Source organism: Cyanistes caeruleus, chromosome 9 (genome assembly GCF_971803275.1).
Source record: "Cyanistes caeruleus chromosome 9, bCyaCae1.hap1.1, whole genome shotgun sequence".
In the NCBI taxonomy this organism is placed as follows: Eukaryota; Metazoa; Chordata; class Aves; order Passeriformes; family Paridae; genus Cyanistes; species Cyanistes caeruleus.
This window is the reverse complement of record NC_141709.1, coordinates 537,956-674,810: the sequence shown is the minus strand read 5'-3', so window position 1 is coordinate 674,810 and position 136,855 is coordinate 537,956. Positions and strand designations below refer to the sequence as shown.

At 54.6% G+C, this 136,855-nt stretch overlaps 5 protein-coding genes and 1 long non-coding RNA gene across 23 annotated transcripts; 4 read left to right on the top strand and 2 right to left on the bottom strand.

Moving 5' to 3' along the window:
• Positions 1-97: 97 nt before the first annotated feature.
• HSD17B7 (hydroxysteroid 17-beta dehydrogenase 7) lies at positions 98-6,213 on the top strand. 2 transcript variants are annotated; one of them, XM_086842269.1, is made up of 10 exons: positions 98-195; positions 376-579; positions 665-757; positions 1,561-1,675; positions 2,136-2,330; positions 3,159-3,263; positions 4,189-4,245; positions 4,739-4,837; positions 5,243-5,357; positions 5,461-6,213. In XM_086842269.1, the coding sequence occupies exons 1-9, from the start codon at positions 161-163 to the stop codon at positions 5,336-5,338; spliced, it is 999 nt and encodes a 332-aa protein (XP_086698395.1). In that variant the 5' UTR covers positions 98-160; the 3' UTR covers positions 5,339-5,357; positions 5,461-6,213. The 2 variants fall into 2 exon arrangements, with proteins under 2 accessions (XP_086698395.1, XP_086698394.1); XM_086842268.1 differs by having other exon boundaries at positions 5,243-6,213.
• Positions 6,214-17,895: 11,682 nt separating this feature from the next.
• On the top strand, positions 17,896-32,928 carry OLFML2B (olfactomedin like 2B). 2 transcript variants are annotated; one of them, XM_086842967.1, is made up of 8 exons: positions 17,896-18,135; positions 19,701-19,964; positions 23,133-23,240; positions 25,948-26,118; positions 29,060-29,297; positions 30,076-30,531; positions 30,985-31,161; positions 31,418-32,928. In XM_086842967.1, the coding sequence occupies exons 1-8, from the start codon at positions 17,974-17,976 to the stop codon at positions 32,017-32,019; spliced, it is 2,178 nt and encodes a 725-aa protein (XP_086699093.1). In that variant the 5' UTR covers positions 17,896-17,973; the 3' UTR covers positions 32,020-32,928. The 2 variants fall into 2 exon arrangements, with proteins under 2 accessions (XP_086699093.1, XP_086699094.1); XM_086842968.1 differs by having other exon boundaries at positions 17,897-18,135; positions 29,060-29,288.
• Positions 32,929-33,321: 393 nt separating this feature from the next.
• Positions 33,322-107,238, bottom strand: ATF6 (activating transcription factor 6). 8 transcript variants are annotated; one of them, XM_086842958.1, is made up of 18 exons: positions 107,141-107,238; positions 106,903-107,085; positions 106,632-106,864; positions 106,462-106,526; positions 104,146-104,233; positions 103,738-103,832; positions 103,116-103,245; positions 102,671-102,877; positions 100,002-100,222; positions 94,083-94,268; positions 93,612-93,703; positions 81,554-81,697; positions 79,714-79,833; positions 78,374-78,473; positions 77,351-77,415; positions 74,735-74,849; positions 51,573-51,657; positions 33,322-35,259 (listed from the first exon to the last, which is right to left on the bottom strand). In XM_086842958.1, the coding sequence occupies exons 3-18, from the start codon at positions 106,699-106,701 to the stop codon at positions 35,051-35,053; spliced, it is 1,992 nt and encodes a 663-aa protein (XP_086699084.1). In that variant the 5' UTR covers positions 106,702-106,864; positions 106,903-107,085; positions 107,141-107,238; the 3' UTR covers positions 33,322-35,050. The 8 variants fall into 8 exon arrangements, with proteins under 8 accessions (XP_086699084.1, XP_086699085.1, XP_086699086.1 ...); XM_086842959.1 differs by having other exon boundaries at positions 74,735-74,846; positions 107,141-107,217; XM_086842960.1 differs by having other exon boundaries at positions 74,735-74,846; positions 106,903-107,179.
• Positions 65,865-69,063, top strand: LOC147651419 (uncharacterized). The gene is made up of 4 exons (XR_015274180.1): positions 65,865-66,174; positions 66,261-66,545; positions 67,172-67,265; positions 67,411-69,063. It is a non-coding gene; the product is annotated as an uncharacterized LOC147651419 (long non-coding RNA).
• An 895-nt stretch (positions 107,239-108,133) lies between the features above and the next one.
• LOC111932513 (P-selectin-like) lies at positions 108,134-118,719 on the bottom strand. Of its 8 annotated transcripts, none has more exons than XR_015274176.1 (18): positions 118,616-118,719; positions 118,096-118,183; positions 115,573-115,962; positions 115,272-115,379; positions 114,993-115,175; positions 112,831-113,016; positions 112,515-112,700; positions 112,195-112,380; positions 111,874-112,059; positions 111,554-111,739; positions 111,238-111,423; positions 110,918-111,103; positions 110,220-110,405; positions 109,956-110,075; positions 109,544-109,574; positions 109,287-109,342; positions 108,467-109,166; positions 108,134-108,424 (listed from the first exon to the last, which is right to left on the bottom strand). XR_015274176.1 is itself a non-coding variant. In XM_086842954.1 (18 exons), the coding sequence occupies exons 1-17, from the start codon at positions 118,706-118,708 to the stop codon at positions 109,288-109,290; spliced, it is 2,742 nt and encodes a 913-aa protein (XP_086699080.1). In that variant the 5' UTR covers positions 118,709-118,719; the 3' UTR covers positions 108,134-109,166; position 109,287. The 8 variants fall into 8 exon arrangements, 3 of the variants coding, with proteins under 3 accessions (XP_086699080.1, XP_086699082.1, XP_086699083.1); XR_015274175.1 differs by lacking the exon at positions 111,554-111,739 and adding an exon at positions 110,604-110,789 and having other exon boundaries at positions 108,134-108,800; positions 109,027-109,166; XM_086842954.1 differs by adding an exon at positions 110,604-110,789 and having other exon boundaries at positions 108,134-109,166.
• Positions 118,720-129,022: 10,303 nt separating this feature from the next.
• HTATIP2 (HIV-1 Tat interactive protein 2) lies at positions 129,023-132,419 on the top strand. 2 transcript variants are annotated; one of them, XR_015290337.1, is made up of 5 exons: positions 129,023-129,291; positions 130,309-130,416; positions 130,502-130,639; positions 130,853-131,377; positions 131,934-132,419. XR_015290337.1 is itself a non-coding variant. In XM_086901506.1 (5 exons), the coding sequence occupies exons 1-5, from the start codon at positions 129,136-129,138 to the stop codon at positions 132,157-132,159; spliced, it is 690 nt and encodes a 229-aa protein (XP_086757632.1). In that variant the 5' UTR covers positions 129,031-129,135; the 3' UTR covers positions 132,160-132,419. The 2 variants fall into 2 exon arrangements, 1 of the variants encoding a protein (XP_086757632.1); XM_086901506.1 differs by having other exon boundaries at positions 129,031-129,291; positions 131,316-131,377.
• Positions 132,420-136,855: the final 4,436 nt, after the last annotated feature.

Here is a 136,855-nt window from a genome sequence, read left to right as displayed (position 1 = left end):
GCGTGTCCCTCTGGCCCCGCCCCTCGTGCTCGGCTCACCATCACGCCACCGGGGCGAGGCCCCGCCCCCCCGCCGCGCTCCGATTGGCTGCGGGGCGGGGCGGGGCGGGCCCGGGCGCGCGCAGCCCTTAAAGCGCGGGGGCGGCGGGCGGCGGGCAGCGATGGAGCGCGTGGTGCTGGTGACCGGGGCGAGCGGGTGAGCGCCGGGGCACCGGCCGCCACCGGGGCACCGGCCACCACCGGGGCACCGGCCACCACCGGGGCACCGGCCGCCACCGGGGCACCGGCCGCCACCGGGGCACCGGCCGCCACCGGGCCGGGAGCGGGAGGGGCGGGCTGGCCGGGCAGGGCTCTCTCTGACACCGTCCCGTTGCAGCGGCGTGGGGCTGGCGCTGTGCCAGCGGCTGCTGGAGGAGGATGGCCGCATCCACCTGTGCATCGCCTGCCGCAACGAGCAGAAGAGCGAAGCCACGCGGGACCTCATCCTGGCCACCCACCCCTCCGCACAGGTGTCCACCGTGGAGGTGGACCTGGGTAACCTGGCCTCCGTGCTGCGGGCCGCCCGTGAGCTCCGCTGCAGGTACGGCTGTGCCCCGGTCAGCCCCCAGCCCCGCGGGCAGCCCCGCGCCCCTCCCAACCCGCCTCCCGCGCTCTTCTCCACGCAGGTTTCAGCGCCTGGACTTTGTCTACCTCAACGCTGGGATCATGCCCAACCCGCACGTGAACTTCAAGGCTCTGTGGCACGGTCTCCTCAGCGGGTAGGAGATGTAGGGGGTCCCGTCCCGTGGGCAGCACCGGGAGCTGCCGTCCCCAGATGTGTCCTTGGGTCCGGTGCTGAGGAGCCCGTGTCCCTCCCTGGTGTGGGACAGAGCCCATCCCTGCGCTCCCGTGAGCGGGGTGGCTTTGGTGACAGAGGGCTCTGCTGGGCTGGTCCTGATCCCAGCTCTGGGGGGGCATGGGGAGGGCCAGGGGGCACCCAAAGCCTGCAGCCCCTGCACGGGAAATGCTGCTCTGGTGGAGTCTGCGTCTCTCTCCCGTTGTTGTGGTGCCGGGCTGGGTTTCTGCAGCTGTTCAGGGCTGTGGGTCTCAGTGCTTTGTGAAGCTGGTGGTGTTGGTGTGGGCAGCACGGGGAAGCTGAGCTGAGGAGCAGTGATTTGTGTCCAGCAGAACTGCTGGGGTGTTGAGCACTGGTGCCAGACTGGTTTTCTTGCCTGCGTTAGCTATGGCCCGAGGGCCTGGTTCTGTGCTGGAGCTTGGTTAAGTTATCTGAGCGTGAAATGAGGGAAGGATATGTTGGTAACGGTACTTTACCAGGGATTTTCTCTGATCCTCAGGGATCTTTACCAGACAGATCTTCTCTGGTCTGGTCAGTATTGAGGCCCTTGTGGATGAAGGAGCTGGCATACTCCCTAGACCTTTCCCATCTGTTCTTTCCATGGTTTGATGCTGCCCTCGAAGGTGAAGCTGTGCAGAGCCTGTGAGCTGGGGGTGCTGCTGAGGGAGGCCAGTGCTGGGTTCCTCCTGGCACTGTTCCTCACCAGCTCCTGCTCTTGGCTTCCAGGAAGGTGCTCCACATGCTGACCACCGCAGAAGGCATCATGACCCAGACGGACAGGCTGAATGGAGATGGGCTCCAGGAGGTGTTTGCTACCAACCTCTTTGGACACTTCATGCTGGTGAGGCTTTGTGGGAAGGTTGAAGCCTCAGTCTGATGTCTGATGTGGGTAGGGATGGGTCTGGGCAGCACAGATCTCACAGATGATGGAGGCTGCAGTCTGACAGATGAAGAATGACAAGGGTAAAGGCCTTGGCATCTGTTTAAATAGCAATAAATGGTGACTTTAGTTGCAAGAATTAATTAATTAATATAATTTTGAAGTTGCTCAAGTGAGCCAGCAGACAAAGGTCAGTCATATGTAGTTTTCAGTCCGGTGGGATAAATACTAAGGCTTGGCTGTATTAAATTCTGAGGTGCTCAGCGGAGCTGTCCAGCAGAGTGACAGCTGCTTGTACAAGTGTCTGCCTTTGGCTAGTCTAGGAAAAGCTGGCTGAGAAAGCTGAGAGAAGCTCACAGCCTTAGGTGCTGTAAAGTTATACCCTAAGACGTGTTAAATAAGTTAAGGATTCTTTTTCCAGGTTCGTCAGCTTCAGGCTCTGCTCTGCGGTAACGAGAAGCCCTCGCGACTCATCTGGACCTCCTCCAGCAATGCCAGGGAGTCTGCCTTCAGCCTCTCTGACTATCAGCATGCCAAGGGGCAGGAATCATACAGCTCCTCTAAATATGCTACTGACCTGACAAGTGTGGTTCTGAACAGGAAATTTAATGGCCAGGTGATGATGGGGTTTGCGTTGCTGCAGGGACCTAATGAGCTTCTGCTGTTTGTAATTATCATGACATTGTTGTTGCCTGGTTGCATTCATAGCAATCCGGTGCGTTCCTTAATGCACAGGTAAGAGCTAAACGTGGCTGAGGCTGAACTGGTGGTGTAGGGGGTGGAGAATCTGCCAGAGAGATTGCCAGATCCTGCAGTTCTTGCCAGGAAAACTTCCCAAAGAGGGAGATTCCGGGAGCGGTTCTTACCTTGCAGGCTCTTCTCTTCAGCTCAGAGTTGGTGTTAAAGAGCAAAGAGCCTCTGCTTTTTTCGGGTGTCCCTGCCCATCAGCACAGGGCTGCTCTGGCAGTGCAGGCTCTGCTGCTGCTCAGCTTTGTCTCAGTGAGCTGTACAAGCAGCTTGCCTTCCCTCTCCTGGGGGATTGATGGATTTTGTTGGCAGCTGCAGCCCTGGTCCAGCAGGTTGTGCCGTTCTCAAACACTTCTGGGGAAAATGGTTTAGTCCCAAAAGGCTGAGCTCTTCTGTCTTAAAGAAGAGGTAGCCTTTGGTCTGAGTGGGCTGTAATTTGTGGGATATCTCCATGCTGATCTGCATGGAGATTGCACCAGGAGGCTGCATTTCCTATCCTGGGGCTTTGAAATGGGCACAAATGTAACACAAACACTTCCAATCTGTGCCTCTTAAAAATCACTACATCCAATTGCTCTCTGCTCTGTGCTTAGTGGAGTGTCTGTACACACCCTGTCCTGCTGTACTGGGAGGGAAGGGGTGAGCCGTTCTTTTAGCTGTGGTGTAATTGCACACTGGCTTGGTTTCTTCTCTGCAGGGTCTGTATTCCAGTGTTGTTTGTCCTGGGCTCGTTATGTCCAACATGACCTACAGAATTTTGCCCATTTTTCTGTGGAAGCTGCTAATGCCCATCATGTGGTTGGTGAGTGGATGTCCTGTGGCACACTTCACTGCAGCCTTGCTGCTGCCTGTGTTGTTGCAGATTTCTTCCTTCTGTTGGGCTGGGCCCTCTGCAAACCTTCCCTTTCTCCTCTTGGGGCCCCAGTTTCCAGGCTGAGTTGGGAGCTGTGGTGCTGGGACTGTGCAGAGGGGCAGGGCTCAGCCCTGCAGTGTTTGTCCAGGCTCCCCTGGAAGGTTGGCCAGTCCTGCTGGTGGAACACCATCAGCTTGCTGGCAGCAGAGCTCAGGATGTGGCCCCAACTTGGCCCCTGTGCTTTGAGATGCTGTTCATTTCTAGAACAACCTGGTTTTCAGTGTTGTTCTTTCCATTCCTCTAGAAGGCAGTGTTGCTTTTCTCTTTCCAAGCCCATGGAAAGCAAAGCCTCCTGCTCTCTGTTGCCTCTCCCCCTGCTGCCCCAGAAGTTTCCTTGCCTTTCTTCCTCTGGCCTTCACCTTTCCAGTTTCCCTGCAGCCCTGTCCCTGGAGGCTGCCTGCTCTGAGCCTTGCTGCTCTCCCTGCAAGAGTGGCCCTTCATCTTCAGCTGCCAGCTTGCAGCAGCTGGTCCTGACGGATCACATTTCTCCTGGCAGCAGAGAGGCAGTGCCTCCTCAGTTCTCAAAGCTGCCAGTCCTGCCCTGAGACCTTTCCAGAAGAGGCAGCTGTGGTGTGTGTGGGCTGTTGCTCCTGCCTTGGGGTGAGCTCCTCAGGGAGTGACACTTGCTGGGGGCTCCAGAGAGCGCTTTGTGCTGATAAAGGGATGCTTTAGTCTGTGTGCAGTGGTACCCACTGCCCAGTTTGAGAGGCATTTGTACCTCTGGCAGGTTATCTGGAGGTTTGGGCTGCTCAGGGCTTGCCAGCAAACCCTGGGCCACGGTACAGATTCTGCCATGTCCTTCTTTTCCCCTCAGATCCGATTTTTTGCCAAAACTTATACTCTGACACCCTATAATGGAGCAGAAGCCCACGTAAGTACTTCACAACTCAATTTTAATATTCCTTCCTTCTGGGTGGCTCCTCTGGGCTCTTGTGGCTTGAGCAAAGAGCTCTCAGCAAGGCTGGTGGGTGGTGCTGGGTTTGACCCCCAAACACCACACACCCTGGGCTGATCTGCCCCTTGGTGCTCTATGAGCTCCATCCAGTAGCCATAACATAAATGATCTTGGGAGAGCATCCTGTCCAGGGAGAGCCATGTGCAGCTCAGGGGGTGGAGGTGGGTGATGGGGGGCACAGAGTGTCTCAGGCACAGCTGGGAGCAAGTTCAGCCATGCTGAACTGCTTTAGCAGTGTTACTCCTGGCTCAGGTGGGTCACATCTGAAGGGGGCCAGCTCAGAACCTGGCATGTCACAGCTTCCCCTGCTTGGTGGGAGCACCTGGGGTGTCTCCTGTGTCTGCTGGCAGCCAGGCTGGGCTGGGCAGGCGTGTGCTGGACTTGCACACCTTTGTGCTGCTCTCCCCAGGTGTGGCTGTTCAAGCAGAAGCCAGAGTACCTGGATTCTCTTGTCAAGTACCACAGCTGCACTTCTGGGCTGGGGAGATGCTACGTGGAGCCTCGGAAGGTGAGTGGAGAGGGAGCTCCCTGCTGCAGGGCACTTGGCTGCGGGTCTGTCATCTGCTCTGCATGGGAGGGCTGGTGCCAGGGGTGTCCTGTGCCTGGAGTGGAAGGAAGATGCTTGTTGAATGCTAAGCAGCAGGAAGGGGATGTGGGGTTATCTGCAGTGTTTCCTACAGTAACTCCTGGCTTAGGCTGGAGCCTGGAAGATAATGGAAGTGATGATCAGAACATGTTAAGTGTGGAATGATGTTCTGGCTTATGCCCTGGTGACAGGTGTGTTTAGCTGGCTGTTTGTGAAGGTAGCAGCTCTGGAAATGCCCTCTGCTTTTCCCCAGAGCTGCCCTCGGTGTCTGCACTGGCTGCCCCGAGGAGGTGATGGTCTCACAGTGCTGTTTTCCTTGTTTTCCAGATGGATGTGGATGAAGACACTGCTGAGAAATTTTACCAGAAGCTGCTGGAGCTGGAGGAGCAGACTCTAGAGAAATACCGTGATCTCTTAGATTAAGTAAAGCCATCTCAGTGGGGTGAGAGTCTTGTATCAATGACCTGGGATTTCTTCATTCTGGTGCTACCTGTGGTGCCAGCAGGCACACGGCTTCAGACGCAATCAATCTTCCTTCTCCACAGAAGGTGAACAGTTCCTGAAAATGGAAGTGTGAAAACTGAAGAGAAGTGCTTAGACCTTTTGCTATGAGATTTTTCTTTAGGAGAAACTGGAGACCTCGAGTAGGCAGAGTCTGTCTTCACACAGTTGCGAAGCAGTGTCTTGCGAAAGCGTGACCGAGCTGTGCGTGGCTCGGGAGCAGCCTCGAGCCCTGTGCTTTCCATCTGGCTCAGGGCAGCACAGGCAGCACCCTGGGCTGCTGCCCTGCATCCTGCCTCTGCTGGCGTTTGTGGCTGGCTCAAACACATCTCCTGTGGCTGATCCTGATGTACTTGAAGGCTCACCTTCAGCAGAGCTGCCCTTGTTCATGGAACTGGGGCTGGCTGTGCAGACCTGCTCAGCAAGCTGGAGCCTCTCTGGCAGGCAGGGTCTGGCCAGCAGCTGAACCCAAGCTCCTGAGGAGCTGGCCTGAGGAGCACACGCCTGCCTCAACTGTGAGAACAGATGCCTCGCTGTCCCCTGGCTACGGGCACTGGAGAGTTTTAACCATGACTGGCTTGAAAGGATGATGCTGACCTGGACTGGGGGCCAGTGTGCTCTGTTTAGAGCAAGAGTGAGAGGTTACCATGTTCTTTTACCTATTTAACTCTTTTTATATAAATCTGTTGTACCAACCATTCTTCCTGTTGTTTATCTGGGGACCTTCACCAAGTACCTGCCACCAAGTAACTTCAAGTGCTGTAATGAATAAATGACTGAAACTGGTTTGTCCTTGATGCAGTGGTGTTTTTATTCCAATATCCACCTGCCTTTGACTTTGGAGGGCTGGAAGGAAATTGAAATTGTTGCCTTGTGTGTACCTGGGGAGTGTGGAGTGAGTCTGCCACAGAAGGGCTGGTAAGCCAGAGAGGTGGTGACTCCTTTAGTAAGGAAAGACATGAGTGATTTCTGAAGACTCCAGCGTGGTTTTGTGTGCTGAGCACCTGTGGCAAGCCTGAGACTATTTCCCAGCCTTAGGCTCCTGGGAAATGTCTCTGGTGCTTGCTCACCCTGCTGTGTCACATAATTAATTATGGGTTTAGTGCTCCCTTGGCTGGGGTCAGGTGAGGTTAGAGGGAGGCTGTGCTGGGTGCCCACAACGAGGGGACTCTGGGCTCTGGGTAGGGGAAACCTGCACAGAGCTGCCAGCCAGGACAATCCAGGCTCTCGCTGGAACTGGCCTGTGGGAATACAGAGTTAAAGCACCTTGCTTTCATCTTTTAACTTCTTCCCCTCCTCTGCTGGTTTGGAGCAGAGCAGAGGGGTGGCACCAGCAGCAGAGGTGTCTCAGTCTTGAGCTGGGGCTGAGATCTCCCAGCTCAGCCCTGTGTGAGGACCTGAGGCAGCAGCACTAGTGTGGGCAGGCTCAGGTGCCTCCCTAGGCTGAGCTGGCTTTTGGCCTGGCACGGAGCAGAACGAGGAGCTGCCCTCGCTGGGGTGGTGCCTCCCTCAGCTGTGGCTGTTCAGAGCTGGGCAGCAGATTGGGCTGTGCCTTTGGTGGTGTTTATTTCAGTGCAGTAAAACCAGTCCCAGCACCAGACCTGGATTCTGTGGCTTCGTTCAGCTGCGTCCTAAAACGCCCTGGGACCAAACCCCTGGTGCCTTCCCCTCTGCACAGGGAGTGTCAGTGGCTGGCTCTCTTCAGCTGGGGCTCCTTGGTCCCCACAGCATCCTGCAGCAGTCCTGGGCTCCTGGCTCTGGAGAGCAAAAACCACCTTGCCTCGGCTGCTTGTACTGAGAACCTGGAGCTTGGGGCAGCCTGGAGGGAGAAATGAGTGCACAGCGAGCTGCTCTGCCTCAAGGTGAGCCTCACCTGCCTGCCCCGCTCCCTCCCCTGCTAGCACTTGGGTTTGGTACCAACCCCTGCATCTGCAGGGGCACTCTGGCCTTTCCAGGCCCTTCTCACTGAGTACTGGTGCCAAAAATGTTAATGACAGCATCACAGCCTCCCCACGCTCTGCTCCTGCACAGCAGCATCGACTGATGAGCTCAACAAGGAATTTGACACTCATACTGATTCTTCTCACAGGAATTGTCTGCCAGTTCCCTTTTTGATTTCTCCTCTGAGCACAGCTCCATGTTTTGAAGCGGTGCTGACAATCTTCCCTGGCCCTGGGGGCAGTCCTGGCTCTACAAAACTCTCAGCAAATTCCACCAGGTCCAGGTCCCTCTTGGCTCTTCCCTGCCAGCAGCCAGGTCATGCTGCTGCAACACTTTCAGAGGGGCTTTTGCTCCCTGCTTCTCACCCAGGTGCTCAGAGTTATGTCTCTCCTCTCCCCACCACGATTTTCAACATCAAAGTTGCCATCCACTAAGCCTGGATCTTTCCAAACAAGCTGGCTGTGTTCCATCCACCTGTTTACAGGGACATGCCAGTCCTTGTTGTTCTCTTCCATCCCATCCCTTCCCCTCCTGGCGAGGCAAAGGTCACCCAGCCACGGGATTTCAGCTCTGTCACACCGATCCCAAGTTTTCTCCTCCCTTGGCCAGGGCTCAGTTCCCACCCAGCCTCCTGTTATCCATGTCCTACATAGCTGAAAACCAGTTGAGCTGAAAAGCAGCGGAGAAGCCAGGCTGTGTTTGGAGCAAGGTTTGCTCACAAAGGTGCAAAACCAGTGGCTCAGGATGAGGCCCAGGTGAGCTATCAGATGGTGCTGACAGCTGACTGTGCAGGGTTTTACAGAGCAACCATGAGCTGTCCCTCTCAAGACCTGCCCCGGAGGTTCTCTGGAAAGCTTCTGTATCCAAGGATCACAAAGAGCAAGCTTCTGTGTTAGCAGTGATTCACACTGCCAGCTCTTCCCTATCCCAGCTGGGATTTCTCACCACCCTGCACCACAGGGCCTGGGGCAGGAGCTGTTTTGTCTGCACAGAGGAGTTCCAGCTGGAAGGGCCAAGCTCTGTGCACAGCTGAGTGCTGGCCAGGAGCAGGGCATGAGGAGCCATCCTTCCCTGCACACACACAGCTCTGGCCCCTTCCCTCCCTCCTTCCACAGCCACCTGGGGCTGTGGGCAGCCACCCCTGGGGGCAGCCAGAGCCAGAGCCAGCCTTTGGGCATCCATCCTTGGGATGAAGGCAGCCTTCCTTCATCCCTGTCGGAAGGATCCAGATCCTGCCTGTGTTTTCAGGACAAGACAAGATGTATCCCATCTTTTCAGGTGGCTCCACTCTCCGGGGCTCAGCCTGTGCTTTTGTTCCTTGCCCCTGTGACCCTGAGGTGAGGAAGCTGAGCTCGAGGTGTCTGAGGCCACCCTGAAGCACAGGCTGCAGCCGATCCCTCGGGACCCCTGAATGCCACAGGTGCACATGCCAGGCATGTGCAGGGCAGCACAGCTGCTGGACGTGTGTGCAGGGCCCTGTGTGCTGGAGGAGAAGCTGCACAGACAGACAGACAGACAGACAGACAGACACGGTGTGCCACGGGGGCACAGCTCCAGCCCTGGCCTCCTCTGGGCTCCTGCCGGTCTCAGCAGAAGCTTTGGTCAGCTCAGCTGGGCTCAGCCTCCCTTGGGAGCTCCCTGGGTCACCAGGGGTGGCTGGCACCCCTCTGGGCAGGTGCAGCAATATTTTGTGTCTTTGTCATCCGAGCTCTTGGTGAGGCAGCAAAAGCCAAGCTGGCTGTGGTGGTTTGGATAAATCACCCCCACACAGCGCTGTGAAGGGCTAGAGCAGGGTGCTGCTGTGTCCTGGCAGCTGTGTGCCCTGAAATCACTGGCAGCACCAGAGCAGGGCAGATCCCCATCCTTAAGCAGCTCGGGGCTCGGGGGCTGCCCCTCATCCCTGCCCGCAGTTCCTCGGATCCCTTCCAGCGGCCCATGGCTCCCTGGGCTCTGGGCAGCTCCTGGGTTGACTCAGGCCCTCGCTGCTGTGCCCAGCTGGTGATGGAGGATGGGGCAGGCAGGGGGCAGGGGGAGGCACGGCTCGGGGCAGGGCAGAGGTGTGGGGAGCAGAAGGGCTGGAGGCTGCCTCAGGACGGCTCCTCCTGGGGCCCTGGGCTCGCTGCCAGGCGGGGCAGGGGCTCAGGGAGCCCATAGCAGGCACCAAGGGCCCCCTTTGGGCTGGGAACAGGGAGCAAGGTCAGAGAAGATGGAATGGCTGCAGCAGGGGCAGCCTGGGCTCCGTGCACACCTCGGGTGTTTTGTTACAGCCCATGGTGATGTCCCTGGTCAAGGATGGCCCTCCTGGGGCAGCAATAGGCATTAATGGCATTAATAATGGCATTAATAACGACATTAATAATCCACCTCTTGGTTCCCTGCAGGGGCACAGGGCACTAGCCATTCTCCTTCATGCCCTGAGCTGTGAGGGGTCTCTGTCCATTGGGAGCTGGCCTTGGGCCCCCGAGGGAAGAGGCCCATCCTCTGCAGGGCGAGCTGTCTGCAGGAGGGACAGGGTGTGGGGAGCCCTGGAGCGCTCAGCCACGGGCACATCCCTGATGGAGCCCCCTGCCCTGCACAGGGAGGGTGCTGGCACATGCCCTGGCCCACAGAGGGGCTCTGGGGACCCCTCTGCCATCTGCAGGGGGACCAGAAGTGCTGCTGGCACTGAGCCTTTGCCTTTCTGAAATCCGGGCACGGCACCAGTGAGTGAATCAGCCAGCACAGGACAGCCCAGCAGGCAGCTCTCACCTCCTGGGCACCAGTGGCATCCTCCCACCCTCTGGTGATGGCCCTGGGCATTTCCAGCACCAGCAGAGCCCTCCCGGTGCCCTGGGGTCACAGCCCCAGCGTTTCATGAGCAGGGACGGTGAGGGTAGGGCATTCCTGCAGGAAATGTCACTCCTCTGTGCACACAGCCATCCTCCGTGCAGTCTGGGAGCTGGTGGCAGGAAGGTCCTCCCAAATGCCTCTTGGGCCCCCCAAAGCCCACAGGATCTTCAGTGAGCTGTGATGTGCTGCTGCTGCCCCGGGGCACACGGAGAGCGTGTTGGAACAGCTTCCATAGAATGTCAGAGCTGGAAGGGACCCACGAGGATGATCAGAGCACAGCTCCTGGCCCTGCACAGGACACCCCAAGAATCACACCACGTGCCTGAGAGCATTGCCCAAACACTTCTGAAACTCTGGCAGGCGTGACCCCTTCCCTGGAGAGCCTGTTCCAGTGCCCAAGCACTCTCTGGGTGAAGAACCTTCTCCTAATGTCCAGCCTAAGCCTTGCTGGACACAGCTTCTGCCTGTTCCCTCGGGTTCTGCTGCTGGTCAGCAGACAGAAGAGATTGCTGCCTGCCCTCCTGCTCCCCTTGTGAGGAAGCTGCCACCTGCTACGAGTTCTCCCCTCAGCCTCCTCTTCCTCCTCCAGAAGCCAAGGGACCTCTGTGCTCCTCCCAGGCTTCAGCTGCAGGCCCTTCAGCATGGTCCTTTGGGCAGGACCCCGTGTCCCCAGGACCCCCAGGTGACGCTGGGCAGCTTTGGTGGCCCTGGTGCCACCCCCAGACGTGCTGCCCAGGGCACTCAGTGGCAGGAGCTGCAGGTATGTGGTGGCTGCTGGAGAAACCTGTCCCAGCACATCCCAGTTCATCCACCAGCCTCCCTGAATGCTGCTGGCCAGGCTGCTGCTCGCAGCTCCCTCCTGAGCAGCTGAGCTCATCCATTCCCCAGGGACCTGGCAATACTGTCTGTTGTGACACAGGCTGCTGTCAGAGGGAGCTGATGTTTGTATCAGGCCTTGCTAATCCCTATTTTCTCTCCACCTTTTTCCCCTGCCCGTGCGTCCCTCAGTGAGGTGTTCATCGGTGATTTGATTGCTGCAGGACAAAGGTCAGCTCTGCACTGCAGTGCGAGATGTGGCTCCAACCACGGGGCCTGGACCCCTCTGGCGTGTTTTTTGGAGCGGGACAGGCTGTCCTGGAGCTGATGCAGGCTGGCTTTGCCAGCAGGGCTGGGTGCTGACCCCCAGCATCCTCTGCAGGATGGGGTGTGCAGGCTCTGCCCCGCTGTCCCTGCACAGCCCCTGACCCCTCAGGGCACGGCTCAGCGCAGGGGAGAGCAGGGCAGGGCAAGGGGGACGTGCCAAGGTGGGTGCCAGCACAGCTGGGACTCACGTGGGCCAGCCAGGCTGGCTTCCCTGGAGCCAAGCAGTCCTCAGAGCCTGACTTTTGTCCAAGTTGGAGGCTGCCCCAGGAACTTCTGCTTCTCTGCCTGAGAGACTGAAACAGGTTTTGCTTCCTTGCTTTGTCCCTGGGCAGCTCCATGGCTACCACAAGCCCCTGCTTCCCTTCTCGTCCCCTGCCGTGTCAGGGGGGCATGGAGGGGTGCAGGGGGCAGGAAGGTGTGTGGGCAGGGCTGCCTGGGGAGATCTGTCCTTCTGCACCAGCACTGCAAATCGGGGCTTTTGTCTAAAACCACTCATTTTGTGCCAAAAGCTGCTCACTCGAGGTGCGTTCTGGGAGGGCCCAGCTGCAGTGCCAAGGGCAGCGAGGGCACACGCGTGCAGTGCCACAGCCTCCCCAGGAAGGCTGGGATGGGCAGGAGGAATGATGATCCTTCCCACTGCTTTGGGCAGTGAGATCCCTGCCATCTGAGCCCTGGGGGAGCGGCCTGGCGCTGTGCTGAACCCAGGGGCTGTCCTGCACAGCCCCACGGGCACAGAGGGCACGTGCCGGACGGGATGGGGTGGGATGGGATGTTTGTGCTCAAGGAGATTTGTATTTTGAAACGCAGCAAGGCAGAACCTGGCTTTGATCACAGGGCCAGGGTTAATTACAGAGTGAAGTGGGGATGGCTACAATCAGCTGGCATCTCAGGAAGGCTGGATGGAACAGCTGCATCCCATCCAAGGTGTCTGGTATGAGTTTGGGGTCGGAGGTATGGACACACCCTCGTGTTTACCACCGGATTTCTTTGTCATCTCTGCGCTGTTCAAGCCAGGACTAACAGGCAGACCTGTTTTCCTGGCTGTGCCATGCAGGGGTAGCCATGGGGCTGGGCTTTCCTCGGTGCCCTGTGGGTACCTGTGCCGGCACAGCACAGAATCCCTCCATGTGAAGGAAAGCCCAGGTGAACCCCAAAAGTCTCTGACACTGGTGGGAAAATGTCAGAGGCCAGCATGTGCCATTGCTCAGTGAATGGGAACAGGAAGGCAGGAATTTCAGCACAGTATCTTTATCAGGCAGAGCAAGAAGGAAGTCCCAGGTTCCTCGCAGTGCAGTAATCAGTCCTGAGCTGTGTAATCAATGCCTGCACAGCTCAGCTTGCTGCAAGTTCTCCTAGACCCAGCTTTCAGCTGCTCTCACAGGCTCTTACAGGCGGAACAGACGTGCCTAGGAAGGCTGGGGCTCATCCCAGCCAGCTAACCCACCTGACACGGTGCAACTCGCCTGGCCCGCTCCCGCTTTCAAAAACCGTTCTTGGGAAGTTCCATCGTTACTGGGTTTAGGACATATTCAAAAATACATTTTTTTGTTCTGGCTTGGACAGGCCTCCTCCCTCTGCTCAGGTGCTCTGAGGGAGGAATGCTGGAGGGTCAGGCTTGGGCAGCCTCCCGCTCCCGGGGACAGCCTGGAATGGTTTCCGCAGCACGTGCCTGCTCACCCAGCTAGCATTTGACTCACATAAACACAAAACAAAACCATAAACAAAAATCTCGCTGCTGAGGTCAGTAGGGAAACCTCTCAAATTGCTGGGCAGCTCAGGGCCACGTCACGAGTTTTCCTGCCCGGTTAATTCACCCCTTGGGATGGATTTCCTCCTTCAGCGGATGGACGTGGGAGGGAGCTGCCCCCACCCTGGGCACCTGCAGCAAACCTTGCTGGGGCTGCGGCACCAGCGCTGCCACCGGCTGCTCCTGCCGGCCTGTGCGGCCTCTGCCACCCCAGCCACCGTGTCACTGCGCTCAGGGGCAGCTGCTGAGCCCCCCTGCCACTCCCCACACCGGCCTGCCCTCCCTGCCAGCCCTGGGCAGCTGCAGGAGCCCCGGCACCCAGGAGCGTGGTGCCACATTCCAGCAGCCTCTGTCTGTCTGTCTGTCTGTCTGTGACCCTGGAGGGCTGCTGGGGGAGCACGGACAGCACCTGCCCCCAGAAGGTGCTGCTGATACCCGAGGCTGTGGCACCAAAAGCCCCATGAGCTGAAGCCACAGGGAGATGCTGGGAAGGGCTCCAGCACGCACCAGGAGCAGGCAAGGATCAAGCACAGTCTGTAGCTCACCTCGCTCACCTGCGGGCCGGAAAACAAGGAGGATGATGTGTCCCACGCATGTGATGCTGGGCATCTTTCAGCTCCTGGCCCAGCTTGTGTGACCAGTGTCCTTTCGGAGCGGCAGGGGTGCCCGGCCAGCCGGGGGCTTGGTCTGCCCTGGAGAGCCGGGCTGGGGAGAAGGGGTGACAGGGAGCTCAAGGCAGAGAAGGGCAGGGTCCTGCACCGGGCAGGAACAGCCCCACGGCGCTGTGTGCCACCCAGCCAGAAAGGGCAGGGAAAGCCCTGAGGCTGCGGGTAGGGAACAAGCTGGCCGGGAGCCAGGAACACACCTCGGCGGGGAGGAAGGAGAAAGGTGCTCTGGGTGCATCAGCCCAGGGCTGACAGCAGCACCGGGAGGATCCTTCCCCTCTGCCCAGCCACACCTGGAGCGGGGCACCCAGCGCGGGGCTGCCCGGCACCGGGAGAGACCCCCAGAGCTCCCGGGGATGTCACTGCCATGGAGAGCATCCCGGAGCATCCCGGCACTGGGAGAGACCCCCAGAGCTCCCGGGGATGTCACTGCCATGGAGAGCATCCCGGAGCATCCCGGCACCGGGAGAGACCCCGAGAGCTCCCGGGGATGTCACTGCCATGGGGAACACCCCGGAGCATCCCGGCACCGGGAGAGACCCCCAGAGCTCCCGGGGGGGTCACGGCCATGGGGAACACCCCAGAGCATCCCGGCACCGGGAGAGACCCCCAGAGCTCCCGGGGATGTCACTGCCATGGAGAGCATCCCGGAGCATCCCGGCACCGGGAGAGACCCCGGTGCCATGGAGAACACCCTGCAGCATCTCTCCTGCCAGGAAAGCCTTGTGCCGCCTGGAGGAGGCTCGGGGGTCGCGGGCAGGCCAGCACGGCTCTGTGACCCCGGCACGAAGCGTTTTAATGGCCAGGAGCTGGGAGGAGCCGCAGCCCCGAGCGCCCGGGTGTCCGGGCCGGGCCGGGCCGCGCGGGGGAGCTGCGACCCTGCCAGCGGGACCGGCCCAGGGAGCGGCACAGCCTCGGCATCCCTGGGGATCCAGCCCGGGCATCCCTGGGGATCCAGGCCGGGCATCCCTGGGGATCCAGCCCGGGCATCCCTGGGGATCCAGCCCGGGCATCCCTGGGGATCCAGCCCGGGCATCCCTCGGGATCCAGCCCGGGCATCCCTGGGGATCCAGCTCACACATCCCTCGGGATCCAGCTCACACATCCCTGGGGATCCAGCTCACACATCCCTCGGGATCCAGCTCACACATCCCTCGGGATCCAGCTCACACATCCCTCGGGATCCAGGTCACACATCCCTCGGGATCCAGGTCACACATCCCTGGGGATCCAGCCCGGGCATCCCTGGGGATCCAGCCCGGGCATCCCTGGGGATCCAGCTCACACATCCCTGGGGATCCAGCCCGGGCATCCCTCGGGATCCAGGTCACACATCCCTCGGGATCCAGCTCACACATCCCTCGGGATCCAGCTCACACATCCCTCGGGATCCAGCTCACACATCCCTGGGGATCCAGCTCACACATCCCTCGGGATCCAGGTCACACATCCCTGGGGATCCAGCCCGAGCATCCCTCGGGATCCAGCTCACACATCCCTCGGGATCCAGCTCACACATCCCTGGGGATCCAGCTCACACATCCCTCGGGATCCAGGTCACACATCCCTCGGGATCCAGCCCAGCATCCCTCGGGATCCAGCTCCAGGCACCTGCCCACAGCCCTCCCATCCCCAGGAGCCGACTCAGGTTCCCCCAAAGGCCTGTGCTGTCTGTCTGTCTGTCCTGCCGAGCTCAGCACAGCCTGACATCGCAGGGAATGGTCCCTGCACGCCGAGCTTCATCCTCCCTCTGGCACAGCCCTGAGCTGCAGGGTCCCTGCTGCAGGGCGGCCCAGACAAACACAGGGCACCAGGGATGTGCTGCCAGGGGACAGGTTTTGCACTCACAGCTCCAGGACACGCTCACTGCCTCTCTTGGGACTGTTCAATTCCCTTTTACCCAGAGCTGGTGGTGTTTTTTCTTGCTGCACTTTGAACAGCACCGTCCACCTGCACCCTTGGGCAGCCCTGGAACACAGGATGGGGTCGGGTTTGGGGATACTGGGGCCTCCTGCTCCCATCAAAGTGTGGGCCAGAAAAGCCAGAACCACACCACCTTGCTCTGCTGTCCTCCTCAGTCTGTGGATTTGTTGGTTTTTTTCTTGAAGGAGGAATGTTCAGACACTCGAGATGGCTGCTCTGAACCCGAAGTGCCTGTCACTTTCTCTCCTTGCCCCCAAAGGACAGGCTTAAACCCATCGTTATCCCAAACTAAATACCACCAGAAATGCTTTCTTCCCCTTAGAAAGAAATCAGCAAGGGATGCCAGTAACATGAAATCCTTCCTTTTAGTTTTGAAATACCGTGGTTGATTTGTTTCCCTTGTGTTCTCCCAGCCTTTGGAAGTGATCATCAGTGAAACGCAGAGTTGTGGGTGCTGTTTGCAGCTCTGGGGCTGCTCTCCCTGCCTGCCCTGCACGGGGCTCTGGGGACCCCAGCAGCGCTGGCCTGGCAGCCTGGGGACAGATGGGGCAGCTGCCCGCAGGGAAAGCGAGCCCTGGAAACCAAGGGAAGGAGCCAGGGCTCAAGGGACCTGTTATCCTTGAGAGAGGCTGCTGGGGGGAGGCTTTTAGAGATGCCTTTGCCTCCCACTGCTCTCCAAGGAGGCTGGTCCTCCTCCTCCTCCTCCTCCTCCTCCTCCTCCTCCTCCTCCTCCTCCTCCTCCTCCTCCTCCTCCTCCTCCTCCTCCTCCTCCTCCTCCTCCTCCTCCTCCTCCTCCTCCTCCTCCTCCTCCTCCTCCTCCTCCTCCTCCTCCTCCTCCTCCTCCTCCTCCTCCTCCTCCTCCTCCTCCTCCTCCTCCTCCTCCTCCTCCTCCATCCGCTGTGCCACAGCCGCTTCCTCTCGCCCACGGGATGTTGTTTTTGTGTCTGGCAGCCCCGGCGGGAGGGAGGGATGGGATGGAGGAGCTGGAGTCCCCCAGGGAGGGTGCCTGGTCCCGGGTTTGGGCTGCTCTGGGGACACGCGTGCCTTGGGGACCGGGGGCGCTCGGCCTCTCGTTCCGCCTGGGTGACCCCTGCCTGAGCCCTGCGCTGCTCTGGAGGAAGATGCGGGGCTGTCCCGGGTCACGGTGCCGCTCTGGGTCCGTGGGCTCCTCAGGGCACCTCCGGTTCCCCCGAGCGAGCCGAGAGTGCATTGGCAGGGCGGCGCGGCCACCTCCGCAGCGGGGATGCTGCGCTGGGACCAGGACATTTCCCCTTGGCAGGAGCTGCTCAGGGCACGGCACTGCCGGGGCTCCCCGGCCGAGCCAGCCTCAGTTTCCCTCAGCACGCACAGCTCGGCACTCGTGGCCGGGAGCCAGGCTCGGATCCGCTGCCAGCGAGCCGTGCCGAGCCGTGCCGTGCCGTGCCGAGCCGTGCCGTGCCGAGCCGTGCCGAGCCGTGCCGTGCCGTGCCGAGCCGTGCCGTGCCGTGCCGTGCCGAGCCGTGCCGTGCCGAGCCGTGCCATCGGGAGCGCTCCCAAAGGATGGAGCGTGAGTGCCAGGCCGCCCCAGGAGCCGGACAGGCCGGAAGGATGGCTCCGTGTCCCCCCGGCTGCCTGGCACACGGCAGGGGAGGGATGCTCGGGCTCTCCGGGCGCAGAGCGGCAGCGCAGAGCCCGGGGGAGGCGGGGGGCGGCTCCCCAGAGCGTGCCGGGGCTCCCCGCAGCCTGCTCCGGGCTCCGGGACAGCCCCGAGAGCCCCGGGATAGCCCCGGGAGCCCCGGGACAGCCCCGAGAGCCCCGGGACAGCCCCGGGAGCCCCGGGACAGCCCCGAGAGCCCCGGGAGCCCCGGGAGCCCCGGGAGCCCCGGCAGCCCCGGGAGCCCCGGGAGCGAGCGGCTGCGGGGAGCCCCGGCCGAGGGTGGGAAGCGCCGGCGAAGGGGAAAGGACCGGGAGAGGAGGGGAGAGAGGGAGGGGAGAGAGGGAGGGAAGGAGGAGCGGAGGGAGGGAAGGAGGGAAGGAAGGAGGGAGGGAAGGAGGAGCGGAGGGAGGGAAGGAGGGAAGGAAGGAGGGAGGGAAGGAGGAGCGGAGGGAGGGAAGGAGGGAAGGAAGGAGGGAGGGAAGGAGGAGCGGAGGGAGGGAAGGAGGGAGGGAAGGAGGAGGAGCGGGGGGAGGGAAGGAGGGAGGGAAGGAGGGAGGGAAGGAGGAGCGGAGGGAGGGAAGGAGGAGGAGCGGGGGGGAGCCCGGCCCCGCCGCTCCGCACCTGAGCGAGCAGCGGCGGCTCCCGCCGGCCCCGGCCCCTCCGCCGCCCGCCCATGGCTCGGCCGCTGCCGCTGCTGCTGTGCCTGGCCGCGCTGGGCGCCGGCTGCCGGGCCGGGACCCCCACCCGGGCAGGGACCCCCCCCTCCGGCACGGCCGGGCCCTCGGCCGAGCCGCTGCAGGACGAGGCGGACAACCAGGAGAACATCCTCTCGCAGGTACCGCGGGGCCGGGGGAGCCCCGGGGCACTGCCGGCCACAGCTGAGCTATCCTGCCCCTGATGCTGCTCGGGGCTGAGCCTGGGCTCCTGGTACTGCCTGGGCTGAGCCTGGGCTCCTGGTACTGCCTGGGCTGAGCCTGGGCTCCTGGTACTGCTCGGGGCTCCGGGCTCCCGGGGCTGCTCGGGGCTCCGGGCTCCCGGCGCTGCTCGGGGCTCCGGGCTCCCGGCGCTGCTCGGGGCTCCGGGCTCCCGGGGCTGCTCCGGGCTCCCGGTGCTGCTCGGGGCTCCGGGCTCCCGGTGCTGCTCGGGGCTCCGGGCTCCCGGTGCTGCTCTGTGCTCCGGGCTCCCGGCGCTGCTCTGTGCTCCGGGCTCCCGGGGCTGCTCGGGGCTCCGGGCTCCCGGGGCTGCTCGGGGCTCCGGGCTCCCGGGGCTGCTCTGTGCTCCGGGCTCCCGGTGCTGCTCGGGGCTCCGGGCTCCCGGTGCTGCTCTGTGCTCCGGGCTCCCGGTGCTGCTCTGTGCTCCGGGCTCCCGGCGCTGCTCGGGGCTGAGCCTGGGCTCCCGGTGCTGCTCGGGGCTCCGGGCTCCCGGCGCTGCTCGGGGCTGAGCCTGGGCTCCCGGCGCTGCTCGGGGCTCCGGGCTCCCGGCGCTGCTCGGGGCTCCGGGCTCGCTCCCAGCCGTGCTGGCTGTGCGCTGTCGGGGGTGCTGGGTGAGTGATGCTGCCGCAGCCCGGGGGATGCCGGCCGGGCACTCCCGGTGATGCTGCGCGCCGGAGGAAGTTCATCCGGCAGCCGGGCGCAGGGAAATCGGTGAAGCCCGTCAGGGAGCGCTTGACAGACTCCGTCCTAGCATTTTTCCGGGGGGACTCAGAAGAAAAGGGAGCTCCTTGGGAGGAGGATTGGTGGGGCCTCTTTGTGTGCCGATCCAGGCTCTTTCCCTGCCAGTGGGATGCGGTGGAGGTCTCTGTCAGATTGGGCTGATCAGGCGGCGTGTTATTATCTGCCCTCGGAAATGGCTAACGCAGAGAGCATTGGAAACGAACCGCCAGAGTTATTTTTGTGCTTGGGCTTTCAGAAGCGCTGTCTGCAAATCTCCGTAAAGGAAATTCCTGGCATTGTACAGGGCTAATCAGAAATTCTGCTTCACCACCAGGTTACACCGCTTATGGGGTGCCTTTCAGCCCCTCGCCCCATGCACCCTGGCCCCGCTGGCCTGGCTAAAACGCTCTTGCTCTGGGGAGCAGGTGGCTCTTTGGGTCTTTTGCACACAGAGCATTAAAGGAAAGCGGAAAAATTTAAAATTCCTGTATTTAAAATTCAAAGGGGCGTTCTGCACGCAGTGGGATAAAAACCAGCCTGTTGGAAGAAGGCAGTTTTTACTCCCCTCGCGGGCAGTGAGCAGCTCTGAGCTCTCCAGAGCCCTCCTTGGCTGGCGGATTCTGCAAGAGCCGGCCGGTTCCCTCGGGGCTCGGGGTGTCCGGAGCATCCTTGTTCGGGCCTTGAGCTGCAGGCCGTGCCTTCCCCGGGCGCAGGAAGGGAGGTTTGCTCACTGCCGGCCTGTGCTCAGCTGCTAGGTGACTACGACAAGGTGAAGGCGGTGTCCGAGGGCTCCGACTGCCGCTGCAAATGCCTGGTCAGACCCCTGGGCCGCGGCGCCTGCCAGAGGATTAACGAGGGCGCTTTCAGAGCCGAGGATTTTTACACGGTGGAAACCATCACGTCAGGACCCAGCTGCAAGTGTGCGTGCGTGGCTCCCCCCTCGGCCCTCAACCCCTGCGAGGGAGACTTCAGGCTGAAGAAGCTGCGGGAGGCGGAGAGCAGCGACCTGAAGGTAGGGGAGCAGCCTCAGCCCCTGACTCTTTGGGGACGAGAAGATCTTCTGAAACCTCTTCTTTCTGAGCTTTTTCTAAAAAAAACCCTGCTCCCTAACCCTTTTTCCTAAACTATCTCCTAGTTACATTTAGATCTGCATGTTTGATACAAAAATCGAGCTCAGCCTAAGGGATTGAGTCGAGCAGCTGCAGTGGATGATTCACTTGATTCATCCCTCGCTGCCTGGGCTCCTCCGTGGCTTTCTGCAGGGGCTGGGCTGCTCCCTGCCCTCTGTCCAGCCCCAAGTGTCCCTGGAGGCCAGCTCTGCTCCGCTCAGCAGCTGCCAGCTCTTTTTTTCTGCTGCAGAGAGGGACTCCCAAGGACCCACGCAGAAAAAGCTGTTCTGGCTTCCACGGGCCGAGAGCAGCCGATGCTCGGTCAGGGTGAGGGTGTGATGCACAGCTGGCTGATGGCAGGATGGATCTGTTGTTTCAGAGGCTGACACTTCTCTACAGTTCAGTATTTCATCTCTGTAGGAATACATCCCCCTTTCCCAGAAGTGGCGGTGTTTCAGCGCTCCTGCCCTTCGCTGGGTGCTTCCTTTGGCTGGCAGCAGAGCCTGCTGGCTTCCCAGTTTGCTGCCAGGGCAGGGCTGCAGGAGGTGCTTGCTGGGGTCCTGGGGAGCCCCTGGAGGGGCAGGCTGAGTGCTGGTGGCACTGCTGCCCCCCAGTCCCTCTGGGGTGGGAAGGCAGGCAGCGTGCCAGGCGCCGTGGGGCAGCTGCCATCGAGGCCACCACGATGGGCTCGTTCTCATTAACTTGGGGCTCGAGGATGTGTTCCATCGTGTCTGGCTGCAGACAGTCAGCAGCTTCTTGTCCAGGCACCCCCAGCTAGGGAAGATAAACAGGCACAGGCAGACAATCCATCATTCAGGGGAGGAGGGGTCCCAGTCTGGGGCTGTTCCCTGGTCCCTCGTCTGGGGAAAAGCCAGGAGGTCCCACGTGGCCTTAGGTGAGAGTGGTGAGCTCTCTGTGGTCAGGGGAGGGGACACCCCCAGGTGACAGAGCCACCCCGGTGGTCCCTTGCCGGGAGGCAGGCAGAGCTCCCGTGCCAGCAGCTGCTGCTCTGTCCTCCTCATCCTCCTGGGGAGGAGCAGAGCGTGCCTGGCTGCCCTTGGCTCCAGCGGGGAGCAGCTCGCAGCCAGCTGCGGGGAGGGAACGGCTGTGTCCTCTAGGAACAGCCTCCTCAGGGCTTGTCCAGGCACACACGGGGCTCTCCCGAGCTGCCATCCAGCTCCATCCAGGAGCTGGGCAGCAGGAACGCTTTCCCTCCAGGCCCAGAGCCCCTCCAGGGGTCAGGATCATTGGGAACAGCCCCTTCTTGTAGGAGAAGCTGGGAATCAGGAGAGGACACAGCTGCAGCTCTCGTGCCTCTCATGAGGAGCAGCTCCCACAGCCACCCCACAGCTCTGAGCAGCCCCAGAGGGTTTTTTACTCCCTTTGCTGCCCCGACAAGCATCGCCCTTGCCCGGTCCAGCAGCAGGAAGGGCACAGGGTCATTCGTGTGTTGTGTTTTACCAGACCTTCTTATGGTCTGACACAAAAGCCCTGGGTACTCCATGTGTAGGACAGCTGTGGGCAGGTCCCTCCCTTGGGTGGGCTGGAGGATGAATCCCTGAGGGAATGAGAGAGAGAAATCAATCCAGGCAGCAGGAGCACAGCCCAGGGCAGCCAGCCTCAGTCGAGCGCCTGCACTGGGCTCCCCAGCAGGAGGTTTCAGTCCTTCTGTGCCTTTAGTAAGGTCCAGTGGGAATTCATGGACCATGAAAGGCCACGGTGGGTGAAGGGAAGGGAGCAGTGAGCTGATGGGAACATGAGTGTGCTCTTCAGGGGAAGGTCAGCGTGGTGCTGGCAGGGAGCAGCCGAACCTCACATCTCTTTCTGTGACAGGGCAGCGTGCTGCTCGCAGGCACAGCGTGATTTTGGGGGCGTTGGTGCAGAGTCAGTGCCAGGAGCCTGTGCTCAGGATCATTGGGAAGGAGGTTAACGTGGTCTGCAGCCTTTGTGCAGTGATGGAAATGGTCCAGCCCGGAGGGAAAGCGCAGGTCTCCAGCGGCTGTCTGGCAGGCCCTGCGCATTGTATCGGCCGTCTCCATCCAGCTCTCAGTGGAAAGTGGATGCACAGCCATAAAACAGCTCTTGTCTCTTAATGCTGCCATTTTATCTGGCCCAAAAAATCTTTCCTTTGCTGTCAGCTCCACAGGGAGGCTGCAGAGGCCGGGGTGGAAACTCCGAGCGCTGCCAGCAGCGCTGCCTGTGATTCTCCCGTGTTTATGAAGCTCTGCTGAGCGGTTTGTAGCTGCTGGGAGAAAATGTCACGGCCCTGCAGTAATTCCCGTGCACTGGGAATGCTGCTCAGCCACGGGGGCTGCAGGGTGTGCAGCAGCTCGCTGGCCAGGCAGGGGAGGTGCTCCAGGAGCCCTTCCCACCGTGGAGCTGTGCCCTCTCCATGTCCCAGGAACGGTGACCGAGGGCTGGGCAGGACACAGGCACAGGGGGGCTTCAACACAGGCTGTCTGTCAAAGGGCTGGCTGCAGGAGAGGGCAGGGTTAGGGTTAGGGTTAGGGTTAGGGTTAGGGTTAGGGTTAGGGTTAGGGTTAGGGTTATCCCCCTGATAAAACTGTTCTTCAGAAAGGCAACACTTGCCAGGCTGGCACTGAATTTCTGTTTCTTCACCCCTGCAATTGGAGAGCATTTCAAGACTTTTTAACAAGTTTTTTCTTATTCCAGGAAAAAGAGCACAGGATGGCACGAACTCAGAGTCCGATCTCAAACTGAGCTGCCTTTTTCTTGTTGCCTCCTTTGCTGGCAGTCACATCGCTGGTGGAGTAGTGAGAGGGATTTGGGCTCGTGGGAGAGCCTGCCTAGAGCTGGCAAAGGTTTTACCTTGCTCTGCTACTAATCCCCAGCATCCAAAATGTGCTCCTGAAGTCCTGGGGCTCCGTGGGGGTGGCGAGTTCTGCTCTGCATGACATGCTCTGGCCAGGGCAGCAGTGCAGCAGGGCTGTGTAAGGGAAAGCCTGCTCTTTAATCCGAATTCTTGCCCTCAGCTGGGTGCATTGCCGAAGCTCCCTGGGGTGTGTTAGAGCCAGTGCTGCTCCTGACCGTGTTCTGCCCTTGCCTTGCAGCTCTCCTCCATCGTCGAGATGCTGGAAAGTGCCTTCTATGGCTTAGACCTCCTGAAGCTGCACTCAGTCACCACCAAGCTGGTGGGTCGGGTGGAGAAGCTGGAGGAGGTGAGTCCTGCTCTCCTGCAGTGTCCTCGGCCCCGCTGGGACTGTCCTGCTGCCCTGCTGCGTTCAGAGCCGGAGGAAATGTTCACTGGGCTGAAACTGAGCCACAGCAGGCTTGGGTCTCTGAACCAGACCGGACCTCAGGCAGTGCCCAGTGCACCCCCACCCCATCAGCCTGGCCTGACCCCCTCCAGCTCCCCCAGTCCCCCAGGGCCGGGACTGGGAGCGGGATCCCAGCGTGGCCTCGCCAGGAGCAGCGTCTCCTTTGGGTCAGAAGGCGCTGCTGTGAAGTTTTTCCTCCTCTCACTTTTCCTTGTGGGCTGGTGTGCTGGCTGCTGTCAAGCAGGAGCTTTGGAGCTGTTTGATGTGGGGCTGAGAGGTTCGGGCTGGTGCAGGGGTACACCCAGCAGGACTGTGGGGAGCCAAGGAGCTCAGATTCCTGAAGGACCGAGTTACGTCTTGGCCTCCCTTAAAACAGAGCAGAACCCTCAAGCTTCCATTTTATTTTAGAGCAGACTTCCAGTGAAATAATTCTCACTTCCACACAGTTTAATATTTCTTTGGCTAGCACAGGGTAGGGTTTGCAGTTTAAGCTGAGCTCAGCTATGTAGCGACAGGTTGCCAGATTAAATACTGGAGTTTTCTCCCGTGCTCCGTATCTGGGACGGTAATTCCACATTCTTGTCGGAGTGGAGCGGTCCATCTCCAGCCAGGAGCTGAGAGGCGATGATTTATAAAGCCAAAATTCCACTTTAAAGTCTTTTGGGAAGGCACGGCGTGCTCCAGCCCGGGGTCAGGAGGGAGACAGCCGAGGGGAGCACGTTTGCCTGGGGGGCTCTGGCTTTCCAGGCAGGGAAATTGACTCAAAAGGGGTTTTGAGGTCTGAAAATAACAAAGCACCAATGTTCTCCTTTGCAATCCCACCCTCTTCCTGTGGTTTAGCGTGTTCTTCAGTCCTTCCTTGGGCTTGCCAAGGGATTATTTCAGGTGGGGCTGTCCCTGCACTCTGCTCCAGTACCAAAGTGGCCAGTTCCTGCAGGGGGCTGGGGGCCAGCAGTGCTGGTGGCACGCTGGGCACACGGGCTGGCCTCTGCAGCCTGCTCACCCCGCTCAGGAGTGCCTGTGTGCCACGGGGAGGCAGATGGGCAGAAAGCTCCCTAGGGCCGAAGGATGGAGCTGTAGAGGTGCAGGGAATTCACAGAGCTCTCTGGTTGCCCAGAAGTGGGGCTGCAGGATCATGTAAAAGCAGCTGAGGCTGCCTGCAGGCACTTGGACAGGATGGAGGACGACAGGAGAGGCCTGGCTTAGAAGGAGATTGCCCAGAGCTTGGGGCAGAGCCCAGCTGATGCAGGCAGCAGGTGTGAAATGCCTCCTGCTGCTGGCTTAGCACGGGAATTCCTGTTGAGAGGATGTGGAGGAGGATCACACCCTGCAGCAGCCCTGGGGTCTGACAGCAGGGACAGCTGAGTGCTGAACTGGAGCCTGGCACGCCTTCAAAGCATGGCCCTGGCGGGCGGGCGTGCTTTTGGCAGCTGCTGCCCCGCACAGCAGCTGAGCAGCCTCTGCTGCATCCATCACTGGCCAGCCTTTGGTGCTGCCTCTGCGCTCCAGGGGAGGCAAACGCCGTCCCTGGGCAGCTCACAAAGCAAACATTGCACAGGAGAAGTGCTGAGGGCTGTTGGAATCAGTCATCCTCTCCAAGGGAGGATGGTGTCGAGAGCTGCTCCTGGGAGAGCATCATGAGGTTCCCCGTTCCTCTGCTGGTTCCATCACACCTCTTGCTGGAGGGTTCCTGCTGGACTGGGGGTTCACCCCTCTGGTTTACAGGGGTTAGGAGGTCTCACGAGTTCTTTCCACTACAAGAAGGTGTTTTAGACCGATGGTGTCGGCGGAGGGAAGGAACTGCCAGTTCTCGGTCCGTGGAGTGCGTTCTCTAGCGAGGCGGCTCCGCTGCCTCCTCCTCAGCTCACATCAGCCTCGTCCCATCTGCTGCCAACCCGGAGCTCCCAGGTGGAGATCACGGAGGCTTTCAGGAGAAATGGGTGGCAGGACAGGTTGAGAATGAGGGACCAGGGTAACCACCCCCAGCGCCTGTGCTGAAGTGACCGATGTGCCAGCCCCCCAAAGCAGGTGCTGTGTGAGGTGTGGGAGCCCAGGAGGGACGAGCAGAGACCGCAGCAATCCCTGGGGCACGGGGTGTGCCCGTGCCTGGGCACTGAGGAGGGAGAAGGGTTTTGCCTGCTGGATGAGTTGCAGCCAGCCCCAGCTCCCTCCTGCTCACAGGACAGCTGCTCTGGGGGTCACTGGCCCTTGTCCTGTCCCCACATCCTCAGATTCTGTGGGAGCAGGGGCTGTTGAGGAGGAGCAGTCCCCGAGTGGCCAGGCCAGGAAAGTGGGATCAATAAATGCAAGATGAACTTTCTGGCAAGTGTGGCTGAAGCTGGGGGCTGAAGAGCCTCAAGGCCACTCTCCCCGTGCGGGGGAACCTGCAGCAAAGATCTGTGAGGATATGCACAGCAGGGATGGGGTTCCTGCATCCCACTGGGGGCAGGGACATCTTTGTAGCAGCTGGAGCGCCCAGCCTCGTGGAGAATCCCCAGCTGTGAGCCCAGGATGGCAGCACGGAGCTCCAGGGCCGTGCTTTGGGGGCCACAGAACAGAGCACCCCGTGTCCTCCAGCGGGGTAAAGTCTCCTCCCTTGCTCTCCTAGGGCATGTCCAGGAACTCGACGCAGGAAGGCCAGCGGGCTGGAGCCAGCGGGGAGCAGGCTCTGCAGGATGGCCCTGGCAGGGAGAACTGCTCCAGGCTCCTCGGCAGCCGCCTGGCCGACATGGAGAGCTCCCTGCAGCGGGATGCTGAGGCTGCCTACGCTCACCCGGAGGTACGGCCCGCTGCCCTGGGCTCTCCTGGCCGGAGGGGCCCTGTTTGTGCTCCCCAAGCCCCGGCAGTGCCTGGGCACAGCCCGGCTGCCGCTGGCACGGGATGGAGCTGGAGGCAGGGGGAGGTGGGCTCTTGGTTTTCGGGGTCAGCGGTGGCTGAGCCGCTTGGAAAGCCTGATGTCATTGCGGGAAGCGGTGGGAAACAGCCTTTGATTAGCAGGGCTTGGGGCTCGCTGCAGGGACAGCCTGTCGCCTCCTGTCCCCTCCTGTCCCCTCCTGTCCCCTCCTCCGCCGGCCTGGCAGCTGCGGGCAGGGCTCGGGCATCCCCCTGGATGTGTGCTCTGGGGTGTCCGTGGGGTCTGCCCAGCATGGGGACATCCTCTGCCGGGGACATCCTCTGCTGGGGACATCCTCTGCCGGGGACATCCTCTGCTGGGGACATCCTCTGCCGGGGACAGCCTCTGCCGGGGGCATCCCCTGCCGGGGCATCCTCTGCCGGGACAGCCTCTGCCGGGGACAGCCTCTGCCGGGGACAGCCTCTGCCGGGGACAGCCTCTGCCGGGGACATCCTCTGCCGGGGACAGCCTCTGCCGGGGACATCCTCTGCCGGGGACATCCTCTGCCGGGGACAGCCTCTGCCGGGGACATCCTCTGCCGGGGACAGCCTCTGCCGGGGACATCCTCTGCCGGGGACAGCCTCTGCCGGGGACATCCTCTGCCGGGGACAGCCTCTGCCGGGGACAGCCTCTGCCGGGGACAGCCTCTGCCGTGCAGCCCCAGAGAGACCTGAGCTGTTTGGGGAAAGGCCTGCCCGGGGTGTCCCGAAGCTCCTGTGCCCCGGTGCTGCTGTCTGGGGTGGCCCGGGCTCCTCTGGTCCCTGCCGGCCGCTCCCGGAGCATCCTGTCCCCGCCCGTGTCCCTCTGCAGGGCGGTGCCTGCCGGGGGACCCTGAGTGCCCCATTCCAGCTCAAGCATCCTGAGATTGCCAAGGGCCTGCACTCGCCCCCAGCCCTGCCCTGCAGGTCCTGTGTGGGGACGGGCTCCCCGAGGCCCTGGGGACAGGGTGGGCTCCCACAGGGGTGTCCGCAGTAGGGCAATGGCACCACCTGTGCCCCACTGCCCTGCCCCACTGCCCTGCCCCACTGCCCAGCCCCACTGCCCTGCCCCACTGCCCATCTCCCAGCCCCACTGCCCATCTCCCCAGCCCCACTGCCCTGCCCCACTGCCCAGCCCCACTGCCCTGCTCCCTGCCCCACTGCCCATCTCCCAGCCCCACTGCCCATCTCCCCAGCCCCACTGCCCTGCCCCACTGCCCTGCCCCACTGCCCTGTGCCCCAACCCCACTGCCCAGCCCCACTGCCCTGCTCCCAGCCCCACTGCCCAGCCCCACTGCCCTGCCCCACTGCCCTGTGCCCCAGCCCCACTGCCCAGCCCCACTGCCCTGCTCCCTGCCTCACTGCCCTGTGCCCCAGCCCCACTGCCCAGCTCCCTGCCCCACTGCCCTGCCCCACTGCCCTGCCCCACTGCCCTGTGCCCCACTGCCCTGCTCCCTGCCCCACTGCCCTGTGCCCCAGCCCCACTGCCCTGCCCCACTGCCCTGCTCCCTGCCCCACTGCCCATCTCCCAGCCCCACTGCCCTGCTCCCAGCCCCACTGCCCATCTCCCCAGCCCCACTGCCCTGCCCCACTGCCCTGCCCCACTGCCCTGTGCCCCAGCCCCACTGCCCTGCCCCACTGCCCTGCTCCCTGCCCCACTGCCCTGTGCCCCAGCCCCACTGCCCTGCCCCACTGCCCGGCTCCCTGCCCCACTGCCCATCTCCCCAGCCCCACTGCCCTGCTCCCAGCCCCACTGCCCATCTCCCAGCCCCACTGCCCTGCCCCACTGCCCTGCCCCACTGCCCTGTGCCCCACTGCCCTGCTCCCTGCCCCACTGCCCTGTGCCCCAGCCCCACTGCCCTGCCCCACTGCCCGGCTCCCAGCCCCACTGCCCTGCCCCACTGCCCATCTCCCAGCCCCACTGCCCTGCCCCACTGCCCAGCCCCACTGCCCTGCTCCCAGCCCCACTGCCCATCTCCCAGCCCCACTGCCCATCTCCCCAGCCCCACTGCCCATCTCCCAGCCCCACTGCCCATCTCCCAGCCCCACTGCCCATCTCCCAGCCTGCCCTCAGCAGCTGCTGCCCGCTGGAGAGGAGCCAGCCCCGGCCAGGCAGGGGAGCGGAGCGCGGGGCTTTTATTACCCCGAGTGACCTCATTTCCCAATATTCCCCTTTTCTCGCTGCTAATTGCAGCAGGGCCCATCTCCTCAGCCAAATGGGCACCGCTTCAGCCCTCAGGCTGCCTTTCCGATTTCCTTTAATGAGATGAAATCCTTCAGACCCGAGCTGTGGCAGCTGGTCCCTGCCCGGGGGGGTTCCTGCTCCGAGAGGTTCCCTCTCCTGCTGGGGAGGTGCCTTCAGCCTCTCCGAGCTGGGAGAGCTCAGTGCACACTGCACACTCTGCAATCTGGAGCCAGCCCGCTCCTCCTGCCTGCCCTGCATCCCACAGCGTGTGCTGCACGGATCCTGCTGCTGGAGCTGCAGCTGGAGCTGGGGGCTCCCATGGCAGAACGGGCTGAGGGACACCCTGGGCAATGTCCATGGGGGCTCCCATGCAGAACGGGCTGAGGGACACCCTGTGAATGTCTCCTGGAGGGTTCCCATGGCAGAATGGGCTGAGGGACACCCTGTGAATGTCTCCTGGAGGGTTCCCATGGCAGAACAGACTGAGGGACACCCTGTGAATGTCTCCTGGAGGGTTCCCATGGCAGAACAGACTGAGGGACACCCTGAGGAAGGAGGCAGCTCAGATCCCCCTGCTCAGCGTGGGGCTGTGCAGCCTGACCCACTCTTGCCAAGCAGTGGCGTTTCTGGCCCACTTGGTAACAACCTCCTGTGTCTTCTCCAGGGAAAATATGAAGAAAGATTCCTGAAGGATGAGACCATCTCCCAGCAGATCAACTCTGTGGAATCCCTCCCGGAGCTGCAGCTCTCCCTGGAGGACAAGAAGCCCGAGCAGCTGCTGCAGAGGAAGCTGCGGGTGAGGAGCCGGCCTCCTTCCAAGCCCACCATTGTCCGAGGGGTCACCTACTACAAAGCCCAGTCCCCCGAGTCAGAGAATGACATCGAGGAGCAACGTGAGTTGGGTATGGAGCCGTGCTTGGTGGGGTGGGGGCTGCATCCCGCAGCAGAGCCAGTGCCTCATCCCCTGGGGACGTGTGGGAGCAGCAGGGCAGGTGGGACAGCCGGCACCTCATGGCCGTGCAGCCCGTGAGCTGCGGATGTGGGGCACCGTAGCATTGTTACTCCATGGAAAATGCCTGGTGGCTGAGGAAATATGTCACTGCTTCGGTTCAGAGCACCCAGCATCAACACCTCTCCAGAAGCAAATGGAGGTTTATTAAACGTGCTCGTGTTTCAACTCTGCCGGCCCAGTTTGTGCAGAGTGTAGGGTGGAGGCAGCTCAGAGCACGGCCAGGGGTCTGAGCATGGCCAGGGGTCTGTGCTGGGAGCAGGGGCTGAGCCCTGCGGGGCTTTGGGAGCTCCTGACCAGGAGGAGAACCCCACTGCTGGGGAACCCCAGTGATCCCCGTGCCCCGGCTGAGGCACCCTGGGTTAGGTGAGTGGCATCTGCACGGGGATGCAGCTGGGTTTCCATCCCCATGGATGAGAGATGTCTCCATCCTGCCCCGTCTCTGGGAGGTCTCGGCAGGGCAGAGCTGATCCCCATCACCTCCTGCCCTGCCTGGCCTGAGGTGCTGGGGCCTCACTCACCTCCTGCCACGGGCACTGTGGCTCTCTGAGGGGACGTGGGGAGGGAACACGGGTGGTTCAGTAGAGCCCGCAGAGGTGGTGTCACCCCGGGCCAGGTGGGTGGGAGCCGGCTGGGGCTGCGGGGCTGACACCTGTGCCTGTGCTCGGCAGCGGACGAGCTGTTCAGCGGGGACAACACGGTGGACCTGCTGATAGAGGACCAGCTCCTGAGGCCCAGCAGCAGGGCAGGCGAGGCCGTGAGAAAACCCTCTCCCGTGGGCTGGCCACCCACCCCCGGCAGCGCTCCCACCACCCCGCCGGCCGCCGGCACCGCCGCCACGGCCACCCTGTCCCTGTCCCCCGCCACGCCGGACCCCACTGCCCCGGAGCCTGTCACCGCCCCGGCAGGGCTGCCCGAGGAGGGCACCCCACAGCTGCCAGCAGCCTTGGCCAGCACGCTGGTGGCCACGGCCACAGAGACTTTGCCCGTGGCCACCCCCGCTGGAGGCTGGAGTGAGGTGGAGAGCAGCCCAGGAACTTGGCTCCAGGCGAACACCCCCCCAACGCCGGTCAGCCCTGCCACCCCAAAGGAGGGCCTGGAGGAGGAGGACATCAGGAGCATCATTGGTGAGTGAGTGCTGCAGGTCCTGCGCCCATCCTGCCGTGTGAGGGGGGCTGGCTCGTGCCCACAGTGTGTCCTGCTGAGCACAGCCCTCCTGGATTTGGTCACAGTGGGAGGTGTCACGGAGATGGCAGCTGGACATGTCCACTTCACTGAGGTCTACTTATTAACTCTGGAACCTGCTGTAGATTCCTCCCACCTTTAGGGGCTGGGCTGGGCGCAGCAAAAAGAGACAGGACCTGAGACAGGCAGCAGCCTCAGCTGGAGCAGGGACATGGCTGAGGCTGTGGGGAGATGTTTGTGGGTTCTGGCCGGTCCTCACAAAGCTGCAGCAGGGCCAGGGTGGCAGGGGGTGGCAGGGGGCACCTGCTGGGTGAGTGAGGGGCTGCAGGGGGTGGTGCCTCCAGGGACAGTGTGGCAGCCCTGCCTCTGCCTCACAAGCTTTCCCTTCCCTGCAGGGCGCTGCAAGGACACGCTGTCCACCATCTCGGGGCCCACCACCCAGAACACCTACGGGCGCAACGAGGGAGCCTGGATGAAGGACCCCCTGGCCCAGGAGGAGCGGATCTACGTCACCAATTACTACTACGGCAACACGCTGGTGGAGTTCAGGAACCTTGACAATTTCAAGCAAGGTGGGTTTGCACCAGCTCTGGTACCACTGGTCCAAGGAGCGTCCTCACTCCCGGGGATGCTGCATCGTGGGGGGACAATCTGCCTGGGGACCTTCCACCCTTGGCTGCTGGCACCCGGCGTGTGGGGGACGGGACGTGGGACAGCTCAGGCGGTGCCTGGTGGCCGGGGAGGGGGTGCAGGCAGAGCTGGGGGCAGAGCGTGCCCCCACCCCAGTGCGAAGGGAGGTCTCACCAGGCGGGTGTGTCTGCCCTGCAGGTCGCTGGAGCAACTCCTACAAGCTCCCGTACAGCTGGATTGGCACGGGGCACGTGGTCTACAACGGCTCCTTCTACTACAACCGCGCCTTCACGCGCAACATCATCAAGTACGACCTGAAGCAGCGCTACGTGGCCGCCTGGGCCATGCTGCACGACGTGGCCTACGAGGAGTCCACCCCGTGGCGGTGGCGGGGCCACTCCGACGTGGACTTTGCGGTGGACGAGAACGGCCTGTGGGTCATCTACCCGGCCATCAGCTACGAGGGCTCCAGCCAGGAGGTGATCGTGCTGAGCAAGCTGAACGCGGCCGACCTCAGCACGCAGAAGGAGACCACGTGGAGGACGGGGCTGCGCAAGAACTTCTACGGGAACTGCTTTGTCATCTGTGGGGTCCTGTACGCGGTCGACAGCTACAACAAGAGGAACGCCAACATCTCCTACGCCTTTGACACGCACACCAACACGCAGATCATCCCCAGGCTGCTCTTTGAGAACGAGTACGCCTACACCACACAGATAGACTATAACCCCAAGGACCGCCTGCTCTACGCCTGGGACAATGGCCACCAAGTCACCTACCACGTCATCTTTGCCTACTGAGACCCCCCCACCGCAGTGGGGCACTGCAAGCCAGGGGCCACCAGCACCTTTTATTATTATTTTTATTGTTATTATTGTTATTTTGTACAAATTGAAGAGTAAATGATGGGTTTTGTTCCAAGCTGGTTTTTTTATGGCGGATTGTAGATCGATCCCCAGGCCAGAACCACCCCCTTCGTCTTCGCTGTATCCTTGCTTCCGATTTCCCTTCCCAGGGGAAGGAGGTTCTCCTCTGGAAGGGCAGGCCCAGCTCTCCTGCCCAGGGAAGAGGAGGTGGCCCAGACAAGGTGCTCCCGATGATGTTTTTATCTGATCAGCGAGGCACCCCGAAGCAGGGCACAGCTGCGCTCAGCAGGCCCCAGCGGGACGCTGCTGCTGCCCGTCCTGCTGGAGCACCCGCACGTCCCGTGGCAATGTCCCGTCTCTCAGGACCACCTTCCCAGCCCCCTGCAGATCCTGCTGTACATCGGGGCTGCGAGCACAGCTCCGGCAGCCCCTGGTGCTGGTACTTACGCCGAGGACTGTCCCCTCCGCTGGGGCTGTGCTCCCTGCAGGCCGCTCCGGGCGCACCCCGAGCCCTGGCTCCCGACACCCCGAGCCTGGAGGGAGCCGGCGGCGGGAGGGGGATGCTGTAAATACGTGTGGATGGCTTTTGTTTGTTCATTTTGTAACCCAGAGTAGTCCCCCTTGGCATGTGCTGGGTGCAGGCTCTGCTCAGCTGGGCTGCCTGGGCAGGGGCTGGCAGAGCCCTGGCTGTGCCTCTCCATCTCCTCCCTTCCCTCTCCTGCCCATGCCCACCCTGCTCCTGCACCATCAGCATCCCCTCGCAGAGGCACAGCCCTCGCCCTCCTGCCCACCAGCATCTTGTATTTACCTGCTGTCAGTAATAAAGGATCCAGTACCTTTGCAGCTGTTTGGGGCTTTCTTTGGCTCTGCTTCACCCTCTGGGTGCATGAAAATGCACAGGGGTGTTTTGGGTGGCTTTTGGGTGGTTTGGGGAGAGCTGGTTTACACACCAGCTGGAGACAAACCCCAGAGGGCTGAATGCTGCTTGGGACTGGCACTGGGGCAGGGCGGCACGGCCACGTCCAGCCCTCATGGGCTGCTCTAGCAGGCCCTGGGTGAGCAGCTCGTGTCGGGTGCCCCGTCTCCAGCAGCAGGAGGGGCACAGGGTGGCTGTGCCACGGGCAGTGCCAGCACTGTGCCAAGCAGAGCCACACTGCGGCCCAAGAGATGGCAGACCAGGGCGTGTTCCAGTAATGTGCCTAAGGAAAACAGCATTAACAAGCACAACAGCAGTTATTAGTAATAAATAAAAGAAGGATTTTATTGCCTTCAGTACTAGGGACACAGAGAACAGAATTACACAGGATGAGAGATGCTCTCCAGCACCAGAGCCCGGGGGTGCTGGTTGAGGATGTGGTGCCGCAGCAGCCCCGAGCCCCAGCCCCCAGCAGCCCTTCCTGACGAGCCAAGCCCAGCCAGCACCCCAGTGCCCTCCCCAGCTCCCCGGAGCAGCCAGCAGCCCCTGCCTGGGGCACCGCTGGGATTTCATTTCTGGCCCACGCTCAGGTGGGGCCAGGCCAGGAAAGTGAACGAGAGCCGAGCCCGGCTCCTTCCAGCAGCGCCAGCGCCGCCAGGACGGGGCCTGCGCTGCCTGCAGGACCTGGCAAAGGGCACGGCTGCTGCAAGGCACACACTGCACTGGGGGAACTGCTCCTCATCCTTCTCCTCCCTGCCCCTGCAGCTGTTTGTCTTGCTGCGGGATCAACCTTGATTTCCTAACAGCCACACACATACACGGATAATAATAATAATAATAATAATAATAATAATTGAAAACCCCACGTGAGGCGGTTAGTGCTCAGAGCATGAAGGAATGGCAGCTGGCTGGCAAACTGAAACCATCTTCTGTGCAAACTGCACAGGGGAGAAAAAATAAAGTAACAACATGCTGAAGGGATTACACAAGGCTGATGCTCTGCTGGCAGCCCATCCCAGCCGAGCACCAGTGTGCTGGAGCTGCTGGGCCCAGCTCCGGCCTGGGCTCGGCTGACACACGGGGACAGATCAGTGCACAGAGCTCCACAGACGCTCTGGAGAGGCAGCACTTGGCTGCAGCCAGCGTTTGGGGTGAACAGAACGTTCCCCCACTGCCCAGGGGTGTCAGTGCTGGCAGGGCAGAGGGGCGTGAGGTGTCAGGAGAAGGTGCTGGGGCCGTGTCCCACGGAACTGAAGCAGCCCCTCTGCCCCAGCAGGGCCAGTGCTGCTCCACGGGCTCTTGTTAGCAGTGGAAAGTATTAAATAGCACACACAAAAAAACCCACGCAAACAAAAACCAGGAAGAAAAAAAACCCAACAAACTCAAAAAACCCAAACTTTACAAATGCATCTGCTGCATGAAATCACTTCCTTTGGGCCAAGCCCTCAGCCGTGGAGCCCCACGGGCCGGGGAAGGCAGCAGCAGGATCCTGGAGAGGCAGGCAGGTGCTGGCAGTGCCTCGGAGGGGCTGTTCCCAGCAGAACCAGTGCTTTAGTGGTGAGAGCGGGGTCCCAGCACCCTCCTGGGCGGCTGGGCTGGGCTGCCCCAGCACGCTGCTGCATCCCAGGGCCTCCTGCACTGGCAGGATTTGGGCAGGGAATGATGAGGAGGGGGGCTGTGCGGTCAGGCCCAGCAGCTGGGGGCTGGACAGGGCATCCTCGGGCTGCCCAGGAACTGCAGGGAGAGCGCCACGATCCCAAGGGTGGGCACCTGCTGCCTTGTCTGGCTCATCAGCCCAGCTCCAGCAGCCTCACGGGGACAAAACCAGGAGAGAAGCCCCAGCTGTGGCCAGTGGGCACACAGCAGGGATAGCCCACGGCCAGCAGGCCCCAGGACTGACGGCGGGCAGCGGAGCCGGGCAGGCTGCGGCCATTGGGTCGGGTCAGGCACAGGAACGGCTGAAGGGAACCGGCCCCGCTGTGCCCTGGAGCTGCCAGGGACGGGCTCGGGCTGGAGGCAGCACCTGCTGCCCTGTGGCTGCCACAGGAGCTACCGCAGGGATTTGACGATGGCCCTGAGGGCGTGTGGCGTCTCGGGGACCGAGGGGGACGAGCTGTAGAAGGTGTCGCTGTGATTCCTGCGCTGCTCGCGCAGGTACGGAGGGACAGAAGAACTTTTGATGTGGAGGATCCTGGTGTCCATCACTTCACAGTCAATCTGCATCATCACCTCGTAGTCCTGCCCGTTGATCACGTTCTCTGCACAGGTCAGGACAAAGAAAACGGGGTCAGAGCTGGCCCTGCCAGCCAGGGATCCAACAGAGCTTTGGGGACCTTTCCTTGTCTGGAGCAGGAGCTGCAGTGGGGGATCTCCCCTTCTGGAGCTCCACCTCACACAGCAGAGCCCCAGACTGCTCGTGACACCCCAAAGAGCCCACACCACACTCTGCACCTGCACTCACACCTACAAATGAATGGCTTTTATTTTCCCTTCTTCATCTGCACGTGATTACCGATGGAACCTGCACCGTGTCACATTCATTACAGAACTGTTGCTCTTACTAGAGCATGGGAGTGATTGAAGATAAGGTTTATTTAAGAAAGCTGAATGCTTCATTTTCTGTAACCCTCTTGACCCCGAGGACCTTGAGGAATTTCTTCACCGGTTTATTAATAAAAAGAAGCTAAAATGTGATCTCTCAGAAGAATTAACTGTGCCTCACTCCCATCCTGAGCTGGCTGTTGTACTTGAGGGATGTGGTGACCCTGGGCAAGGCCACTCCCCTGGCAGACCCCTGGACACAGAAGACCCTGAGCAGCACAGGGGACCCCAGTGTGCACATCCGCTGCCACAGGAGCTGCTGGGCTCCCAGGCTGTGCACATGGCCAGCATCTGCTGCCTGCATTTAAAGGTGGGAGACCTTTCCCTGCATAGACAGCGTGCCCAGGAATGCAAGAGCCGAGATCGGATTTCCAGGCACGACCAACCCTTTCAGAGTCAGAAGACTGCCATTGGCAGGGCTTCCCTTCTGTGCTGAGGAGGGTGGAACATCACCTAATGGAAAGCGTATGGACTGCAGGAATGCAATATACATTACTAATTTTTACTGTTTTCCTGGATTAACTCTGACTCTGGATGACAGCTGACAACCGTGGCCGGACCCTCCTGTTCCCCACGCCACCTGTGGGAGCCATTAGATCAACTATGTCTGGTACAGTAATGAAAAGCAGGAGCAAACCCTTGCTGAGGGGGCTGAGAGCCTGCAAGGGAAATCAAAGCTCCCACCTGCAAGAAATGAAATGGAAAAAGCTCTGTGTGTGCCACCAAGTGTCTGAAGCCAGGAGCAGCTGTGCAGGTCTCTGTGCCACCGACCTGAGCCCCTGGGAAGCACAGGGGTGACACACCTCATCCCTCCTGGGACCCTCTCAGAGCCCATCCCTCCAGACCACCCTTTCTCCCTGCCTTTGGAGGTGCTCTTTGCTCCCACCCCAGGGGCTCAGGAGCAGTCAGCAGAGGGGGCTGGAAAAGGGGGCAGAGGGGCACCAGGGGAAGCTGAGGGGCAGAGAGAGGCTGGAGCCAGCAAATGGCACAGAGGGGCTCCCTGTGACACAGCAAGCTGGGCACAGCTCCTCAGCTCCCACGCTGCAGCTGGCAGGAGACAGCTCCGTGAGAAGCAGTGCTCCAAAGCCACAAGTGGGTGAGGTGGGATGGGACGGTGGCCAGGGCCAGGAAAACGTCTCGGTAATGCAGTGAGCCTCCCTGACTAGCCACAGCAGCCAGCACAGAGGGCTATCATTAACTTCTGGGCATTGCACAATGGAGAACAGCAATGCCGGTGCTCAGGCAAGGCAGGAGCTGAGCTGTGTGGGTGGCACTGGGGAAGCAGCCCAGCCCTTTCTGGCCAGCTGGGATCCCCCAGTGCTGACACAGCTCCCTCCCAACAAAGTGTGCCAGCAGTAAGCCAGCCACAGCTCTGCCACCCTGCAGCAAGAGGGGTCTTTGAGTCCTGCACAGCACAGAGCTGGGGGGAATCACGCTCACAATGAGCCCCTCTCTGTTCAGCAGGCACTCAGGGGATGCACACCCCCCCAGACATCCACAAAAAGCACCCAAATCCTGCCCTCAGCCTGGGAGTTAGGCAGGATTTGAAGTTGGCATCTGATTCTTTCCATTTTTAGGGTCAAAGGTACCGAACTGCTGCAGAAAGCCTCTGTAAATCTCACAGGGGAGAGGGCAGCAGTGGGAATGGCTCAATGCCCACTGCTGGCACTTCCAGCAGCCTTTCCCATTGCCATTGGCTCCAAAGAGACATGCAAGAGGAGCTGGGATGTCTCCCAAAGACAGCAGGTACTGCTTGCTGCTGCTGCCAGGCTCCTGGACCAGCTCTGCTGTAAGGAGGGGTCTGAAAGTGGTGGCACCACCCAGCCCACCCCAGCCCAGGGAGGGGCTGATGCTCTCTGAACACCCCTGTGATGGGGTCTCAGCAGGCAAACGTCACCTGGGTGCAGCTGGCACAGTCCCCTGTTTGGGAAGAGCAGCTCACTGTCATTGCAAACAGTGACTCCACACAGCTCTGTCCTGAGCTCCGTGCCACCAAGCTGCTCCATGATCTGGATGAGGAATAGACAGCACACTCAGAGGATTTCTGTAAGATGTTAGATTGGAGAGATTCCAACCACCTTGGAGTGGCTAGACTGCAGTTTTGATAAAAGAGAGAAGCTGTCCAAAATCTTCAGAATGCATTTCAACCACAGCCAGAGCTGGAAAACATGAGTAGAACTGGGCAGAAGTACTACAGAAAAACCTTGAGAACTGCAGAGGATCATTGTGGAGAAGCCAGCAGAATGACAGGACTCGAAACAACAGCTCAAGAGAAACATATTTAACTTTGACCGAGTTTCTAAAGACAAGGAAATGCAAGCCCTGGATGAAAGCACCTCGGGGAGGTGAGAGGATCTCCTTGATGAAGAGGTTCTAAGGAAAGGCTGGAGGAGCAGCTGCCCATCAAGCCCTGGCTACCAGAGCTCCACTGACACTTGTGTTTGCTCCTGCTCCCTCTGGCCCTGCCCTTCTGTGAGCTGCAGGTGCCTGCTCACGACCGGGGCTGTGGTCAGCACCTTCCCCAAACACAGCACCTGGAGCTGAGCGCTCTCCACACGGCCTGATCTGACTCCCAGAACAAGGAAATGATTTTGCCTGGTGATTCCTGCGCCAGATCATTCAAAACCAGCCTTGTCAGGCTTTCTCTCCTTCCCCCCCGTGCAGTCCCAGCAGCTGGAGGCAGCAGTGGGGCAGAGGGGCTGTGGCCAGCACTGAGCTCAGCAGGCACAGGTGGTGACCCCTGGAGGGGTCAGTGTGTGTGCCCAGCACTCAGGCCAGCCCCCAGTGCCCTGCTGGGCACAGCCAGCCCCCACAGTGCCCTGCTGGGCACAGCCAGCCCCCAGTGCCCTGCTGGGCACAGCCAGCCCCCAGTCCCCTGCTGGGCACAGCCAGCCCCCCCAGTGCCCTGCTGGGCACAGCCAGCCCCCAGTGCCCTGCCTGGGCACAGCCAGCCCCCAGTGCCCTGCTGGGCACAGCCAGCCCCCAGTGCCCTGCTGGGCACAGCCAGCCCCCACAGTGCCCTGCTGGGCACAGCCAGCCCCCAGTGCCCTGCCTGGGCACAGCCAGCCCCCAGTGCCCTGCCTGGGCACAGCCAGCCCCCAGTGCCCTGCCTGGGCACAGCCAGCCCCCAGTGCCCTGCCTGGGCACAGCCAGCCCCCAGTGCCCTGCCTGGGCACAGCCAGCCCCCACAGTGCCCTGCTGGGCACAGCCAGCCCCCACAGTGCCCTGCTGGGCACAGCCAGCCCCCAGTGCCCTGCCTGGGCACAGCCAGCCCCCCCAGTGCCCTGCTGGGCACAGCCAGCCCCCAGTGCCCTGCTGGGCACAGCCAGCCCCCACAGTGCCCTGCCTGGGCACAGCCAGCCCCCCTCCCAGCAGGACACAGGCAGCAGGGTGCCTGTGAGCCACAGCTGGCTCTGCCTGAGCCCAAGGGCTGGCTGGGTGTCAGCACTGCCCCATGGCCAGAGCAACCCTGACAGCCAGGGATTCCAAAGTTCACTGAACTGAGTCACCTGTGACTGATGCTTTGTGGGATTACGTAAGTGAAAGCACAGGAACGGATCTCCTGTAGAGGTGTCTGGATTTATAAATAGATTTATTGCTCCTCTTTGAAGTTCAGAACATGCAGCTTCTCACACGGTGCAGACTCAGCTTAGGAAGCCATCCCTGCTGGCCCAAGAGCCTGTGCTGCAGTTAATTATTTGTTAACAGGTTTAAAAGCCGTGCTTCAGATGATTGACTATTTCAAATTAATAGCAAAGGTAACTGTGCCAAGCATTGCTGCTGACTGCACTTTCCCAAAGAGCCTTGCTGGCTCTTGCAGGCTCTGCCAAACTCCCAGCACCAGCCTGGTCTAGGGAACAGAAACCTAATTCCCAGTGCTGCTCTTCCCCTACAAACAATCATGCTGCAAGATCCAGCAGATGAAAGCTAAAGTCTGTAGTCCAAACCAAACCCAAATAAGGCTGAGGCCATTAACTACTGCTACAAATTACTGAGGATGATGGAAAATTGTCTTCATATTTGAAGATTTTTAAAACTGTCTTACTGAAAAGGCCATGAAACCAAAATCCCCCTCAGTAGCACTGACATCTATCAGTCAGCTGAGTGTTCAAATGTCTGGGAGACTTTCTATGGGAGATGCTCTCTCAGAGAAAGGCACAAGATGAAAGGCACAGAGGCCTTGAAAGGCAGGCAATGGAACTGCCTTGCTAATTGCAGTTAATAAGAACAAATGGTGATGCCAACTCCACAGACTTCACCTTTACACATATCAGGATGTCTGGCCCTATGGACACACCTGTCCTAAAGAAGATGTAGTTCTGATAATTTATCCTTTCCTATTACATCTTCCCCAAAAAGCTTTGCTGCAGCAAATGTTCACTGTGAAAAGTTGTCTGCAGAGAAACTGAAACAGAGCTCCCCTGAAAGGCCACCTGAGCTTGCTGGACTGCTACAAACACCATGGAAAGGCTTTACAGCTCTCTGAAGGTGCATTCATGCCACAGGTACGTTTATAGATCCTTATTCTACCAGAACTATGTATTTTACTTTAACTCTGGGCAATATCACAGTGGATTACCAAAAAAATACTCTGTGGGGCCAATACTCTATCACTCAGTGCTGTCCTCAGTGCTCAGGCCCTTTTCAGCAGATAACCCTGCAACTGCTGGCTGCTTTCTGCCTTCAAAATGCTCAGAACCTGCCTGCCTCTGTATCTGCTGGGCTCACTGGACACACATTTAAGGTGCCATCAGCCACACAGGTCTGCATTACAGATCTGGTCCCTGTTCCTGGTAGGGCACAGGGAGGGCAATCACTTGCCCCATGCTTACTTTAACCACCTGTTTTTGTCAGCAAGGACAGAGAATCATCCCCTCCTCGTGGTGGGGAGCAGAGGGTGCCTTTGCTATCCATGGAACCAGTTGAACTGATGTCAAAACAGGAGCCAGAGAACCATCCCTGTGCAAGGTGACCCAAACCCACCAACTCCATTAAAGCCACCTTTGCTCAACACACTCTGTACTTCCCACAGTCCCTTTGAGAGAGGAAGTTTTCAGTCTCAGCATTACTCTGCACTCGGAGCCCCTTCTGCAGCCCCACCTCTCACAGCAGCAGAGACCAGCACAGCTTTCAGAGCCACTAACATGCTCCAGCTCCTGGCTGCTTTGTGTGAGCTGTGCAAGCTGACAACGATGAAGTCGAGCTTTAGGGATGATTTAGCACCTAATTACCCAAACAGTTTTTGTTGTAACCTCCCTGGCCCAATCCAGAGCTCATGTTTAGGGTATCAGGGCTCAGAGTTTCATGAGTTGAAGGCACCAGCTGCGCTCTGTCCCTGGCCTGCTGAAGGGCTGCAGATGTCCCCACGCCTCACTCAGGGGTCACCTCACATTGTCACTGCTGCAATCTTCCAGCTCATCTCCTCTGAGGAGCCCTGACTGTCCTGCCCAGCACATCTGGCCAATGTTTCCATCTGAAGGGTTGGTATACACTACCAAATAAGTATAGAAGTGAAGCAGTGTCACAGACTAAAAATACGCTCGCTGCAACAACGCAGCAGGATTGCTAAAACATTTACAGATTGCTTTGTTGGACAGGATTGTTTGAGGCAAGGGAGCAAGTTACAGTGTGACCCAAATAACTTCCCTTTTTAAAAGCAAATTCCCACTTGGAACTACTTGCAAAGAGAGCGGTTGCAGCGGTGTCGCCCGTGTGAACTCAGCTGTCCCCAGCCCCAGGCACAGGCTGGGATTTCAGTCTCCAGGTCTCCTGCCACCCCTCAGACTGTGGGCCAGGCGTCTCCAGGAGCACTGGAGCCACAGCATCAGTGTCCCCCTGGAAGCCATGAGCTGTTGGCACAGCTGACAGCCAGGAGAGAAGGTCTCTCAGTGCCTAACCCGGCGGAGCAGCGCTCTCAGGGGTTACCCAAGGGAGACACACACAGGCAGGAGAGGCAAGCAAGGAAACCAGAGGAAACGAGCTCTCTGTGGCCTCTGAAGTAAATAATGGAGCCACCAGAGGGACTGGCACTGGCTGTGTGTGAGGAGCACACCTGCCCTGAGCTTCCAGCAGTGTGGTTTTTGGAAGAGCCCAGCAGCACCCCTGAGCAATCCGTGGCCAGCCCGTGCCAGCTCTGCTTTGCAGTGCCTGGGAGGTCTCAGGGAGAGGGAAGCTGCTCTTCCCCAGGACTGCCCACCTCCCTTTTCAATCTCTTTCCATGCTGCATCACTTCCCTCGAAGAGGAAGAGCATGAGCTCCTGCAGAGATGGCCCAGGGTGGACTTGGTGTGATTGCTCTGGGTTTGGAGAGGGAGCCGATGGTCACCTTGGCAAGAGAAGATCAGACTCACCAGAGCTGACCCTCACAGGCACTTCATTTCAAACTCCCTCAGATGGAGCATTTCTCAGAAAAAACACAGACATTTTTGACAGCTCTGGCTGTGCATATGTGTGTTGTTGGCAGGGTAGCACTGCTGCAGGATGACCATATTTAAAATCAAATCAGCTGTGACAATGCTAATGACAAGAGGCAAAAACCCAAAGAGAAAACAAAGGCAAGAGTAAGGAGTTCTGCTGCACAGAAAACTCCTGGGAGTGAAGGAAAGAGGCTAGAGGAAGAGCAGTGCTCCCAGTCAGAACCATCCCATGCCCACTTGGGAGGCACTAAAAGAATAAACAAACTTCCCACACTGCCTGCAAATCCAGAGCTACCCACTTCACAGGACACAAAACTGCACACAGGAGAGAAGCCTGGAGAGGCATTCCAGGAAAGGTTTCTTTCCACAGCTGGGGCTGGAGGGCTTGTCCCAGAGCAGGGCACTGCTCCCTCTGAGTGCAGCAGGGACTGGAGCAGCTCCCCAGCACAGAGCTGTGGCAGAACCTCCTGGGAACAACCCCTCCAGTGCAGAACTGTTCCATCTTCAGAGAGACACTGATCTCTGAGTGAGCCTTCCCTCCCCTCCACTGCAGAACTGTTCCATCTTCAGAGAGATGCTGATCTGAGAGCAGCCTTCCCTGTCCTCCAGTGCAGAACTGTTCCATCTTCAGAGAGACACTGATCTCTGAGTGAGCCTTCCCTGTCCTCCAGTGCAGAACTGTTCCATCTTCAGAGAGACACTGATCTGAGTGAGCCTTCCCTGTCCTCCACTGCAGAACTGTTCCATCTTCAGAGAGACACTGATCTCTGAGTGAGCCTTCCCTCTCCTCCAGTGCAGAACTGTTCCATCTTTAGAGAGACACTGATCTCTGAGTGAGCCTTCCCTCCCCTCCACTGCAGAACTGTTCCATCTTCAGAGAGACACTGATCTGAGAGCAGCCTTCCCTGTCCTCCAGTGCAGAACTGTTCCATCTTTAGAGAGATGCTGATCCATGAGCAAGCCTTCCCTCTTGCCTCACAAAAGCCCCTTCCCTCCAGCAGCCTCAAAGAACCATCTTTTTCCAGGGTTTTTGAATGCTGTAAGGGTGCTGAAGAGAGCACAAAGGTAGGGCTTTCCTGGGCTCAGCCCTGCTCTGCTGCTCGTGCCAGGACACACTCAGCTCTCACACACCCTGCCAGCTGCTGCAGAACTGACACTGCAGCTGGAGCCCTGCTTTAGGAGTTTGCTTTATTTATCACCTGCCATTCTCCTGGTATTTACACAGCCTCAGTGGTTAACACCAGCACAAGAACACTTCACTCCTTCCTTCAGCAGTGCTGACTTCCACTCTAAGGGTTCCTTTACACCTTGGTCCTCCACAGGCACTAGAGATTCCTTGGCAGGCTTCCTCTGAAAAATATTTTTACTGGTTTTTTTTATGCCTCAGGCATGCTGTTGCTCAGTATCATCTTCTGGCTTAACTTCTTATGGTTTGACATTTAGTCTGCCAGAAATTGTCCTCTTTTTTTTTTCCCATTCCCTCATTTGGCTGCAATGCCCATTGTTTAAAAGATATCATCTTCTTACTTCTATGAACTGACTTCAATGTGTCACTTAACCCCATTGGACTTTCTAGTGCTCCTTTAAAGATTTTTGCAGTAAGCTTTTAATCTTTAATCAATCTTCATTTGCCAGCATTTTCACCCCACTAGTTTTCCCCTTAATGTTTTCCTATTTTACTTAACCCTTACCTTTGAATGCAACATTTCAAGTTGCAGGCACCTACTGATAAAATTAATTTAACTACTGGCCTTAATTCTTATTTTCAAGAGGCAGCATCACGTTTTCATTGACATGGAGCTTGCCTATCAGCCAGTACCACTTGCACCCTGGAGTTAAAGTGTGCCACTGGTTTAAGCCTGCAGGCAGTGAGAGCCTGTATCCCCTCCCAGCTGAAATGTCTTTATAGTTTGGACAGTATCCAAGGAGTGAGCTGAATTTTCCACCTGTCTCACTTGGCCACATAAAGTTACCTCATTTATTTAGATACTGCAATCAGCTCTTGCTGGTAGGAGAGTATTTTTAACAGCATGTCCTGTGTGTGTGGGGTGAGCACTCCCCTCCCCAGGAGCTCCAGTGATTCAGAGCATGTGTCAGTAATGAAAGCACTGCAGAGCTGCTCTGAACACAGTGCTAATACAGACACACAGCCCTTGCAAACATTTCTGTCTCCCAGCTACAGCAACAGGACATTTACAGCTCTCAGAGTCCTGCTCTGAACCGGGGGTGCCTCCTTTCCCACACAGAGGGGCAGCTGGGCTGGCAGTCATTTCTTCACCCACATTCACCCAGAAGGTATTTGTGCTGGACAGGGATATGATTTACCTCATGAACTGGGGGATGAGCAAAAACGTCCTTCAGGAACTCAGAAGGGTTTTTCAAACACTTCCCAAGGCCAGAGGGTGCCCACCAGGGCTGAGCTGGGCTGCATGAAGGGCTGAGGGAAGTGCAGCCTGGAGGACAGAGCCAGGAGCAGGGAGACACCTCCCAGCCCTGCTGCAGGAGTGTCCTTAGAGACTGACCCAAACACTGACAGGCCTCTCACACTGCTGGGTTTTGCCCTAGCTTCACTCCAGTGATGTCCTCAAGACACAACTCATAAATGTGAACCTCCTCTACCAGCTCTGCTGCAGCTTTTTTATGGGGTGAGCTCATTATGGATAATTACTCTCCAGATCACTGCAGAAATAAAGACACAGCTGCCCCATCTATCACAAGCATAAAACTGTTTGCCACCTATAATTTCCCACCAAGAGGAATTATACAATCTCGAGTTTACAACATTTGAAGATACATGAAGGCAGACTGGCTGGGCTGGAGGCTAGAATTACAACATGCTGCACATAGCACAGGGTAGCACAGAGCAGGTTATAACAATAACCTCCCAGGCTGGGGTGAAAGTTCCCTCTGTGCAGCACAGCTCTGGGCACAGCTCTCTGTGAGCTGAGAGCTCAGCAGGCAGGGCTGACAAACCTCCAGGGGACACAGACATCCCCAGCTCCCACCCTGGCACCAGCCCAGGGCTTCTTCCTAATCACACCTGGTGAATTTTACACAAGTGTGTCATTCCTGTGGAAAACCAATCTGCTGCAATAACTCCACTGGAAATACCAGGAATGAAGTCCAGCTGATTTATGAGTAACTCTCTGCCCCTTGGTGAGTGTCCCCAGCACAATGCCACCTGCAGCAGCTGCTGTGCCTGCACAGGGAGCACCCGGCACGCCGGGGCATGGCCCGCCCCAGCAAAACCCCTGGGTAATCCTGGCTCCATCACGGGGCAAAAGGCACTGAAGATCCTCTGAAATGACCTTCCTGTTATTTCAAATGCATAAAAATAGATTAGTCATTTAGCAATTTAGGTAAACAGCTCATTATAAAAAATCATTAGGGAATAAGCCTTCATGATTTCATTTCTCGATCGTTTCCTGTCTAAATAAATAAACATGAACTCAAGTGACACCGATTTCATTACTTTTGTGCACAGATTCTTGAATGATTTCTTTCATACTTTTCTGAATAATTTAATCTCCTCCTTTCTGTCAAAAACACGTTAACAAACATGGCTGGGTAGAGCAAAGTCTTTCAAAGGTAACAAAAGCTGTTGAAAACTTCTATTTAAGATTTAGTTTAGGTAACCATCAATTCTGATTTAAAGAAATGTAGCAAAGTTTGAGGGAATATTTTATTTTGACAAACTGCACTTTTACGTGACTTTGAGAACAGAAACACGAATGGCAGCATCTTCCAAGATTCCTAAAATCTGTTGTTCAATTCCTTGTTAAACACCGTTCTGCCATTGCTCGGCCCTGAGCTCTGCAGCACAGCCCTACACGGGCTCTGGGGCAGAAGGACACCCCTGACACTGGCAAATCCTGCTAATTCCAGGAGAACACAGTGCCTGCTGCTTGTCCATGGCTGCACACAGGACAGCCCAGGCTCTCCTGTGCCAGCCCAGGCTCAGCCATCAGCTGCTGCAGCGAGCTCCGACCAGGGCTCTGACTCTTCCCTGCTCAAACAACTTCTATTCCTCCACTGCCAGCTCCAGAAACAGAAGAATGGCAGCTCAAAACGACTGGAAGGACAGCACTGGAGACATTCTCAGATGAATTTCCCTACATCCTGCTTAGAGAACCTGACAAACTCTCAGTGACTTTCCCAGAAAACCTTAGCAGTCATCACCTTTCATCTCACACCTAGGTGCTAACCCCACATACACAACTCCCAGAGCTTTCTGGTCACACACTGCAGCTCCTGGGGCTGTGCTGAGCTCTCAGCACTTCCTGCTGAACACAGATAGAGAGCAGAAACCCTGAGGGAAGTGTTGTGTAGCTCACACCTGTGTCCTCCATGCCTGGCAGAGTGGCATGGGTGCCCCAGCCTGGTGCCAAGGACAGCAGCTGTGAGAGGGAGCCACGGGCACCACAGCCTGGCTTTACAGCCAGGGAGAGCAGGGGAGGAGAACAGCTATGGACAGCAGGGACCACTGCCCTCCTGGAAACCATTCTGAGGCTCTCCAAAGGGAGAGAGGCTTCCCAAAATGTCAGGCAGTAACCTTCAGGGCAGGCAGCTGCTCTGCACTCAGATATGTATCGCTTCAGACCTTCCTCAATGACTGACTGCAAATTCTGCTTCTTGCTCTGAAAAAAGGAAACAGCATCTTTTGTTTGCTTGACCCTGAAAGGCAGAGGAAGTCGAAGACTTTATTTATTCAGCCCTAAGACATGGGAACTTACAGAGCATTGTCACTTCCCAAAGAGCTTTTGTTTTTATTTTCCTCCTCAGCCTGTGTGGGTTCTGGTTGCCTTACAGATTTTTCAGAGTTTGCTACCAGCCTGGGACATCTGTGGCCTGCTTGCACATGGCTGTCAGCTGAAAGGAGGTTCTTTGTAGCTGCATGCAAATAATCCTGCTGCCTGATGGCAGAAATCGCCCCAGTTTTGATCAAAGAGCCTTTCCACTAGATTTGCCTTCCCCCTTTTTCACTAGAACATGGATTATTTCAGAGTACTTTTGAAGTCTGTTACACCAGTATGATGAGGGATGGCAAGAGGGAGAGCTGATGGAACTGGTCACGAATCAGAAGCTGGCCAACACAGCAGAGCACATGGGCTCTGCTGAAGTCACCATTCCATTCCATTTCTGCCTTTGGAAGATTATTTTGCTGCTGGATCTCATGACAAAAAGCAACCCTTAGGAGAAGAGGGCTCCTTAAGAGCCCAGAAACACAGAGGTTATCAAGGGTCAGGCACACAAGCAGCCATCTCAAAGGCAGAATGAAGACACGCCCCACTGACCTAGCCAGAATATCTGTGAAACATTCAGAACTCTGTCACGGCTGCGAATTCCAAGAAAATGAGCCTTAGATTGCACCAGGGACTTTCCCATCAGATCTCTCACTTTTGTCTTGGCCTTGGAGCACAGACACCAAGCCTCAGTTTGAAGAGTGAATGGTGGAAGGAACTGTTTGCACAGGGATCCTGAGAAGATAAAAGCCCTTTTTGGTGCTTGTGCTGCTGCCAAGGCCGGCAGTACTGCTGGTGAGCACACACCTGCACAGACACCTAGAGCTGCTCCCAGCAGGAGCAAGCTGTGAGAGTGCCTCACCCGATCCCAGCAGAACTGGAAGGCATTTCTGGGGCCAGAGATGGAGCTGGCCCTGGGGCAGTGCCCATCCCGCTGCTGTGGGCAGCCCAGAGCAGCCCTGCCAGCCTGGGCACGCTGCACACACAGAGCTTTGTGCTCAGCTGGGGAGGGTGGCTCAGCTGGGCTGTTCTCTACAGGTCACTTGGATCCACAGATCCACCTTGTAACCCACTGCAGTTAAATAAATAGAGGGCTAATGGCAGATGGTTTCACTTAAACTTCAAGAAAGGCACCGCCTATATGTCAATTTGGAATTGGTGTAATGAGCCAACAACATTCTGAATTACAATAAAAGCAAATTTAGGAATGAAACCTACTGGAGACTTAACTGGTCTCAAGTGCATAGTTAGATTTCTAAAATAATAGCTGCAATCCAGCATAACAAACATGACTTGCTTGAAAACAAAAGGCTGAGTTTAACTGTAGATTGCAGCTGATTTTCATTCCCATGAGAAACTGCAAGATATTTCTTCTTGGAGTAACTTCTCAGGAAGGCACACCAACAGTGCCCCCAAACCCATGTAAAGTGGGACTAAGCCTCCCCAGTTCTGCTTTTCCCCCTGCAGCCCTCCCAGTGCTGAGGTCCTTGGGCAGCACCAGGCAGATTTTCTGTGAGTACTGCACGTGTTCACAGAGCTGGGGCTTTGCTCTGGGCACAGCCTGGCTGCAGGGAGCAGGACAGAGCTGTGCCAGGGGTCTGCAGCCTGCAGGGAGCAGGACAGAGCTGTGCCAGGGGACTGCAGCCTGCAGGGACCTGGACAGAGCTGTGCCAGGGGTCTGCAGCCTGCAGGGAGCAGGACAGAGCTGTGCCAGGGGTCTGCAGGCTGCAGGGAGCAGGACAGAGCTGTGCCAGGGGTCTGCAGCCTGCAGGGAGCAGGACAGAGCTGTGCCAGGGGTCTGCAGGCTGCAGGGAGCAGGACAGAGCTGTGCCAGGGGTCTGCAGCCTGCAGGGAGCAGGACAGAGCTGTGCCAGGGGTCTGCAGCCTGCAGGGAGCAGGACAGAGCTGTGCCAGGGGACTGCAGCCTGCAGGGAGCAGGACAGAGCTGTGCCAGGGGTCTGCAGCTGCAGGGAGCAGGACAGAGCTGTGCCAGGGGACTGCAGCTGCAGGGACCAGGACAGAGCTGTGCCAGGGGTCTGCAGCTGCAGGGAGCAGGACAGAGCTGTGCCAGGGGTCTGCAGCCTGCAGGGAGCAGGACAGAGCTGTGCCAGGGGTCTGCAGCCTGCAGGGAGCAGGACAGAGCTGTGCCAGGGGACTGCAGGCTGCAGGGAGCAGGACAGAGCTGTGCCAGGGGTCTGCAGCCTGCAGGAACCAGGACAGAGCTGTGCCAGGGGACTGCAGGGACGTGGCACAAGGGCACAGAGCAGCTGGGGAAAAGGGAAGAGCTGCCAGCAAACACTGACTGTCAACTGGGGGATGGCCCAGCCAGCTTGGAAAGGGGCTATGACCAGGGGGGAAGAAGGAAAAGGGACTAAGAGGCGGAGGATTAACATGTACCAATGTATAACAAGTTCCTATACTTAAAAAAAAATAAACATATTTAACATATGTTACCATATTAAACATACTTAAATAGGCAAATATATTTCTGTGCACCTGCACAGTGAGGATCTGGCTCTATCCTGGTGCCCTCTGAGGGACAAGGCTGACCCTGAGAAGGAGCACATGGCACAATGTTACAAAATAATGGCTCTTTTTACTCATTTCCAGCATAGAGCAGCTGAATGCTTGAAAGCAAATTTTTATCTGGAAAATTAATAACATGGTGCTGTTACCTTGTACATTTTCTTTTCAACTTCCATTTTACTGACTGCAACATGTGCACTGCACATCAATTACAAGACTGCAGGCATTTGCCACTACCTCACAGCACAAGGGCTGCCACTTTCCTCCCAGAAAAACCCTGGAGGCTGTAACCTTGACTCTGCTTTGCTCACTGGTGAAAACTGCCAGGTCAGTGTCAGGAACCACCACACAGAGCTCACAGGAGCAAGTGATGAAGTTCTGAACAAACTTCACAACAAAGACCCCTTCACTTGCACTCCTGTCATCTCCTCTGCCAGGGCTGTGGCAGTGAAAAGGAAGAGATTATATAAAAGATTCTATAAAAGATTTCCCTTCTTGCACAGAGATCTGGCTGAGGCACGAGGAAAGAGAAGTTCTTTCACTGAAAGTTTTGCTGATTTCTCCAAAGGAGACTCGTCCTTTTCCAGCAGCCAACTCTCTGCAGGTGCACAAAGAATTAAGGTGGGCTTAAAAGAAGAGCAGGCAGCTGGGGGGAAAGCTTTGCTAAGTCCCAGCTGCTTGTGCAGAGATCTCCAGCCCCCACAGAGGCAGAACAGGGTGGAGAAGCAATGTTCCCAAAGGACAATCTTTCCCTACAGGTTACCAAGAGTCAGATTAGAAAGCAAGCCAAGTCACCCACTGGCTCTTGTGTGTCCTGTAACTTCTCCCCTGACACCTGCCTGGGTGTCCCAGAGGAATCTGTGTTTGATGCTCTTGTTTACTTAATGCTATTCTTGTGTCTCATCTGTTTCCACATCTCTGCCCAAATCCCTGGACATTTTTTTTTCCTGGATTATGCTGATGTTCCAAAGAAAAATCCTGAAGAACTGATGAAAATATAATTTCACAATGTTTCATTATTTATGGATAAGATTTGTCACTGGATTCTGATGCATATTTTCCAAGTTATATTTACTCCAACAAACGAAGTTATTTCAAGTAAAAACAGGACTCAGTAAAATGTCAAGAAGAAATAATTTGCAATTTAGAAATAGTGTTTGTACTTCAGTGATAAAGTGCCCACTTGTATGTGATAATTCAGGTCAGCCAGAAAAGGATTTTTGTAATAGACATAAAAAGGGAGTTTCAGGCAGATAAATGCCAAAAATAATTCTGATACTTGTAATAAAAATTCCCCTAGGACAGCTGTACAGATTATCACACTGGGCTGAACTGCATGGGAAAGTGCAATTATCAAAATGCCAAAAGCCTGAACTGATTCTTTTTTTCTTAGTTTATGGAAATTCACATCAGCAGATAATGCTTTGGGCATGCTGGGATTTAACAATAACACTTGGGTTTATGATTCACATGTACTGTAAAACACAGATGTTTTAAAAAAGCATTATGTGCACAGTTGTTCAGAAAGTAAAGTTTACACTGCTGCAGGGTTCTCAATGCATTTGGGGAGTGTGGCAGTGACCCTGTGTCCCTAACATGTCCAAAACATGATGTATTTGTGCAAGTCACGTCCTGTCCCTCAGGTGGGGCTGAAATGCTGACCCAGAACATTTCTGTGCACTAATAAACCAGAAATCTGCCCCCGTGCAAAGCTGTTTTCTCTGCTGTCCTGCAGCACGGTGAGGTGATGATTATTAGTCCTGAGCAGGCAGTGCTGAGAGGTCCCACTCACACTGAGGGTTGTGTAACAGCGTGCTAAACAGCTGAGGAGGGCCAGGGAAGGCAGTCAGCATCCTAACAAACCAGCAAGGCCAAGGAATTTGCCCTGCTAAGCAGGCGTGGGAGGAAGCCAAACGAGGAGAGGAGGACAGTCTCCATGGGCCCTGTGAGCCACCAAGTTAGAGAAGTTAAATCCCATCCATGTAACCCTTAATCAGCTGGGCACAAACCCCCAGCCCTGGATGGCACCCTCCCTGTCCCTGCAGGAGCCAGACTGCTCCTGGCCACGTCCCCCCATCCTCACGGTCTGGGTGACCAAGCACAGGGGGTTTGCTGGCACTCCAGCTCCAACAGGGACCCTGGCAGCCAAACCCCACTCATGATCAGCCTGACTTCTTTTGCAAAGCCCTAATGACAGACATTTGGCCCCAGTTGGCTCCTCATGTACGAGTCAGGCACACCTCTTTGAACCTGTTCTGTATCGTTCCCTTTCTCCCTTTGCACTCACCGTTGATGTTTACAGCTGGCAGCACTATAGACATCTTTGGTCTCCTGGTCTTGTTATGTGTGGTGGCTGGGAGTAACAGGTGGTCCTGGAAAACAGCAGAGAAGATGTGTTAGATCTGCTCTCAAGGTAGAGAGCTGGGAAAATGCCTTTCCTTTCTCTCTTACTGGCATTCCACACTGCACTGTTTACAACAGCTCAGAAAATTCACATTGTTGAGGGAGCCTTCCAAAAGTCACGGCAATTGCTCGTGCTGTGTAACCAGGAAGAAATTCCTATTGCATGCAGCAGAATATGAAAAAGCCTTGATCATGTGGAAAGAGATGGAAACTACTATTAAACTCTCCTTCATCAGAGCTCTTATGCATATGATTAAAGCAATTTAACTTGACTTCAATGATATTTAAAGATGTGGTTTGAAGGACCTTGCTGAATGGAAGCCTTTACTTGTGCAGCTGTTTACATGTGATCCTGCCGTCCCTGTGCAGCTCCACAGCACGTGCCTGCTGCAGCAGGCTGTGAAACACCAGCTCTGCAGTGCCCAAAGTGCCTGCCCTGGCTCTGCCAGAGGAAGCTGGAAATGCTCAGGACACAGCCCTGGCCTGCCAGGAGAAACCAGCCTTTCCTCAGGGCTCTGCTGCTCTACTTGCAGCCAGGAAAAATATGGTTCCTCCCCTATCAACAGAACTTAAAAGCTCTGGTCCAGGCATCTCCCATATTATTAGGCCAGTTTGATGCTCTCCTTTCATGCTTTCCCATGCTTTTCCCATACAAACATCTCATACTTTTGGGCAAGGTTATCTTTTTGGCAAACTGAATTAGACTTCCTTCAGGATACATCAATTTATTAATGTCAGGGTAACTGTAATTTTGCCATTTTAAAATACAAACACTACAGTGTTATATGTAATATTTGGGGAACTGAGTTACACACAAAGTTAGGTGATAAATGTATCAAGATATTCTGGAGATACATTGCAGAAATATCACTTTCTTTCTCTTTTTTTTCCCATGAAAATTTTTCCCCCCCAAAACACCAAATGACTGACCATGAGAAGAAAACATTACTTAAATAAATGTCTGCAAAAACCATCTGGGTACCAAAATTATAAAACCACTCTGGTATAATTCTCAGATCACATATGTAATTCCCATTTCACTTTTGAACCGCTTGAGATTAAGGCAGCATTCACTAAGACAATGAACCTTACATAAAAACTGTTCTTGAAACCCAAAGGAACAGCCCCAAGATAAGATGTCCATTAAATTACATTCTGTAACAATGCCCTTGCCATGGTTTGATGACTATTTTTAGCAGACCTTAAAAAATGCTGGTACTGTTTGGTTTTTTTCCTTTTTCAATGTTTCTGCAAGTCCATCATTACCCACCAAACCACAAGTACTGCACACATCACCACCTGAGAGCCTTTAACAAGCAGCAGTTGCATTTTGCTAACCTGTCTGCAGCCTGGTGCAGAAATTCATGCTGCCTTACAATGGCACCTCTATTTACTGAATGGATAAATTGTATTAAGAGCTACTTCACAGTTGCATTCAAACGTGCTTTGGGGCTGCTGCACAACTCCCAGTGGTCCAACACCAGCTCTGGAGAAAACAGACAAACAAAAAGCTCTGAACCCAGAGTCCAGCAGGAGCTGATGTGCAAGATGCACACATTGTCTGGAAGCTGCCACCTACAAAGAGACATTTTGTAGATCTGCAATTGGTGAGGTTTATCCATCTCTCTAATCACCTTGATCTTCCATCATAATCAACATCATAAACATCATAAACATCAACATCATCAAATCTTAACATCATAATCAACCCAGGACACATATGCACTGTGGCAGTCAGTGCCAACTTGCAAAGTTCCCCATATTCACTGAAGTCAAAGGCTATGCTGTGGAATATCAGATGTTCTGACCACAGTTAGCCACCCACAACATTCTCAAGCCCAAAAGTCTTCAAGCAGTCCACACCTTTTATTTGAAAGCAATACATAATTAATTCTAATTAATACAGAAATGAGTGCACAGATTAGTGATTTGGAAGATACTGGACATTTAGCAGCACTGCTTGGATGTGCTTCTAAAATGTCCTGTGCCTTTCTGAAGGATGCTGAATTGCATCCCAGAGGTGGCTGACACTGTCACTCACCCCTAATTTTAAACAGTAGACAAAAGAAATCACCTAAATTAAAACACTGCTTGTGATATTAAGACATGGCATAAAAATGAAAGCGAATAAAAGCAAATTTTGCAAGTCAGCATCTGGCTCAGGAGTGTCAAGCAGAGGCAGAATAAATCAGAACTATTACCCAACAACAGATGGCTTTGGCTTGCAGCAGGAGCTGCACTGAGATGACAGTTTAAACAGACAGAGCAGACCTGAGACTGCTGGCAGAATGACTGGAAAAATATCAGCCTGGAAAGAATATTCCAGATGAGACCCTTGCTTCAGCACTCTCATCTTGCTTTTGATCATCTCTGCAGCTCTGTGATGCTGAGGCCAGATGACACAGACAGATAAATATAGACACAGATACTAAAATTCCAGCCATGAACACGTTACCTTAATTTAATAACTCTCAACCACACATGGCACTGCAATGAGGATTCTGGGGTTTCTTGCCTATCAGATCAGCGTTATCAGGGCTCTAGCAGGGATAAAGCTTTAGAATCTCATGTATTTCTAACCCTACAGCCAAATGGCAATGGAAATCCTGTTCCACTGTGCTAGAATATTCCAAAAGTCCTGCTTTTCCTGCAGCTTCAGCCTCAGTCTACATGTGGTTTAGTACTCAAAGTCCTTCCTAGCTAGATGCATGAAAATATGGAGACATTTTAGCTTTCATTTTCATTTTTTCATTAAAAAACTGGTTTTAATTCTCATCGTTTTAAGGACATAAACAAAACTTCATTGCATACCACGAGGTTCCAATAAACAGAGAAAAAAAAATGCTGGGCATGGGTCTTTTTGATTTCATTTTGTTAAACCATCATCACTTCTTGGCTTTTAAATAACAGAACTGGCAATATTGCTCGTTCTGGCTGTGGGAATGCACATCCCACCAGCCCCAGGGAGCACCTCCTCCAGTCCTGCCTCACCCTGGGACACAAACCCAGGAGTTAATCCTGGCAGTGTGCCTGCCCTGGAGGACAGTATTGCAGGGGATGTTTGGGGGAGAGAGGTGCAGGTGCTGGAGGGGAGCCCCGGGACACAAAGGAACGCGTTTCCAGCCCCGCAAGGCTCTGCGCTCCCAGCAGGAGCTCTCTTTCCTCCTGTCCCAGGGGCTCCTAGCTGTCAAATCAATTCCCCCACATTTTTCTTACCTTCTTAGTTGTTGTGCTTAGGTATGGATAAGCGTTTTTCACAAGGCTTTTCCGAGGTCTTAATTAAGGACACTTGATTGAGACGTGCTTTGTTGGGCACATTTGCACATGTGCCCGTGGGAGCAGCGCCGGCCGTGCTGCTGCAGGGTGGGCTGAGCCCCTGACCCTTCCCAGGGGCACAGATGTGCTCCATGTGGGAGCCAGGGCTCCAGGAACACGGCCGCTGCCCACACTCTGTCCCAAGCATCCCTGCTCTTCCTTCCCCAAGAGATCCATCCCCGACAAACCAAGGACAACCTTCCGCGAAAACAAGTGACATTTGTTGCTTCACGGCAATAAAAGCTCCGAGGAGACTGGATTAAAATACCAAAGGAAAACTTTAATGTGCCTTTCTGGTAATTTGCCTTGACGAGGAGATTTGATCTTTAGCATTGCCTTGGAGACCAGCTCTGTGCTAGAACATTGCAACCAACAAATGAAAACTGCCCGAGCAGAGGGGGCAACAGGAGCCAGGCGTGCCAAAGGGCGCTCGCTCCAGCGGCTTCCCAAGGCTTCTGACAGCAAACAAACATTGTGGCTGGGCATTTTTTCATCTCTGTTTATGACTAAGAAGTCTCCCAGGGAATTGTGTGCCTCAACCTCTTCCAGCCTGAATCTCCCCGCTGTGTTCCAGGACCGCGTTCCGGCCGAGCCAGGCTGAGAGGAGCTCCCCACACCCCAGGGAGGGGACATTTCTCTTTAATGCCACAGCTTCTGCCAGTGTCCACCACCTCCAGACAGCTTAAACCCTCACCTGTGCACTGCCTGCCCACACCCAGTAAGTGATCTCAAGATGAAGCAGATAGAGAACAAGCGGTTTTTTGATCATACAAAAACTGTGCATCAAATCCACGCACTTTGAACCCCATTTTTTCTGAACATCTCCAGGGATTTCAAGTCTGACAGACACTGGACCTTCTTTACAGGTATGCTTTTGACAATACAGAGAATGTGCAACAAAAATGTGCTCTCCCAGGCCCAAAATACTGCATGCCACTTCAGAGACTGATTCAGACTGCAAACACTCCAAGGAGCTACACTTCTTAAACCCCTGGGCTGGCAGAGCCCCTGAGCCAGCTTCCTTTCCCACAAACCACAGATTTCACACTTTTAAAAAACTTCAGGATCATTGTTTCAGGCTTTTTGCTGTTGCCAGAGATGTGATGTGTCTGTCCTGCTCTCTCACAATGGTTCTGAGCAGCATCCCAGCCTTTGGCACACAACTCCTGGCCAGGAAATGGTACCTGAGAACTTCATTTTTGGGAATCCAGGGCTGGATTTCAGCAGCTCTCTGAGTACAAAAGGAGGGTGTTCCCAGGGCACAGAACTCACCAATGCACTCAGAGCCAAGGGACTGATGCTCTTCTACCCCAGCAGCTCCCAGCACTGCAGAGCACAGAGCACAGATCGGGGTCTAAATGGGAATTTGGCATTTCTGGTTTCCTCTGCCAGTTCAAAAGGGACGTGTATGAAAGTTTACAAATTTGTGGAGGAAATGGCTGCATCATTTCATTATTGATTCATTTGGGGGATGGCAACCACACGGTGCCCTGGGGTTCCACCACACTGGATGCAGCTCTGGTCCATCAGGAAATGCTTCCTCAGCACTGCCTTTGCCACCAGTGGATGCTAAAGAGGGCAGAAACACAGAGGGGGGGACACCTCTAGAAACATTTCTGACCCTTATAGCTGAAAGGCATGGGGATGGGTTTGAGAAGAGAAAAAAGAGAGAGAAAACCAGTTTTAACCTCTACACAAACTGTGACTCATTGCCACTGCTCTTGCTCATCACACCAGGAACTCAGGAAAGCTGACTTGTTTTTAAACTCATGTGTTGAGATTTTTCTGTGGTTGGTTTCTGAGGTTTTTTTCAAAGGGAGACCTTAGAAATCCAAGGAGATTTACTCACCTCCTCATGGATCCTTACAGGGAATGAGGAGTATGGGAGCAGGTGAAAAATGGGATAATGACTGCAAGGAAGCCACAGAAAACCCACAACAGAATTTCACAAGGTACCAGCAGCCCACCCTCTTTAAAGGGCACTTTAACAACACCATTTAACTTAATTTGAAATTGTACCAGTTCTACCTATGCTAACCTTATGTCAGCCAGCACACATTAACACAGCTTGAGCTTGCAGCACACTTCAGGAGTTTGTAATTGTGAACTGAACCCCTAATCACAGCATCTAATTACTTTCCTAGCTTTTGAGCCCATTTTGAGGGATGGGAAGAAGATTGTCCCAGAAATAAGAAAGCTTCAAAAAGCAGTGGGAATAGAGGTTTTTTTTTTCTGCTTTCATTTTTGCCAGAATTGCTCCTTTTTACCCCAGTGCTGTTTCAATCCCAGTGTTTCTGTGCACAGGTGGTTTTTACAGCCTGTACTTTGCACACAGTGATGGAATGAAGTGATGAGATATGATTTTTATTTAAGTGTTTTACCAGAAATAGCTCCATCCCACAGTCAATGAATGTCCTCCTCTAGTGTAAGATTACACCTTTCTGCCATTCCCAGACAAATTTTCATAAATAAAGCCTAACTGCACTTTGGAACAGCCTCTAGTCACAGTCCCTGCAGAAGAAGGAGCTGCTATCCAGTTTAGTTCCCACGTGAGAGACCTTTTAATGAAGAAGTCTTTAGTGCCTTTTACTGTAAATTGTGCTACTGCCAGATGTGATATGGCCTGGACTCCAAAACCTGCTGACTGGAAAGCACCTCAGTGTGAGCCAGGGAGCCCTGTGAGAACCCCAGAGACCCCAGAGGAACGGGAAATTCACCCTGACACGAGCTTCCTTCAGGGGTTCTCCCTCCCTCCAGCACTGCCCACGAGCAGGGCTCAGCTCCCAGAGCTCTGCCTGAAGGAGAACCAGCAGCAGAGGATCTCATGATTAAAAACCAGAGAGCTTCTGGAGACTGCTCTCTGCCTGAAGGACAACCAGCAGCAGAGGATCTCAGGATTAAAAACCAGAGAGGTTCTGGAGACTGCTCTCTGCCTGAAGGACAACCAGCAGCAGAGGATCTCATCATTAAAAACCAGAGAGCTTCTGGAGACTGCTCTCTGCCTGAAGGACAACCAGCAGCAGAGGATCTCAGGATTAAAAACCAGAGAGGTTCTGGAGACTGCTCTCTGCCTGAAGGACAACCAGCAGCAGAGGATCTCATCATTAAAAACCAGAGAGGTTTTGGAGACTGCTCTCTGCCTGAAGGAGAACCAGCAGCAGAGGATCTCTGCTGATTAAGAACCAGAGGTTCTGGAGACTGCAAAGGGTGGCAGAGAGCTGCTGGGAGCTGTGTCCCCTGCGATTCACAAACGTGGAAAGCAGTGCCACAGAAAGGTGAAGAATGTTGATACACTGCTCAGTTTTTCCATTCTCATGGCTTAAAATCCCTTTGCTCAACATACAGGGCCAAAGAGGAGGAATTAAGCCTTAAAAGAACAGTGAGATGTGCTGGTTCCAGGCTCTGCAGACTGTACCCAGCAGGGCTCTGAGAAGGCACCACGTGCCCCTCCAGGAGTGGAATATGAGCACACTCCCAAAGAGAGCTCAGTAACCTCTGTCCTACTGAAACATCTATCCTCACCCTGTTAAACTGGCACCAGCTCCTCTCAAGCTCCCCTCATTCTGGAATTACCCAGGACCAACCACCTCATTCCAATCCAAGCTGTTTCAGTCTCATTTTTGACTGGCAAGACACCAAAAGTAAGAGGCACTAAATGCCATTATCCTTGCCCTGTGGATAAGGAATGCCCCAGGAAATCAGTTTGCATGGGACACATCAATGCCAGTCCAACTGCAAGGGAGAAGGAGGTGAAGGAACCCCACCTGGACTTTATTTCTCTCATAAATGTATTTTTCCTTGTAGTTTTGATTGGAACAGGAAGGAAAAAGGCTGTGTGAATGTGGAGGGCACAGGACAGAGACTGGACAGAAATCCTGCCAGTTAAACTTGTCTGCAGAACTGCTCTGCAGGCCCAACAGTAAAGAACAATGCATGCATTTGCTATGATGTAATTTTGGTTTGGCAGCAGATTAAATAAAAATTCCTAAGCGCCAAGTAAGAGGATGTGAGGGACAGAATTCTATGTTTAAATGAACAGTTTTGGTTAGAGTCATATAGGAACGTTCTAAAGGACTTGAAAATGCTTTGATAATTGGTGTGTGTGTTATTTGTGGAAATTATCTGAGTCTCTAAACAAACTGGAAAAGGTATGTCTGGCTGACTTGGTTCTGTGCCTCTGTGAAGGAAAAGAATCCCAGCTTGTACTGGTGGAAAAGTTTCTCCATTATGTTTGATAAGGATCAGGTTTTCTTCTAAAGGCTCTCTCAGTCTAACCAGCATCACAAAATTAAAAATGTTTGTTTTGAATTATTTGAAAATGATGTTTCTCTGCCATTTTCTGTCCTTCCCAGGGGCTATAGAAGCACAGAAATGCAGTTCATCTGTAATTTCCAGCTGAGTCTGTCAACTGTCTTTGCAGATTTTACAAAGTTGTAAGACCCAAAAGGAATTAATTGTTTTATTACTATTACCCATAAAAAGAAATACCCCTCCTTCTATAATTCACTGCAGCAGAGCTCTGCTTTTGCATCCCATCTGCAGGCTATTAGTTTTGCAACTGCAATCTGTAATTGCAAAAACATGTAATTTAGGTAGGGCATGTGAATCCAGTCCAGTAAAACCAGAAAGGATACAATCCAGATTCTTTGCTTCTCTCACTAAACATTAACCCCAAGTTTCTATAGTTGTCAGCACGACCTCAGCTCTTCCACAGAACACAAATCCTGGATTCCCAGAGTTCCTGCTCAGCTGGGGACTGCCCCAAAGAGCAGCCAGGCCCCAAGTGCAGAGGGGAATGCTCTATCACCCCTTTTTGTGCTGCTGTGCCTGTCTCAGCCCAGAGCAGCCCAGAGCTCTCAGTGTGAGCCAGCACAAGAGCTGCTGCTGCATGGCCACGCTCCTTGCAGCCAGGGCCATCGCCTCCACCAGCTCAAAGCCAAACAGAAACTGTGCCAGGCTTCCTCCAAAGGCTGCCTCAACACACTTCCAAACCCATTTGCTAATACAGCTGTCCTCTGCTCTCTCCTCCAGCTGACTTCAAAGGACAGGCAAGTACTGGAGCACTTTGATCTCGCCTTGTGCTGAGATCCCCATCCTGAGAGCTCTCCAGAGCCCCCCTGGCAGTGGCACAGCCTCCCTCCACACAGGGGCTGCACCACAGGGCTCCTCCAAGCACCAATTCCAACACCCTGAACCACCTGGGCTCAGATTCACAACTCTGCCAAGGCCATGCTTCCACCTTAGCTTTTCCCTGGCTTTTTCTCATGAAAAGACTGTATGAGAAAGCTGCTGATAGCAATCAGGGTTACAAAGACACCAAAGACAGCAATCAGGGTTAAATGCACACGAGAAGTGTTCAGGAACAGCTACACTAATCCAGGAAAGGTCACACAGCCCCTTCTGGCAGAACAAGTTCATTTCCAAGCAGGAGAAAGGATGCTTTCTTACAGAGCAAAAATGCCCACACAGGCAGGCAGCTGGGGATTCAAGAGAACTTTAAAATCCTAATCAGAAACAACTGCTAAGCAGAGTCAAAACTTCAGTCTTTTTTAAATCAAGGCAATTAATTTGATCACAGTGTGTTCAGTCCCACAACACATATGGCACAAGAGCCAGCTCTGATCTGAAATTGCTGTCTCCTTGCCTTCTGCAGTGACAGAAAGAATTTCAACCTCCCATTGAAGCCCCACACTGTAAGACAGCTGCAAAACAAGCAGCACATCACCTGCAGCTGTCAATGCAGCAGACTGAGCATCTCTGACAGCTCAGCCAAGGAAGCTGACACAGGCAGAACTTGGACACAAGACACAGGATTCAAATCCGAAGGGCAACTTTTATTAAATGTTTAATTTAATCCAAATTTAATTTAATCCAAACATTTTCCTGTGCAAACAAAAATTCTATATATTACTGGTGCACAGGTGAATATACATTTAAAGCAAAAACACATTTGGGTAAAAACACTACTAGACTGGAAAACTTCATTTTACAGCTGCTAATTATCCTAAAAAGAGTGCACAATAGGCACAACAGGACCCAACTGTTCATTAGCACAGAAACTGAGCACTCACAGATGCATTCTTGACTTGAACACATGGGATTTATCTTAAAATTTGTTTTAGTGTCTGCAAAGAGAGCAAACATGTCCTCTGCAGCCAGGGTATCAGGTACTGGATTCAGACCTGGTTTGAGGAATAAAATGACAACTGCAGCTTACATCTCACAGCCATTGGGACTTTCTCCCTTTCCTGGTCCATCCACTGATCTGTGGCTGTTAACTTGCTGGGAATATATTCACTGGGAGGGGTAAACAAACAAATTCAAAGCAAGGCTAATGACAAGAGAGAATGAAGTAAGCCTAAATTAAACTCAGGGTGCTCCTCTCTCTCTCCTCTCCCTGCTGGAACAGCCCCAGCTGGGTGCTGCTCTGCCCTTGGGTGCCTGTCCTGGGTTCTGCTGGGAGAGAGTTATTTTTCCTCTGAGCAGCGCCTGTTTTGAATTGATGTTGCTAACACACTGATTTTCTGGCTGCTGCTGAGTAGAGCTTACCCCAAACCAAGGACTTGTGGCCCTCCCATGCTCTGGCAGTGAGCAGGTGCAGTGCTGGGAGCCTGGAGAGCTGACCCAAGCTGGACAGAGGGATACCCCATAGCACACAGAGCTGTGCCCAGTACACAAACTGGGGAGAACTGGCCAGGACTGCTTCTTGGGACAGGTTGGTGGTGAGAAACAGTACTGTGCATCATTTACTCTCTTCTCCTTTTCATTACAATTATTACCACTTTTATAATCAGATTTATCTTATCAAATATTAAAATATCAAATAATAATAATAATGATAATGATAATGATAATAATGATAATAATAATAATAATAATAATAATAATAATAATAATAATAATAATAATAATAATAATAATAATAATAATAAAAAATAATTTATTACACTGCTTTTATTTTCCAAGGAGTACTTTTTTCCCCCCACTGGTGGGGAGGCAGGGCATGAAGAAGTGGCTGCATGGTTCTTATTTGCTGGATGGGGTTAAGGCACGGTGCTGCCCAAGAGCAGACGGTGGCAGCTCAGTTCACATCTGCAGCCAGGGAGCTGCTGCCTCTGAGAGCACAGCAGATGTACAGGAAATCAGCAACAAATCTTCCCTAATTGTGGAAGTTTGCATCAGTTACACAGAAATACATCAGAGGACTGGAAAGTCTGGGTTAGAAATGTTTGTTATCCCTCAAATTCTTGGAAACAGCAACTGACCGTGGGTTATGTGTCTGGGGATCTCCTCCTCCTCCATCCTTCAGCCTCACATGCTCAGGGTACCTGAATGTCTCTCTACCCCCCTATGAAGTTCACTCCACTGAGATGCAGGTAATCACCCCCCAAGCAGCAGCAAGAAGTTGTATTTTAGGTCACCTTGATGATGGTCACAGGCAGAAAGCTGCTTTATAAACAGAGGCAGTACTTTTAGTGAACTTTGAGCTGCTTTTAAAAACACAGGTCTCATTTGCACTGTCAGCACCTGCTGGGCAAAGTGGCTTTGAAAGCACCTTTCTGTGGAACCTCAAGAATTGAGTGCTCTTTCCTCTCTACCCATCTGACATCTTCTCTCCTCTGATTTCACTCCTGAAAGCAGTTTCTCCCTCCTTCCAAACCATGCCAAAGTATTTTCTTATACAGAGAATACCTTTATATAAATCCACTCACCCCCAATGCAAATGGCACTGCCAAACCCCCAGGGACAGAGCAATATGGGACACAAGGGACAAGACAGAAATGAACTTCTCAGTGGGCTGCAGCTTTGCCTGAACCCCCCAGCTTCACCCAGAGCTCTGCAATGAGCTCAGCTCAGAGCTGGCTGGGTCTCTGCCCGTGCTGGACAGTGGTCTGGCACACTCAGGCCATGCTGGGGCTCCAAAGCCAAGCTGCCTTCTGCTCCCCTCAAAACCCTGGTGCAGACAGTGAGCTTTTAATATCAGGATGCAGTGGGCTGAATCCAAATTTGATGGCAGCATTTTAAGCTGTGCAATGTGTATTGCATTACAGCTGCTGCTTGGAAAGATGTTTCTCATTCTGCAGATCCTGGCACATCTGTATGGCTGAGGATTCATCAGCTATTAATAGCTCCTTCTAATTAAAGAGATATTCAGTGTAATAATGTTAAAGAAGTTATTGCCTCTGTTAGTAATAATACTCACCAAATCTCAATTAATGCAAAACCAGCACACTCAGTTAAGAGAGTATGAAGTTCTCTTTCTTTTCTTTTGCCTATTGGTTTGTATTTAGCACAGCTCAATGAGCTTCCTTTTTTCATATTTGTAGCTAAGATTCACTTCTAAATCTCAGTTCTGAGTCCAGATCTTTTGCTAACTGTCTGCTCTGTTTGAATTTCTTGCTGAGGAAGACATAAATCAGTTTTTAGAAAGAGAGATCATTTTGTAAGGGAAAAAGGACTATAAAAACTTAGCATTTTCCCCTAAAAAGAACCCCTCAAACCAAAACAAGAAAACAGTCTGATGGAAAATGGTCTTAAAAGCATATATAAGCTACATGATTAACTCATACTTGGAAGTGAAAAGGATGCCTGACATTGAGATTCTTCTTTAATCACCCCCAAGCTACCTTAAGTGCACTGCAGAATGTCTGGGCACAGCCTGAGCAATCTGATCCCCACCACCACCTAAAGCAGGAGGTTCCTTCTCCTTCCCTGCCAATTGTCAGGCTCTCCTGAAAGCCTGAACTGCTCAGGGTGTTTTCCCACCAAGACAAGAAAATGGCCCAAAGAGGGACCTGAGTACTCACAGCCAAGGAACTGGCATGAACAGCAGGAACCCTCCTTTCTGGTGCTGATAAACCATGTGAATGACTCACTGGTCTTTACCCCTAAAAAGTGCTGGGATCTGCTCATGGAGCTGGGGAAGAAAAGAGATCACCCAGTTTTGAACAGTGTGAGCACTGCAGTGCTGTACCAGCCATCACACAGGCCACCTGCCCTTGTCCACGGTACAGCTGGTAGAAAACAGCAGTTTCTAGAGAAAGAAAAAGCTTTCTCTCGTGACAATAGCTTACTTGGATCCTGCTCTGAAGCCTGAGAACGGATAAAGAGAGGTGGAAGCTGTAAACAAGCTCCTTGTCCATCTCCTGATGTGCATGAGAGCAGCTGCCTGTCTGCCCCAGCAACTGAATCAGCGAGATCACAGGCACCAGATTGGATAAAAGAGAGGGAAAGGTCACTTTGGGAAGACAAAAACCTGGAGATGCTTGCTTGCACGCCACTCAGAAGCCATCAGGCTGTGGCTGTCAGGCTGGGCCCATCTCCTCCTGCAGAATAACATGTTTTATTCTATCAGTACTTGCCAGCCCTCCACCACATTTAGAATGTAACAGCTCGAGCAAATAAAAGCCTTTCATCTCCCCACTCAGACTGAGATTAATTTTTTCCAGCTTCAGCTGTCTCACAGAGTTGTCTGGGCTCCCTTTAAAACCTGCAGAGGGAAAGGCACCTCTGGAAGGAAATCCAGTCCACGCAATGGTAGGTGTTTGGGATAGGTGGGGGAATTGAGAAGAGCTTTTCTGGCTCCAGTTAGCAGAGAAGGAGCCTCCAGTGCTGGTAGAGAATTTCTGGTGCCTGCTAGTCCGTAAAGTAGCAGCAGCAACCTGTGAAGTGATTTCAGAAAGCGAGCCAGATGCAAAGAAATGAAGGAAGAAAACCAGAAGTATGAGAGGAACACTGCAAATTAAGCAAATCTAAGCCTTTAGCAGTGCAGTTCTCACCTGGCATGTGCCAGAAGCATCCAGAACCACAGGAAAGGCTTTTTGTTCTAATTAGGTACATTTTGCTCGTGGAACAAAAAGTCTCCAGTTAACTTCAACATTTTCCACAAACATCCTGCAAAGCATGATGCAACCAGATCAGAGAGCCACAGAAGCTCTGCTTCCATAAATGTGGGTTTCAGAAATGAAATGCCCCATTGATAACATTTCACCAAACCACTGGAGCTTTCAGCTTTTTTATTTCAAAATACAGGGCACTTTCAGGTCAAAGAAAGCTCTAGAAATCTAATCATAGAATAAAGATGTGAGGAATGATCATGAAAGGTTTTAGACCAGCACATGAATCAGGCACTGAGGGTACAAATACTATGGCAAAGTAACTGATTTCACTACATAGCATCAGTTGCATGGGCACATTTTTAATCACCTGAATTATGCTTCCATATGAACCCTCCCCTCTTTTCTTACTACTCTGCTGGTTTTAATTCTACACAGAATAACTGAACATCTTGGACTCACCTCAATTCCTGCAGAATATCAGAGGTCCTGAGCACCCTGAAGGCACCAATCCAAATCTTCTCTTCTTGCCATTAACCAGTTCATGTGTAGGCACTACTCCCTTCACTACCTCAACTCAGCAACAGAAATATCTTATCAGGCTCTTGATGTGCAGGAAAGCAAGAGCCTGGGGCTACTTCCTGCTGCTGGATGTGCTCCCTGTCACCTCCATTCCCTCCTGCCCCTCTCTGGCCCTGCAGAGCTGCCCTGGCCAAGGCAGAGTGAGCTCCAGGCAGTCCCGAGCTGCAGAGAGCTTCCCCTGTGCTCTGATCAGCACACATCTGTCTGTAACCACACCAGGGGCTCACACAGCCCTGGAGCATCTGTGTGTGCTGCCAGGGAAACACACACAGCCCTGGAGCATCTGTGTGTGCTGCCAGGGAAACACACACAGCCCTGGAGCATCTGTGTGTGCTGCCAGGGAAACACACACCAGGAGCACACACAGCCCTGGAGCATCTGTGTGTGCTGCCAGGGAAACACACACAGCCCTGGAACATCTGTGTGTGCTGCCAGGGAAACACACACAGCCCTGGAACATCTGTGTGTAGTGCCAGGGAAACACACACAGCCCTGGAACATCTGTGTGTAGTGCCAGGGAAACACACACAGCCCTGGAGCATCTGTGTGTAGTGCCAGGGAAACACACACAGCCCTGGAACATCTGTGTGTGCTGCCAGGGAAACACACACAGCCCTGGAACATCTGTGTGTGCTGCCAGGGAAACACACACAGCCCTGGAACATCTGTGTGTGCTGCCAGGGAAACACACACAGCCCTGGAGCATCTGTGTGTAGTGCCAGGGAAACACACACAGCCCTGGAACATCTGTGTGTGCTGCCAGGGAAACACACACAGCCCTGGAACATCTGTGTGTGCTGCCAGGGAAACACACACAGCCCTGGAACATCTGTGTGTAGTGCCAGGGAAACACCAGGGGCACAGCAGCACATCCTCTGCTGGGCCAGACCCACCTGTAAGCTCCTCCAGCCCCAGGCAGCTGCAGCAAGGCTTTGCTGGGGCATTTGCAAACACCAAGGGCACTGTGAGCAGCTGGAGGTGATTTGTAACACAACTGGACAGAACATGCCCCAGCTGAGGTGCAGGGCTCTGGTTTCCTCCTTCCAAGCCACACCAGTCTTGTTCTAAGATGCCTGTTTCCTAGGAGAATCAGGGTACTGGAAGTGACTTTCATAAGCAAACAGGTAAATTCTCCAGTCAACCATGAAGATGTGGAGAGTCTGAGTCCTAAGGGTGTCAGTTCTGATTCAGTGAAGAGGTTCTGCTCTGCTGGACAGTGCTGGATAGAATTTCCAGGAGAGCAGAGGAGGGAGGGGGTGCTGTAGGGGATTAAATGGTCATGATTTGAGAATTTACAGGGAGTCAGGCTCCCCCCTCTAGCCTATGCTGTGCTCTTTCAGGCACATGTGTGCATGACAATGAGACTGAGGGACACACCTGCTTTTTACACACATTTCTTACATCCTTTTGCCAAGTTCCATGCTGTGGGCAATATCCTCCTCCTGGACTGCCATACCCAGCCAACACCAACCAACTCTACCCTGAAATGGGAACACCCTGTCACCACACTGCTGCTTACCCAGCTGGCCTCACACCCTTTTTTCAGCATCTGTGGTACCACACCTGTGTTTAGCCTAAAGTTTCTTTCTGGTTGTGTAAATGTATTCCTTTACACTTTCTCTTGTTCTCCTAGAGCTGCAATTACCTGATTTCACCAAAATTTTACACCAAGCAAACTGCTGCATCTGCTGCTTTTCTCCAAATGACAGCATGTTTATGTCTTGTTTCCCTTTTGTACGTGTTTCTCTAGGTTGGCACTTTGGAAACAGAGCTTGAGCAGTGAGGAAACTTCATGCCTGGATTGTGTGCAGCACCTCTGCTGCCTGCTGGAGAGTTAAGGCTCAGTAAGTGAGCTGCTTAGCAAATGCCAAACATGGTCCAGCAAAAGCAAAGAGAAACCCACAGTGTAATTTCCCTGATGGTAAGGAGATGCCCTTCTGGAGAGGCTGGTCCCAAATTACCTGAGACAGCAAAATGGTTTCATTTCAGCCACCTTTTCCAGCCTGACCTGCCCACTGATAACCTGCTGAGTTCCTGATGAAAAACTGCAGGTGCCAGTGCTCAGGGTTGTTCTTGGACAGGAGCTCCACGCTGCTTTCCTAGAAAGGAGGTTAAACAATGATGCTAACAAGTGACTCAACCTAAGAATCTCCACAGCCTGGGAATGTGCACTGCTGGAGTCCCAGAGAGCACAGCTTACACAGGAGCCTGGCAGGACCCAGATCCTGAGGCCTGGGCACCTTCTGACACAGCACAACCTCTCTGAGCACAGCTCAGCCCACCTTCTCATACTGGATATAACCTCTTTGAGACAGCTGACACTTCCAGCCTTGTTTTGGACAGTCACAAAACCAAGGAACAACACCAATCTCTTGTGCAGTGCTCGGTGGCCTTTGCCCAGCAGCTCCAGGGGCCGTGGCACGGAGCAGGCAGCTCCTCTCCTCTCCTCTGCATCCTCCTGGGGCAACACTGCTGAGCTGTGCCCTCCTGCACAGCTCTGCCTCCTCTCCATCAAAGGCACTTCCAAGTGCCAGAACTATTCACAGGCACATTTGAACATTTGCAATCAAAACACCAAAAGGATTTCCTGAGCAGTGCTTTCCAGCGTGGAGGATCTCTCAGCTTAGCCCACGGCATTCCAAATCCTGAATCACCAACTCAAAGCAGTCTCTATCAGATGTGCTGGCAAAACCTGAGTGTATCCAACTGCAGGGTGAGGAGCAAGCCATGCCAGGCACCAGGCAAAACCAGCTCCTCTCACCACCATCCCAGCAGATAGCAACTAGGACACCCAGAAGTTGAAAACAAGTTTTATGTTCCACCTTCAAGCAGTTTCAAAGCCAGTTTAAAGATAAAAATGTACAGTGAATTCTATCACACTTCTTGTCCTGGGAGTGTCAGCTGTTTAAAAATAAAACCTGGAAGCTGCAAGAGCTCTGCTCAGTGCAGTGGGAGGTGATGATAATCTGCACACACTCATAACAGCACCTGGGCTCTTACTTTGTAAAGCAAGCTTTGTGTGCTGTCCAGCTGAAAATCTGGCAGAAGGATTAATCCCAACTGGAAGCAAAAAACTTCATCTGACCAGAATTAACTCTAAAAGTGTGCCTAAGATTTTAAACAGCAGTCTCAAATGTAACACTGTCATGATTAACATCTGCTAAAAGGTTTCACTGATGAAACCAAACCCATCTCTATTCTGCATGCTTTACTGGTATACAGACTCCAGAGTGTCAGATTCAAAATCTGAAAATGAACAGGAAAATATCACTAGACTGGAGCTGTGGAAGTGTGAAGCACACCTCAGAAAGCAAGCATGGGTACTTCAAAGTGCCCTCTGTCAAATGTGCTGCCATTCAAGGCAAACAAAGGATCAGGAAGGTCATTTTCCCAAGGGTTCATTCCTGATCCAAGTCATTTCTTACTGGTTCCTGCAGCTGCAGAGCTGAAGGTGTCATTTATGTCTCTGTACAGTGAGGGCTCTGTCAGCATCCATCCCATCATTAAACACTGCTGCAGATCAGAAGCAAGAGCCATCATTCCCTTCTGTTCAGAATAACCTCAGTAACATTTTCTTCAGTGCTATCATAAAGAAAGATGTGCTGTTATCTGGCATAAGTAAAGTATTATTAATGCACTGTTGAACTTGGGTTATTTCCTGAAGGCAGGGAACTGTTTCAGAGCTACATATTCTCACCACCTGCTCTAATTGAACACAAATTAATTGTCTGTGGATAAACTTGTGCTCCTGCTCACTTGGTTGGTAGCAAATGTCTGTTCTGCACTCTCATTAAGTGAGACACAGATGTCACTTCCTTCACTGAGACAATTCCCACTGTGTAATCATGTTTTCCTCCCACGCTGCCCAATTACACTTCTCTAGCCTATGTCCACATCCATTTCCTATGGGTCTTTTACAGAGGTTTTCCAAACCCAACAATCTCCTTTCCTCCTTGCCCACAGCTCCTTGTCTCCCAGGCATGCAGCACATTTTAAATACATATTACTGCTCACGTCTCTGCAGCCACTGTGGGTTCTGGAGACCTTTCCTGCAGCATGTTTTATCTTCACTGTAATTATCTGCAGTGTATGTTGTCCTTCCAAACACTGCTTTAAAAATAACAAAGTATTAGTTAGGTCTGGGACATGTAAAGAAGTTCAGGGAGGGCATTAATAGGACTCATGAAGTTCCAGCAGCCATGGAGAAGACAAATGAATCAAGACTATACACACAAAATCCAAGAGGAGCTTTTGCTTCCTGCCAGACAAATTTGAGTTTCCTGCCTCTGCCCTCAACACCACCTCCATTTGTGTTCTAGAGACCAACATCAATTTTTAGACCTCATTTTAGATTATTAGATTTCTCTCAGGAGGTTTTTTTAGACCAAGCTCTAAGATAAAAGGTCTAAGATAAAGATAAAAAGGTCTAAGATAAAAGATCTAAGGTACCAAAAGCAACATCTTCCCCAGCTGAGTAACAGGAAGAGCACAGAGAAACCTTCTCCCCACCACCTCTCAGTCCCTTTGAAAGCCACCTCTCCCTCCTCCCCACCTACCTGAAATATTCCACAGCAGAAAGGAAGACATTCAAGAAAGACCAGAAAGCAAGCTTGCTTCTTTGTGTTCATGTGGACACTGGGGATTCAGAAGGAGAAAATTCCCTGACACAGAAAGAAGCCAAAGTCTGGCCAGAAAAGAGGGAATTTGTAACAAAGAATGTGGCAGGCCAGACTTAATTTTCACTATTGACACTTAGATAGAAACAGGAGGTTTTCATCATGGATTTTCAAATCTGGAAGTCAAATACAGCTGTAGTTTGACAGAGGCTGACTCACTGAGCTTCAGGGCATGCTGAAGCACAATCACACACACTGTTTGCTTCCTCAAGCTCTCCCAGAGAGGCAGGAATTGGCCTCACAGAGAAGACAGGCTAAAGGGTGACCTCTGCTTTGAAAAGGACAGACAATTTTACCATGGATACCATGCCCTGGGCCTCAGTTCTTTCACCATGTATTATTCTCAGCATATTTATAAAATACAGGACAAGATCTAAAAATCCTACAATCCTGGGATAAAGCAGCTTTTTTTTTCCTCTGAATAGCTAAGGTCAGGCTCCACAGGAAAAAGGGCAGTTTGTAAAATCTCTCAAAAATCTGCATGTTAACTTGCAGCAGTTGCAAATCCCCAGGACTCAGCCGTACAGAATAGCTGCTCTGTCTCTAGGGGCAGCAGGACTAATCAATTCATCTGAATCAAACACCAAATTACACATCCCAGTCTGCAGAAATCCACAAAAAAGTCAACAGCAGAAAACTCCACCTTCAGTAAAAACCACCCATTGTCAAGTGCAACAAAGCAGGAGTTAAGTGTATGTTAGGGATGGATTTCTAGCTGTGAAATGTCATCTGAAGCCAATAAAGCAGTTCTGCCTGCAGGATGTAGATGGCACTGGGAGTGCAATCAATTGGAACCTGCCTGGTGCTCCCTGATACATTCAAATTGTTGTTCCAGAAGTGTGTGCAGCACAGCAAACTGCTGCTGCCCAAGCATGTCAAAGCCAGCCTTTGTAATCCTCTGCTTCCTGAAAGTAACAGGTCATCCCAAATACAATTATATCATCCCAAATACAATTAGCACAGCACAGGCTTATTTCCAACAGAAGCACATCACAATCTAGACATTTTTAGTCCTAGAAAACAAAGAAATAATCAAAGTTCTGACTGAAATTTGGCTTCAACATTTCAGCAAAAAATTGTTTGCAGAACTTGAGAAACCCTTAAATGCTTACTGCAGATGTTGGCTTGTAGGACCAAAAATTTACTTTCATAATAACAGGTTTTCCTGAAGCTCTATGATTTATGGCACTGAAGGAGAAATTTATAGAGCAAAATCCTGGTCTTACAGATGTTGGTAAAGGCTTTGCCATTGATTCCCACAGGGCTGGCATCACTCTTGCTCTAACAAACAGAATCACCATTTAATATCTACTTTTTACTACATCCTGCTGTAAGATACTGTATATGCACTGCAACAAATGCAAGGGGCAAACTCTGATATTAGGAGACATTTGTGCTCTGAAACAGAGAAAGCAGTGACAGGAAATGCCAGAAATCCTCTGCATTGTCCAGGCAAATTAAACTTTAAACTGTGCTTTCCTTAAGAACACTAATGACATTCTTACCCTAAAAAATGTCTCTGTCTTTAATATGCCTGCAGAGATGCCATCAGAGTTTCACTGAGTGAACCTCCCAGGATGGAGAAACCTACAGCTTTATCACTCCAAGCTGTGGGGACTCTCACTCTAACCACACAAGGGTGGAGTCATCTCCAGCACCATTTACAGACCTAAGTAAAGTGGAAGGGATTTGTTTGCTCCAATGATTTACTTAATTACCTTAATTACCAGGTAATTCTAGAAACCATCTCAAGGGCTGAGCAGGCTGTGGCAAAGCAGATGTGAGCTCTGGCAGAGCTGTGTGGGTGCCAGGCTCCCCCAGAGCCACCAGGCTCTGTATCCACACTCCTCTGGGCTTTTAGGACACATCAAGCACACCTGGCATCACAGACATTACAGAGCAGAAATCAAAGGTGCTGGCAGAGCAGCAGACTTCTCTTGTTTAAAAATGACATTCCAGATTCCCCTGAAAATAGCAACAAATTAATTTATTTAGAGACCCGGAGCAAAAGCTCTGCTTCTGTGGACTCAGCTGATCCAAATGCTACTTCATTTTCCTCTCTCCTCCTTAAAAAGGGAAAAAAAAACTAAACACATAAACTTCAACTGTAAATATGCAGACCTGCAAGCCTTCCAGGGCAAGGAAAGAGAAGAAAATTGATGAGATCATGGCAGTCTCAGTCTTAGGTAGCAAGCATCACCAGAAGAACACCCAACCCTGCACTTCCAGAAGTCTTGGCTGAGTCGCACCATGTAAGAGGCAGGGGTAGCCCTAGCAAAACCCATTTTCTAGAAAATCAGAGGACTCAGGGCACAGCTCCTGTAGTGCAAGTGTTTTGTCACATGTATCCAGGAGAAATGCTGGGGTTTGTGCACAGAGCAGGAAATGGGACACGGGATGCAGGGGTCTCTCCTGAGATCCACAGTCCCACCTTCCACCTGGAGCACACCACCACCACCACAACCACCACTGCCCGCAGCTTTTAGATGCAGGAATCTTGCTCTGGTTTGTGTGTCAGAGGGCTGTAACACTTACTGAGTTTGTGGGAGTGTCTGCATGGCAAACAGCGAGAGAACAAAGCCTTTCCTGGCTCCTCACTTGGACAAGTGACACAGTGAGCTGTGGGACACACTGGGGAGGAACCAGTCCCCCCCCAGCCCAATCAGGGGTGAAAAGGGAGCTGTGGCCAGAGAAAATGAAGGAATCCCCAGGAGGAGGTGAAAAGGCAGCTCCCAGGCTGGGGCCCTGCTGATGCCACCCCTCGGGCTGTGCAGGATCCTTTCTTCTGCTCTCACAAAAGATTCCAAGCAAGTCATTTACCAGTGCCTCAGGGCACAGCCTGCTGCTACACCAGGTTTGCCCTGCTAAAACAATAAATGAGGTAATGCATGAAACGGCCTTCTATGTGAGGACATTTCATTCATGAAACAGAAATACCAAAAGCTTTGCAACCAAATCAACTTCATGGATGGGTTTGAACCGCCTCAACCCTCCCTGCAAGAGAGCACAGCAAGCTGTGGGGAGTGTGTGGCACAAGGCTCACTGTTTCCAAGGACATCTGTGGCTTGAAATGAGAGCTGACAACTTCCAGGTCATTAACCCCACAGTGTAAACAGGACCCAGGGACATGTGCATGTGTTCAGGTGAGCTGGAGCAATGGCCCCAAGGGCAGAACTCTACAAACACTGCTCTGCTTTGCTGTCAGAGCTGCCAAGAAAACTTTTATTCTCCACTCCCTCCTCCTCATCCTCAGGATATGTGGAGCCTGGTGCTGGCTGTATTTGTGTTGCTAGCTGAAAGAACAGCAGAACATGCCAAGCATTTAATAACAAAATTCCAGCCTTGTGACACAACCCAATAATCCCAAGACTGGAAACTAACTTCACATTTCTACTCAGCATAAAACCTTAGTCCTAAGAAGAGCACTGCTATTTTTGCTTTGTCTGAACCTTCCCTACAGACATGCATCTCACAAATTAACAAACTTGCTGTGTGCCAGGTAGGACAGGGCTGTATTACCTCTGTACCCAAGACATCTATAGATTGGTAGCTATGACAACACAGGAACTGCTAAAACCAGCTGTGTTTATCTGTGTGCTGTGACACAGAACTGCTTTTAGCTGGGTGAGCTGCTGCCATGGCCACTACTGCTCCCCCACTACCCTGGGACCCCTCTCAGGACACCCCCCTGAAGAGGAAACAAATGGAGCCTTGCAGGGTGCTGGGAGGAGCTGGCTGAGCACACACACAGAACAATTCTCATCTGACACCCCAACTGCAAAATGCAGGGCAGGAGGCTCAGCAGGACCCCAGGCTCAGCCAAAGATTACAGACATATCTAACAACTCATCCAGACCTCTGCAAAAGGGAGGGAAGAAATTCCTCCAGCTCCAGGTTGGTGTTTCAGCCACTGTTTGCCTCGATCACTTCCATTACCAGATCCCAACCAGCTTCTCACTGCTGCAGCTGTCCTGCCTTCAACACTAGTCGTGCTTGCAGTGCAGAAAGTGCCAGCAGACACCTGAAATTCCATTTTATAACAGCTTTTACCATCACTAACTGTGCTGCAGAGGTGAAGCTGTGCCTGACAAAGCTGCAGCACAAGCCTCTGTCCTATCTCAGCACAGACAGCACACCTGCTCATCCATACCAACCTACAAGTCACAGAACAGCAGAAAATCGTGGCCCTGCACACAGTCCTGCAGAGCTGCAGTATGTGACACATGAAACTGCAAATGCAAGAGTTTTAGGGGAAGATAGAAACTCTGTTAACAGTAATAACTGATGCAGAGGGTCCATTTGCTCCTATACCCAGAAGCACAGAAGGTTTGTACCCCCATTAGGTAGCTCTAATTAGGTGTGTTTAACCACGGGGTTCATGCAATTTTGGGCTGTCTTGTCCTGGCACTACAAAGTTTCTGCAAAGTTCTTTCCATTCCCAGCATGATGGGCACATCTAATTTCATGTTTTGCAAAGACCACGATCTGGCCATGATGCTGTAAAGGACAGTGAAGCATCATTTCAGAAGGAACAGATTTATCTTCAATGATGACTAAGTCATCTTTGGTGCCTCTGCCAGAAGCAGCCTTGGGGACACGGGTGAAAGGCCAATATCAGAAGATATTCCTCATCTTACCCTGCGGAATGACACCACATAGAACGTGTCCTCCCTTCGGTGAATTGCTTCAAAGAAGTCCTGATAGCTCCTGGGAGAGGCATAATACACCTGCAGCTCATTCCCTGAGCTCCTGCTGAAATAAAGAAGGGCAAAGGTAATTATCTCAGACCAGACAGTTAATTTCAGTGAGCAGACCTGCTTTTTAAAGGAACTGCAGCTCTTCATCCACTGAGAGCAGCAAGAGGAGCACAGAACACAGGTGAAGACAACGAAACTACCCAGTAATTTTTGAAAGTTCAAGGTGCTGCAGAGGTCTTACTGTGGCCAAGTTTTCCAGATTTGTTTTTGTTCATGCTTCTGAGGCCAGCAAAATCCTGTTTGCTAGCTCAACAGGGAAAAAAGTTTCAATATCAAGTGTCTGAAAAATTGTGATGACTTCTGAAAATAAATTTAAGGATACAATGTCATTCTGAAATAAAATATCAAACCATTTAATAATTTAATAATTTTCTTTAACTGCTAAGAATCCAAACCACTGAAATTGAAAGAAGTGCAAAGTTAAGCATAAACAGAGCTTTTAATTTACTGTCAAATGACAAATTCACCTTCCTTCTCACCCACCTTTTTTTTTTTTTCCCCTGCTGTGTCCTCTGGTCAACTCAAAGATTTTTGCCCTGGTCAACTCAAAGGTTTTGCCCTTGATTTTCAATTTAGACAGAGGAGCAAAACTAAGTTATTCACATAATTCTGGCTTATCTTTCCACGGTTCTCATCTTACACATATGAGACACAAGGAAAAGATGCTCTAAACCATTCCAAACCAAAACACTGGCAAATCCTACAATCATGGTACTTATCCACTGTTTATCTTGGAAAGGTGAGAAATTCCTAGCATACACTGCTATCATTTATACTTCCCCAAGCCCATTCCTAAGTATCTTGTTTAATCACACTGGAAAGCTGTACTCAGGGAAACCATTAGCTGGACCATTTTCATGTCCTCCACTTTAACAGCACACTGTGTGTTTGTGTTTGTGCACCTCCCCTCCCCAGCTGTCTTCTGCTCACACAGGTTTTGAACTAGGGGGGCTAACTGAGATTATTTTAGTGTGTTTCTAAAATATAACAAGGAACAAATCTATCATCAAGAGATTTTCTCCAGCAGCAGTAATAGCAGGCTGTCACTGCTAGACCAGAGTCAGCTGCCTTCCCATGGGCCTGGGGGTGTAAATCCTGCAGGCCCAGGAGCAGGCAGCTCTTCTCTAGACACCCCCTTCTGGAGCTCTGCACCAGGGGAATGGGCTCCCATCCTTCTCACACAGGAAACAAAGCTCATCTGAGCTGGATTACTCACTCATGGAAACAGCCAGGCCCAGCAAGCCCCTCCTGAGATGGAGCTGGGCTAGAGATTCCAGAGGTCCTTTACAGCCTAAACTGCTCCGTGATTCTATGATTTCATGGAGCACCTAATAGCTGGTGGCTCTGGGAGGAACTGGAAATCTGTTCTATGTTCTTAGCAGCTCCAGGACAGGCTCAGCATGCAGCTGCCATGACTCACTGCTGCTTTTCATGTAAACATCATTAATCTGAAAAAAACAGCCCAAAAAATCTCACTTCCTTCAGAGCACAACAGATTATTCCATGCAGAGTTGCATGATGTTGCACACTGTTTCCAATAATCCAGATAATTTTTTTTCAAGAGTAATTCAAGCATGTACATTAAACTGCCTTATGGCATGAGGCTTGTTCATGAGTGTTCAGTTAAAACAGCTATCCTTCATCTGCCTGCAGAACTCAAAAAGCTTTTTATTTCTTTTTTCCCTTGTAAGTTAAGATGAACCAAAATCTGACAGCCTGTTTTCTGTCTGCAGCTTGCTCTTCTCCCCCAGGCTGATGCTGCTTTCAAAGCAGCAATGCAAACAGAGAGTGCACAGCTGTTACTCCCCACAGCACCACTTCAGGTGCTGCTCTCACCAAAAGTCCCCTCTGTTCTCCATTCTGCTCTTACACTCCTCTCTGGCACCTCAAAGCAGACAGCCTCCTGAACAGTGTCACACAGAGATCAGGAGAGAGAAATTTTGTTTCCTAGATCTCTTCTGTGCAGTGCTTGCTGTCACCAGGGAAGGGGGACAGGACAGCCATGAGCAGGGGACACCAGGAAACTCTGCATTAACGTGCTCCAATAATCAGCAAAGTCAGCAGATGGACACAAAGGATGCAAATGAGACACAATGGTACTTCAGGCTCATCATCATAATTTGGTGCTAGCTATAATGGCTCTAACTCTTGAAGACAATGAGAGACTCACAGAGAATCCAAAGCCAGCTCCCCCTGTTCTTCCCTAAATATTCAAATCTGCTTAGAAGGGGATTCTGGAGAGCAAAGCAAGGATTTTCTTAAAATTCATGGCTAGAAAGGCCCTGGAAGAGTGGAGCTGCAATACCAGGGTTACTTTAAGTGTAATATAAATAATTAGAAGCAGTTATTTGCTAAGGGACAGAATCAGGCCAAGAAAAGTAGCTGTATTTGGCTTAAGAACCCTGAGATGATGAAAATGGGCATTCTTTACCAGCTGTTGGTGAAAAAGTAGGTTATTCAGTAGAAAGCAATAACAAAAGAGCTGTTCTGCATTACCTGAGACTGGTGTCTGTGTAAGGCATGGCCATTAGCTGGGAATCTGCTTTGTCACTGAGGGAGCTCTGAAAAAGGGGGAGAAAGAAAAGGTGTCACAAAGTGGAGCCCATAAGCAATAATTCCCTTGGTTTGCCCTACAACACACAGAGTGGGGGGCAGAGGTCAGCCCTGCACAGAAACATGCACATTTCCACTGAAATGAGAACCTGAAATGGGCAGTCATCAAGCTGGAACAACAAAACCAGCAAGATTTTAATACAGCCACATTTGAAGTCAACATTCAGAGACAAGAAAGGGAGCTTGGCACTAGAGACAATGTTTCTAAATATTTTACCATTCTGCTCTGGAGACCAGTGAGAAGGATCTAAGTTTAATACACACTTCTCTAGAAAATTCCAGTATTTCCCACATTGTAATGCTGAATTCCTTTTAAAGCTGTTACTATGTCTAACCGATTAAATACTTAAAAAATTCCTTGTCTTAATTTCAGCCTTTATACCAGTATACCATGTAGATAAAAGAGATTTTAAAATGTGGGAAATGTGAGCACAAGTCTGATAATTCTGTAGTCTTACAAAAGAAAATAACCCCTCTAGGAAAAATTTAAACAATAGAAATATTTCAACCAAAGCAATCAGCTGTGGCCCTTAACAGTGAGTCAGATGAGTGTGCTGTAGGTTGTATTTCTCCCCAGTAATTGCTTATCCTTACAGAGAAGCCATAAAAAGGATAATGACTGATTTCATGTTAGGAAATGCTGAACATATTTTGATGGCTGTTAAAAATTCAAGACCCTGAATCCACGAGCAGGGATGGAAGAACAGCTCTGACAATGCAACAATCGAGCAAACAGGGCAGTTTAGAAGGGGCAGTGGTGGCTGCCCTGAGCACAGGCAGGATGGCACTGCTGGCTCCCAGGGCACAGGAGGGAGGGAGGCTGTTCAGGGCACAGATCTGTGGTGGCAGGGCAGGGATGGGCAGGGCAGGGATGGGCAGGGATGAGCAGGACAGGGCAGGGCACACCTGTGGCACTCGAGCTCGCTGCTGGCTGTTGCTGAGCCGCCGGGAGCGCGTCCGCTGCACCTCGTGCCTGTGCACCCATCCTCGCAGCTCGTGGGTCAGCCTAGGAAACCAGAGTCAGCACAGACTGCAAACAGCACTGCCACCAGGGCCACACTGCACTGCAGCTGCCAGACAGATGCCCTGGGATTTTGTGGTTTTCATAGATTTGTAATCCTGCAGTTCTTTAGTGTGGAACTCTAACACATTCACACTGTGACCAGACAAAATTCCTCTCCAGGCCTGAGAACCAAGGACACCTCACTGCCTCAGGCCCTGAGAAATGTAAAAGTGAGTTGGGGGAGCAAACTTGGGGAAAATGACTTCATTACCTGCAAGATTAACCCCCAATATGCAAATGGACCAAACTTAGAGAAGTGTGAAAACTTGTGCTCCATTTTGGGTGTAGCCCCTGGGTGGACCAAGGTGTATCTATTGAAGGCCTTTAATAAATACCTGCTTTTACTCTCTCAATCTTGTCTAGCCTCTGTTCTAGGTATCCACTACAAAACATCAGAGACACTGAAGATTACTATTATCTCACCTTATGATTGCTTCTTTTTAATAACTCAGGAAGAAAATACTATTTTAAGATTTTTCTATAAAGTATTAGATTCACAGGTGTTCCCACAAATAGTAGATAGCCCTTTCTTTTGCCCAATGAACAGTAATTTTGAAATTACTGGAAGGACTACTGAAATTTAAAATCAAAAGCTGATCAATTCAAGACAAATTATTGGTTAAGGGCAAATTATGGCAAATAAATCTGAGAGAAAGAACAGACAAAGAGAATGGAGATAAGGTCAGTATTTATGGAAAAAGTGGAGGCAGGTGTTAGAGTTCTAACAGTGAACAAAGAACACCTGCAATGTCAGGTTCAGCCTGCTTCTATCAGAAGCTGAAGAACAGAAGAGATAGAAGATTTATCTCTTATCATCTCAACTCTCTTGGGAAAGGCTTTTAGCTGGACCTGATTTCCATTCCATTAACATTTCTACACATGAAGTGATTTCTATTTTAAGTCGTGAAAACCCCCCAGACAATCAGAAAATTGTTATTGAGTTATTGCAAATGACCAGTTTGAAAAGAGAGTGGTGCAAATCATTACTGAATCCATGGAAAGATGACAAAGATCCAAGTGGATCTGTCCTTATGACAGCAGGCACTGGACAGGGCAGACACTGGCCATGTACTGGATGAACACCGTGGCTGGACAGCAGCATCACTCACAGCAGCAACACAGAGCTGATGGACCAACTCCTAACAAACTTGAAATGCTCACAACATTTTGGCTGTTTGCTCACCTCAGTGACTCTGTCCTGTTGATCAGGGGCCGGCAGGGGGGTGCTGGGGGTGAAATATATAACAGTGGTTCTTCTGAGACTATCATTAGTGCTTTGTTGTCAGACACAGAACGCTCATACCTGGGAAAAATCAACAAACCACATCAAGAAATCCCTAAAATAACTTTGACCAAAGCCAAAGAATGAGCACTGACACCAGCAGAGCCATGAATGTCACAGCTGCTCCCGTGAGAGCTCTGAAACAGGGAAGTAACCATTCCTATCAAACATCCAATGTTGTCAGTCAATCCCTCAAGGAGGGCTGACAGCTCTCAGTGCAGGGCAGACAGATGAGCATCAGCAGATGTTGGATCTCTTCCCAAGAAGGTCAGATATTGATAGAATATGTAGTCTGTAAAATATTCCTCGTGGTATGCAAACTATGCAATCTCTGCAGACACAACTTCCTTTTTTATTCCAGAGCTGTGCAAGACTTGCTCCAGAAATACTAAATTTATTATCCACTAAAACCATGCAGATAGAAAGACCATAAGCTACATGACAATTGAGCAGCCACAAACTGTGGCTGAGTGGAGAGGATTTACATCTCTGTCTCCAGAATCTAGCTTGGTTTTGGTAAAATGTGAAAAGGAGCACGTATTTCTCAGTACAAAAATCCATAACACCCTCAGCAGTTCCTGAGGGGTTAACAATTTATCACCAAATACCTAATGCAGGTTTCTCTCCTGACAGGTTTTCAATGTAACAGCTTTAGTCCTCTTGGTTTTGACAGACTTGTAGCTCCTGAACCTCAACTTCTTTCTGAAAAATCAGGTATAAGGGCTCATGAAAGCCTTATTCATAGTCCCCTCCCTTTCCCAGCTTTCCCTCCAACTTCCTGTCTGCTCCTCCTCTCCACTGCATCTAGGACTGATAAAGAGTATGCAGGAAAAGCTCACAGCTTGCCAAACCCAGGGTGAAAGAGTGAAAGAAGAGGAGGCACAGGCACGAGCACATCCTCCTAAGAGAACCACTCCCCTCTTCTGTCCCACAGGTCTGAAATGCACCACGTAGGACACAAAGCCCTCACCATGGCTACAGCCTTAAAATGCTCCTGATTTATTGCCTTCTTTCTGCATGGCAAAATACATTAGGGCTTTCTGCACATCTGTGCCTGGCTTTGTTCAACCAGCCAAAACACTCCACTGGAAAGGGACAGTCTAATAGGATAAATCTTGTAAGGGGAAAACATGAGCTGTACTAGCCAGACTTCAATCTGGAGGCAATTATATGTTCACTTATGTACTGCATGCTGGAGATCTAGGAAGCCTGCAAGTCAGTATTTAATTAAATAATGGGTAAGCACAGGGATGGACTCAGATGGACTTTTTTAAATGAAAAAGACACTGCTAAGTTCAGAGCCTGTTCTTAGTCGTGAACTTCCCCAGTCGTCTCTCGAGCAACTAAGAAAATAAAAACTCCAGCTTAAAAAGTAAGAAGAGAGAGACAGCATGACAAACATCACAACTATGCAAGCTGAAATACAGATCAGAGGAGAAAAGCAAAGAGCTGAAATGAAGAAGGTGCTGAAGGCCTTGGTGACAAGCACTTGTGGATGTGCTCTCCTCCCCAACACTGTGCAGCACAGACACAGGTACACTGCTGAAGCTCTGCTACCTCTGGAAGATAAAACACCACATTCATTTGAAAAGCAAAACTGAGCAGTTTTCAAAACCCTGTGTTTAGAGCTCAGGTACCCTGTAAAAACAGCAAGAGCACTGTAAAAGGTGAGCAAGGCAGTGAGGGCTGAGAGCACCACTGCCCTCTGCCACCCAAAATATGCAACAGGTTTTGATCTCACCTATCGCTCTTCTCGGAAATGATGCCCTCAGGTACCTCCTGAGCTGAGCTGGACTCCTGGCCAGCTGAGAACTCCAGAAGATTTCTGGTCCGGTGGTTGGAACTCACACTGGAATCTGCTCCATTGGGATCCTTTTCAAATACACTGGAAAACGTGAGAAGCACAGCAAAATGAGGGGTCTGCAAGGCACTTTTCTGTAAGGCATTAAACACCCAGGGGGAGAAGGTTCTGGCTGCTGTTGTGTCACATGGATAAGGTTCACATCACATCTCCTGTACAAAACTGATGTGTCACTATAATATCATTGTTCAAAGCAGCAGAAGTCAGAAGAGCATTTCTGTTTTCTTCATCAGTTTTAATTGTTTGAAGGATTCTGATGCTCCAGTTTTCACATTCCCTCACACAAGCTTCATCTGCTGAAACTACTCTGCTTGTAACCCAGGTCTACAGGGACAAGAAAATTATCTACAATCAAATCAAAGCACTCCTAAACTTTAACTTTCATCAGCCTCAAAGTACAATTTACATGGTTTATATGGATACAGCATGTAAGGAAAACTTAGCTATCAAATTCCATGCAGCTGCAAGGCGGGAATGTTATGCCAGACATCCACCAGGACTGTACACAAACCTAAATATGTTCAGTTCTGCTGGGATGTGGAGCAGTGGCAGGGCAGCAGGCCATGGTGCCAGACAGCCTGTCCTGCTGCGGGCTGGGAGGCTGCACAGCCATGCAGCACAGGGGGACAGCATGCATCCCTGCATGCCCAGAGAGCAGCGTGCATCCCTGCATGCACAGAGAGCAGTGTGCATCCCTGCATGCACAGGGGGACAGCATGCATCCCTGCATGCACAGAGAGCAGTGTGCATCCCTGCATGCCCAGAGGGACAGCATGCATCCCTGCATGCCCAGGGGGACAGCATGCATCCCTGCATGCACAGGGGGACAGCATGCATCCCTGCATGCACAGGGGGACAGCATGCATCCCTGCATGCCCAGAGAGCAGTGTGCATCCCTGCATGCACAGAGAGCAGCGTGCATCCCTGCATGCACAGGGGGACAGCATGCATCCCTGCATGCCCAGAGGAGCAGCCCTGCACGTGTGAGCTGCAAGCACAGCCCCACCACGGCTGTGCCACACCTGCATCCTCAGAAGGGTGAGCTACAGGGGAGAACTCTCCAAAGCACAGAAGCAACACTTCCATTTCTCCTCTCCAAAAGAATGAGCAAAAGCTGCATTTCCTCTTTCATAACACGGCTGCTTCCTGAAATGTGCATGTTTACAAACCCAAATCCTAACCTTCCTGGCTGACAACAGCACAGCACCACCAGCAGCAACAGGGGCAAAACATAAAAATGCAACAAGCCCCCAGCACACCCACAAGGTCTCTGCCATTCCTGCTGATCAGTTCACAGGGTGGATTTTAACTCATGCCCCCTCCTCCTGTGCTGCACAGCATAAACTCTGCAAGGGAGGATTTCCTGTTTTACACAGCATCACTTTGCAACAGGCAACAAATACAAACAGAGACAGGCAAAACCTAGCAAGGAGGGCAGATTAAATACTCCACAGCTAAGCAGAAGGCAGCCAGCATTGCCCAGAAATCCCCTCTCTTTTGCCAACACTTCTGCACTCCTATCAGTGGTAACCCAGGTGTCCCTGTGAGCAACTGTGTCGTGTTCTGAACCACAGGAGAAGGACAATCCTAGATCCAGCTGATGATGCTTTGAGTGCCTCCTCTCCTCCAGGTTTCTGGGCAGCAGCAGGGAGCAAGGGCAGCAGAAATGCTCCAGGCTCTGCTTTCACTTGTGCCAAAGGGCAGAAAAGCACTTACAGCTTCCTTACTGCCCGTGAACATTGGTGTCCAAATGTCTCACTGCTTCCACTGCCTGGAAAGCTGGGTGGTTTATTCACAACCTCCTATCAGGCAACACCAGGCCCATCCAATTTTACAGAAACAATCTCCACTACCTAGTAGGTTTCATGAGATCACATTTCTTCTCTGCCAATGAAAGCATCAGCACAACTGGCAGTGTGTCAGCCCAAGAATCAGAGCTCCAGACTAAGGCTGATATTTAAATGGATGCCTCACACTCCTGCTGGAAGCCCCTCACCTGTGAAATGCCCTTCCTGTACTTCACCTGGAGTCATGACAGCCAGAACTACATGGTACCTAATTCATGAGACCAAGAAGATCCCTCACAAGATCTGAAAGCTGTTAACTCTCCTGCAAATCCTTTCTCCTCTGCCTGAAGTGTATCAGCCACCCAGTGTGCTGCTGGACCCCTGGATCTGGTGTTTTAGCCTATCCTACCTCTCTCCTTTCCCATTCAAAATGACACATGGAACCAGAGAAGCTTTCCATGTAACTAGTTAGTTAAGGCTGAGAAAAAATCTAAGCAGAGGAACTGCGACAAATTGCATTTTTTCTGAGCTGCATCTTCCTTCCTATTTGTCTCCTTCTGCAAAAGCAGCTCTTGTAAATTCAGGCTCCAGCCTGGGGAGGTGAAGTGTCACATCCAATTCATTCCCACTGCAGCTCACCCTGAACTCTGAACCATAGAGACAAACCCAAACCAAGGAGAAAGACCCACGCTGCTCTACAATCAAAGCCCATCTTCCTTTTTGTGATTTAGTTCTTTCAGCTACACACCCATTCTGAACCACACACACCTCACTTTATTGCATCAGCTTTAGAAGAGATGTTTATTTTCCCTCAAGCGTAAAACACCTTTATCTTTTCATCAAAAATCAGCTGAGCATGGGATGTTTTCAACCTGAAAGAAGATACCTTCAGCAGCAAGAGACAAAGAAGAAAGTGAACAGAAAATGTTCTGCCATCCTTACAGGCATAAACCATGGCACTCACTTCTGACAACGTGAACACAAAGTCAAGAACAAAATATGGTATCAGGGTGTTTTTTCCAATGCCCTTTCCTTCAGCAGGATTGTTATTTTTCTTTTGAAGCAGGGCTAGCAGCAATTCCTGCTCTATGGGCCACTTTTGCACTCCCCCTTGCCCATTCTTTTTCTAGGCCATTGGAAATGATTATTCCTTCTCAATGTCTCAGATATGTCTGAAAAAAAATAAACTTAAAAATCCCCTTTGTTACTCCTCTGGTTTGTGGCCATGACCCAAAACCAAAATAATTTTACTTCTGGATAAGGAAAAACCCCACAAATTGAAATTCTGCCCCACTTCCACCTTTCTAATTACTTGGGGAGTTTTGTTAGTGTTTCCCCATGGGAACAGAAGAGGTTGTTGTTCTGTTGTGTGGTTTCTCCCCCTCTCCCCAGGGGGAACTCCAGTGAAGTCTGTCCATAAACAGGGCTCCATCTTCAGGAAGCAAACAGGAGGGGATGTGCAGGTAATGGTCTGTGCCCTTTCCCTGCCACGTGGCTACCGGAGGGGCTGAGACAGGGTATCAGGAATATTCCTCCTTCATCTCAAATGAAAGGGGAAAAGCATGACTTAGGAGCAAGGAAGCCCTCAAAGCAGCTGGGATGGGGATGGACCCGTCCTGCAGAGCAGCATCTGGAAACATCTGCTGGGCTTCACAAGCACCAGGCAGAACAGCAACGATAGAAGCAGCAACAGGAAGGGTCTACAGGACAGATCCCAGCACCATGACACTGGAGAGGAAGTAAATATCAACATCAGGCAGAAGAGGCCAGAAAATGTGAAAAAGAAAGGCAGGAGATCCCATTCAGAGGGAGGAAAGCTTCAGAAAAACAGCATTTTCAACTAAGGTATCAACAGTTGGTTTAAGAACTGGTTTAATATGACAGATGGCAAAAGCACAGACAGTTTTTTCATCCTGCTGAGCTACAAGATGAGAGGTTGGAAAAGGCAGAGGACTTTGGCATACCTGCCCTGTGCAAGTCCTGCTATTGGTGGGAACTGAGCTGCTGCCCCACATCAAAAGTCAGAAAAGCCTGAAGCTGAGAACTGGCTTTACTGGGCAGGGCAGTCTTTTGGAAGCTGGAATCTTTCCTGTTTGGCTCACTCACACACCTGGGGTGCCCAGCAAGGTTTGAGAGCCTGCATTTGGACAGCCCAGAGCCCGTGAGCATGAAAGGGTTTTCACCAGCCACAAACACCCAGCCCAAGCTGGCTGAGCTCTCAGCTTGCTGCAGATGCAAAACCAGATCCAAGGGAAAAAAGAAAGAACCACTAAATACTCCACGCAGATGTTTGTTCAGAAGTGTAGATAAATTTGATTACAAGAGGGAAAGAAAAGCAGCACTCCTGCCATGGCTCCTCCAGGCATTCAACAGCACCTGATATTTTAGCTGTATTTTCACTTCTTTGGTTTGAATGTCAGTTTGATAAATGGGAAAGCAAGTCTCGCCAGGAGACCAAACTAAATTTCATTTGTGCTTCTGGCTGAAGAAATCCTGTGCACTTCAAGTTTTGAATCCTGACATTTAAGTTGTACAGTAATTTGCAGACGAAAGCCAACAGTGATATCATAACAAAGAGTTTTCTGGGGACAGAACCATCTCTGAGTATGAGCTGGGCACTTTCCAACAAGCTAAAGTTGACACTGCAAGGAGACACCAACCAAAGACCTTGTCCTCTTCCTAACTGATTCCAGACAAGGCTGCCATAGTGCCAGACACTCTCTGGAAAGTATTTCTCGTTTCTATTCCACCATCTGCTGACAGCAAGGCTCTGCCTTCTCCTCAGGGCTGCTCCAGAGCTCTGAGTGCTGGGCTGGAGAGAGCAGCCCAGCCTCCTTCCTCTGCAGGGGAACAGGAGGAAAGCAACCCTGAATGGAGTTTTTGGTGTGTTTTGCATGCTTCAAATAGCAATTTATTTTTAATTAAGCCTCTGGAAAAGAAGGGAAGAAAGCAAATACTGACACCCAGAGCACTTTTTTTTTGCTTGGAAAACTCTGTACCATTATCCAGCCTTTATTGCCAAAGCTTGTGGCTGTGATCAGCAGAGGAGAGAGGAAGGAATCCCTTCCTGCTCCCACAGCTTAGCTTGTAAGAAAACCAAAGGTGCCAAATTTTATTCAACCTGTCAAGAGAGGAATTAAAAGCTCTGGAACCTAGACCCATGTCCCATTCACTGAGCCTGTCCTTCTTCTTTTGATTTCCCCCTCTGTCTTCAGGAGGGAACTACAACACAAGACCAAAGGTGTGCTGCAGAAGCAATTTTATATCCTTGGGCCATCTCCAACACAAATGTACACTCAGCTCAGCCCTGAAACGTGTTCTTTCAGTGTCACAAACATTACATTGAGTTTCCTGTACTACAAGTGTTAAGAGCCTCAAATGTCTCCTGACGCTTCTGCTGAAACACCCAGAGGGTTTCATCTTTCCCTGGCAGCCAGAAACCTGGACCTGGCTACCACGACTCTGTTCCATGCTTCTTGCACTCATCTCACAGCTTTTTCTTCACATTTCTCCTCCCTACTAGTGTGTAAGAAATTCACAGGCATTTGGCTGTCATCATTTGTATGTAGGCTTACTGTACATCACATTTCAGCCTACCAACCTCCTGAAGACACATGGGAGGCCACTGAGGCTCACAAAAAGCAGAAAACAAATCCTTTTCTATCCTTTACAGAGTGCAAAGAAAGCCCAGGACTGGATGAACTGAGAAAAAGAAACTGACCCTGAAGTACAGCCCACGATCTCTGCTCTCAGAACACCTCCTAGAGATGCTTCAGGCAGTCACTGCAAGTTTGGGAGCTCCTCTTCCACTCCTGCTGCAAGCCATGGGTGGTTCCAACCAACCTGTCCCACTCTGCTCTGGAGTGGAGGCAGGAAGGAGCACACACAGAGTCTGGGAAGGCAAAATAATGCTGAGTTTGAGCTGCTGGTCACTGCCCTTCGTGTTGGACACGTGGCCTCAGTCCACCCAGGGACACTTGGGATGCTTCTGAACATGCCACATCAGTGCCTGGGGTACCTGCCAGGGCAGCACAGGGTGGCTCCAGGGCACAGCAGGACCTTGGCCTGGCTGCTGGTGGGATGTGCACTGAGAGACCCAGCTCAGAGCACACAGCTCCCACGCCTCTGCAGCAACACAGCACTTGTGCTGGGAACGAGAGCGGCTCCTCTGCCCACACAGGAAATGCTCCCTGCTGGCACTACTCCATAACTTCCCAACATCCCATCCCTGAGGTATCCCTACGCTCCTGCTGGCCCTGAGATGGCTCTGTTTCTCTAACTGAGGAGTCCAGGATAAAGTCTCAAGCAGGAGCAAAGGTGCACAGGAACACTGCAGAATGCAGCAGGCCCCAGAACAACCCTGCTCTCCCCACCCCAAGAGACTGCTCAGCTCCAGTGACAGACACCAGCACAGGCTCAATGGATGCTGCTGTCAGCAGCCCAAATCCTGCATGCTCCAGGAGCTCAGCAAACCCCAGCAGAGCTGACTGCCATCCTGCACACCAGCTGGGATGATAATCTGGGCACTGCTATCAAAGACTTGTGTTTTCATTGCTTTATCCTTACAAGCAGAAGGTCATGGTAGCTTGCAAGCTGAACAATCCTTGGCCAATTTCCTCTAATTTTTAGTAAAAGATTATTAATCTTAGCACTTCTGGGATTTTTTTCCTGGTTTTTGCTACCAATTTAAGAAATGAGACACACCCCTAAGTCTTTCAGGAGTCAAAAATAACTGCTGCTTCATTTGCTGTAGGCTATGACAACAGCAGACAAATCACACTTCTCAGCCAGCCAGGCCAGTGTCTTTATTTGCAACTGCTCAGTGGATCTAAACTTTTAACAGATTCTTCAGTTTCCAGGACAGTCCTGGAAAGCAGAGGAAAGTCCATGAGGACAGCCCTGAGAGGGGCTGCAGTGGAGTCTCTGCTAAAGGCCAACCTTTCTAGTGCAGCTGCTCGAGGTCACAGGAGGCTTTGGAGCAGCAGCAGCAGCTGCACTGAGCTCCATCAATCACCACCTCACTCATCCTCCACCACAAACACAGCTTTCTGCACATCACCACGTCTGGCTTCCTGATGGAAAGGGCTTCCAGCCACACAGAGGTGGCCAACTTGTAAGAGAACACACAATTACTAATAATAATGTTAAAAAAGCAGTATCACACCACCCTCTCAAACCTCCTGCTCCAATCTCTTTGAAAATCTGCCTTTCCTCCCTCCAACTTCATATTTTTCTTTGTTTTCTGTCCACTGCATTGCTGAAGTGGTAGTTGGGACACATTCTGGGCTGGCTGACATCTAAATAAATGCTCCAAGACTGCTGCTAGGTGACAACCACCATCCATGTAAGCTTATGCAGACTGATTATGGATAAAAAAATAACTAGTTAACACTTTTTATAGGCAGAAAGATAATGCCACACCACCAGCAAATACCTGGCTTACATGCTTTGCTGCTGCTGTCCCAAGAGGAGATGCAGAAAATTTATCCTTTGCATCTTCTGTGATTGTTCTCCTTTCCCTGCTTTTTACACAACTTGGGTTATTTTCCTGCAAATACTTTACTATCACATGTAGGACTTGTGTTAAAAAAACAAAAACAAACATAAAAGGCAATTTATATTCAAATGAGAACATGGCAGAGAACCAAAATCAAAATATTCCCAAAATAAATACATGGATTGTTTAGACTAGAACATGTGCTTGGTTTGTGCCATTTGTTTCAGCCCTGTTTATGCTTGTTTAACACATTTTCAGATCTGTTTACTCTAAGGCACAGTCCAACACAAACGTGGAAATCAAAGAAGGAGAAAAAGGCATGGAGCAACTGCAATCATTTGAAAATGACCAGTGCTAAAAAACCAGCACAGCTAATTAGCTAATTACTGCCATGGCTCAGGCATGCCCTGCCAGCTGGGAGTGGGAGAGAGAGCACACATGGAGGAGAGCCTGGCTCAGGGACACCTGGCTCAGGGACACCTGGCTCTGGGACACCTGGCTCTGGGACACCTGGCTCTGGGGACACCTGGCTCTGGTGGCTCTGGGGACACCTGGCTCTGGGACACCTGGCTCTGGGACACCTGGCTCTGGTGGCTGTGGGGACACCTGGCTCTGAGGACACGTGGCTCTGGGACACCTGGCTCAGGGACACCTGGCTCTGGGGACACCTGGCTCTGGGGACACCTGGCTCTGGTGGCTCTGGGGACACCTGGCTCTGGGGACACCTGGCTCTGGGGACACCTGGCTCTGGGGACACCTGGCTCCTGAGGACACTTGGCTCAGGGACACCTGGCTCTGGGGACACCTGGCTCCTGGGGACACCTGGCTCTGGGGACACCTGGCTCTGGGGACACCTGGCACTGGGACACCTGGCTCTGGGGACACCTGGCTCCTGAGGACACCTGGCTCAGGGACACCTGGCTCTGGGGACACCTGGCTCTGGGGACACCTGGCTCCTGGGGACACCTGGCTCTGGGGACACCTGGCTCTGGGGACACCTGGCTCCAGGGACACCTGGATCCTGGGGACACCTGGATCTAGGGACACCTGGATCTAGGGACACCTGGCTCTGGGGACACCTGGATCCTGGGACACCTGGCTCCTGAGGACACCTGGCTCCTGAGGACACCTGGCTCAGGGACACCTGGCTCCTGGGACACCTGGCCCCCAGGGACACCTGGCCCCCAGGGACACCTCCTGGGGACACCTGGCTCTGAGACACCTGGATCCTGGGACACCTGGCTCCTGGGGACACCTGGCTCTGGGGACACCTGGCTCTGGGGACACCTGGCTCCTGAGGACACCTGGCTCTGGGGACACCTGGATCCTGGGACACCTGGCTCCTGAGGACACCTGGCTCTGGGGACACCTGGCTCTGGGGACACCTGGCTCCTGGGGACACCTGGCTCCTGGGGACACCTGGCTCCTGGGGACACCTGGCTCTGGTGGCTCTGGGACACCTGGCTCTGGGGACACCTGGCTCTGGGGACACCTGTCTCAGATGCCCTGGTTCCAGCTCCCAGCCCTGCTGAGTGCCAGGGCCTGTGTGCTCACTGCCTTTTTTGCAAACACTGCTGGTTGCCAATTCCTCCCTTGCACCTCAGGGAATGCAAGGCTGGGGCAAGGGAGTGACTTCTGCAATGAACTGAACCAAAACGGACCCTTCTCCCCCCACACACCTCACCAATCACTCTTAAATAATAATAAAAGGAAGTTTTTACACATGTTGAATCCAAATCCAAATAACCCACCAAGATTACAGAATAGTTCACTGACACACAGATGGGAAATTCCTGGGCACCTTTCTTCCAGTATAAAACAAACAGATAAAACAGAAACACTACCAGAATTCCTGCTAAATTACTTCTGCTTTTAATAACTGAAAGTTTCACTTTTCAACACAAAGCAGCAACAAATCCAAAGAGTTCTACCTAATGCAGAGTGACCACAAACTGCACACAAGCCCCTTTCTCATCCTCACATCACACTGGCATTCAATTTACATCGAATTAGACTTGCATTCTTTTCTTAGAGATACCATGGTGCTGTGTCTAGGGCTGAAGGATGTTCTGAAAGCTTGCTGGTAATTAAGCAGACTGGGCAGCACTCTCCTTCTGGTATTTCCAAACAGATTTCTTGTGTCAACAGACCAACTTCCCTACCAGACTTCCACCCCAGCCCCAAACTCCCAAGCTCAGCGTTACAGATTATCCCCACACATCTGTCAGCATGAAAAAATGTGTCAGCAGAATAATTTTATCTGCCAAGGGCTGCCACATCCTGGCCTGCTTTCCACAATCTCAAAACAGCTGAAAGCAGTCCCAGGGTCCTCCATGAAACATCACAAACATCTCACCACACACACAGGGCCAACAAGACTGAAGTCCAATTAAAAAAATGATGTGTTAGTCTTAATTAGTGCAACAGACATCCATGAATGCAGAGGGAAAACCAGAAGTACCTACACAGCCACCCATGCAGATGGGATTGCTCTGTGGGATGCTGAGTGCCAAACACTGCACCCTCCCTGGTCCACTGCCTGTTCTTCAGCCTCACACCCCCAGCCCCAAACAACCCAACTGCTTCCCTGCTTTCTCTGATCTGCCAGAAACAGCTAACCTACACCTCTGCCCTCTTGTTTTACCTCTAGTCTTCAAAAAAACCCACCACCTCCCTAAGAAGCATCTTACAGCAAGGCCAGAAAAGGAAATTTCAACATCTGGTACAGATTTCAGGGGGTGAATTTCCAGTGATTTTGCTTTTTTTGGATGTCACTCTCTCTTTGAAATGGTTCATTGGTTTTAAGTAACAAAATATTCACTGCTAATATGTTTGGATCAAAACATCCTGAGCCCAAATGCTGGCACAGCTCCATTCAGGTGTGGAAGTGATTTTTTTACACAGAAAAAATGGTAACACAAGGTTTCAGAACATACTTACTTCCAGCTGACCACTGCATGGAAATTAGAGATCCCACAGTTAGCTGATTTGGGGGAAAAATTCAGTGGTTTTGCTGAACTTTAGCTTTTTGCTAAACTGTAAGTTAGCATGGATATTATCACAAAAATTTACTTATTTCTGTAAGAAATTGCAGGGACTGAAAGAAAGCACAAATATTGGAAGCTTCTGTTGTGAAGGGCTAAACAGAACAGCAATCCTGTCGTGTTCATGGAGCTGCCATTCAGTGACACCTTTATAAAAGGGAGAAAATGTGTATGGGAGGAGTGAAATCTACAGAAACAGTCTGTAAATCTCACATTCTGGGTCTTCTAAAGAGCATTGCACAATCAAACATTCACACCACACAGCCTAGAATTTTAATTGCAGTGTGAGCATTTCTTCTTCTAGGGAGGAAAAAAACCCAAACCAACCCAGAAAGAGTAATGCTTGCAAATTTGCAATTACATTTCTCTTCATTGCCTAAATCCAGTGCTGATGCAAACCACCTGGTTCAGGCACAGCAGTTCCTCTGGCATGCTCAGCTACTGTACCAGCCAGGAACAGTCAGACATCCAAGGATTTCTTCTTGCTTTATCTGCTTTATTAAACATCAAATCAATCCCTTAGTATTTGGAAGATGATTTTTCCTGCCTGATAGTCAAAAATCACAATACAAATTCTAAAGACACTAAGAACTGGTCTACCTTAGCATCATCCACATCAAAGCAAAATTATCACCTGTATTTCACTTCCTGAGATAAAGGATATTTGCAGCAGGTGCAAATACTTCAGAAGTCATTTCAGCTTTAGCAAATTTTCTAATATTAAAAACACAAACATCACTCTCTAAAACTCTACCCCAGTCAGAAACAAAGTCTTCCTGCATATTTATCCCATTCCTTCAGTTTGACTGGGGCACTGAGGACAAATACTGACTGGGATCCTACTGAAATATTGTGCCTTTTTGAAAAGTGAACAGCTCCATCTCTTTATGTTCCAAAGCCAAGTTAAACAGACAGGCATGTGCAAGAAGCATGGTTTTTTATTCTCCTTTCTTCCACAGATTTCTTTATAAAGTGCCTGGGAGGTGATGTAGCATTTCCCTGCTGCTCTCTGGCTCCTACACCCTACAGATAACAGCTCCAACAGGAGAGGTTTCTGATTACCACTTCCACCAACCAAGGAGAAGGAACAACCTCTTCACCAGAGCTGGGACAAGGGCTCTGTAAGCAGGGAGATTGCAGCTGGACACATCCTGCAGTCAGGACTGCAAGGCACAGAATGTACAGCAGGATTTCCTGAGTGTTTTGAGTACTAAAGCAGCTTCAAGGCACAGCTACTGAAATTAGCACAGGCATGAGCAAGCAGATCAGCTCCCCAAGTCTGACTTCTTTTCCTAAAAGGATTCTAAACAGAGTTCTTAATCTCTGCAGGTAAAAATGGAGCAGAAAAACTGCTGTATGCTGCACTGAACAAAAAAATGCCAAACCAGGAGAACTGAGATGTACAAGATCTAGTTCTTACTGCCAGGAGGATTCCAAAAATGGAACCATTATACAGATGCATGTTCCCCTAAGCAGGAGGAGAATAAAGGACAGATTTCAGATTTCAAGTGCAAGGCTTTAAGACACAGCAATGGCTGTTATTAATGATTCCAACAAAAATATCAGGACAGCAAACTTGCTAGGCAAACAGGAATTTCTGAGCAGCTTACCTCAATGGACCATAATTCAACATTATAAAGGCCAGTATCACCATCACACACAGTGTTCTTCTCTTTGGAGATGATACTTTGAGCTTCTGGTTCTAGAGAGAGAACAGAAGACACTGAGTAAAAGAGGGGTACACATATGTCAGAAGCCAAGTACACTAAATTATATTTGCTTTTTTGATTTATACTTGCCTAATTACGTGTGAATACATTCCCGAACTATTTAAAAATAAAACTTTGGTTTATACATTATATTCCACTTTTATCCAGTGAAATATTCAGAAGAACCATGAAGTAAAGAATTAAAAGTCTACCAGATAATGTGTCAGAGTTGGTGAAAGTCTTGCTTGGAATGGGATGCTGGGCTAGAAATCTTCAAAGGTCCTTCAGTCAACATCTCCCCATCTCTGTTAAGTGCCTTCCACTTAAACAACTGTTTTCATACGAAATCAGACTTTCATCACAATCCCTTACCTCTAATACCACTTCATCCAGCTGCCTCTTCAGCGTGCTGTTTTCTTTCTTGAGTTTCTCATTCTCCAGCAGGGCTGCCTCCAGCCTGGCCTCCAGTCCCAACATGTATTCCTTCTTTTTCTTGCGTGACTGGAAGGCTGACTCCCGGTTTTTGATCATGCGCTGCTGCCGCCTCAGGACGTTGACCTGAACACACAAAACACAGGCTGTCAACAGCCCTCCAGTTAAACCTGCCTCTGTTTCGTGCAGAATCTCTGCTTTGGCAAAGGCCTGCACAGAGAGCTTCCCACACTGTGCTTCCAGTGAGCTGGAATGGCCAGCACAGAGGCACCTCGGGATCACGGTACACCTGAGGGAAAACAGGTCCTGCGCTGCCTCAGTTTCCCTCTGTATTCTCAATATTCTGTATGCAGGGGCCATCAAACACACTCGAGTTTGATTTGATCAATCAAATCACCAAGAGAGAAAATACTCTCTTCAGGTCTGCAAGGCACCAAGAATGCCTTTCACCTTGACTCCTCCCTGCACCATTTTACAGGCTACAATCTGCTTTCCTAACAGGAAATTTCTAGGGTTTTCCAGCCCGTTCTGTCTGGAAGTTATTTCCACACTGATTGCACATTTCTGTACCTCTTCCACCTATGCTACACAGCTTTTGAGGTTTTGAATAGTGCTGCTAACCTCAGATTGCACATTCTGTGTGTATCAAGCACTCACACAGCAGTTTAAATGCAGTCTCTGGGTGCATCTACCCTAACATCCTAATTCAGCTCAGGAGGGTGGCTCAGTTTCCTGACTGCCCCACTAAATGTGCTTCACTTCACATCACAGAGCAGTCTCTGAGAGCACACAAACTGGATTCCTTCGGGGTGAAGCTCAACCAGCACACCAGTTATGTACTCCAGGAGAGCACGTAACTCACTCTAACCACCAGCAGGCATTCAGTCTGCAAGACCAGACTGGGACAGCTCAAAGCAACCCCTCCCCATCCTCCAGCAGTCCTGACTGATTTTTTTCCCAAGCAGGAACACTCCATCATCTTTTACCACTTACTCATTTTGTGGTTTGCACTGAGTGGGACAACCCAGACCGAAATCATCTTGCTGCTGACAAGGATAAACAATGATGGATACTGCAGAACTACACAAAACTACTTGAAATCCTAAGTTTTAACACCAGTCTGTTGATTTCCTTTCCCTCACAGATTAGCAACTCTCTTTTCATTAGGAACAGATTTCCAGCACATTATTAAGCTGCAACTGGAAATGCCTTAATGACCATTACACTGACAGATAACTGAATGATCCATCTTACACAGACCTGAATATTTCAGTACCTACCACCACAGGCACTGCTGTAATCTGTATCTCTCAGAGAAGGAATATTAAAGAAGAAAAGGTAAGAACTATTCCAGAAGTATTATTTTGGGGAAGCAGTATAATCACAGAATAGTAACATTAACTAACCCAGATTTTGAGTCTGGCTATGTAAAGAACCTTACCCACAGCTCTTCAGCTCTCTCCCTGTATCTACCTGCACACAGTAAGCATACTGTTCTAGGGCACTGGTGTTTTTAACAAAAAGTGGCCACAAGCTGTTTGAAGACATCATTCTTCATGATGCTGCAGTTGGGTGACAAAGATGAAGAAAACACATTACAGTGCATTAACGTTCTGGGTTGCCTCCATGTTGGTCTAATTGCTTTTATAAAGATCATTTATTAAATGTCTAGTCTGCTGCCACCAACAAAAGTCTGTGAAAGTGAAGCTGTTTGTACTTACTCCAGTTACTCTCTTTAGAGTGGAGAAGGAAAAGATTTTAATGTATTTTCATTAACACTAAGCTTTGTCTTGAATTTTTTAAGTACTACAACATTTAACATAAAAAAGCTTCTGCAGACATATAAAAACTGGACAAAAAAAAAAGATTCAGGCTAGCCAAGAGCTGCAGTGTATAGAACACACCAGTTTGGGGCCAGGATCACTTAAACTGTTCAGAGATGAAAAAACAAGGAATGAGTTCATGCAGCAGCTTTGGCTCAAGTTGTGAACTCCAAACAAGGAGTTACATTCCCCTTTTCAAAAAGAGGAACTCAGAGAAGACCAAATTGTTTACATCCATTCTTGTCTGCAGACCTGCTCAGGATTATTCATTACTGGACAGCTTTTAATCACATGTCTGGAACCTCTGGCAAATGTAGATGCTTCCCTGAAGAAAATAAGGTGTTAGAGCACCAGTGCAGTGACTCTGCACTGGGAGCACATCCTAAGGTACATCTGCCACTTGTTTCAGACACTGCCATCTACATTTTGTGTGTCATTTTTTATCCAGATTGCTCTACTTTACTCACAGTTCTCCAGATGCTGGGAGGAACATGAGCTCTCCCCAGCCTGATTCCAGGTACTCTGTGGAGTACCTGCATTTCAGCCCATGCCACACCAACTACTTTCTGACTCATTTTTAAACCTTGCTTAAACAAAATCCAGTACTTGTGTCCTTAAGATATTCTGTTTTAATTTACAATCTGTAAACAGCTTCAGGTCCTCCTTGGTCAGCCTTCCAGCTCTTGCCTGGCTTATCTTAGGGACTCTGCCACAACTGCACACCCAATCCAATCCCACCTAGAAGTGATGCAGGAAATGGGAAGAGCTGGCTGAGTGAAGTGGAACGGGAATGCTGAACCTGGAAGCAGTATGGCAATCAGCATTACACAGCTGGCCCAGCCCCAAGGCAAACATGCCCCCTGCTCCAGCACTTTGACACACAGGAGGGAGAGGAACCCATTGACAATGTCACTCTGATACTCAGGAGGGAGAGGAACCCATTTACAATGTCACTCTGATACTCAGGAGGGAGAGGAACTCATTGACAATGTCACTCTTTGATACTCAGGAGGGAGAGGAACCCACTGACAATGTCACTTTTGATACTCAGGAGGGAGAGGAACCCATTGACAATGTCACTCTTTGATACTCAGGAGGGAGAGGAACCCATTGACAATGTCACTCTGATACTCAGGAGGGAGAGGAACCCATTGACAATGTCACTCTGATACTCAGGAGGGAGAGGAACTCATTGACAATGTCACTCTGATACTCAGGAGGGAGAGGAACCCATTGACAATGTCACTCTGATACTCAGGAGGGAGAGGAACCCATTGACAATGTCACTCTGATACTCAGGAGGGAGAGGAACCCATTGACAATGTCACTCTGCTTCAGCAGCATTGCTTTGCACAAGTGCTGAACCAAGATTAAAGGTAGCAAGTGCCTGCTAACTTCTTTTGCAGCCTCCAACTTTTAAAGTTGTATTGTATTGATCTTCCACTCAAGATAGCATCTTCTGGTTCTAAGGAAACACAGACCACAGAGGGAGAACATTGGCCTTAAAAACAATCAGGAATCAGCGATGCAACTTCTGCTTTTCTGGCTTTGAAAACCAGACCACCACTAGTGGAGATATACACAAAAATGCTGTAAATATGGAGAACTGGAAGGTTCATTGCAAACCTTCAAACATCACTTCAAACAGCATTAACCAGATTCAGATTGTCCTTTATCTTCAGAGGTTTTACAAAGAGTCATGCACTTCACAAATAAACATTGCTACCTCAATTTACTTCCAAAGAAAACTCAATTATGAGCAAAATTTAACCTCCCTTCCAACACAAGCTGTACCTCTAGAAGTAAGATTGTTTCTCATACTCCAGAGAGTTTTTCTGTACACTGCTGGGAAGGTTAACAAAATGCTGAAAGTACAAACCATTCAGTGTAGCATTAGCTGCTTCCCACCTCAGCTTATGAAAGCTGCTGTCTTTGAAGACACATCTTTGACTGCAGGAATACAAAACCTATGCAAGGTATTTTTGTTCTTATGGAAGTTCAGGGTTTTCCTGTCTCTAACTCAACAGAACACAGCTTGCTTAATGTGTTTATGTTACACAAATATTGCACAATGTACAGCACAGAAACAAGGATTCTCAACAGAAATCCACACTTATGCTGCAGTTATTTTGCATAATGAATCTTTTCTAGATTTGCAGTATTCTGGCACTTCCCCATGGCTGGCAGGCTGCACATGTGTGCCACCAGGCTACCCAGGGCCTCAGCCCTGCCACCAGCTCACCCTGCTGTAATCCACTGGCAGGCTGAGTGTAAAGCTACCAGTTTATCCCTCCTAAACCCAAAAGAAAGTCCTGCAGTGTTTCTTTTTATCCTGCAACATCTGCTGAGATTAGCAAACAATAACAGGTGTTACAGAGCTCAAATGACAGCTCCATCTGTGCAGGCCTGAGCTCCACATGCAGTGTCCAAGGCGATGCTTTAACCCTGCTGGCCCCAGCTGAATCCCAAAACATTTGTTTTTCCTCAAAGCACTGTTTCACAATACGTGCCAAAGAGCAGCTGCAACTGTTTTCCCATGTAACAAGCACAGGTAAGATGTGCAGCACTTCACAACTCTTCAAACTGCTTCCCTCAAAGGGGGAAATGCCCACACAGCCACCCTTGGAAACAAACAGCTGTTTGCTACCCCAGCTACACATCTGACTCCTGATGTCATGGGTGTGTAGATGCAGTATGATGACAAAAAGGGGCTTTTGTCAATTAAACCTTACATTCAGGCAATGGCAAGGTGCCATGCTAGCCCTGCTTACAGGGGGTCACAAATCCAATGACTGCAGCTCACTGATCTCTCGAGTTAACTCTGCATGACAGGGAATTATCACTAAAAAATGCAGCACACTTAACTGCTCTGCCCACTGAGAGACCCTTGTTTGCTCCTTGCACACTGAATATCAAGTTTCCACTGTACTCTGGCTGCTCAACTATTTGCAGCACAATATTTTCATTATAAAATGCAGCCCACACACAAATATGATTAGTGAGGACAAGTTACCATCAAGCCTGAGTGGCAACCCCAGACACAAGGAAACCACACAGCATCATCCCTCCACAGGAGCTGAAGGAACAGGCTCCCACTGCTTTTGGGAAACAGTCACCTGCACTGCTAAGGAGCAGGTGCCAGTACAGCAAAATCCCATGTGTTTCCACCAGTGTTTCCTCCCTTACACTGAGATGTGATAGGATCCTCAGCTCACAACTGGGCTTGGAATACCTCATGGGGGAATGACAGAGTCTGGAAGTCACCAACAAGAAGCTTTGGTCCTTTCCTCAAGCATGTCTTCTTTGGACAATAAAACACAATCAGAGCAGCTCCAAGTTACTAGGAGCTAAATCAAGTTAACAGCCAGCTGGCTAGCTGGTTAAGATGTCAAAGCTGAAGGGGAAAAAAAAGCCCACACACATCTCAAAAGCTACTGTTTACACTTACTGCTTACTGTGAGCTACTATGGAAAAACTTTCTTATTTGCACTGTAATTGTTGAGAGCTTAACCCTCTTCTACACATTCACTACATCATCAAAAGGGAGCCTGAAGAGATTAGGATCATATGGAGCTCAGTAACTAAAGTTTCTAAAAATCATGAGTAAAATCTGGAGATCAATGGCTATGGAAAAAGAATGAGGCACTGAAATTTCCAATTCATCTGCCTCCAAAGAAAATGTTTTTATTACATGGATTAGAAAAGTGATTTAGCACTTATCAAAAATCAGATATATCCAATCTTCCTGGAAGTGAGGTCAGCCACTGAGAGGTTGCAGTTGAGAAGACAAGGAGCAGAAAACACCTATCAGCACTGTCTTCTGCCACTACACTTGCACACCTGGCCTGCAGCTCGGGGCAGGCCAGCAGATCCTGAGCTGTTCCTCCCTGCTCTGTGCCAAGCTGCTAAACTCCCTGTTTACAGCTGGAAATCCTATGAAGAGTTTTCCTGAGACTCTGAAGGGACCATCAGCCCCACATGCAGGCTACAGAGATGTGCACAGCCTTGGCCAGCAGCTCTCAGAGTCAGAACTCACGTCCAGCCCCGTGGCCGGGGCGCTGCTCTGGAGCAGGGGCTTCGTCACCGGAATTTTGCCGCTGCCGGAGCCGCTCCCAGCAGCTGGAGACAGCACATTCACCGTGTGGTTCTGAAGTGCTGGGGCCCCTCCTGCCACTGCAATGACTGGCTGGGAGGCAGGAAGCACCCCTGAAGCCTGGAGCTGTACCACAGCAGGCTGGGGCAGCACCACGGATGGACCTGGAACACAAGAACAGCAGCGCTCAGCAAGGATGAAATGCTTGTACATCACCACTTTGTAGGGGCATACTGCTATCCCCTCCTGCCCTGCACACCTGATCTCAAACCCATCAGTATATCCCACACAACAGGAATGGAAAGAAGCTGTTCCAAAGTTCACAGGACTCTTAATCCACCCTGCAAACTAAAACTACAGACATTACAGGAATCCAATAAACCGAGCTCTGCCCCAAAAGCTCTTCAAAGTTAATAAAATTCAACACTTGTTATATACATTACTCAGAATTGCTAATACTTGAAGCACTCTGAACCTTTTCAAAGAATTTAGCCAGCTTACCTCAATCCTCCTTCTCCCTTTTTTCTCTAACTACTGCTGCATTCAATAGGAAACTTACTACACAGAAGTGACTCGTGCCACATTGATCAATTCAAACTAGCAGAGAAGGAAGATAACAAAAAGGAACAATGCAAGCTACACTTTCAAAACTTACACTGAAGCTTCAATTCACACCAAGACCATTGTTTTAGAAAAACATCTTATGCAAGGAAGTTTATACACAAACTGAACGGAGCTTAAAGAGAAGCCGGCAAAGTGAGGTAATTTTGACAGAGTTTGAAATGGAATTAAAAACAGCCACTTCCAAGAAATTTCAGTCCAACAACTGCATTTGACTCAAGCAGGTGCTTGAGTAATATTCTGTTGTCTGAAAACACATTAATGTCTCTCTAATCCTTTGTAACAGGATGACCTTGCCAGCTCTCAGAAAGAGCACATTCCAGCTGAGCATTCCAACCAAAAGGCACGACAATGGATTACAGCATTTATCCAGCCTTCTGGAAGGTGGAAAGTGAAGCAATTTACCTCGTGCCAAGATCTTATGTATGGGGTAAAACTAGAGCTTTGGTTTTTTTATATTTTTTTAGACACCATCTTGAAGACATCAAAACTTAGTATGATCCTGTTTAAGAGTCTTAAATGATGAAGTTGAGACTATTTCAATTTTTTTCCTAATGTAGAAAAGAGATGATGCTCTATGACCATGCTTTCTCCTTCAAGCTTTTATAAAAGGGGCTGTGAAAATAAAATTTCTCATCCTTCTTGGAAGAGAATGGCATATTTCAAACTGGTGGTTCCAACTTGTCATATGCAGGGGATTTAGAGTGATGAAAAAGATCCTTATGGTTTTTGTTATGGAAGCTGCACAAGAGAATTTTTAAACATACCATCAGTTAAAGGGAAGCATGGACATACTTTCTCAAAAGTATTTCCTCTGTATTGTCTCACAGAAACTACTGTCCTGACTTCTCTTCAGGGAAAAAGAGAAGCTGATCTGCAGAGCACTAGACTTATATCCAAAGAAATCCATATCCCCAGCATTCCTTATTCCAGATGGTACTTTAGCAGCTGGAGCATCAGAAGGAATAAGAATTAGGTCACGCTGACTGTGCTGACCTGTGTTTTAAGCAGTCTAGCAATCCTAGGCATGTTGTAACAAATGTCAGCATCTCCAGATTAGGCTGAACCCCTGATGCAAGAGAAATCAGCAATGGAGACAAGTTTTTCCCAACTGCAATAATTTCTAGATACATGCCCTTAAGAATTTGTCTCCTTTTCCTTGCTCAGGGCCAGTGCAATCAGCTGCAAGGGACTGTGGCCATCAGCTGGTGGAACGAGCAACTGCAGCTGGCAATTCCTGCAAGGCAAGCAGTGTTCCTGCTGCCCAGGCTGGAGAGAGAAACAATGCTCTGGATCCAGAAATGAAAGCTCAAGCTGCTTCAAAAGCCAGTAACAGGGTAACTGCAGGAATGAAGAATTATCACCGGGCAGGAAGTCACTTTCCTCTTGTTAGCATCAGCAGCTTTGCTAACCTCTGACACAGCTCTCCATTTTTAGCAGATTTCACAACATTCTATTTGATGCTGCTTAGTGAGCTACAAAGCCATAAACTCATGTTCCCACCATCCTGTGGAAGAGTTTTGTGTGGGTAAAAAAAGGCTTATATCACTTGTCCCAAGCTTTCCAGCTTCATCCCAACTGATTCTGCTGGATCTCCCTTCAGTTATGACAGAACAGCACTGTAATCACCTTATGCACCACCTGACACTGCAAGCAGAGCAGAGCAAAGCATCCCTACAGACCCTTCCAAATCAGCACTTTTATCTCCACAGCTGCCAGTGCTCAGCACAGCCTCTGTCCTCCAATCCAAACAATTATATAATCCAGCCTTCCATTCTAAACAATGCCCATGTGAGTGCTGCTCCTCACAGGACAGTACAAGAGGAGCAAGGCCTTCTCAGCCCAAAGATTTTCCAGCAATGCACGTAGGGCCCTTTTTTCTACTCCTCCTCTTTCATACACCAAAGCTAACTTCATTCTATCAGCCATTCCAAACAGACAATGCTGTCACTGTCTCACCATGCCTGGCCCAGCCAAGACCATTCCCTTACCTTTAGGAGGTGCTGGCTGGATGTTAACAACTGGCTGATTCTTTGGCAGGGGCACAAGCGTGGGAAGAGTCTGGATAATGATGGTTTTAGCTGGGATGCCAATGTTAGCCTGAGCTTCAGGCACAGCAGGCAAAAGGGGTTTGGGCTGTATCAAAGGCCTGGACACTGTCTGACCACACCTCTTCAGGCTCCTCGCAGAGTTATTTGCTAGAAAAGGAAAAAGAGTCAGAATTGGACCAAGAGGCATAAAATATATAATGCAAGCAATAATGAAGTGGCTTTTAATGTGGTTTTTTTTACCCATCTGTAATATTTGTTAAAAATAAACACATCTGATTAAATATGCAAGTCATAAATGATAGGACCTTAGTGTCTGTTAGTTAATAATTTGGATGCAAGACACCACACATTATCTATAGGATGAAAGTAACTTTCCCTCTCATACCAGATCGAGAAGAGATGCTCACAGCAGGCTTCTTCCCCCCATCTCCTTCTGGGGATGCAGGGCTTTTGCAGCTCTTGCTGTAGAGAGAGATGGGAGACATCTGGGAGCTACAGCTGAAGTCCACATCATCCTGCAGACAGAAAGCACAGGAGATTAATGCTTCAGAAGCTCAGAGCAGTAGTACCAGCAGTAGTACCAGCAGTTCAGAGTACATCTGCCTTTCATCACATCTGTGTTGCTGCTGCAGCCAACAGGAGAAAGGTTTTACTCTGCAATTTGATTCTGGCCAATGCCAGGTACCACTAAAAAAACAACCCAACAAGTATTTCTCCCCATCAGCAGAGCAATGGGAGGCAAAGGCCAACACCTGCTAGACCCAGAAGCCTTTAGAAGGCACTTTGGCAACAAACCTAATGAACATAGCTGAGGAAAGAGAGCTGAACATGCTCTTATTCAAATGGGTCACAGAGAAGAGGTAAGAAAACACCACTGAGAGGATTTTGCAAGGGTTGGGTAAATAAGCTCTTTCTTCTTATGCCATGAATTTGGTGAGAGGAGTAAAGCACAGGGTTTTTTGTTTGTCAGAGCTGTTGCTGTGTGTGTTACATGTGGCTTTGCATACAGGCACGTTCTGCACTGGAGAGTCCACAGACGGTGGCGAGGGGACCGAGCAGCTGGAAGCACCTGGTGACAAAGGTTCTGTCTTCACGTTGGCATCTGCAAGAGGCAGGTAAAGACATTTCACTGCACAGGCTTTTAGCAACAGGAAGAGTAAAGAACACACTGTCCTACACCAGATATTCAATTCCCAAAGCAAGGCACGGCAGAAAATGTAGGGGGATTAAAGTTATGAAATAGCATGGCTTGTAGGTTGTTGCCAGCTGCACCCATCCTACAGAAACACAGCCTAATTCTCATCACAGAGCAAAAGGCTGCAGGGCACCAAGCAGCTCCACATGAGTTTTAAGAGCTCACCCTTGTGGGGAAGGAGGGGAAGAGTAGCACCTGCAAAATACAGAAGGTTTATTACCTGCATAAGCATGGCCTGTAATATTCCAGAGGTCCGAGTCCCAAGACATCAAATCCAAATCAAAATGGAAGTTATAGAGATCATTTTCCTGAAATGACATTCAGAAAAAGAGACAAATACAGAAAAATACATTGACACCACCAGCCATTGTGTTCACATTCTTACAGCTCCAGAAAAGGAAACAAACAACATATTATCAATTATCACTTAAGGTGCCTTAAGGTATGCAGAGATGAAAGTCCTTAAAGGAGAAATTCTCAACTGAAACACACAAAACAAAGCTTCTTTTTAACTTACACCAGTAGGAAGGGGCAGGTCAGTTTAAGACCATCACTAATTATCACATTCTTATTTGCAATTTGTGAAGCAAAAGTTCTAAATTCAGTCATTGAACCATCTCACACAAAACACAAGTTGCAGGAACCTGCTGCCATCCTTCATCTGCCTTGAAAAATTTATTTAATGCTCTTCCACCCTTACATCTCAAAGCACTTTACAAACCAAAGCAGCACCAGGGACAGTTTACCAGCAGGAAAACAGACACAAGATTGACTTGCTCAAAACCTGACTAACAGTGTGTGTTAAGTCTCCCTGTACTTAATTTAAACACTGATGTCAACATCTAAAGCCAAAGACATTGGTTTGCTTTTCCAACAAAAACCAAAACAAACAGCCTAAAATCACTCCATACATATTACTTATCATACAACCTTTAAAACAACAATTGGGGGTTTTCTCCACTTATTCTGCTTGTGCATCTCTAAGTCTCAGTTTCCCATGCCCCTGTGGCCCTTCATGAGCACTTGCATGAAAAATACAAACATGACCTACCCAGCTTATACAAATACACAAAGATTTTTCTAAAAACTACACTGCAATTTTACCTTCCCTTATGCTCCCAATCGCCTTGTGAAGGGAGGCTCAAAAACACCGCAAACTAGATTGTAGTACTGGATTATCTAGTACTGCATAGATAAGGGTATTTACAAGTTAGAATGAAAAGAAAGCTCAACACAGTACATTTAAAGGAAGAATGACCAAAAAAGCACAACTGAGCCGTGCATTAAGAGTCTTCAGCCAGGCAGGAGCTGCTGCTGGGGGATGCCTGTCCCTTGTACAGCCGGGCTGTTCCCAAATGTGACGGGCTGTACGGCTGTAGGGACACCCCAACAACCCGGGCTTCACCCTGCCTGTAACCCCGCTCCTGCCGGATCACACAGCCAGCAGGGACGCGGCAGGGCCGGGGAGGAGAATCCACGAGGGAAGAAGCACACGGACAAGGGGACAGCGAAAAAGATACGGGTTAATGCATAAGGTCGCAAGCAAAGGTTTTTGGAGGAAATCCTACGCTACAGGAGAAAAGGAGCAGCAATCTAAGAGGCCAAGGGATGAAGAATGGCCCGGCTGGGTGTAGGTGTAACACAGCCACCCTTCCCTCAGCACCCTGCCCCGCTCTCTGCCCGCTCTGCCCACTCTGCCCTGCTCTGCCCCGCTCCCTGCCCGCTCTGCCCCGCTCCCTGCCCGCTCTGCCCCGCTCCCTGCCCGCTCTGCCCCGCTCTGCCCCGCTCCCTGCCCTGCTCTGCCCACTCTGCCCCGCTCTGCCCTGCTCCCTGCCCGCTCTGCCCCGCTCCCTGCCCGCTCTGCCCCGCTCTGCCCCGCTCCCTGCCCGCTCTGCCCCGCTCCCTGCCCGCTCTGCCCCGCTCTGCCCCGCTCCCTGCCCCGCTCTGCCCCGCTCCCTGCCCGCTCCCTGCCCGCTCTGCCCTGCTCCCTGCCCGCTCTGCCCCGCTCCCTGCCCGCTCTGCCCCGCTCCCTGCCCTGCTCTGCCCCGCTCTGCCCCGCTCCCTGCCCGCTCTGCCCCGCTCCCTGCCCGCTCCCTGCCCGCTCTGCCCGCTCTGCCCCGCTCTGCCCGCTCTGCCCGCTCCCTGCCCGCTCTGCCCTGCTCCCTGCCCTGCTCTGCCCCGCTCTGCCCCGCTCCCTGCCCGCTCTGCCCCGCTCCCTGCCCGCTCTGCCCGCTCTGCCCCGCTCTGCCCGCTCCCTGCCCGCTCTGCCCCGCTCCCTGCCCGCTCTGCCCGCTCTGCCCGCTCTGCCCGCTCTGCCCCGCTCCCTGCCCGCTCTGCCCCGCTCCCTGCCCGCTCTGCCCGCTCTGCCCGCTCTGCCCCGCTCCCTGCCCGCTCTGCCCGCTCTGCCCCGCTCTGCCCGCTCTGCCCGCTCTACCCCGCCGGCTTTCGGCCATCGGCCCCCGCAGGGGCAGCCCCGGGCGGACACGCTCTCCTGCCGGGCTGCTCCGGGGCCGGGCCCGCCGTGCCCGGTGCTCACCTCCGGCTCGTCCCTCGGGGCCGCGGCGCCCAGCAGCTCGCTCAGCTCCTCGCCCAGCACGGCCTCTGCGGAGAGACAGCGGGCTCAGCGCCGGCCCGGCCCCGCCGGGGAGCTCCGCGCCGGCCCGGCCCAACCCAGCCCCGCTCCCGGACCCCCGAAGCCGCGCTCACCCCAGTCCAGGCCGCCCCCCGGCGCGGGCAGCAGCCCCGCCGGCTCCCACTCGGCCTCGGCCGCCGCCATCGCTTCCCGTTCCTGCCGACGCACACGTCTGCTTCCGGCAGCGTAGGGCCCGCCCCGGAACGGCTCGCACTCGGCTCGCACTCGGCTCGGCTCGGCTCGCACTCGGCTTGGCTTGGCTAGACTCGCGCTCGGCTCGGCTCGGCTCGGCTCGGCTCGGCTCGCACTCGGCACGGCTCGGCACGGCTCGGCACGGCACGGCACGGCTCGGCTCGGCACGGCACGGCTCGGCTCGGCTCGGCACGGCACGGCTCGGCTCGGCACGGCACGGCACGGCTCGGCTCGGAACGGCTCGGCACGGCTCGGCTCGGCACGGCTCGGCTCGGAAAGGCTCGGAACGGCTCGGCTCGGCACGGCTCGGCTCGACTTGGCTCAGCTCGGCTCGCACTCGGCTCGCACTCGGCTCGGCTCGCACTCAGCTCGGCTCGCACTCGACTCGCACTCGGCTCGGCTCGCACTCGGCTCGCACTCGGCTCGGCTCGCACTCGACTCGCACTCGGCTCGGCTCGCACTCGGCTCGCACTCGGCTCGGCTCGCACTCGGCTCGCACTCGTCTCGGCTCGCACTCGGCTCGGCTTGGCTCGGCTCGGCTCGCACTCGGCTCGGCTCGGCTCGGCTCGCACTCGGCTCGGCTCGGCTCGGCTCGCACTCGGCTCGCACTCGGCTCGCACTCGGCTCGCACTCGGCTCGGCTCGCACTCGGCTCGGCTCGGCTCGGCCGCTGTCCGCGCTGCGGGGGTATCACAGTCTCATCACGGCTGGAAATGGGACCAGCTCAGGGCCCAGCGGGTCCCAGCCGAGCCCCAGCCCCTCCCGTGCCACAGCCCCTGAGCGCCGTGCCCAGGCTGCGAACTCCTCCGGGGGCGGTGGCTCCAGCACCGCCCGGCGCAGCCCATTCCGGTGTCCCTTTAGTGCAGAAATTCCTCCCAATGTCCAGCCCAAACCCCGCCTGGCTCCCGTCTCCTTTCAGGCAGTGATAAGGTCGTCCCTAAACTCCTTTTCTCTGGGCTAAACCACCCCAGTTCCCTCAGCCGGCTCTTCCGGCACCACACGGCCCGGCCCGGTATGGCCCGTTACGGTACGGCACCACACGGCCCGGTATGGCCCGGTACGGTACGGCACCACACGGCCCGGTACGGTACCACGTGGCCCGGTCCGGTACCACACGGCCCGGTACGGCCCGGTATGGCCCGGTACGGCACCACACGGCCCGGCACCGCACGGCCCTTGTGCTCCAGCCCTTCTCCAGCCTCCTGGCCTTCTCTGGACATTGCCCAGCACCTCAGAGCCCTTCCTGAGCCGAGGGGCCCGCACCGGACACAGCACCGGAGAAAGGGCCTCAGCCGGGCCCGTCAGGGGAGGAATCGTTCCCCTGCTCCTGTCGCTTGTTTAATGAAGGCTCCCCCAGCCCGGCCCAGGCACACAGCAGGCAGTACTTACACAGAGGTGTTTATTCAGAGCCCGCTGGCACAAGCTCGGCCGTGGGAGCACGAGTGGGGCTCCGGGAGTGTCCGGATCCCCGGGGGGAGCAGGAGTGGGGCTCGGGGAGTGTCCGGATCCCCGGGGGGAGCAGGAGTGGGGCTCCGGGAGTGTCCGGATCCCCGGGGGGAGCACGAGTGGGGCTCGGGGAGTGTCCGGATCCCCACTGGGAGCAGGAGTGGGGCTCCAGGAGTGTCCGGATCCTCACTGGGAGCAGGAGTGGGGCTCCGGGAGTGTCCGGATCCTCACTGGGAGCAGGAGTGGGGCTCGGGGAGTGTCCGGATCCTCACTGGGAGCAGGAGTGGGGCTCGGGGAGTGTCCAGAGCGTGCCCAGCGCTGGCTGCAGGCTGTCCCGGCACGCTGCTCCCGGCCCTGCTGGGTCTGCACTGCCCGCACTGGAGGCAGCTCCCCTGCCCAGGGAATGCTGCACAGCGTGGTGGCACTGCCCAGCTCCCCTGCCCAGGGAATGCTGCACACAGTGCTGGCACTGCCCAGCTCCCCTGCCCAGGGAATGCTGCACACAGTGCTGGCACTGCCCAGCTCCCCTGCCCAGGGAATGCTGCACAGCGTGGTGGCACTGCCCAGCTCCCCTGCCCAGGGAATGCTGCACACAGCGTGGTGACACTGCCCAGCTCCCCTGCCCAGGGAATGCTGCACAGCGTGGTGACACTGCCCAGCTCCCCTGCCCAGGGAATGCTGCACAGCGTGGTGACACTGCCCAGCTCCCCTGCCCAGGGAATGCTGCACACAGAGGTGACACTGCCCAGCTCCCCTGCCCAGGGAATGCTGCACAGCGTGGTGGCACTGCCCAGCTCCCCTGCCCAGGGAATGCTGCACAGCGTGGTGACACTGCCCAGCTCCCCTGCCCAGGGAATGCTGCACACAGCGTGCGGGCACTGCCCAGAGCCAGGCTACCAGCACGGGCATGGAGCCCCTCTGTGCTCCAGCTCCTGCAGCCCTGGGACACACGGTGGCTCTCACTCGGGCAGCCTGGCAGCACAGCAGAGATGGAGCCGGTGTTACCCACATCCGTCCCGAGGGCTGGCCCCACGCAGGAGCACCCCGGGTGAATTTAGAACAGGGTGCTGCGAGGGTCCCAGCTGCCCTCACCTCACAGGTTGGCATCGTATGCTGCGTTGGTGAAGGTGCCCGGCGCTCCCAGGTCGCTGGAAGGCAAGCACAAGGGTGTCACCTCGGGGAGTGCAGGTGTGTGTGAAGGGCAGGGGTTAGTACCCTGCCAGTGCTGAATGATGCATGCTCCCGTATAAAAACAGCCCCACACAGGCAGCTCTGGGTGTCAGCAGGACGAACACAGGGCTGTGACAGTCACAGGGCAGAGCCACCCTCCTGCAGAGCACGGCTCTCACCTGGTGGGTTTCAGGAGCTTCTTCTTCTCCTCTGGTAACAGTGTTGAAATGTCCATGGGGATAAAGCACATAGAAAAGAAATAACCAGCTCTGTTTAGTGAAGGTGATGAGAAGCTGCAGCAGCAGCATCTGAAATTGAGCAGAGTTTAGCAAGCATGGGGTGGGGCTGCTTTAACAAGCCTTTGCTGCCTTCCTCAGAGTGATTATGTGGCTCTACCCTCCAAACCTGGCTGCTGACACTGAGCTGGACAAACTGCCCAGGACCCAAACAACTCAGCAGATAAAACATGTGAATAAAGGCAGTCACACTGTTAAACTCTCCTGATCACCCCAGCCTCCCCTGGGACTGTGACCACCTTGCCTGAGAGCCCCTGGCCAAAGCTCGGGTGGGCTGCAGGAGGCATTTCTGTACCTCTGTCACTGAGCTTCCTGGCAAGGAGGGCAATGAGCCCCCCAGAGAGCACAACACCAGCTACTGCCAGCGCTGAGCCGCTGCTGTAAGCCAGGACCTGCTTTAGGAAGGCACCATCCTCTGAAACAAAGCCACAGAGCCACAGGTTAGAATGTTGTCAGGGCTTCACAGCCCTGGGGACTGCCCCTCCACCACATTCAAGATGTGCTTGGAGGAAAGCTGGAACCTCGGCAGTGCCAGAGGAGCTGGGGGGTCCCGCTGTACCTGCACAGACAGGGGGATCCCTGGTCCACTTCCCCGTGGCCTCACACCGGAGCATCTCTGCTCCCATCCGAACAAACCCCTCCTGGCAGGAGAAGCTGCAGGTGGAGTTGTAGGTGAAGTTCCCGTGCAGGTGAGAGCAGCTCAGCTGGGCTCTGCTGGGGGGGGCCAGCTCTGGGCAGCTGATGGCTGGAGATAAAGCACAGCATCAAGAGGACAGGACCGACGGCAGTGGGATGGGGAGGTGTGGGCTGGCAAGCCAGGGGATAAACTGACAGCCCAGGGGATAAACTGACAGCCCAGGGGATAAAGTGACAGCCCAGGGTGCTGGGGAGAGCACTCTGCTGCAGCAGAGCCCTCCCAGACGTGTGAGACCACAGGATTTACCTTTGCAGTGTGGGGTGTCCCCAGTCCAGGTCCCCGTGGCTGTGCACTCACGGCTCTCTGACCCCATCAGCACAAACCCTGCCTGGCAGGAGAAGGCACACGTGGAGCCAAAGGTGAAGTTGCCATGGAGGTGGGAGCAGGCAGCCTGGCCCATCTTTGGAGTGCTCAGTGCTGTGCATTTGGTGGCTGCAAGGGTAAAGAGGCAGAGCTCAGAAAGGAGCCAGGGAGACTGCACTGCTGGGACCAAGGGGCTGGGACACATCACAGTGTCACCCCAAGGCCAATGACACCCTGAGCTGTGGCAGCAGCTCTACCTTCACAGCGAGGGGTGTCCCCAGTCCAGGTCCCCGTGGCTGTGCACTCACGGCTCTCTGGCCCCATCAGCACAAACCCTGCCTGGCAGGAGAAGGCACACGTGGAGCCAAAGGTGAAGTTCCCATGGAGGTGGGAGCAGTTCAGCTCTCCCTGCTCTGGTGCTCTCAGCACTGGGCAGGTGATGGCTGCAGGGACAGAGAAACACTTCAAGGGGGAGCCAGGGAACTACATGGCTAAAGTGTTAGGTGTCTGAGAGACTGGGGAAACCCTAGAGTCACCCCACAGACAGTGACACCCTGAGTTCTAGCAGCAGCTCTACCTTCACATCTTGTTTCATCCCCAGTCCAGGTCCCCGTGGCTGTGCACTCACGACTCTCTGGCCCCATCAGCACAAACCCTGCCTGGCAGGAGAAGGCACACGTGGAGCCAAAGGTGAAATCTCCATGCAGGTGGGAGCAGTTCAGCTCTCCCTGGACTGGAGCTCTGAGCACTGGGCAGATGATGGCTGCAGAGTGAAGAAGCACACTTCAGGCAGGAGCCTGGGGACTGAGGCTGAACTCTTGTAATGAGAGGAATAAAAAGAAAACATCCCAGGGTCTGCCCAAGGCCTGTGGCACCTTGAGCAGCAGCTCTACCTTCACATCTTGTTTCATCCCCAGTCCAGGTCCCCGTGGCTGTGCACTCACGGCTCTCCTGACCCATCAGCACAAACCCTGTCTGGCAGGAGAAGGCACACGTGGAGCCAAAGGTGAAGTTGCCATGGAGGTGGGAGCAGTTCAGCTCTCCCTGGACTGGAGCTCTGAGCACTGGACAGGTGATGGCTGCAGGGACAGAGAAACACTTCAAGGGGGAGCCAGGGAACTACATGGCTAAAGTGTTAGGTGTCTGAGAGACTGGGGAAACCCTAGAGTCACCCCACAGACAGTGACACCCTGAGTTCTAGCAGCAGCTCTACCTTCACATCTTGTTTCATCCCCAGTCCAGGTCCCCATGGCTGTGCACTCACGGCTCTCTGGCCCCATCAGCACAAACCCTGTCTGGCAGGAGAAGGCACACGTGGAGCCAAAGGTGAAGTTGCCATGGAGGTGGGAGCAGTTCAGCTCTCCCTGCTCTGGAGCTCTCAGCACTGGACAGGTGATGGCTGCAGGGATAGAGAAACACTTTGAGCAGGAGTCTGGGGACTACAAGGCTAAACTGTTGGAATGAAAGGACCAAGACACTGGAGAACATTCCAGGGTGAGCTAGAGGCCTGTGGCACCTCTAGCAGCAGCTCTACCTTCACATCTTGTTTCATCCCCAGTCCAGGTCCCCGTGGCTGTGCACTCACGGCTCTCTGGCCCCATCAGCACAAACCCTGCCTGGCAGGAGAAGGCACACGTGGAGCCAAAGGTGAAGTTCCCATGGAGGTGGGAGCAGTTCAGCTCTCCCTGCTCTGGTGCTCTCAGCACTGGGCAGGTGATGGCTGCAGGGACAGAGAAACACTTCAAGGGGGAGCCAGGGAACTACATGGTTAAAGTGTTAGGTGTCTGAGAGACTGGGGAAACCCTAGAGTCACCCCACAGACAGTGACACCCTGAGTTCTAGCAGCAGCTCTACCTTCACATCTTGTTTCATCCCCAGTCCAGGTCCCCATGGCTGTGCACTCACGGCTGTCTGGCCCCATCAGCACAAACCCTGTCTGGCAGGAGAAGGCACACGTGGAGCCAAAGGTGAAATCTCCATGCAGGTGGGAGCAGTTCAGCTCTCCCTGGACTGGAGCTCTGAGCACTGGGCAGATGATGGCTGCAGAGTGAAGAAGCACACTTCAGGCAGGAGCCTGGGGACTGAGGCTGAACTCTTGTAATGAGAGGAATAAAAAGAAAACATCCCAGGGTCTGCCCAAGGCCTGTGGCACCTTGAGCAGCAGCTCTACCTTCACATCTTGTTTCATCCCCAGTCCAGGTCCCCGTGGCTGTGCACTCACGGCTCTCCTGACCCATCAGCACAAACCCTGCCTGGCAGGAGAAGGCACACGTGGAGCCAAAGGTGAAGTTGCCATGGAGGTGGGAGCAGTTCAGCTCTCCCTGCTCTGGAGCTCTCAGCACTGGGCAGGTGATGGCTGCAATGGGAGAGCAGATCTCAGAGATGGGATAGATGAGGTTAAATCTCATGATTCAGGCTGAATCCAAATCAAATCTTACCCAGACTCACCTCTTCAAATCTGTAGTTGCTGCAATGATTTTTCTGCCCTACAAGTGATTTTGTTGGGGGGACAAAGTTGCTGCTCTGCCAGAGCCCTGTTTATCCCTTTCACTCCCTGGGCCAAAGCCCCTGGGAGGAAGGACCACAGCTGCTGCAGTCCAATTCACCTCCCTCCCTTTCCTGGAGCAGAGACCAGCCTCTGTCACAGTGGCAGGAGGCTGGCTTTGGGTGTGTAACCCACGGCAGTGGCTAAAGAGGTTGTGTACCAGCCTCCCCAGCCTGTGCCCAGAGTGTGTTTTGCTGCATGCCAGGGCAATACCCAAGGTTTTCTGGGGTGAGTGGCTCTGCTGCCACCAAAGGTGAGTGCCAGCAGGGCATTAACACCACCCAGCTCAGCAGAGACAGACTGCATTCACTGCATCTTCTGCTTTCAGACTGACACCAAGCGCTTTCCTGGCTGGACTTTTCCTTTCCTGGCTATTTTCCAGGCAGTCCTGGTTGCCCAGAGTCCCCAGAGGTGCCTGTTGGTGAGCATGCTGTGCAGGTGGGAGCAGCTGACCCAGCCCCTTTGGGGCAGGCAGCAGTGGGCACACCATGGCTGCAGGCAGGTGTGGGGCAGAGTTGGAGGCAGGGCAGGCAGCCTTGTCCCTCTGTCCTTGCAGCACCATCAGCCTTGCTTGCAGCCTTGCTCTTGTTTCTGGAGTAAGCCCAGCTGGCAATGCTTGCCAACACCATTTTGTTACCAGCACAGGCAACCGACTGACTCATCTGAGTGTTTGTAATAAAACAAAAATCAATCATCTCACAGCCAGCCGGAAAAAACAACAAGCTGGGAAAGCAAGCCCCTGGGAGCTTAAAAAGCCTGGAGCACACAGGCTCAGCCCAGCTTGCTTGTGGGGATTTTCACAAAACTGAGAGCCAGCTCCTGCCCTTGCCCCTGCTGGGGATACTGGTTACAGAGCAGTCTCCATCCCTGTTCCCCTTAACTGCAGACAGTTTTGCTGCTCTCAGCTGCCTCAGGTCCTGGGCTGGACCACAGGCCCGCCCTGCGCAGGCAGCAGCAGCAGCACTAACTCAAGGCAGGCTTCTTTTAAAAAGAATATTTATACAAAGATGCTGCCCACCCCCATTCCTTCTCACTACAGAGGGTCCCCATCTGTGTCCCATGTCTGCTGCAGTCCCCCACCCACCCCATCCTTGTGCAAGGCTGCAGGTGTGCCACAGAGCAGTACAGGAAAGGTGGAGCGAGGCTCTTGCACCCCCAAAAAGCCTGGCAGTTCTCGGGGATGCCTGGTGCCTGGCTGCAAACCCTCAAGCCACTGAAGGAAGACTTTCTCTGCCCCTGCAGCATAACATACCACACCTTTCTCTCCTGTGTGGTTTCCTGCCACACTCTGTCCCTCCCAGCTTATTTCTAACATCATTTCTGGAGTCCTTATGCCTGTTGAATGTGTCCCACCCCTGCCAGGATCCACCCTTCCCCTGGCTGTGGGACAGCAGCCCCCTTTCTCTTTCCCAAGATGCCAAATGCCTTCCCAAAGCAGATGAGGGTGGGCCAGGGCAGAGAGACGGTGCCCCAGGGCTGACAGAGGAGCCAGGACACCATCCTGACCCCGTGCCTGGTGCACACAGGGTGCTGCTATCTGAGTGGGACTCACGGCCACTGGGACAGCCAGGCAGAACAGGGCCTCAGCTCACAGCTCCTCTGCCCATTGCAGCTCCTCAGGGAATCCCACCTCACATGCAGCACCAGGAGATGCTTCCTCAACAGGTAAGGGCACGGCAACACTTGCCCAAACAGCATTGGGCACACGGGGCTGGTCCCCCCAAAGCATCAATGCTGCATCGCAGCTGCAGGGTCCCTGTAGCCCCCCAGCCCCTGCCAGGCCCTACCTGTGCAGGTGGGGATGTTTGCTGACCACTGCTGGGAAGGCAGGCAGCGCAGCACGGCCGCCCCTCGCCGCTCAAACCCCTCGGGACACCCAAACTCGCAGCTGGAGTTGTAGCTGAAGTCTCCGTAGGGATGGCTGCAGCTCACGGTCACTCCCTGGGGCTCCAGCCTGGCACACTGCACAGCTGGGAGAGACACGGTGCCACTGCCCCTTAGGAGCAGCAGAACCCTGCTTTGTCACCCCAAAGGGACAAAGGGGGGGGTGGGGATGGGTGTCTCACCATCCGTGCACTCGGGGCCCTGGAAGCCGGGGTAGCACTGGCAGCGGTAGCTCCCGATGGTCTCCAGGCACTCTCCGCGCTGGCTGCACAGCGAGGGCTGGCAGGAGGCTGCACACGCAGGGCACAACCATCAGCAGCTGCTGCCCACCCTGCCGAGGTGCCCAGCCCACCCTGCCGAGGTGCCCAGCTCACCCTGCCGAGGTGCCCAGCCCACCCTGCCAAGGTGCCCAGCTCACCCTGCCGAGGTGCCCAGCCCACCCTACCGAGGTGCCCAGCTCTGCACCGCGGTCCCCCTGCTCACCCTGGTAGCACAGCGCCTTTTTCTTGCGGCTGCAGGGCTCATCGTTCCACTTGCCGGCCTGCTGCGGCCGCTGGATGTAGATCTCCACGCAGTCCTGGTTGGAGCGGCGGTTGTTGGGCTCCCCCAGGGCCCAGTTCTCCGCCTCCTTGGTCAGCGCCTTCCTGGTGCCCACCCAGGTCCAGGTGCCGCCCAGCTTGCGGATGCCGATCCAGTAGTAGTGCTTGTGGTAGGGCAGGCTCCTGTTGAGGTACTCGATCTCCTGCTGGTTCTGGATCGCCACCAGGTCGGTGAAGAAGGTCTGGCAGTAATTCCTGGCCTGCTCCCACGTGTAGTCCCCTTGGTCGCTGTAGTGGTACGTCCAGGCACCCACCTCCACCCACAGCACCGTGCCTGTGAGGGGGGACGAGCTCTGGGATTGATGCACAAAGGATGGGAGCTGGGCCAGGGATGGGATCCCTTGGGACATGAGGGTGGGCTAAGCCTGACACCTCGGCCGAGAGAGGCTGTGATGGGCTGGGTGAAGGGATTGGATGAAGGGGTGAGTGTGGATGAGAATGGGACCCTGTGGGTACACCAAGGTGTGGCTGGATCAGGCATGGCAGAAGGAGCTGAGGACAGAGGGGATGGCGCAGGCGTGAGGAAGGTGGAGGTGACAGGGTGAAGGCTGAGATGGGCAGGCAGAGCACAGGAGGCAGAAGAGCCCCAAGCAGTGATGCCAACCCCTCCTCCAGCACGAGGACTGAAAGTTCAGCCCCGTTCCCCACCAGAGCTTCCCAAAGGGGAAAGCCCCACTTGAAGATGGTTCTGTAAGCACAGTTCCTTCCTGCGGTGCAGAAGCACACACTTCAGTTTTCCTGCTTTACCCTGCTACATGAGAGCCAGATCGGAGCAAGACAGAGCAGCCAGTGTGCCCTCACCCCCCGAAAGCACTTGGACCCCAACCTGCTCATCTGAGACAGAGATGGTCTAGAGTCTTGTAAAACTCGGTGTTGCAAAACAAGGTCTTTCAAAAACAAGCTCACATCATGGCCATGCCCACCAGGCAGGGAAAAGCCAGAAACTAACTGGAACCCACACCCAGAAGTGAAGGGCACTTTGCTGAAACCCTGCTCTTATTTACAGCATTTCACACCACAACTTTATGCAATCAAAGGCTTTTAGCCACAGAAAGAAGCTTCCTCCATTCTCCCCAGGAGCAGCTATCTCCACAACTGCAGAAAGTGATGTGGGGATATCATATCTCCATCTGTGCAGAAAGCGAGATGGGGATCAAAGGCTGCTCCACACAACCAGCCTGGCTTCCTCTCGGACAGCATCCTCACACTGCACTTAGGCAAGGATCTGGGCATTGCAGATTAGATGCAAATACACATCTTCTAAAGTCTGATTAGGGCTGTGCTTTGGTCCATTGTTATACATCTTTTTTTAAGTAATTTCCCATAATTTGTCTGGTTTTTCTTGTGAAAGAGCAAACTATTCTCTTTGTTCAGCAGAACTGAAGCTGAGGAAAATGTGGTTCTCTCTTTACCTTTTGGGAATTCAGGGCTGCAGGACAGGAACTCAGGGCACCTTTTTGGAGCCTGCCCCGTCCTCAGCTCCCACCACCCTCCTCCTGGCCCCTGCTGCTCCCCAGCACGGCTCAAGGCAGCTGCCTGCTACCCTCACACAGCCCATCCCTAAATTTGACATCTGCTCTGTGTCTGTATCCTCCACATGCTCTCCTCCCACCTCCTTCCTCCAGCTCCACCAGTGACACCCTCCCTGTGGCGCAGCTCATCTCCCCTGTCTTGTGCTGCCTGTCCCTGCCCCAGCTGGTGCTCAGCCCCCAGACGGGCCACATTTTCCTGTGTTTTGACCCCTTGGCTCCCCTGGCAGCCCTGATACCTCTTCCCTCTGCAGCTGAGGTGCCTTTGCCTTTTTGTTTTCTCTCAGAGCCAAATCTCAGCCTCCTCCTGACACTTCTGCACTTGCCTCGTTTCTGTTCCTTAGCTCACTCACTAAGGTTCTTAGGGTGATAATTCAGCTCACAGGGGATTCCCAGGGACAGAGCACCAGTAGGTTTTGCTCTGTGAAGGAAATATCCTACAGACAGCAAAAGCAGGCGAGTTTCTGTACTCCCAATGTCAATTAGGAGCTCTAGCTGTGTGTGGTGCTGCCCCAGCTGTGTGTGAACCCTCACACCCGTGGGCCCTGGGGCTCCATCTGTGCCCAGCTCCCCAGCACAAGCGTGGGTGTAGGCAGTGGGTAGAGCTGCCTCTGCCTTTCCCTGGTTCACAGGACTGCAGCAGCTGCCACACCGCATCTGGGGAAGCAAACATCCTGCAGGGAGCCCAGCCCTGGTCCCCCAGGGGAGCACAGTGTGCCCGGAGGCAGCTGGCACAAGCAGGAGCAGCTCCCTCCCAGCCCAGGGGGACCCCTGTGACTGACCAAGCCCCAAAATAACAATGCTACATTTCTCCAGCTTCCCAGAGCCGCAGAGCCCTTGGCAGCAGGGTCACCCTGGGCTCACTGAGGGTGGCTTACCCCATGTGAGGGCAGCGATGGCCAGGCAGGTGCCAGGAGAGCCCAGAGTCGGTGTCCTCCCAGCCGGTGGCCGTCCCACAGCAGCGCCCTGCACGGAGGGAGACGTGAGTGCACATCCCAAGGGTTTCACACGTGCACCCCACCTCTGCCAGGCAGTGCTGGCTCACACAAGGCCAGTGTGCCCTGTGGCACCGGCACACAGGCACACGCGGTGCCCCCAGCCAGGTACCCGTGTGCTGCACCAAGGGCACTTCACTGCTGGGGAGCCCCTGAGTCCTGTGCCCCCCTGAGCCCCTTCCTGCCCAGCCAGGCTGGCATCTGCCTCTGCCTGGCAGTGCCCGGTGTGCCCGGCGGTGCCCCTGAGCTTGGGGTCACTCGGGCAGGCTGTCCCTGGGGCAGCCTGTGTGTCCCACAGCCCCCAGCTGCGGTTGCTGTCAGTGCCTGCCCGCAGCCCTGCCCTCCCCTGATGCCCTTGTCCAGGCAGCCCCTCAGTCACCCCCGGGAAAGGAGCAGGATTTACCATGGCAGAGCTGTGGTCGCAGCGTGCCCAGCCAGCAGCAGCTGTCCCTCGCCGGGCAGTGCTGCTCACGCTTCCTCCGAGCGTGCAGCACATCCCTGCCTGCCCCTGGCCTCTTCCCCTCCCTCCCCAGCCCTGCTTCCAGCCCACATCCTGCCCCACACCCTGCCTCCCCTGCCACAGGGCTCTCCAGCCCCAAGAAAGCCTTCTCTGAGCCCGGGGCTGCTGGGGAGCAGTGGGCTCAGCGCTGGCCACGCTCCTGACGGGACCTGGCTTGGCAGCAGCCCCATGCCAGGGGAGCTGGCTGCGGGCCCACTGGCACCGGGACACGGCAGCCGCAGGAGAGGAGCCACAATGAGCACCCCAGGAGGAGCAGGAGGGACCCCTGAAAAGTGCTCAGCCTCAGCCCAGGACTCCCAGAGCACTGAGACCTCCCAGAGGAGGCTGAGCTGTGCCGAGGTCCCTCGTGGGCTGAGTGGGAGCGTGGCTCTCAACCTCCCAGCCCCAGTGCCAGACGCTCTCCTCGCATGCAGGCGTTTTCCTCTGGCTGTGAATCTTCAACGCCATTTATAAACAAACAACGATTTGTTAGATTTGTTATTTGTTACAAAATTACTTACACAACGTATTTTTCTGTCTTTAGCTTTAAGTCTTTATGAGAAAGGTCCAGGAATATGCCAGAGGAACTTCCCCCTGACTTATTAACATCCTTTAGGAGCTTCCACCAGTGTTTCAGGAACATGTCTAATTGTGTCCACCGCCCCTTGGATCATTATAATCATTATAAATCTTTTCTTCCCCCGTCCTGCTCGTAAGTAGAATTGCCTTGGCCAGGTTTTCTGCAGCAATTACTCTGCTCGCTTCCAGCTAAAGCCAAACAAGAGCCATGCAGGTCACATGTATTTTCCAGTTCCAAAGAATTTGATGCTGCTCCACCAGGACTCATTCTAGACAAAAGGAGGAACCCATTCTGCTAGAGCCATAACCCACTACAATTACTTTATCACTGGCCAATATAAATGAACCTTGTTTCCTGACTCTGGATATCTTCCTTTAGAGATGATTTAACGCAGTTGTCTCTTTCTGTGGAATTGCTGAGTGTGTGCATGCAGGAATTGAGCAGCACTTGCTCTCAGCACTGTCTGCTGCGAGTGGGTGGTTTGGGAAGGAAGGAAGGAGCAGCCAGGCAGGCAGAGGGGCTGAGGGGCAGCTGCTGGGGAGGAGAGCAGCTGCAGGTGCTCAGGGTCACCTCTGCACAGTGACACACCGCTGGGGCCCAGAGGGATGGATGTTGGTGGGTTCACAGCCCCAGGGCAGGCTGTGCCCCTGCCACTTTCACTTCTGCTGCAACCCAACATGGTAGGGCAGAGCGGCAGAAAAAAAATACTCCCGCCTTTGTTTTTGTGACTACAAATAGTTGTTGGCACTGCTTTCAAGCGGAATCAAGGTGTCTGAGACGCAGAGGCTGCTGCTGCTGCCAAGACAGTACGTGATGGAGCTGGAGCTCTGTGTGGTGCCCCGTGCTGGGCTCAGAGAGGGGCTCCCACACGGCAGGATGGATACTGAGCCTCGCTTTGCTCTTTCCTTTCCTTTGGGAAAAGGTGCGCATGGCAGGAGGGAGAGAAGGGCCGAGCCAGCTCTGCTGGGAGCTGGTTAATCACCAGCAGCCCTCTCCCAGCTCAGGTTCTTTCCACGGCCGCCTTCCCCGAAGGGATTGCCGGGGATCCTGCAGGGCAGGTGCTCCTGCTGGATTGCTGCTGCTCTGCCGGCCAAGGAAGGGTCTGAGCCTGCCTGAGCCGTGCCGGCGTTTCCCGGGTGTCAGGATGGCACAGCCACCCCTCCGAGGGCACAGGGCGAGCTGCCAGCCTGGCCCGAGGACACTTTCCCGTGCCACCTCCGCGCCGTCCCCCGGGCTCAGCCAAGGGCCAGCTCGTCCCTGGCCGGTGCCATGCTGAGCAAAGGGCCGGGCCCAGGCCGTGCTGAGCAAAGGGCCGGGCCGGTGCCGTGCTGAGCAAAGGGCCGGGCCGGTGCCGGGCTGAGCAAAGGGCCGGGCCCAGGCCGTGCTGAGCAAAGGGCCGGGCCGGTGCCGTGCTGAGCAAAGGGCCGGGCCCAGGCCGTGCTGAGCAAAGGGCCGGGCCCAGGCCGTGCTGGGCAAAGGGCCGGGCCGGTGCCGTGCTGAGCAAAGGGCCGGGCCCAGGCCGTGCTGAGCAAAGGGCCGGGCCGGTGCCGTGCTGAGCAAAGGGCCGGGCCCAGGCCGTGCTGAGCAAAGGGCCGGGCCGGTGCCGGGCTGAGCAAAGGGCCGGGCCGGTGCCGTGCTGAGCAAAGGGCCGGGCCCAGGCCGTGCTGAGCAAAGGGCCGGGCCGGTGCCGGGCTGAGCAAAGGGCCGGGCTCAGGCCGTGCTGAGCAAAGGGCCGGGCCCAGGCCGTGCTGAGCAAAGGGCCGGGCCCAGGCTGTGCTGAGCAAAGGGCCGGGCCGGTGCCGGGCTGAGCAAAGGGCCGGGCCGGTGCCGGGCTGAGCAAAGAGCCGGGCCCAGGCCGTGCTGAGCAAAGGGCCGGGCCGGTGCCGGGCTGAGCAAAGAGCCGGGCCCAGGCCGTGCTGAGCAAAGGGCCGGGCCCAGGCGGTGCCGGGCTGAGCAAAGGGCCGGGCCGGTGCCGTGCTGAGCAAAGGGCCGGGCCCAGGCCGTGCTGAGCAAAGGGCCGGGCCGGTGCCGTGCTGAGCAAAGGGCCGGGCCCAGGCCGTGCTGAGCAAAGGGCCGGGCCGGTGCCGTGCTGAGCAAAGGGCCGGGCCCAGGCTGTGCCTCCGGGGCAGGGCAGGGCAGGGGCTCCGGGCCCGGCTGGCACTGCCCGCTCCCCCCCTTGTGCAATGTCCCCGCAAACCGCACAGGAACCGAGTCACCCCCGCCGGCCCGGCTGCTGCCCGCGATACGGGGGCACCTTCCTGGGAGCCCAGCAGCCCGGGGGGAGCACCCGATGCGGCCCGACAGGGCTGTGGGGACACACACGCTGCCTTCAGCCCCGCTGCTGCCATCCCTGCATCCCGCCCTGGCGACTCGCCCGGCTCTCCCTCAGCCCTTAGAGGCGTCTCCGGAGGCCGGCAGGAGATTCCCTTCCACCACAGGTCCCCAGACAGCGCTGGAGCCAAAGGCTGTCCCTGAGCTGCAGGATGCCCTTGGGCACAGCTCCGGCAGCCGGAGCCCCCACCCTCTTATCAGCTCCTGCCCGCCTCAGGCGGCACCTGATAAAATCTTTCTCGCGGTGTGAAGGCGTTTGGACACCGGGAGATGCATTAAGAGGCTTGGAGGGGCCGAGATCATCGCAAGGATTAGCCAGGAGCAGAAACCCAGGGGCAGGTACCCTGTACCCCCCACCCGGGGGGACCTCGAGGCATCGGGACAGCCCTGGCTGTGGAACAGAGGGGTAGCTTTGGGCACATCACTGCTGCCCACCCTGTCCAGACCCTCTCGGAGATGTCCCTTTGCCCTCAGCCGTAGGACAGCTCTCTGCCTTTCCCTGCGAAGCTGGTGATGGAGCAGGGATCACCGGGCATCACCGCCCCCGGGCCCCCCGCCCGTGCTGCCGCCGGCTCCGGGTACCGGCAGCAGCCACACGAGCACGGCACGGAGCAGGATTTGCCAAACAGGATGCCTGGGGTGCAGAGAACACTGACTTGGGCTCGCTGCCTGGGTGACAGGGCGTAAACGAGCTCCAGCCGGGGAATCCCGGGCGGCACCCCTGCCCTGCCAGCGAGGCACAGGGTGGGTACGGGGTGCTGGGGGCAGCTGCAGGGACGTGCCACGTCCAGGGGCAGCCCTAAGTGACAGCCAAACCAGCCGGCCTACAGCTCCTAGCAGCTGTGGCTGCTGTGCCTGTGCCCTGCCTGGCTCTCCGTGGCACTGGGCATCCCTGGAATGCTGAGAGGAGCCACTGACCCCCCTGGCCCTGAGCCCGTCCTCTGGCAGGACAGCGGTGCCAGCCACGCTGGCCTGGCGTGGGGGCAGCCCAGGCACGGGAGACACCGGCAGCCAATGGACCCTGGACACCACCGGTGCTTTTGTCACATGTCTGGTTTAATGCAGAGATTTCAGCCTTGTCTCACATGGCAAACACAGAGCCAGGCTCCTCTGCCTGTCACCTCTGTCCCCGCTGTGTACTGTCGCCTGCTCCCCGCCCTGGGCAGCAGCTGAACAGGCTCAGCACCAGGAGCCGTGTCTCTAGCCAGGGCTGCAGAGCAAGAGGCATCCTCTCCTCTGGCCAGCAAATCCCGAGGCACCTCCCCCAGCAGGCACTGTGTTTCACCCAAAACAGACGCAACTTTGAGGATGTTCTTCACCTTCTGGCAGGCCGGGGCTGAGCTTTCATCTTCTAAAAGCTCCTCTCTCTTTCTCACCTCCCAGCTTCAGCACACGGCCTGTCTGGCTCGGCTGCTGCCATCACCCTCTGGGTGACGATTCCCCCCTGGCATCTTGGTTACCTTTCTGCTCCAAGGAGTTATCCTGTTGTCTATTTAGATTAGTGATTTATTATCTTCAGGTAGGGCATGGAACAACATGTTTTGAAGTCTTCTTTATGCCTCATCCACCTTGCTTGTGTGGATGTGCAGACTGCCCTGTCTGCACTGCCCCAGCTGTTGCAGAGTGCTGGGCTCTGCCCATGCAGCATCCCTTGGAGTGCATGCAGTGACAGGACAGCCCCGTGTGAATCGCTGCCTCTGTGCCCATCCAGCTCTCCATGCACAGGGTGAGGGGCCCTTGCTGAAGGGGGCTCTGCCTGAGAGTCCTGACTCCTGGGGCTAACCCCTGCAAGAAAGGAACAAAAGCTAAAATAATGAGGGGAGGGATGTTGCTAACCACTTGTTGTCACCTTTGAAATTAATTCTTACTCCTGTGACCTCTTGCAGATGTGCTTTAAGAGCGAGATGGTCACAGAGAACAATTTAACTGCGCTTCATCCGTGGCCAGAGGGGTACAGGCTCCTTCACATCCAAGCAGCCAAAGCAAAAGGTCTTTTCTCCACTTTTCTGTCAGGAAACGGCAAGGCAACATAAGCAGTGCTTTCCAAGCTTCTTTTTATTTGCATTTGCCCTTAAGGAAAAGGACTCTTTCACAGAGAGGCGTTTTGGGAGGACTCACTGGCCTGACAGGAGGTGAGGCAGGAGGTCCTGGCCCCCCATCCCTGCTGCCCCGTGGGACTGGGGTGGCCCAGCCCCGCTCCGGCACCGAACCTGGCTCCTCGGGGCAGGGCACAGCTCCCCGGGCTGCCCCGCTCCTCTGCTGCCTCTGCGGCTGTCACACGGCTGTCACCCCTCTGTCACACCTCTGTCACACGACTGTCACTCCTCTGTCACACCGCTGTCACTCCTCTGTCACACCTCTGTCACACTGCTGTCACTCCTCTGTCACACCTCTGTCACACTGCTGTCACACTGCTGTCACCTCTCTGTCACCCCGCTGTCACACTGCTGTCACCCTGCTGTCACCCCTCTGTCACACTGCTGTCACCCTGCTGTCACCCTGCTGTCACCCCTCTGTCACACTGCTGTCACCCCGCTGTCACACCTCTGTCACACTGCTGTCACCCTGCTGTCACACTGCTGTCACCCTGCTGTCACTCCTCTGTCACCCCTCTGTCACACTGCTGTCACACTGCTGTCACTCCTCTGTCACACGGCTGTCACCCCTCTGTCACACCTCTGTCACCCCTCTGTCACACTGCTGTCACCCTGCTGTCACACCGCTGTCACTCCTCTGTCACACCGCTGTCACCCTGCTGTCACACCTCTGTCACACTGCTGTCACCCTTCTGTCACACTGCTGTCACCCTGCTGTCACCCTGCTGTCACACTGCTGTCACACCTCTGTCACACTGCTGTCACCCCTCTGTCACACTGCTGTCACCCTGCTGTCACACCGCTGACACCCTGCTGTCACTCCTCTGTCACACTGCTGTCACCCCTCTGTCACACTGCTGTCACCCTGCTGTCACACCGCTGTCACACTGCTGTCACCCTGCTGTCACTCCTCTGTCACACTGCTGTCACACGGCTGTCACACCTCTGTCACCCCTCTGTCCCACTGCTGTCACCCTGCTGTCACCCCGCTGTCACCCTGCTGTCACACCGCTGTCACTCCTCTGTCACACCGCTGTCACCCTGCTGTCACTCCTCTGTCACACTGCTGTCACCCTACTGTCACACCTCTGTCACACTGCTGTCACCCCTCTGTCACACTGCTGTCACCCTGCTGTCACACCGCTGTCACACTGCTGTCACCCTGCTGTCACTCCTCTGTCACACCGCTGTCACCCTGCTGTCACACCGCTGTCACACGGCTGTCACCCCGCTGTCACTCCTCTGTCACACGGCTGTCACCCTGCTGTCACACGGCTGTCACTCCTCTGTCACCCCGCTGTCACTCCTCTGTCACACCTCTGTCACACCGCTGTCACCCTGCTGTCACCCCGCTGTCACACCTCTGTCACCCCGCTGTCACTCCTCTGTCCCACTGCTGTCACCCTGCTGTCACACCGCTGTCACCCTGCTGTCACACCGCTGTCACACCGCTGTCACCCCGCTGTCACACCGCTGTCACACGGCTGTCACCCCGCTGTCACTCCTCTGTCACACGGCTGTCACACCGCTGTCACATGGCTGTCACACGGCTGTCACCCTGCTGTCACACGGCTGTCACCCCGCTGTCACTCCTCTGTCACACGGCTGTCACCCTGCTGTCACCCTGCTGTCACCCTGCTGTCACACCGCTGTCACCCCGCTGTCACACCGCTGTCACACGAAGGCTCCCCGCTGCTCTGCATGACCTGGAGACCCGCTTGTGTCCTGCAGGCACCGAGCTCCTGGGGCAGCGGCGCGGGGCCGGGGGCAGCGGCCTTGCCGAGGGCCAGCGCACAGGGCCGTGCCACCTGTCCCCTGTGTCCCCTGTGTCCCTTCTGTCCCCTGTGTCCCTTCTGTCCCCTGTGTCCTTTCTGTCCCCTGTGTCCCTTCTGTCCCCTGTGTCCCTTCTGTCCCCTGTGTCCCCTGTGTCCCCTGTGGCCCCTTTGTCCCCTCTGTCCCCACTGTCCCCACTGTCCCCTGTGTCCCCACTGTCCCCTGTGTCCCCACTGTCCCCTGTGTCCCCGTGGCCCCGTGGCGGCACCGTGGGGCTGCCGGGGCCCGCAGTGCCCGGTCCATCGCCCGTGGGGCCGTTGCTGTCCACGATGAGGCGGAGGAGGCCGGGGCCGGGGAAGTCCATGATGAGCACGCCCCAGCGCACGGGCTGCCCGCGGCGCCGCAGGTGCTGCCAGCAGCGGGGGTTGACGAAGCGGGCCACCTCCTCGGGCCACGTGAAGAGCCCATTGCCGGAGCAGAAGGTGAGGTACATGGTGGCCGGGTCCCCCGCGGCCGCCTTCTCCAGGTGCCGCCGCACCCGGGCCCACTTGCGCTCCAGCGACAGCACGTGCCAGGCGTCGCTGATGCTCAGCCGCTCGTAGGGGATGCCCAGCACGTCCCGAGCCAGCGCCTCCAGCACCACGATCTTGCCTCGCACCTGGCCCAGCGTGGGCACCTCCTCCCGGCACCAGAGGCGGCCCCGTCCCTCCTGCAGCAGGCAGCGGCGCAGCCGGGCAGCGAAGCGGGCGCGGGGCAGCCCGGGCAGCTCCTCCTTGATGCGCATAAGCACGGCCTCGCCGGGGTGGGCGCGCAGGAAGCGCAGCGTGCGGCGCAGCACGCCCCGCAGGCTGGCCCGCTGGAACGTGCACAGGTGGAAGATGCCGAGCTCGCCCCGCCGCAGCTTGCAGCGCACATCCAGAAAGCGAACGCCGGCCGCCAGCTGAGCCTCCAGGCCCCAGCTCTGGCAGCGCAGGCGCCGGCCGCCGAACAGGCTGAGGGAGTCGTGGGTGCCGGGGATGGAGAGGCGGGACAGGGGCAGGGCGTCGGGGAGCTCCGCCATCCAGTCGGGGCAGCAGGCTGCCGGCTGCGGCGCGCACTCGAAGGCAGCGCTGCGCCGGGAGCAGGTGTCCGTGCCAGCGGGCATGGCGTGAGAGCGGGCACCCGGCACCCGGAGCCCGGCTGGCACCCGGCTGGCACCCCGGAGCCCGGCTGGCACCCGGCTGGCACCCGGCTGGCACCCCGGAGCCCGGCTGGCACCCCGGAGCCCTGCCGCGGAGGAGAGGCACACCGTGAGCGGTGGGAGCGTGGTCCCCGTGCGTCCCGATCCCGCCGTCCCCGCTGGCATCCCCGGAGCACCGGGAATCCCTGGAGCGCTCCGTACCCTGTGAGGCACCACGGGCACCCCTACGCGTCTCTGCCCTCACTTCTGTGGCCCTGTACGGTTCTCCTGCCGCTCCCGAGCGCCCGTCCCAGCATCCCCGCGCCCCCCCTCGTTCACCCACCTGCCTTTGCCTTTGCCTGCGGCTGCGGAGCGGAGCCCGGCGGGCAGGCGGGCGGCGGGTGCCGGCGGCACACTGGCAGGTGGAACGGGATGCCAGCCATTAAAGCCGGGGACAGCCGTGACGCGCGTCCTGCCTCGCAAGCGGCACGTGCAGCCAGGACTCATCCTCAGCCCTCGGCCAGGGACAGCGCTTGACAGGCTGGAAAACCACCCGGCCGATCCCGACATCAGCCACTCGGGCCTCTGCACCTCCCTCCCCAGGAATCAGGACAAACGGGATCGTGGTGCCGCGGGGCCCTGCGCGCTGCAGAGCCGCGGTGGCACCTGGAGGACTGTCCCTGTCAGAGGCACCGCAGGGATGGCTGTCCCTGTCACAGGCACCTGGAGCACCGCAGGGATGGCTGTCCCTGTCACAGGCACCTGGAGCACCCCAGTGATGGCTGTCCCTGTCACAGGCACCTGGAGCACGGCACTGGTGGCTGTCCCTGTCACAGGCACCTGGAGCACGGCAGGGATGGCTGTCCCTGTCAGAGGCACCGCAGGGATGGCTGTCCCTGTCAGAGGCACCTGGAGCACCCCAGTGATGGCTGTCCCTGTCACAGGCACCGCAGGGATGGCTGTCCCTGTCAGAGGCACCTGGAGCACCCCAGTGATGGCTGTCCCTGTCACAGGCACCTGGAGCACCGCAGGGATGGCTGTCCCTGTCAGAGGCACCTGGAGCACGGCAGGGATGGCTGTCCCTGTCAAAGGCACGAAGCACAGGCAGTGGTGGCTGTCCCTGTCAGAGGCACGAAGCACAGGCAGTAGCCGGAGCAGGGCTCCGTGCTTGCCGGCACAGCCCAGGACCCGCTCAGCGGGAGTTGCCAAGGGAGTGGGTGGGCTCCATCCCCTGGTTCCTCAGGCACCAGGGACTGCTTCACGCTGGAGTCACTCAGGGCCGTGAGCCGCCTCCTGCCCAGGGGACACAGCCGCCGGGCCTGGGACAGCACACGCTGAACCCAGCGGGGTTTGGAGAGTGCGGGCGGCTCACAGACCCCTCCGAGCATCCCTCCAGCTCCCATCCCCTCCGCCCGAGCGGGGCGGGCACCGCCATCCTCGGGGCTTCCACAGCCGGCACCGTCCCTGCTCTGAGCGGGGGTCCCTGGGGCTGCCCCCGCCCCGGACAGCCCCGCCCGGGCCCCGGGAGCTGCCCCGCGTCCCCGGGCACCGAGCGCCCAACCCGCGGAGCCGGGACCGGCCCTGGACCTGGCCCTGGCCCTGTCGCTGTGTCTGTGTCTGCTCCTGTCCCTGTCCCTGGCCCTGTCGCTGTGTCTGTGTCTGATCCTGTCCCTGACCCTGACCCTGACCCTGGCCCTGTCCCTGACCCTGACCCTGGCCCTGGCCCTGGCCCTGTCCCTGACCCTGACCCTGGCCCTGGCCCTGGCCCTGGCCCTGGCCCTGGCCCTGTGTCTGTGTCTGTGTCTGCTCCTGACCCTGACCCTGACCCTGACCCTGACCCTGACCCTGACCCTGACCCTGTGTCTGTTCCTGTGTCTGTTCCTGACCCTGTCCCTACCCCTGGCACTGTGTCTGTGTCTGCTCCTGACCCTGTCCCTGTCCCTGTCCCTGTCCCTGTCCCTGTCCCTGACCCTGACCCTGACCCTGACCCTGGCTCTATCCCTATCCCTATCCCTATCCCTATCCCCGGCCCTGTCCCTGTCCCCTCCTCGTGTCCCTATCCCTATCCCCGGCCCTGTCCCTGTCCCTGTCCCTGTCCCTGTCCCTGTCCCTGTCCCTGTCCCCTCCCCGTGTCCCTGTCCCTGTCCCCTCCCCGTGTCAGTGTCCCCTCCCTGTCCCCTCCCCGTGTCCCTCCCCGTGTCCCTGTCCCCTCCCCGTGTCCGTGTCCCCTCCCTGTCCCCTCCCCTGTCCCCTCCCCGTGTCCGTGTCCCTCCCCTGTCCCCTCCCCTGTCCCCTCCCCTGTCCCCTCCCCGTGTCCGTGTCCCCTCCCCTGTCCCCTCCCCTGTCCCCTCCCCTGTCCCCTCCCCGTGTCCGTGTCCCCTCCCCGTGTCCGTGTCCCCTCCCCTGTCCCCTCCCCTGTCCCCTCCCCTGTCCCCTCCCCTGTCCCCTCCCTGTCCCCTCCCGGTCCCCTCCCGCTGCCGAGGCCATGGCGGCGGGCGGCGGCCGGAGCTGTTTGGTGCTGGGAGCCTCGGGGGAGACGGGCCGGGCTCTGCTGCGGGAGCTGCTGGCCCGGGGAGCCTTCGACAGGGTCACTCTGATCGGCCGGCGCCCGCTGAGCCTCGGAGGCACCGAGGCGGCCGTGGTGAGGGGACAGGGACGGGGACAGGGGACAGGGGACAGGGACAGGGGATGGGGGACAGGGGACAGGGTACAGGCTGGCCGTGGTGAGGGGACAGGGACGGGGACAGGGACAGGGACAGGGACAGGGGACAGGGACAGGGGACAGGGACAGGGGATGGGGGACAGAGGACAGGGGACAGGCTGGCCGTGGTGAGGGGACAGGGACGGGGACAGGGACAGGGACAGGGGACAGGGACGGGGACAGGGACAGGGACAGGGACAGGGGATGGGGGACAGGGGACAGGGGACAGGGTACAGGCTGGCCGTGGTGAGGGGACAGGGACGGGGACAGGGACAGGGACAGGGGACAGGGGACAGGGACGGGGACAGGGACAGGGGACAGGGGAGAGGGGACAGGGACGGGGACAGGGGAGAGGGGACAGGGGACAGGGGACAGGGGAGAGGGGATGGGGGCCAGGGGCCAGGGGCCAGGGGATGGGGGCCAGGGGACAGGGGACAGGGGACGGGGGAGAGGGGACAGGCTGGCCGTGGTGAGGGGACAGGGACGGGGACACGGGACAGGGGACAGGGGACAGGGGACAGGGACGGGGACAGGGACAGGGACAGGGGACAGGCTGGCCGTGGTGAGGGGACAGGGACGGGGACAGGGACAGGGGACAGGGGACAGGCTGGCCGTGGTGAGAGGGACGGGGACACGGGACAGGGCCGGCCCTGGTGGCAGGGCCAGGGGCCAGGGGCCAGGGGATGGGGGCCAGGGGCCAGGGGATGGGGGCCAGGGGCCAGGGGATGTGGGACAGGGGACGGGGGCCAGGGGCCAGGCAGCCCTGGTGGCGGGGCCAGGGGACAAGGGACAGGGGCCAGGGGCCAGGCAGCCCTGGTGGCAGGGCCAGGGGCCAGGGGCCAGGGGCCAGGGGCCAGGCAGCCCTGGTGGCAGATATAGGGGCCAGGGGCCAGGGGCCAGGCAGCCCTGGTGGCGGGGCCAGGGGACAGGTGACACTGACGCTCGGTGTCCCCGCAGGAGCAGGCTGTGGTGGATTTCGAGCGGCTGGGCGAGCACGCCGCCGCCTTCCAGGGCCACGACGTGGGCTTCTGCTGCCTGGGCACCACCAGGGCCAAGGCTGGCGCGGTGAGTGGGGACACCCCGGAGCCCCGGGCGAGCAGGGCTCCCGCTCGCCCCCCGCCTGCCCCGCTGAGCCTCCTGTCCCCCGCAGGACGGCTTTGTCCGTGTGGATCGGGACTACGTGGCGCAGGCGGCGGAGCTGGCGCGGGCAGGGGGCTGCAAGCACTTTGTCCTGCAGTCCTCCCGGGGGGCAGACCCGCACAGCCGCTTCCTCTACCTCCGAGTGAAGGTGAGCGGCCGCGGTGGGCTCCTGGCGCTCCTGCGGGAGCCACAGGGTGCCGGCATGCTCGGGAGGGAAGCGGGAGCTGAGGTCTTGAGATGCTAGTGGCTCTGGGGGTCCTGTGCTGCTGCGGGAGCAGGGAAGGGGCTGGCCGGAGAGCTGCAGCTGCCTTCTTGTAAAGCAGCACAAGCCCTGCATGCAGCGCCTGTCTCCCTCCTCCAGCTCCAGAAACATCTGCTGGGCTCTCTAGCCCAGCTACAGCTCCCCAGCCCTGACCCGGGCTGGCTTCACAGCTCTGTGGGAGGCCCAGGGCGGTGTCCAGGTGACACCACACCCATGGCAAAAGCTTCCTCCTCCGTGTGTTGTGTGCCGCAGCTCCCGACAGCTGCTGGACCCGGAGCCGCCTGCCAGCATCCTGTGCCGCCCGCATCTGTCCCCAGGCTGCATGCTGAGCCGGCCGCTCTCCGGAGCATCCTGCTGCACTTGTGCCCGCTGGCTGCAAGGGTGCGCTGCTGACCTGCGCTGCAGCTGCCGCCTGCCCGGGGAGCCGATCCCTGCCTGCCCCCTCCCAGCTCTGCGCTGCCACCAGTGCCGTCCTGCAGCGCTTTCCTGCCCGCTCGCGGCAGCAAGGATGGTGCTTGCAGTCATCCTTGTCTCCTTTCATCCTGCCTGGCTGTTCCGACAGGGAGAAGTGGAAGAGCTGGTGCAGGCTGTTGGCTTTGATCGCTGTACCATTCTCCGGCCAGCGTGAGTAGTGGTGGCGGAGGGCGGGCACGGGGTGGAGGCTGGCCGGGGCAGCAGGGAGATGCTTCACGGGGAGATGGAGGAGGAGGAGGGACACACGAGGGCAGGGCTGGGGAGGGAAGTGGAGAGTGCCACGGGCTGCAAATGCAGCTCATGGATGAGCTGACTGCTTCCCAGTGCTGCGGGGAGCAAGCTCTGCGTTTCCTACGGCCCGTCCCAGTGCCAGAGCCATTGCCATGCAAGGACAGGAGCCTTGGGCTGGAAGCACAGGTCAGGACACATAGCTCAGAGCTTATCTCCAGATGGACCTTGGCCTTCTGCAGAGGGAGCACTCACCTGTGTCCTTTCAGCTGTACTGTGCTCCTGCTACCTAAGAGAACTGGAATTCTGCTTTCATCAGCACGGTGGGGAAGGGAGTTTAGTGTCTGAGGGCTCAGCTCTGTCACGTCCCATGACCCTGCAGAGCCCCAGAGCCCATGGAGCTCAGGGAGCTTGTCCTGATGCAGCTGGAGACCTCAGTCTGTTGCAGGCTGACCCAGCTCACCCCCTTGCTCTGCAGGGTGCTGCTGTGCAAGCGCCAGGAGTCCCGGCCCATGGAGTGGATAGTCCAGCAGTTCCTGGGTGCGGTGGCTCGCGTGTTCCCCACCGCCTGCTCGGTGCCTGTGGACACGGTGGCCAGGGCTATGGTGGCCTGCGTGCTGCAGCCAGGCCAGGGCGAGGTGGAGGTGCTGGAGAACGGGGCCATCCATGAGCTGGGAAGGGCAGTGCCGGAGCAGGGCACATAGAGCAGGAGGGGTGGCGGGCAGGAGCTCGGTTCACCCTTCAGACGCTCTCTGGGCTGGGGAGGAACACACGCACGGGAGAGGTGCGGGGTGCTAGCGTGGAGCCAGAGGCACATCCACCTCTGCACGGTGGCTGACTCTGTCAAGGGATCAAAATGCAGGTGCTGGCTGCTGGGTGAGGATAACCAAAGTGCTCTGCTGCTGGATCTGTGGCACGGGTAAAGATGATGTAACCCAGGCCGTGAATAAAGCCCTGTGACCGATCCGGTTGTGCCGCCGTGTGCTGAGGCAATCTCTGTCACCCACGCAGCAGGAACCCAGGCCTCGTGTGCTCAGCTGGTGTCACTTGAGGGAATGCTGACAGGCAGGTGACAGGCACAGGACAGCAGAGCAAGGCAGCGTGTGGAGGCTGCACCTCACAGAGCACACGGTGGCACCAGTGCTGCTTGGACAGCAGAGGCCTGGAGGCTCTGCCTGCAGCAGCTCCCTGCAGACACTGCTGTCCTCACCTGCTCAGGGAGGAGAGGGGCTGCTCTAGGGACGCTGCTGCTCACACCTGGGCTGCCACTTGCTGCCTGCAGTCACAAAAACACCGTGAAAATACTTGCAAGTGCCTGTCCCTCTGGGCTCTCCTTGGGGCACCAATGAGCCCGAGCCCCGTGTTGAGATGAGGCCAGCCCTCTGCACACCTTGGAGGGGGCTTGTTCCTGCCCAGCTTCCTTCTGTGGGCGTGGGGCAGGCACCAGCAGCAGTGCAGTGTCCCAGGCACGGCCCTGGCTGTTCTCAGGCCTCGTGCTCGGGGTCGAGGAACTCGCTGGCTCCTCAGATGGGACGCAGAACATACGTGACTCCCAAATTCCCTGCTGGCCACAGTCCCAGTGCTCCGGCTAACACTGCTTTCCAGGATTTTCTCTGACCTCATCCACGGCTCCTGTGTCACTGACTTGGATGTGGCAGATGGAGAGGGCCTAGATCCCATCTCCTGCTCCTCCACAAGCCTTTCCATCGTTGGGTTGGCCTCGGCAGGTTGGTGGAGGCAGTGGGATGGTGCAAGGCCTGCACTTGGCTCCTCAGCCACCTGTGGGGCCACAGAGCCACAGCTCCTGGTAAGACTGTCCCAGTGAGAGCAAAACAGCACCTTTAGAACAGCATTTGATGCAGAAAGGGAAATGAGAGCAGGCTGGTCAGCATCACCTGCGTGTCCAGAGTACGAAGGCTGGTCACCTGCAGCACTGGGTTACACTGCACTCGACGCTCAAAGAGAGATTTGTAAAAGGGCATGTGCTTACACAAGGGAGTGGAATTGAACACCTGAAGTGGTAAGAACTTAAAAGAAGGGAAAATTGAGATGAGAGAATAATAATAAAAAAAATATTTCAAGCTCTGGAAACTTACAGGTGAAAGGCAAGCCACAGAACACATGAGGAAAGCATCCTAAAGACATAAACATGAATTATGACCATGTGAGAAGCAGAAAGTTCTCCAGGGAGGCTCAAGGACAGGATGTGACCGGGCTCTATAGGAAGGAATGAGCCATCACAAAAAGCCTCACTGAGTTACTTGCATTGCCCTTTGCTGTTAGGGAGCTCACACTACCCCCAGTCCTTGGGGGACACACATTTGCATTACTGTCCCAAAGCGTGCAGGGGAAAAAGAAATATTTTTAACCCGGTTTTTAGAAGACAAGGTTAAAAGTCTGCCAGAAGGAGCACTCAGATGAACGGCCAAATACTCTCCTGGGTGAGAATTGCAGCGATCCCTTTACCAAAAGGTCAACATTGTTAAATATGATGCTAGTTCTTAAAAAGTTCCAGTGGGAACCAGGAAACTGCAAGGCAGCTAGGCTGCCTTCTATAAAAGGCACGTTGCTAGAAAGGATAATAAAGTCTGGAAATAACAGGCTCCAGGATAAATCGGGTGCAGTGGGAGATTCCACGCGGCTCTTGAAGGGGCAGCACAAGCCTGGAGCCCTCCTGGAGGAAACAGCCATCGTGTACACAGACAATCTGCTCCTCAGAGTGCACTCACATCTCCAAAAAGCTCTCCCTGAAGGGCTCTTAAAGAAATGAAGCTGTCGTGGGAAGACAAGGAAGGTCTGTGTGGTTTCTTATTGGAAATATTTTCTTAGCACTCCAAAGCCTTGAAACACACAAAAACAAACATTTCTTGCTGGACAAAGGTCTGTGGAAAACACGAGCTATTTCTGTGTAACCCTTGTTTCTGCTCAGTGGTTACAGTGTCTTTTTTCAGTGTTTCAGATCAATTAGTGTTAAAATGCAATCCCAGCACACAGTACAGCCTCCTTATCCCCCTCCCACGCGGAGTTTCCTCCCACACTTCGGACCTCAGCTCCCCAGTTTGCTCTGAGCGCTCCTTAAACCCCCAGCCCAGATTTTAGACCATGGGTCACTGAATCACTGCAGAGGGGGTTTGTCCCCCCAGGGCTGAAAGAGGTGAAGGAGACAAAAGTCTGTAGGGAACAGACCCAGAGGGTCTCCCTGGGCAGAGCTGCAGGTGTGCAGGGATGGAGCCGTGTCCTTGGCACGCCTGGCTCTCTGCGTTCCAGGGGCACGCAGCCCTGCCTGCAGCTGGGGGAAGAGCAGGGAGTGCTCAGGCTGCCGGACAGCGAGCACACAGAGCACCTGGCCCACGTTCTGCTGGCATTCTGGCACTGCTGGGACCGCAGAGGGCTCGTGCTGACAGGAGAGCTGCGGTCCCAGGGGCTCGGCTGGGGGGCTTTCCCAGGAGGTCCCGTGGCCCTGCTGCCCCAGCCCTGAGCTCTGGGAACCGCCAGCCCCTTCCCTCCGAGCCAGGGAGCAGCTGGCAAGGCCTCCTGCAAGCAGCACCACGCTCCTGAGGAGCTCTTCAGAGCAGCCCCCGGGCTGGCAGGCGCTGGCCTGGCTCTCGGTGACATCCCGGTGACATCCCGGTGACATCCTAGTGACACCCCGGTGACATCCCGGTGACACCCCAGTGACATCCCGGTGACATCCTAGTGACATCCCGGTGACATCCCAGTGACACCCCGGTGACATCCCGGTGACACCCCAGTGACATCCCGGTGACATCCCGGTGACATCCCAGTGACATCCCGGTGACACCCCGGTGACATCCCAGTGACACCCTGGTGACATCCCGGTGACATCCCGGTGACACCCCAGTGACACCCCGGTGACATCCCGGTGACAACCCAGTGACACCCCAGTGACACCCCGGTGACACCCCAGGTACATCCCGGTGACATCCCAGTGACATCCCGGTGACATCCCAGTGACACCCCGGTGACATCCCGGTGACACCCCAGTGACACCCCAGTGACACCCCGGTGACATCCCGGTGACACCCCAGTGACATCCCAGTGACATCCCAGTGACATCCCAGTGACACCCCAGTGACACCCCGGTGACACCCCGGTGACATCCCGGTGACATCCCGGTGACATCCTAGTGACATCCCGGTGACATCCTAGTGACACCCCAGTGACATCCCGGTGACATCCCAGTGACATCCTGGTGACATCCCGGTGACATCCCAGTGACATCCGGTGACATCCTGGTGACATCCTGGTGACATCCCGGTGACACCCCGGTGACATCCCGGTGACATCCCGGTGACATCCTGGTGACATCCCGGTGACATCCCAGTGACATCCGGTGACATCCTGGTGACACCCCAGTGACACCCCGGTGACATCCCGGTGACACCCCAGTGACACCCCAGTGACACCCCGGTGACATCCCGGTGACACCCCAGTGACATCCCAGTGACATCCCAGTGACATCCCAGTGACACCCCAGTGACACCCCAGTGACACCCCGGTGACACCCCGGTGACATCCCAGTGACATACCGGTGACACCCCAGTGACACCCCAGTGACACCTCGGTGACATCCCGGTGACACCCCAGTGACACCCCAGTGACACCCCGGTGACATCCCAGTGACACCCCAGTGACACCCCGGGTACACCCCGGTGACATCCCGGTGACATCCCGGTGACACCCCGGTGACATCCCAGTGACATCCCAGTGACATCCCGGTGACACCCTGGTGACATCCCAGTGACATCCCGGTGACACCCCAGTGACACCCCGGTGACATCCCGGTGACACCCCGGTGACACCCCAGTGACATCCCAGTGACATCGTGGTGACACCCCAGTGACATCCCGGTGACACCCCGGTGACATCCCGGTGACATCCCGGTGACATCCCGGTGACACCCCGGTGACATCCCGGTGACATCCCGGTGACACCCCGGTGACACCCCAGTGACATCCCAGTGACACCCCGGTGACATCCCGGTGACACCCCGGTGACACCCGGTGACATCCCAGTGACACCCCGGTGACACCCCGGTGACACCCCGGTGACACCCCGGTGACATCCCTGCTGGCAAGGTGCCGTTTGCACGGCTGTGTTCCTTCAGAGAGCGGGGGCTGCAGCCCAGCTGCTGGGAAGTGGGGCCACCGAGCCCTGTGCTCCCCCTGACCCAGCTGGGCACCTGCAGGCTCCTCCTGAGCCCCCTGGGAACAGGGCAGAATGAGAGCAGCCTGGCAGAGCGCAGCACCTCCGTCCTCTGTGGCTGCTGCTCTTCCCTTCCCCGCTCTGAGACCCGGGGGAGGCTGGGGGGCAGCAGAGGGAAGGGCAGCCCGCAGAGCCCGGCTCTGAGCCTCGCCTGCAGGGGCTCTGATCAGCCTA

What these genes read in the sequence shown, in the direction of transcription:
- HSD17B7 (XM_086842269.1), top strand. Translation starts at nt 161, where the DNA reads ATGGAGCGCGTGGTGCTGGTGACCGGGGCGAGCGG. An exon ending in GCCCGTGAGCTCCGCTGCAG is followed by an intron (nt 580 to 664) that starts GTACGGCTGTGC and finishes TTCTCCACGCAG; the next exon opens with GTTTCAGCGCCTGGACTTTG. An exon ending in TGGCACGGTCTCCTCAGCGG is followed by an intron (nt 758 to 1,560) that starts GTAGGAGATGTA and finishes CTTGGCTTCCAG; the next exon opens with GAAGGTGCTCCACATGCTGA.
- OLFML2B (XM_086842967.1), top strand. Translation starts at nt 17,974, where the DNA reads ATGGCTCGGCCGCTGCCGCTGCTGCTGTGCCTGGCCGCGCTGGGCGCC. An exon ending in GGGTGGAGAAGCTGGAGGAG is followed by an intron (nt 23,241 to 25,947) that starts GTGAGTCCTGCT and finishes TTGCTCTCCTAG; the next exon opens with GGCATGTCCAGGAACTCGAC. An exon ending in CTGCCTACGCTCACCCGGAG is followed by an intron (nt 26,119 to 29,059) that starts GTACGGCCCGCT and finishes TGTCTTCTCCAG; the next exon opens with GGAAAATATGAAGAAAGATT.
- HTATIP2 (XM_086901506.1), top strand. Translation starts at nt 129,136, where the DNA reads ATGGCGGCGGGCGGCGGCCGGAGCTGTTTGGTGCTGGGAGCCTCGGGG. An exon ending in CCAGGGCCAAGGCTGGCGCG is followed by an intron (nt 130,417 to 130,501) that starts GTGAGTGGGGAC and finishes TGTCCCCCGCAG; the next exon opens with GACGGCTTTGTCCGTGTGGA. An exon ending in TCCTCTACCTCCGAGTGAAG is followed by an intron (nt 130,640 to 131,315) that starts GTGAGCGGCCGC and finishes CTGTTCCGACAG; the next exon opens with GGAGAAGTGGAAGAGCTGGT.
- LOC111932513 (XM_086842954.1), bottom strand. Translation starts at nt 118,708, where the DNA reads ATGTGCTGCACGCTCGGAGGAAGCGTGAGCAGCACTGCCCGGCGAGGG. An exon ending in GGATGAAACAAGATGTGAAG is followed by an intron (nt 111,740 to 111,873) that starts GTAGAGCTGCTG and finishes CTGTCCCTGCAG; the next exon opens with CCATCACCTGTCCAGTGCTC. An exon ending in GGACACCCCTCGCTGTGAAG is followed by an intron (nt 110,790 to 110,917) that starts GTAGAGCTGCTG and finishes TTACCCTTGCAG; the next exon opens with CCACCAAATGCACAGCACTG.
- ATF6 (XM_086842958.1), bottom strand. Translation starts at nt 106,701, where the DNA reads ATGGCGGCGGCCGAGGCCGAGTGGGAGCCGGCGGGGCTGCTGCCCGCG. An exon ending in CCCCGGCCACGGGGCTGGAC is followed by an intron (nt 94,269 to 100,001) that starts GTGAGTTCTGAC and finishes TTGTGTGTTCAG; the next exon opens with GTCAACGTCCTGAGGCGGCA. An exon ending in TTGAATTATGGTCCATTGAG is followed by an intron (nt 81,698 to 93,611) that starts GTAAGCTGCTCA and finishes CACGTTTTCCAG; the next exon opens with TGTATTTGAAAAGGATCCCA.